Source organism: Vitis riparia, chromosome 13, assembly GCF_004353265.1.
Source record: "Vitis riparia cultivar Riparia Gloire de Montpellier isolate 1030 chromosome 13, EGFV_Vit.rip_1.0, whole genome shotgun sequence".
NCBI lineage: Eukaryota > Viridiplantae > Streptophyta > Magnoliopsida > Vitales > Vitaceae > Vitis > Vitis riparia.
The window spans coordinates 26,125,672-26,241,511 of record NC_048443.1 but is presented as its reverse complement, the minus strand read 5'-3'; the positions used below and the strand labels follow the sequence as shown (position 1 = coordinate 26,241,511).

Sequence of the window (115,840 nt, the reverse complement as noted above, 5' to 3'; positions counted from 1 at the left end):
TATATGACATAAGTATTAAAAATGAATTCGTCTAAGTAAAATGAATTCTTAACTCCGATCTAGGGGCATTATTTTATAGATTTAATTTGTGTTCGATTTTTTTTTATAATTAATTTTAAATTTGCGTCATGTTTTTAGGTTGAATAGCATCAAATATGTTAGAAATGAGGTTGAGTGATGGTTATAGGCTTATAGCTGAGTAATTTGATCAAAGCTTGGGATTAATTTAATCAGAAATCTTATTGAAAAGAATGTGAAATGGGTGATTTATATCTTAAAAAACTTTATGTAAGCAATTGAATCTTGAAGCAGACGTTATATATATACATATAAATATGCTACCTAGTTGCAGTTGCTTGATCAGCAGGTAATGGAATTCTACGGCTGCTGGGAAGATGGTCATGGCAACTTCTGCTAGGTCAATGCGTACCTCAGCTTGCTAAAGATAGATGACAACTCATTTCCAAGAAGATCATTGACCAAATCAAATTAATCTTATGATTGAAGATTCTGTGAATTTGTTTGTTCATGGCACCCATTGATGTCATATTATGACCCTTACTTTCATATTTGTGTCTTAAGTTAATGACCAAGTGCTCTATGTTCTTATCAATTACAGTTTTGATATAAACTTTATTTGCCTAAATATGGAGTTGAAATACTCGTCGGCTCTGAGTTAGAATTAAAGCACTAATGGAAAGTGTACTTTAGGATTCACAATTTGTGTAAATGGATTGTATTCATATCGTACCAAAATTTAGGCATTCTATTACTAGGTCAACCAAAATCCAATACCAAATAATAGTCAAATTAAAATATAAATCTAAATTTAATTATTAAATAAATAATATATCGAATAACTCATTCAATAATTGGACCATTTTATTTAATAATTAGGTTGAATTATGTATTATATAAGTTCATATAATTAATGTCTTAATCAAACATGTTTATCATTTGATAGAACTATCAATTACAAGTAAAAGATGATGGTCTTTTTTTTAACACGCTTTTTGCTTAAAAAGAAGAAAAAAATCATCTGACTCAACAATGGTAACTATCCCGCTTTCATTCTCTAAATATTACATGATGGGTTAGATTGATTGAGGAATGAAGTTGCAATATAAAATATAGCACACTCATTCAACTATTAGTTTTTTGGGTGGGGATAGAAACATATGCAATAAATGTATTATGATAAAAATATTAAAGCATATTGATTCCAAAGATCATGCACCTATTAAATATTGACTACAATTAAGCTTCTTTTCCAAAACCTTCTATATGAAATTAATTAATCTTTATGGTATAAAGTGTGATGCTCAAATGAGCTCTACCATCGAATGTATCCACCTCTTTCAACCCATTAGTTGACAACTCTATCTCTCTCAATAATGCTTCTCTCATCTCTTTAAACATAGTTGCTTAAGACCTATTAAAACTTACTCCTTTAAATTACATTTTATGTGGGGTATAATCTAACTCGCTCTTGAATGGTTAGGATCTCATGGACTATCTTGATTGTTCTACCCCTTGTCTTTTCATTATTCTTAAAACAGATGGAAAAGAAAAACTAAATCCTGACCATGTTTTATGGGCAAGTTAGAATCAACTCTTACTCAATGCAATAGTTACTTTTCTTTTTAAGAAAATTACTTCCCTATGTTAGTAGCATCAATCAAGAATTTGTGAGATGTTTGGACCATGCTTACTAACATATATGCCAAACCATTTCATCAAGCAATGTCTCCAATTATATGCAGCGAGTGAAAATCTTTGTTGATTAACTTGAGCTTATTGTTGAATTCAATATCTCCAATTTTGCTGGCTTTATTAAGTTAGACCTTTAATTGTAATTCTTGTAATTGCAATAAAGCTTACAGGCCAAAATACCATAACATCACCAAGTGTCTGACCAATCTTTTATATTGTTCAAAATACTAAGTCTTTTTACATGGCAACTCTAGTTAAAAAAAAAGTCACTACGGCTTTTGTCTCAACAATGTTTGCTTCATTTTTGTTCCTTATGGGGGCATCATAGGCGAAATGTTAATTTCAAAGATCTTGAGCAAATTAAAGCAAATGTTGATTCCAAATATCATGGTCAACCATTGCATTAGTACTTACTTTTCTTTTGCAAATTATGCAATATATAGATCCTCTATTATTTTTGTATTTGTTATATAGTTTCTCTTCTTAGGTTGTATTCAATTTCTACTTCTAGATTAGATCAAAATTTTGTATAAAAGAAACACAATCAAGGAATACAATCGAGCTTCTTTCCCAAAACTTTCTGTCCAAAATTCTTTTTTTTAAAAAAAAAAAAAAAAAACATCACAAAAGTTGTGATTACATGGTATTAATTGACCCTAAATCCTCATTTGAGATCCACAATCTTTTTCTATAACAGTTAAATTTTCTTAGGCAGTGCTAAGGATGAGAAAACTGATGATACTGCAGTGAACAAGAAGGCAAGGAGAAGGAGGCTGGCAGCTGCACTTCCCTTATTGAAAAATTTGTTGGCACCCGAGGAGGCTTCCTTCAGATCTATGGTAGCACCAAATGCTGCACCAACCCCTGTGGCTAGTACATAGGATACCACCTGCACAAACCATACGTATGTTAAACTTCATGTGCTTAGCCCAATGTGAATATTGCAGGCCTAGGTTTCTGGTAGTCCTTATTGGGCCAGGCCTGGGGAACGTTTGGGAAGCTGAGAAATGGTGGAATGTTTTAAGAGTGGATGGAGAATGGACCCATCTTTTGATAGTCAAGTGGGACTGTGGATGAGGTCGATTGAATGATATAGATGTTTAAAGCCCAAGGCCAATGTATTGAATGGGTGATTGAAGCACCAGTACAAGCCCATGGATCAAGCGTGGCCTCCATCAAAGTCAGCCGACAGATTAGGGTTAGTTCTAAGAGAAAATAGAGTTGTTTCCTATTCTTTAAAATTTTTTTAAAATGTATTGAAAATAATACTTTTTATGACATGTTTCTAAATTATTTATTTTCATACTCGAAAGAAAAGGTGAAGTAAGGAAATATATGAAGGTTGCACCTTATCGCCGTAGAAGTCGAATTGATAGAGTCCATCACCACTGCTTAAGCGTTTTCCCATGCACACCTGATAGATTGTGAAAGCAATTTGCAAAAGGGTATATGCAAATCCCACCACAAGCGTAAAAACCATGTACCTGCAATCCACAAAAAGCTCCAAATCAAACAATATGGTGAAGAAAAGAAAAAGAACAAGTTCTCAACCTCAACTCTATAAATATGTCTAATTCACTAATATTTATAATATTTTTAGGAAATATTTCTAATTTTTTAATATTTGAAAATAATTTTTTTAATAAAAAAATTTAAGAGTGTTTCTTAAAATTACTCTCAAATAAATTATTAATTACCTGTAGGAGTAGACATCTTTAAAGTGGAGCTTCACTTTACCGTAATCGGAAGATAAGGTGGTGGTGTTGGTGATGAGGACGATGAACGATATCGAAATGGAAATTAGGGTCAGGATCCTTAATACAAGTGCAGCAACAGGGGAAGGAGGCTTCATCTTTGTGTCTTTAGGGTTCAAAAATGGCTGTGTTTATAGTGCAATTGGTCTTCATTTATACAAGGTTTGGTGGTGTGCCACATTTACTTTTTGGCCTTATAGTGCACCGACCACGTAAACATTCCTCCCAGTCATAATCCATTAGGGATTAGTTATAAGTTCACTTTGAAGTTTGGCCATTGCGAGAAGCCGGGTTCATTGACTAAGAAAATAGTGGGAGTGCGGTCATCAAATATCTAATTGAACAGCCCCCTTGTTGCCTATCTCCTTTGGACTTTTTTAAGCTTCAGATGGAGAAGAGCACAGTAAAATCTCATGGCACAACCAGAACCCCTCATCATGAGCTCATTCAACGTCACCCCTAACTTTGGGTTTGAGCTCTAAAATGGACATGAACACTCCATCTGAATCTAAGCAATGGTACTCACTCTATCAACTATTAAAGATGACTCACGGTTTTAAAACACGTTTACAAGATTAAGAGGAGTTCATACTCTTATAAAGCTAGAAACTTTCCCCCCTATGGCCAAACAAACCCCGATCAGGGATCTCTAATATCATTTGTAATGACTCACATCCAATCGTATGAATATTGTTTGTTTTAGACTTAAAGGAGCCCTCACAGCTTTAAAATAAGTTTACAAGATTAATAAAAGCCTCTATATATATAATGTTAGAAACTTTCCCTCTTATCCAATGTGGGACATCATAAGTTACAAATTAAAATGATACATCATCTCATTTTAATTAATTTATAAGTATTAATAATTCATAGGAAATTGAATATTTTACATAATTTGATGTCCTCAAATCTTTCTAGTTTTGTCACTTTAGTGACTAACCAGCTAACCAATATGGATCTTAAAAGAATAGTGATAGTGCAACAAATTAGTACACAATTTTAATTCATATACAAGAAGTAAATTTGAGATTTGAAATATTATAAGCAAATATATTAATATAATCTAAAATTTTCAATTATAAATAAGGCCCCTAAGCTTTCATAGGCCTTGCACTAAAATTTCTAGCTATCGTCAAATCCACCCTACTATTTATCTCCTCTGATGAGGAAATCTAGAGACCAAAAACCTCCATGGTAGAGTCATCACCTTCTTGTGTTGCCACCGTCTATCGCACTACAAATAGTTATACAAAGGAAGCATCCCCTCATTGTCTTTGAATTGCTCTCATGAGTAGAGACAACATTGGTTTTCTGATGATTTGAAGAGAAGAGAGGTCTCAAAAAGGAAATAGCAATGGCTTGTATTCTTGGAGGTGCATTCGTCTTGGCATTTTCTTTATGGGTTTGTTAATTGTGGCCTGGTGATGGGTTGTAGCCCAATATAGGAAAGCTTAACTTGAGGTTGAAGGTGTAACACTTTTAAGAGTCTTGAAAAGTTTTTTCATAAAATTCTAAGACATGGGTATTATTAGAGCATAAAAAATAAGAGACAATCTTGCAAGCTGAATATCTTCTAGCTTCGATTGAACAATGAACACCTTCTATTTGGTCGAAGAATGTCTTGCTGGAAAAAATAAAAAGAACAGGACTGTTATAGAAAACATAGTGCAAACCGAAATAACAGAGTGTTAGAAAATTCTAGATTGAAAGAGTGGAAACTTGTTCTTTCATTCATCATCTGATTGTTTTACATGTGTTTTTATATCAAAAGTTCTAGAATCTAACTCTGGTTACCTGAAGAGACAACAAGGTTGAGCTTGGTTAGCAGATACTGAAACCTGGAATAGACAAAGGCTTAGTGAACAAGTCAACCACTTGTTCTACAAAAGGAACATAAGATACCACTAGTTTTTTTATCTAGCACCTGTTCACGAACGTAATGAACATCCACTTCAATATGTTTCGTTCGGGAATGAAATATTGGATTAGCAGCCAATGCACCAACGCCTTGATTGTCACACCATATGACAAGTGTGCTGACAAGAGAAATTCCAAGTTCTGAAAAAAAAAAACATAGTCATGCTACTTCAGTTAATGCATGAGCGAGGACACAATACTCTACTTCGGTTGAGGATTTTGCAACTATAGATTGTTTACAGGAGCTCCATGTGAGAAGATTAGTGCCAAGAAACACACAATAGCTGGTTGTAGAGTGGCGATCATCAATTGAACTTGCCCAATCTACGTCTATGTATACTTGAAGATGCAAAGATGAAACCGGAGTGAAATACAGTCCATGATAAACTATACCCTTGAGATAACATAATACTCTCTTACACGTTGTTCAATGAAGCTCAGTAAGTTGCTGCAAGTATTGACTAAGTTTGTTTATAGCAAATGTTATGTCTGGTCTTGTGTAAATCAAGTATTGGAGAGCACCAATGGTGCTTTTATAAAGTGTGGGATCAAAAAATGCAGGGTCAAAAGCTGCATGAAGTTTGAGGGTTGCACTCATGGGAGTAGGAACTAGTTTAGCTGAATGCATATTAGTCCTAGTGAGGAGATCAACTGTGTACTTTGATTGTGTAAGATGAAGACCAGTTGTTGTGCAAAGTGCTTCAAATCCAAGAAAATCTTTCACAAGGACTAATATGCATTCAACTAAACCAGTTCCTATTCCCATAAATGCAGCCCTCAAAATTGATGAAGCGTAGAAGAAATTTGTCTCGTAAGAATTGAGGAAATTTCCAATGAGTTGTTGACGGGAAAGGAAATAATTTGTATATATGGAATATGTATACACAATTTTTGTATTAAAATGGTTACAAATGAGCTCAATATAACCCATATACGATCTAAATTTGTCTAGAAAAATGTCTAAGGAAAGTTGACCCTATAGAGTAGTAATCTGATCCTTTCAGTTATGCCTAATCTGATCCCTTCAGTTATGTCTGTAACGTATGGATTATACAACTCATGTCCACACTCCCCCTCAAGTTGGTGCATAAATGTCGTTGATGCTCAACTTGTCAAGTGAGTTGTGAAAGACTTGACTGCATACCCCCTTAGTGAGGATGTCTGCTAGTTGGTCTTCTGATTTGACAAATGGGAATCAGATTATCTTAGCTTCTAAGTTTTGCTTGATAAAATGTCGGTCTACTCTTCCACATGCTTAGTTCGATCATGTTGGACTGGGTTATGAGCAATATCAAGAATTTCTTCCTTAACTCTGATGATCAGCAAACCTCATTCCAAGAACTCTCCTCAAAAGATCTTTCTCTCTGTCCAAACTTTTCTCTTCTTTTTTTCTCTCACCCTCTCACGTTTTTCTCACATTCTCTCTACTCGCCCACCTGCTCCCTTCCAAATATCTCCAGGCCGCACTCCAAAAAGCACCATCCACCTCCAGCTGCCAGGGACACTCCTCCATAACGGCTTGAAGATTCCATAACAGGTGTCCATTTTTCATTGCTCCTCAATTCCACTATCTGATTCTATAGCAGCCATCCACGAGCCGACAAGTGGCTCACTGAGACTGTGACACTTGGCAAAACAGGCTGCCTGAGAGATGAGGCCCCAAATGGGGGTCTACAATCTCCTAAAATATTAGTATTATTTGTTTACTCTAACTTGTAAATTAGATATCATCAAATATTATATTTTTTCAAATTTATAGAACATATAATAAATACTTTTTAAATACCTCATAAAATATTTTTTTTTTTTTCTAACTTGCAAATTAGGCACATGGTGTTTATTATTTTTTTGAATATAATGTAAATACTTATATATATATATATATATATATATATATATATATATATATATATATATATATATATATATATATATATATATATATAATATTAATCAAGAAGACAATATTTATAAGACTAATTTACCAACCTTCCAATAATTTTAAAAATGTAAATAGGGTAATTGGCTGAATTAAAGTCTTAAAAAATATTCAACCACACTAATCCTAAATATTTTTGAATAAATATTTAAATATTTAAAACCATTAAAATAAATACTTTCTTATTAAAGCAATTTTTTCAAAGTAATAAGATAAAAATCATGAAATCTTCAAAACTATAATTACAACAAATATTTTTAACTTTAAAACTAATTTCATAATTTAAATTAATGATTTTAAAAAATAAAAATGTTATAAAAATATTTTTTGTTTATTTTTAATGCCATTTAAAAATGATTTTTTTAATCTCTATTGATAACAATGAAATTATATTTACAAAGGCAAAATAGTAAAAATATATATTTCATTTAGTTTACTTATAATGAACAATTCAAACATGATTGATTTTAATTTTATTTCCTATGTGTTAATTTTTGTAGAGAATATCTTAATGACATAGTTTGGTAAAAAAAGAAAAACAAAACTATCAATAATCGTCTTAATGTCAAATTCAAGTTATTTAAAAATCGTATAAAACCTATTAGAAACCTTGTACACCCTTGTACACTTAGCATATTTCCCTTGTACAATTAGTGTAATATCCTTGTCCAGTTAGTGTAATACCCTTTTACAATGACACAAATTTCATATATTTCCTAATTTATATATCCATGCAGGTGTATTAATCATATTTTCAATAGTTTGGTTGAGAAAATGATGGATGACTTAGGGTTAATTTTTTTCCCCAAATATCATTATTGGGAAAAATATTAGAATTTTCATGTAAGAGTTAAATAAAGTGCATGACATAGGTGTACAATCATTGGGTGACAAGGAAAATAAAAAAGTAGTTTAGAATCAATTAAAATCATTCACAAAGGGTAATCTTGTACACCTTTGTACAATTAATACATTTCCCTTGTACACTTAGTATAATACCCTTATACAATGACACAAATTTTATATCCCTCCTAAGTTATATGTCCACGTAGGAGTGTTTAACCATATTTTCAATGATTTAGTTGAGAAGATGGTAGATGATTTAAGGTCAAAAAAATTTTTCTCCAAATATTATTATTAGGAAAAATATTGGAATTTCCATGCGGAAATTAAATAAAGTACATGACATATATGTACAATTCATGAGTGATAAAAAAAATAAAGGAATAACTCATAATTGATTATAATATTTCATAAAAGGGTAGCATTGTACACCTTTATAAACTTAGTACATTTCCCTAATACAGTTAATGTAATACAATTGTACAGTGACACAATAAATAAATAAATAAATAAAATTTATTATTTTTTTATTTTCATATAAAAAAAAAGTACTAAACAAGGTTTTCAATTTCATTTTAAAAAATAGCTTTCATTTTTTAATTAAAAATATTTTCAAAAAGAGACAATATAGAAAATAAAAATTATTTTTAAAAATAAAAAATAAAAACTAGAAAAATATTTTAAAACCAAACTCAAATATAATCTATATAATTTTTAACTACTTGTTTTCATCTAAAATAAGTAAATATACCTTTCAGCCCTTTTATATAAGAAAAATTCAATCTCTACTATGTATTGATATAATCCACTTCTAAAGTTCGGTCATATGAAAACATTTTAATTGAGTACTTAAAATAAAAACTTTTCATCCATCCTCTTTCTTTCTTTTTCTTTTTCTTATTTTAATAAATTTTCAATTAATTCAAATCATTAAAATAAATTCTTAATAAACAAATTTGTAACATTTCATATAACTTATTACTAAAAGTCATGTTCAAAAAGTTATTAAAATAAGGAAGAAAGAAGATTAAAAAAAATAAACATTTTATTTTATAATAGTAAAAAAAAAAAATTTAAATACTTTTTAATATAAAAAAATTAAAATAGTGAATATATTTATTTTAAATAGTATTTTTAATATAAAAATTATTTACTTCTAAAATATAAAAGATAAAAATAAATGTAAAATGTAATTTTTATTTATTTAAATTAATATTTTTTTAGAAAGTATTTTCCAAAATAGTCTTTGAATCATTAATATAATTTTTGTTTATTTATAATTTAAAAATAAAAAAATAATTTTGATTTTTCAATTATTCATAAAAGAGTTTAAAAAATAATGAAAAATCAAAAAATGGTTAAATAAGAAAGAATAGTGTCATGTGAATGATGGTAGAATAAAGATAAAAATGAGTCAAGTGGGTATTTTTATCTAATTCTCATCTCATATCCTTGAAATCAATTATGGGTGTTTGAATGACTCTTTATTAATTATCAAATCCAAATGGGTCTAAATCCCAATTCTCCCATAAACAAATGAAATGTTTTTATTTTTACTTATTATTAATACCTTTTGAGAAATTTTTTAAATATTATTTTTGCATGCATGTTTTAGATGCTTTATAAATATCAAAGACCCTTGATTATTTAAATATAACTTTAAATATTGTATATAAGTGTTATATACAGGAGGATAATATTTGAAGTAAAATAATCTAAATTTGTCCGTTATTAAAAATTAAAGTTGGGATCTTTAATTTAAAATTACTAGCGTGGTCTATTACATTTTGAATGAAACAATCTTATCCGAATTGTTAATAATGGAATTATTGGACTGAAAGCGCTTTATATAATTTGATTATATAGGATTGGTACATGATTAATTATGAATCTCTGATAAATTCCGTTATTATATAGAGCATTCAATATTAGTCAATGATGGTCATATATGGATCGATCTCAATTTTGAGTAATTAACAAACTCCTATTTATTGTATTGTATTTTTTTTATATATCAGGTAATGACACAAACACAATGTCAATTTCTTGATATATTGGAAATATAATAAAATAAATAGCTGAGAATATTAATATATAAGATAAAATCCATTCCTTCATTAAGAAGTCAAATGGACGGTTCCATAAGCATTGATTCAAGACTTGAATAATAAAAGTGTTCAATTTATGATTAGATTATAAATATATTATTAATTAGAAAAATCAATGGTACTTAAGGAAAAATATATAATTAAAGAAGTTAATGGAAAAACCTAGCTTTAATTATGAACTGTTTATGGATGATTGATTAGTATGTAGTGAATATATCAATGGACAATTCAAATCCTTTGAATATAATTATTTTTATAATTTTAAGAGTGTAATTCCATATTTTTAGTGGAGTAATTTTGGAATTAATAATTTTGATTTTTTTTAATTAAGGTGTTAATTAATTGTCAAATTATTGGAGCTTAAAATTATAATGTCCATAGTTCCTCTCAATGACTCCATTAAATTATGTGAACAATATTTCATGTGGGGATAAATTTATTAATTTGGAATTAAAAATTCTAAATTAATTAATTTCACACAATCTTTTCTTTTTTATTTATTGATAATAAGAGAGTGTGGTATATATATATATGGAGAGATTTTCTCAACCCTTTTTCAAATTCAAATTTAAAAAATAAAAAATTGTGTGTCAATTAAAAGAGTTTTAGAGAGAGAAAATAAGAAATTCAATTTCAAAAAGAAAAAAAAAATGCACATTGTTTATTTATTTATTTATTTCAAAGAGTTTTCTATCTTCTTCACCGTCTCATGTGTTGGAAAAAAATTGAAATTAAGTTGTATGATTCAAAATCCCAAATCAAAACGCCCATTATAATTTGGAAAACATTGAAAAAGAACCATGATGTTTTAAAGGATTTGTAGTTTTAAGATGTTTTTAGTAGAATTCAAAATTATTATCTTATTCACACAATGGTACAATTCTAAGGTGATGTTTGTTTTTTAACTAAATAGAAAAAGTCAAAATATTTAACTTTTTCTATTCAGCTAAAAGTAACCCATTGACATCAACCAAAAAACAAACGCCACCTAAATCTCTTACTTTTATTATTTCATTAAATTAATATAAGTATTGACCTAGAAAATTTTTTGTGAGAAATTTTTCAAAGTATACGATTTGATCCATATCTAGCTTCCGATGTTTTTTTTTTTTTTTTTTTTTCTAAATATAGTTGCAGAACTAACAAAAATATCTGCTAATTTTGTGGCAGTTCCTTTTGATTGAGAATATTGTATAAGAGATTGTCTATATTCTCTTTGTGATAGCTGTATCTTGAAATGATGTTTCAATTTTCTGAGGGTCGAGGTTCAAAGTATCAAGATTTGAGTTTAGCCATTTGCTCACTAAGCCACCTTAATCATCCTTCATTCAATCAGTTTAAGCTACCACTTCCGGCGGCCATGAAATCCTTGGTTGCGTGGAAAAATGAAGAGGAGGCATACATGGATCACATGTAAAGCTTGGGGTAGTATTTGGCATTGAAAGCCATTAAAATATTATGATTGGAGAGTTGACTTGGTCCCTCAACGACATTGATCTTTGCGTTTAATTTTCCATGAGGGTAGGAATTGGTTTCTTTGTCGTATGTGGAGTCGGTCACAGGGCAGGAACCTTCTTTCCATCTCAATTAATCATGAAGTCCCCTTCATTTTTGTTAGTATATAAAGGTTAGACGGGCCTCATCAACCGACCATAAGGTGTGAAGCCCTACAAACCATCATCCATGGCAAGACGACCAAGAAAATTTTCCATAAGAAACAGTGGGAAAGCTCCGACTTCCTCTTCTGATTCTTATTGCTATCAGGATACAAGCCATTTGAATTATGCATACACACATAACAACTTCCTTGCTACCCACTCCAACACGCCTCGTTGACCCAGTCAATGGTAAACGAAGGACACATTGACTTCAATTAATATTTTTAAATGCCAAAAATTTAAAATTCAATCCATCAATAAACAAAAAGATGAGTAAATATAGGGATACTTCTCAAGTCTTTTCAAGTCTTCTATTTAATGTCCTTTGTACATAATGTGAACAAAAATAATAATATTAATTGAATAATATTTATATCATTTACCTCTTCCTTTATGATCATGGTCCATGAATAAGAATCATTGGTTGTAAAATCTAAGACTTTCTTAAATTATTTAAATCAGGGATTGATTTGCTAGTTTCATGTTCAAGAATAACGCGGATGAGCAGATATCTCAGGTTTCCGGAAGCAATAAGACAACTAAAATTTTTCTTAGAAAGAAATAGTGGAAAATCTCCTACTTAATTGTCTCACAAATAGGCTTTATTATTATTATTATTATTATTATTATTATTATGATCATCATCATTATTATTATAGAAATGGTCTAAGGTAGTACCTCTAAGTTTAAGTTCCATCAGATGATTAGTAATTTTTATTTTTGACAAAAAGAGAAAGGGAAATGAAAGGGAAAGGTCTAAGGTGGTTCCTTGAAGTTTCAGTTCAGTTGATAGGCAATTTTTCTTTTCTTTTTTTGAGAAAAAGAAAAAGGGAAATAAGGCTTATTAGTGTCCTATAAGTTAAGTGACAACTTTCTGCAATAGCCCACATATTATTTATGGTCAAGTGCAGGAGTGGTGTGTCATTGTATTTCCTCTTCTTCTCCTTTCTTTCATAATTCCTCTGCTTCTCTTCTTGTCCTTTTTTCTGACAGAATTCTTCTTCTTCTTCTTCTTCTTGGAAGGTTTCAGGCTTTCAGCAACCAGGTAATATCATCATCATCATCATCATCACTTCATCTTCTTGGAAGGCTTCATCAACCAGGTAACATATCATTGTCCCCATATGTGTATGTGGACTATCACTCTTTATTTTATCCCCTCAATTTTCATTTTCCTTTTGGATGAAATTTTTCTATATATTTTCATGTGAATTATTTTTCTCATCTGGCTGAACTGCTGCATGCCTCTTTGATCTAAAATCTTATAAACAGGTTCTAATCAAGGACTTTTTGAGAAGCTCCCCATAATGACAATCACTGAAAACACTCATTTCAGCCACCCACAGCACCCACTTGACCTGAAAAATTATCAGAAGCCTTACACCTGCGATGGATGCAGAGAACAAGGCTTTGGATCAAGATACCGATGCGAGCTATGCCACTACGATCTTCACCCAGATTGTGCCTTCACCGACTCCACCACTTCCCACAAGTTCTTCAAAGCACGCACCTTCAAATTCTTGGACCAACGTCCGGGAAAATGCTGTAATTCCCACTGCAAAGACTGCATGAGATACTGTGATGCCTGCGGGAAGCCAATACATGGCTTTGTGTACCACTGCAAGGAGAAGGGCTGGGATTTGCACCCATGCTGCCGCAATCTTACGAATGAATTAGACATAGACGGCATTAAATTTCACCTCCGTGGGACGGTTTCTTCAAAGTGCATATGGTGCAATCAGAGAAACCCTCCAGGCAGTGTTTCGGGCATTCGGGGTTGGTCCTATGTCTCCAAGTGCAAAAACTACCGTTTCCATGTGTACTGCGCAACAGAAATGGTGAATCAAGTCTGGAAGAATGGGGGTAGTAAGGATAGTAATGAATGTCTGTCAATAGAGAATGTGAAGCTTCCTCTTCCGGTTTCTTTGAATAGAAGTGGTGGGAGTGGTAGCAATTCTTTTATGAGGATAGTGAAGGTATTTCTCAAGACAATTGCTGGTATTCTTTTGGGAGATCCAACCATAACTCTTACTTCTCTCTTCGTGGAATTGGTCTTTAAGGAATGATTATTTGGCTCGTTGTGGTCCGTCTCTCTTTCTTGGTACATTCCTCAATTAATCCTACCTCTTTTATCATAATTTTATCACTTCATTAAGTTCATAGATAGTGATTAATTAAAGAAAGAAATCACTATATAGAGAAGTGATAAAAATAGTATAAGATAAAAGAGATGAATAAAAGAATACTTTCCACTTCAATTTTTGTTATTTCCTATGCAACCCATGAATGTCTCATAAAAGAGCTTCGTGTTATCTTCTCTTGTAATCCTATTTCGCAGTGTTTGGCCTGTATTGTATCTCTTGAAGAACTTCCATGAATTCATGAACTTTTCTGATCTATCAAAATGGAAATTAAAGTGAGGAGCCTTAGTACAAGAGAAATAACTGGGGAGGGCGTAGAGGAAGAAGGCTCTGTCATCCTTTTGAATTAAAGCTTCAAAAACGGCTATGCCTATGCTGCAGATCTGGTGCAATTGCTCTTTCATTAATTTCCACAAGCTCTTTGTATTATCTTATTATTGTTATTAAAGTCAATAAATATATTTTATTATATTGTTGTAAAGCAATGTACGTGTTACAATTTGCTATTTTATTATATTTTTCTTTTTCACATGATTTTTTTTTCTTATAATATATGACATAAGTATTAAAAATGAATTCGTCTAAGTAAAATGAATTCTTAACTCCGATCTAGGGGCATTATTTTATAGATTTAATTTGTGTTCGATTTTTTTTTATAATTAATTTTAAACTTGCGTCATGTTTTTAGGTTGAATAGCATCAAATATGTTAGAAATGAGGTTGAGTGATGGTTATAGGCTTATAGCTGAGTAATTTGATCAAAGCTTGGGATTAATTTAATCAGAAATCTTATTGAAAAGAATGTGAAATGGGTGATTTATATCTTAAAAAACTTTATGTAAGCAATTGAATCTTGAAGCAGACGTTATATATATACATATAAATATGCTACCTAGTTGCAGTTGCTTGATAAGCACGTAATGGAATTCTATGGCTGCTGGGAAGATGTTCATGGCAACTTCTGCTAGGTCAATGCGTACCTTAGCTTGCTAAAGATAGATGACAACTCATTTCCAAGAAGATCATTTCAACAAATCAAATTAATCTTATGGTTGAAGATTCTGTGAATTTGTTTGTTCATGGCACCCATTAATGTCATATTATGAAGCTTACTTTCATATTTGTGTCTTAAGTTAATGACCAAGTGCTCTATGTTCTTATCAATCACAGTTTTGATATAAACTTTATTTGCCTAAATATGGAGTTGAAATACTCGTCGGCTCCAAGTTAGGAATTAAAGCACTAATGGAAAGTGTACTTTAGGGTTCACAATTCATGTAAATGGATTGTATTCATATCGTACCAAAATTTAGGCATTCTATTACTAGGTCAACCAAAATCTAATACGAATAATAGTCAAGTTAAAACATAAATCCAAATATTGTCTAATTATTAAATAAATAATGTATGAATAACTCATTCAATAATTGGATCATTTTATTTAATAATCAGGTTGAATTATGTTTTATATAAGTTCATATAATTAATGTCTTAATCAAATATGTTTATCATTTAATCAAACTATCAATCATTAGTAAAAGATTATGGTCTTTGTTTTTTTAACACGCTTTTTGCTTAAAAAGAAAAAAAAAATCATCTGACTCATCAATGGTAATTATCCCGCTTTCCATTTGGGATTCTCTAGATATTCCATGATGGGTTAGATTGATTGAGGAATGAAGTTGCAATATAAAATATAGCACACTCATTCAACTCTTATTTTTTGGGTGGGGATAGAAACATATGCAACAAATGTATCATGATAAAAATATTAAAGCATATTGATTCCAAAGATCATGCACCTATTAAATATTGACTACAATTAAGCTTCTTTTCCAAAACCTTCTATATGAAATTAATTAATCTTTATGGTATAAAGTGTGATGCTCAAATGAGCTCTACCATCGAATGTATCCACCTCTTTCAACCCCTTAGTTGGCAACTCTATCTCTATCAATAATGCTTCTCTCATCTCTTTAAACATAGTTGCTTAAGACCTATTAAAACTTACTCCTTTAAATTACATTTTATGTGGGGTATAATCTAACTCGCTCTTGAATGGTTAGGATCTCATGGACTATCTTGATTGTTCTACCCCTTGTCTTTTCATTATGATCTTAAAACAGATGGAAAAGAAAAACTAAATCCTGACCATGTTTTATGGGCAAGTTAGAATCAACTCTTACTCAATGCAATAGTTACTTTTCTTTTTAAGAAAATTACTTCCCTATGTTAGTAGCATCAATCAAGAATTTGTGAGATGTTTGGACCATGCTTACTAACATATATGCCAAACCATTTCATGACAAAATGATGAGAATCAAACAAATAATCAATTGTTCATACACATCAAGCAATGTATCCAATTATATGCAGCGAGTGAAAATCTTTGTTGATTAACTTGAGCTTATTGTTGAATTCAATATCTCCAATTTTGCTGGCTTCATTAAGTTAGACCTTTAATTGTAATTCTTGTAATTGCAATAAAGCTTACAGGCCAAAATACCATAACATCACCAAGTGTTTGACCAATCTTTTTACATAGTAACTCTAGTGTAAAAAAAAGTCACTACGGGTTTTGTCTCAACAATGTTTGCTTCATTCTTGTTCCTTATGGGGGCATCATAGGCGAAATGTTAATTTCAAAGATCTTGAGCAAATTAAAGCAAATGTTGATTCCAAATATCATGGTCAACCATTGCATTAGTACTTACTTTTCTTTTGCAAATTATGCAATATATAGATCCTCTATTATTTTTGTATTTGTTATATAGTTTCTCTTCTTAGGTTGTATTTAATTTCTACTTCTAGATTAGATCAAAATTTTGTATAAAAGAAACACAATCAAGGAATACAATCGAGCTTCTTTCCCAAAACTTTCTGTCCAAAATTCTTTTTAAAAAAAAAAAAAAAAAAAAACATCACAAAAGTTGTGATTACATGGTATTAATTGACCCTAAATCCTCATTTGAGATCCACAATCTTTTTCTATAACAGTTAAATTTTCTTAGGCAGTGCTAAGGATGAGAAAACTGATGATACTGCAGTGAACAAGAAGGCAAGGAGAAGGAGGCTGGCAGCTGCACTTCCCTTATTGAAAAATTTGTTGGCACCCGAGGAGGCTTCCTTCAGATCTATGGTAGCACCAAATGCTGCACCAACCCCTGTGGCTAGTACATAGGATACCACCTGCACAAACCATACGTATGTTAAACTTCATGTGCTTAGCCCAATGTGAATATTGCAGGCCTAGGTTTCTGGTAGTCCTTATTGGGCCAGGCCTGGGGAACGTTTGGGAAGCTGAGAAATGGTGGAATGTTTTAAGAGTGGATGGAGAATGGACCCATCTTTTGATAGTCAAGTGGGACTGTGGGATAAGGTCGATTGAATGATATAGATGTTTAAAGCCCAAGGCCAATGTATTGAATGGGTGATTGAAGCACCAGTACAAGCCCATGGATCAAGCGTGGCCTCCATCAAAGTCAGCCGACAGATTAGGGTTAGTTCTAAGAGAAAATAGAGTTGTTTCCTATTCTTTAAAATTTTTTTAAAATGTATTGAAAATAATACTTTTTATGACATGTTTCTAAATTATTTATTTTCATACTCGAAAGAAAAGGTGAAGTAAGGAAATATATGAAGGTTGCACCTTATCGCCGTAGAAGTCGAATTGATAGAGTCCATCACCACTGCTTAAGCGTTTTCCCATGCACACCTGATAGATTGTGAAAGCAATTTGCAAAAGGGTATATGCAAATCCCACCACAAGCGTAAAAACCATGTACCTGCAATCCACAAAAAGCTCCAAATCAAACAATATGGTGAAGAAAAGAAAAAGAACAAGTTCTCAACCTCAACTCTATAAATATGTCTAATTCACTAATATTTATAATATTTTTAGGAAATATTTCTAATTTTTTAATATTTGAAAATAATTTTTTTAATAAAAAATTTAAGAGTGTTTCTTAAAATTACTCTCAAATAAATTATTAATTACCTGTAGGAGTAGACATCTTTAAAGTGGAGCTTCACTTTACCGTAATCGGAAGATAAGGTGGTGGTGTTGGTGATGAGGACGATGAACGATATCGAAATGGAAATTAGGGTCAGGATCCTTAATACAAGTGCAGCAACAGGGGAAGGAGGCTTCATCTTTGTGTCTTTAGGGTTCAAAAATGGCTGTGTTTATAGTGCAATTGGTCTTCATTTATACAAGGTTTGGTGGTGTGCCACATTTACTTTTTGGCCTTATAGTGCACCGACCACGTAAACATTTCTCCCAGTCATAATCCATTAGGGATTAGTTATGAGTTCACTTTGAAGTTTGGCCATTGGGAGAAGCCGGGTTCATTGACTAAGAAAATAGTGGGGGTGCGGTCATCAAATATCTAATTGAACAGCCCCCTTGTTGCCTTTCTCCTTTGGACTTTTTTTAGCTTCAGATGAAGAAGAGCACAGTAAAATCTCATGGCACAACCAGAACCCCTCATCATGAACTCATTCAACGTCACTCCTAACTTTGGGTTTGAGCTCTAAAATGGACATGAACACTCCATCTGAATCTAAGCAATGGTACTCACTCTATCAACTATTAAAGATGACTCACTCTTTCTGACCAAATTTGTGCTGAAAGCTTACATTAAAACAAGAAATTAAAAACTAATACCATCCTTCCTCCAATCTCGCTAAAACTAAAAAAAGGAGCAAATGAAGGCTCTTTCTACCTCCTCAATCTCTTCTTTGCTTTGATCACAAGCTATCTCTAACCAACTTCTCCAGCTCCTGACATGTGTCAAGTCTCTCCAATTTTATTCATGCATTTTTATTTGAGTGATCCTTAGTATCTTATAAACAATAAACTCCAATATACCTATGGTTATGTAACAACTCACAACTCGCATCCAACTAGGTAGATATTATTTGCTCTAAATCTAAAAAGACTCTCACGGTTTTAAAACACGTTTACAAGATTAAGAGGAGTTCATACTTATATAAAGCTAGAAACTTTCCCTCCTATGGCTAAATAAACCCTGGTCGGGGATCTCTAATACCATTTGTAATGATTCACACCCAACCGTATGGATATTATTTGTTTTAGACTTAAAGGAGCCCTTACGGCTTTAAAACAAGTTTACAAGATTAAGAAAAGCCTCTACATATATAATGTCAAAAACTTCCCCCTTATCCAATGTGGGACATCATAGGTTACAAATTAAAATAATACATTATTTTAATTAATTTATAAGTATTAATAATTCATAGGAAATTGAATATTTTACATAATTTGATGTCCTCAAATCTTTCTAGTTTTGTCACTTTAGTGACTAACCAACTAACCAATATGGATCTTAAAAGAATAGTGATAGTGCAACAAATTAGTACATACTTCTAATTCATATACAAGAAGTAAATTTGAGATTTGAAATATTATAAGCAAATATTTTAATACAATCTAAAATTTTCAATTATAAATAAGGCCCCTAAGCTTTCCTAGGCCTTGCACTAAAATTTCCAGCTATCATCAAATCCACCCTACTATTTATCTCCTTTGATGGGAAATCTGGAGACCAAAGACCTCCATGGTGGTGTCGTCACCTTCTCGTGTTGCCACCGCCTATCGCACTACAAATAGTTATACAAAGGAAGCATCCCCCCATTGTCTTTGAATCGCTCTCATGAGTAGAGACAACATTGGTTTTACGATGATTTGAAGAGAAGAGAGGTCTCAAAAAGGAAACGACAATGGCTTTTATTCTTGGAGGTGCATTCGTCTTAGCATTTTCTTTATGGGTTTGTTAATTGTGGCCTGGTGATGGGTTGTTGCCCAATATAGGAAAGTTTATCTTGAGGTTGAAGGTGTAACACTTTTAAGAGTCTTGAAAAGTTTTTTCATAAAATTCTAAGACATGGGTATTGTTGGAGCATAAAAAATAAGAGACAATCTTGCAAGCTGAATATCTTCTAGCTTCGATTGAACAACGAACACCTTCTATTTGGTCGAGGAATGTCTTGTCGAAGAAAATAAAAGGAACAAGACTGTTGCAGAAAACATAGTGCAAACCGGAATAACAGAGTGTTAGAAAATTCTGGATTGAAAGAGTGGAAACGTGTTCTTTCATTCATCATCTGATTGTTTTACATGTGTTTTTATATCAAAATTTCTAGAATCTAACTCTGGTTACCAACTAACTATAGTTACTAACTAACCATAGTTACAGTTACATAGGTTAGCTAACTTCCTAACTGAATTTGGTTAGCTTAACACCCTCCCTCAAGCACAACCTGGAGAGACAACAAGGTTGAGCTTGGTTAGCAGATACTGAAACCTGGGAATAGACAAAGGCTTAGTGAATAAGTTAGCCACTTGTTCTACAAAAGGAACATAAGATACCACTAGTTTTTTATCTAGCACTTGCTCACGAACGTAATGAACATCCACTTCAATATGTTTTGTTCAAGAATGAAATACCGGATTAGCAGCCAATACACCAGCACCTTGACTGTCACACCATATGACAAGTGTGCTGACAAGAGAAATTCCAAGTTCTGAAAAAAAAAAATTAAAAAAAAAATTAGAGCATAGCCATGCTACTTCAGTTGATGCATGAGTGAGGACACAATATTCTACTTCGGTTGAGGATCTCGCAACTACGGATTGTTTACAAGAGCTCCATGTGAGAAGATTAGTGCCAAGAAACACACAGTAGCTAGTTGTAGAGTGGCGATCATCAATTGAACTATCCCCGATCTACGTTTGTGTATACTTGAAGATGCAAAGATGAAACCAGAGTGAAATGCAGTCCATGATAAACTATACCCTTCAGATAACATAATACTCTCTTACACGCTGTCCAATGAAGCTCGGTAGGTTGTTGCAAGTATTGATTGAGTTTGTTTATAGCAAATGTTATATCCAGTCTTATGTTAGTCAAGTATTGGAGAGCACCAATGGTGCTTCTATAAAGTGTGGGATCAGAAAATGTAGGGTTGGAAGTTGCATGAAGTTTGAGGGTTGCACTCATGGGGGTAAGAACTGGTTTAGCTGAATGCATATTAGTCCTAGTGAGGAGATCAATTGTGTACTTTGACTGTGTAAGATGAAGACCAGTTGTTGTGCGAAGAGCTTCAAATCCAAGAAATTTTTTCATAAGGACTAATATGCATTCAACTAAACCAGTTCCTATTCCCATGAATGCAGTCCTCAAACTTGATGAAGCGTAGAAGAAATTTGTCCCATAAGAATTAAGGAAATTGTCAAAGAGTTGTTGACAAGAAAGGGAATAATTTGTTTATATGGAATTTGTATACACAATTTCTATATTAAAATGGTTACAAATGAGCTCAATATAACCCATATACGATCTAAATTTGTCTAGAAAAATGTTTAAGGAAAGTTGACCCTATAGAGTAGTAATCTGATCCTTTCAGTTATGCCTAATCCGATCCCTTCAGTTATGTCTGTAATGTATGGATTATACAACTCATGTCCACATTCCCCCTCAAGTTGGTGCATAGATGTCGTTAATGCCCAACTTGTCAAGTGAGTTGTGAAAAACTTAACTGCATACCGTCTTAGTGAGGATGTCTGCTAGTTGGTCTTCTGATTTGACAAATGGGAATCAAATTATCTTAGCTTCTAAGTTTTGCTTGATAAAATGTCGGTCTACTTTTCCACATGCTTAGTTCGATCATGTTGGACTGGGTTATGAGCAATATCAATGGTTTCCTTGTTATCACAAAACAAATTCATCTCACAACTAAGAGGAAAGCCAATTTCTATCAACAATTTTCTCAACCAGAGTAACTCACACAACCCCTTAGCCATTCCTTGTAACTCTACCTCTACACTAGATAGTGCTACTACTTTATGTTTTTTACTTTTCCATGTTACTAGGTTTCCTCCAACAAATGTGAAGTAGCCTGATGTGGATTTCCTATCAAAGACATTTCCTAACCAATCAGTGTCAGTAAACCCCGTAATTTCCAAGTGCCCATTCTTTGAAAACATAATTCCTTTCTCTAGGGTTCCCTTAAGGTATCTCAAAATTTGAGTCACTGCATTCATATGATCTTCACTAGGGCAATGCATGAACTGACTCACTACATTGACTACATAGGCAATATCAGGTTGGGTATGTGAAAGATAAATTAGTTTTCCAATCAATCTCTGATATTTGCCTTTATTAGTGGGGATCTGGTTCGAGTATTCTCCAAGCCTATGATTCTATTGTATTGGAACATCTACCGGTTTACAGTCTAGTAATCTAACTTCTGATAATAGATCGAGAATATACTTTCGTTGGGAAGAAAATATACCTTGTTTAGATTGAGCTACCTCAATTCCTAGAAAATATTTCAACCTACCCAAACTCTTCATTTCAAACTCTGTTGCCAATTGTTTTTTAAGTTTCGCAACTTCCTCAGTATCATTTCCTGTGATGATCATATCATCTACATACATTATTAGTGTTGTTATTTTGCCTTGTCGATGCTTTAGAAATAGAGTGTGATCAGAATTGCTCTGTTGAAACCCATACTTTCTCATTGCTAGGCTAAGGCGTCCAAACCAAGCTCATGGAGACTGTTTCAAGCCCTACAGGGTGCGTTACAGTTTACACACCATCTTGCCATACGTTTCAATGTACCTAGGGGGAATATCCATATAAATTTCTTCCTTGAGGTCACCGTGGAGGAACGCATTTTTTACATCAAATTGGAGTAGCAGCCAATCAAGGTTCATTGCAAAAGATAGAAGGACCCTTATAGTGTTCAACTTAGCTACAGGTGAGAGGGTCTCCATATAATCAACTCCATAAGTCTGTGTATATCATTTCATTACAAGTCTTGATTTGTAGTGTTCAATTGACCCATTTGCCTTGTATTTGATGGAGAATACCCATTTGCACCCCACTCTCTTGTGGTCTTTTGGTAAAGAGACAAGATTCCACGTCTTGTTTTTCAACAATGCTTCCATTTCTTCCTTCATCACCTGGACCCACTTAGGGTCTTATAGAGCCTCCTCTACGCTTGTAAGGAATGTGATACGTCGATAATGCATTAGAAAAACTCTTTAATGATTCTGAGAGCTTCTCTATTAAGATGTAATTGGCAATCGGGTACTTTGATTTGTGTGTCTCAATATCTAAAGAGTAGCGTTCTGGTGGTTTGCCACAATTGTGCTAGGAGGTAACTGATAACCATCGTCAATTAAATATTTTGTGCCAAGAGGAGAACTTACCTTAGAAATCTCTTCAAGAATATTCTCATAAGTTGGGTCATAAGGTACTGTAGAATGAGAGGGTGTCTTAGCGATCAGATTCAGTGTCTTAGTAGTCAGCATTGGTGGCTCTGTAGTCTGTTCCATACCCATAGGCATTGGTGGCTTTGTAGTATGTTCCATACCCATGGTAGTTGGTGGCTCTGTAGTCAATGGGATGTATGGGATGTCCTTGAACCAATTCAACTCTTCATCATATGTCTTTCACTAAAGAGAAGAATTGGATGGATGATAGAACATCTCAGACTCAAGGAAGGTGACATCCATAGTAACATAGAGCCGCCTGTTTGTTGCATCATAGCACCAGTAACCTTTCTAATTGGTGGCATAGCCTAGAAAGAGACAACGTCGAGCACAAGGGTCGAGTTTGGTGCATTGGTTGCAGTGAAGATGAATGTAGACAACGCATCCAAAGGTTCGAGGAGGAAGCGTTGTAGTCGGAAGTATTGATATACTCGCGACTAAGGCCTGTAGAGGTGTTTTGCAACCCATAATCAGATATGACATTCGATTGATGAGATGCTCGGTAGTTGTAGCCGCATCAGGCCAGTGAGAACTAGATACATGTGCACCTAATAGGAAGGCACATGTGGTCTCAAGAATATGGCAATTATTATGTTATGCTATACAATTTTGCTCTGGAGTATGAGAACACAAGGTTTGATGTATCAACCCATGCAAGTGGAAGTACTCATAGAATTGTCGATTCATGTATTCACTGTCACTATTAGAGCGAAAGACTCTGAGTTTAGCAAAAAATTAGGTTTGAATCATTGTGTGAAAAGAGTAGAAGATAGTAAAAACCTTATCTTTGTTTTTCAATAGGTAGAGCCACGTCATTCGAGTGCAATCATCAACAAAGAGAATAAACCAGCGATAACCCGATAGAGTAGATTTTAGGGATGGTCTCCAAACATCAGAATAAATTAAGCTACAAAGTACATCACTCATATTGTTATGTAAATGATAAATTGCTCGATGACTTTTGGCCAAAATACAGGTTTCACATTGAAAATCTCATATAGAGAAATTAGAGAATAAACTAGGTAGTAAATGTTTCAAATATCCAAATGACGAATGGTTGAGTCGTCGATGCCGAAGCCAGATCTGTTTTATTCTGGAATCACTCGACTATCCCACATGATGTCTCTGTCCCATTTTGAAGTCATCCATATAGTAGAGTCTCCCCTTCTTAGTACCACGCCCAATAATTTCCTTCGTGAGAAAATCCTAGATAAGACAAAAATCAGGGTACATCAATGTTGTACAATTTAAGTCCTTAGTAAGTTGACTGACAAAAAGCAGTTTATGAGATATGAATGGCACAAATAATGTATTGGAGAGTGACAGGGTTGGTGATAGCATCACAGTTCCAGCCTTTTGTACCGATGAAATAGTGACATTAACATTCGCAATGCTAGTTCGCCTAGGAACGATATCCTGACAAAAGTCTTGTGCATCAAATGTTGTATGATTTGTGGCTCTAGAATCCAGGATCCACGAGTTGCACTCATTGCTTCTAGTAGATCCAAGAGATGCTATACATGGCATGTTGCTGGTAGAGTCGGTAGGAATTAGAGACAGTTGGGGTTTTGTTGCTGCCATTGTCGTTTTACCAGTACTGGGCTCAATATTGGTGCCATTACGTTTCTTTTTAAGCTGGAGCTCGAGCCACTAATCTGGGTATCCATGGAGCTTAAAGCAAGTGTCCCATGTGTGTTTGGAATTTCCACAATGGGAGCACTTTAAGCCTTCTGTCCATTGCTTTGAATTTGGACCAGTGGGATTAGATTTATTGAGTACTAGAACTCCATCTTTGTCAAATGGGTGGGGTCTCATTTTCAACCCCTTGGAAACCAACCTAGTTCTTATCCCTTCATTAGAACCATTCCCCATCACTGTCTGTCACACCATTTCCTTTCGAACGCACGTGTAGGCTTGCTCAATCGTCAGAAATGGTTGCATCTGTAGCACAGTGCTCCTGACTTGGTCGAGTCAATCATCAAGGCCGTCAAAGAACACATAGACCCTCTCCTCTTGGAGAATTCTAGTGTACTGTTGCACATCCTTAGGGCACTCCATGGGGTTTGGTCGCCGAAAATCTATATCTCTCCACAAGCCTTGCAACTCGTTATAAAATTTCTCCAAAGATCCGCCATTTTGTCGTAGCCTACTCACCCGTCACTGGAGCTCATACACTTGAGTAGTGTCACTCCCATCAAATAAAATGACAGTGATGGCGTCCCAAACCTCTTTCACAATGGGATACCAGATGAACGTGCTAACAAGGGATGAATCCATGATGTTGTTGAGCCAGCCTTTGATGATGGCGTTTTTGGTTCTCCATCGTCGAAATAATGGATCAGTCGAAGCAGGTTGGGGTAAATCACCGTTAATGTACCCTAATTTGTCTCTCCTAGAGATAAACATCTCCACAACTTGGGACCATAGTGCATAATTCGCTTCATCGAGTTTTATGTCGATCGGGGCAATATCCGTCGTTGCAATTGGGGTCAAGGCCTTGTTCAGCACCTCGGCCATCTTCATCGTGAGTTATGATAAAATAGAGGTTGTCGTTGGTGGAGACCCTCCTGTCTGAGAGTCTGATTCAAACATTTTTCTAGGTCATTATTAGGTTGTCGGGGTTGGGTAGAATCAAAGAGTTGATACCAAAGAGCATAAACAAACCTGCTCTGATACCATGTTGACGAGAAAGAGAATAATTTGTATATATGGAATCTGTATACACAATTGATGTATTAAAATGGTTACAAAGGAGCTCAATATATAGCCCATATACGATCTAAATTTGTCTAGAAAAATGTCTAAAGAAAGTTGTCCCTGTAGAGTAGTAATTTGATCCCTTCAACTATGCCTATAACGTATGGATTATACAACTCATGTCCACATGAGTTTCTTGCCAGAGATTGGGGTCCTTGTTAGGACACCTCTGGTGCAGAGATATCAATGTGATCAATCACCATTTTGGATGTGTGTCAATGGAGCTCTAATACCATGTCTTATTGAAGAAAATAAAAGGAATAGGAATGTTACATAAAACATAGTGCAAACCATAAAAATAGTGTTAGAAAATTCTGGATTGAAAGAGTGGAAATGTGTTCTTTCATTCATCATCTGATTGCTTTACATGTGTTTTTATATCAAAATTTCTTGAATCTAACTCTGGTTACCAACTAACTATAGTTACTAACTGACCATAATTACAGTTAGCTAACTTCCTAACTGAATTTGGTTAACTTAACAAGAAATGCCTACAAAACAAAGAATATCTAAGGACGGTCTCGAGGATCCCTCTCCTATGCTTAAGTTAGTATCCTTCTAGTAGAAAAGAAAGATAAGAGAGAAAGAATAGATCGAGAGCCCCTTGTTTAAGGTTTTTTTTTTTCATAGTCGAAATGTCCCTGAATCCATGGGCCTTTTTCCTAGTCTAATGTGAGTCTATAAGATGAAGTGGGCTTACCCCAAATGCTAGATTGGGGGCCTACTTTATAGTTGATGTATGGACCATGGGCTACGATGAATCCCCAACAGATGTTACTCTTTCCAATATACGGGTGTTTAGTTAAAAGTAAATTATTCTGTAATTAAAATCTTTAAAAATGTCAAAATTATTTTTATCTTATGATAAAAACATTTTTGAAATTTATTTTTCAAACAAACACAACAATAGTAATTAGTAATTACTCTATTTCTACTCCTTATATTGCCAAATGCAAAAATAAGCCCACTTTCCCAAACACATCCTAGCCTCGTGCTGCTTTATTTATTTTAATGTTTGGCTGTATATTTTATGTGGAATTAATTTGTGACTACTACTACTACGTTTGAGAAATGTTTAATTTTGTTAAGTCATGACTTGGTAAATTTTCACTATCTGTATGATATTTTATGAGCTAGCTACTTGAACCATGATTTTTTTCCCCATACAATTTGGTATTGAAATTCACAAATATGTATTTTCTACGATTTAGTATTAGAGCCAAATTGGTCAAGGACCATTTGTCCAAAGTGCATGGTCAAAGGCCACTTGTTCAAGGTGTTACATGGTCAAGCACCAATGAGTCGAAGTGCTGTAAGGGATCATGAAAAAATGTGTTCCGAGATTGAAGAGTTGATTGGTCTACGAACAAAAGCTTGTTGGTGGGGAGAGAACAACATGCTATGATGACAGATTTTAGGATGAGCATGCTCACAAAGTTGAGCAACTACAGCTATAAAAAATTGGGAGACTAAAGTCAAATCCTACTCAAGGGACATGATCAACTCAATCATCATACATGGAATTGGAAAATTTATTACTTTACCAAAAGAACTTAGCTAAGAAAATGGCTAAAAACTCTCAGTTAAAGAATGAAGAAATGGATAATCTTATGAAGACTATAAGAGCTGAGCCTGGATGAAGAAAGAAACATTGCCTTGTGGTTAAGGAAAGCATTTGTTAAAAGAGGAGTTTATGAGTTGGCAACACCCTTCCAAACCACCACTAAAATCATCACCTTCGCTATTAATTTATTGCCTTTATTGGAAAATTCATGAGACCTACTTGCATGGTGACCCTATCCCACCTCTTGTTCTCAGGTATGGTCATCGTCATCGATAGAGAGGCCCAACAAGATTGTAGCACTACAATCATGAACTGTTATGGCTCCCATTGTCTTCAATCTCTTCCATGAGTGGAGATGAGAGGGGTGTGTGAGGATTTGTAGAGAACAATTAGTGTTATATTATCAATTGACTTAAAACTTTAAGTTAATAGATGAGGGGTCAATAACTAATGTATACGGGCTGCAACCTCACTTCTCAATCTTTGAGTTTGTATGTTAACTTAATCAGCAGGGGAAATAAACTGTTACGAAAATAATAAGAATAGGTAATAAAAAATAAAATATAATAAGAACATATAGATTTACATGGAAAACCCTCAATGGGACAAACCAAGGATAGAGAAGAAGAAAATTCACTATATTAAAAATTGGTATAAAAGGAGAGCAGCTATAGTAAAAAATGTAATCATCATATATATGTGTGTGTGTGAAAGTAATTAACAAAACAAGTTCATACCGTAGGGACAAACCCCCGGCCCCTGATGAGGTCAGTGATGGGCTAGGGATTGGGCTTGTTGGCCCAATCCCTTCGTTACCACCATTAACCCCCCAAAAAATTTCATAATCGGTTTGAACCCTCCACTACAACCATAGCCCCGTAAAAAAAATCTCATAATTTTAGTTTCACCACATATATCCCACCACAATTTTTTTGAATTGGACCAAAAATAATTTAGGTCATCAAACTCTAATAGTTTTATTTAAGATTAGTTTTCTTCATGATCATATATGAGCATGGATTTTTAATTTTTTTAATTTTAGTAAGTCTATTTGTAAGTACCATTGGATTTATAATACATTGTTAGCTATTAGAAAAAAAAATCTATAATTTGATAAAGAGACCAATGATGCTGATTATGAGTACTCTCTCCCTCACAATCAAAAGGCTTCATGGGTCGATTTAATTACATGATCTTTAATTGGTATAACACAGAATATGTGCACCTAGGACTTGAATATTCTGTGTATATGGCTTACATTGTTACTTTTTGACTCCATTTACATTTAAATAGAACGCTTAGAGGGAAGGAATTAAAGAAGGATAATATATAGAAACAGATTGAGAATTGGATTCCCTCGATCAAATTTTCATCCCAAAAATAAAAACAATCAACATAAAAAATGGTCCCCTTTTTCTTACAAATTTAGTAGTGATAAATCCAAGATTCTCGGCATGCCGTTACCGTTAACAGATGTTGCGGCACAAAAATGAATTGATTAGCAACGGAGTAATCATGGAAGCCATGTGGCCCATTATTTGGGTCAAAAGTAGAAGAAGCAGAGCTGAAGCTGGCATGAAGTGGTCAGGTTTTCAAAGTAGCTAGCCTTCAATGTTTCCCATTTGCCAAGCCCATCTCTGGTGGACCTTTATCTTCTACAACAGTTTCATTATGTAAAGCTAGCCTTTGAATTGAGTACACAGGCTTTCTTTCTTTTTTGCCTGGCACCATTGTCTTTTAAGCTGCCATAGATGATGCTCAATTGGACCACACTATCAGTATCTCCCCCATGGCTCCGCTCCCTTTAGCCTCAATATCTGCCACTGTGCTTGGGGGTGCTTCATACTCTCTTTGATGCATGGGGCCTGGGTTAGTGCACCATTTACTCAGCATGACCCAATTACTTTTCGAACCTACCATGTGCACATCCTCTGTGTAAATTACTTTTCCTCATTGAAGCTTCATACTTACAAGAACACTCATTTGATAAAATTAGTTATACAGTGGAAAACATCCCATTCATCACCCTGTTAGGAATATAGTAGAACATGCAAATGAAAGAATGAGAGCGCTCGAGGTAAAGAAAGTAATGGGAATTGTCATCTATCTTTGCACCAAGATTGCCATTTTGCTGGTCTCATAAATGGGTCCCATGAAGGAAAACCCACCACAATTTTTGGCAATAAAGTGTACCATCTGAGAGCGTTATGTGTCCTTGGGACAAAAATGGTATAAAGTGGTAGCTTTATCAGCTTTACAATATCCTAATTAACCAAAAACTTATACGAGTATATAGCATATTTGTACTAAACCAAACAGCCCCTAAAAGAGACACCATAGTACTTTTTCAGGACAATTTTGAAGGGAAAATGCTTTGGAACATGAATAACTTATTGGATTTGTTTGTCCTAAAATGCAGTTCAAATTGAGCAATATTACTCACAGTGGAGGCAAATTTCATGTAGGATCGAAATTGGTCTCATATAGGTCCAAAAGACAGCGAATTAGCAAAAAGTGTACGACCCCAAATTAAAAATGGAAGAAGCCTATAAAGAGAGACACTTTACCTTTTGTGTTTAACCCTCCATCAACCACTAACATGAGCTCAGACTCATTCACACGGTCGAGCTCTTTGGATTATCATTTCTTTTCCAAGGATTATGAAACAAAATGAGTTGTCAAATCTTAATAGAAAAACTAAAGGGTTATCAACATCAAGATTAAAGTGAGACATGAATGATAGAAAGCAAATAATGTAGGCCCCTAATGTCTCGCAGCAGAATCATTGTTGTTTAATGAAAACTAAGTCTGCATCAACGCGGTGGATATCACCACACGTTCACGGCAAGAAGGCCTATCATTTCGCACCACGTCACAGAACGACTCCACGCGACTCCTGATTGTTTTTAAGTGATCTTACCCTTGTTTTTTATTGAATGATTGGTTAGCAAATTGTGGTTTCACTAATTAGTTGAGATGACAGGGAACATGAATCACATACATGGCATTCCATTGGTCCACATCCCTTGGTCAAAGCTCAGTGCTTTACAGATGAGTTCAGTAAAATTACCTGTTGCTTAGAAGAATCTAATCCACATAGTAGTTAGCACTAACGTCCACATCATTTACCCACTAGCCATGAACAAGTTTCATGGTAGTTGAGGGTTTCTGTTCAAGATTATGAATGATTCAAGATGGTAATCAAGGAAAAAATTAGAAAATATACCCTTTTCTTGGAGATAAAAGGAAGAATGCAGAAATATAATTTTTTTTAATTACACTCAAATTAAACACTAGGGGTCCAACAAAAGACTAGGGATATGTACTGAAAAAGTTGACTGAGTAATTAAACATGAAAAAATGATGCCCTAGAAACGCCAAAATCATCAAAATGGGAGGACCATGTCACCTTTAAACTTTTATGTGACATCAATTGCCCCATTAGAAGGCCACATCGAATCTTTAGTTTAGAAAGCTAATCAAAATCATGACTGCAAATATGATACGTGCAATGCTTATAGCCTAATGATGTTGCCATCAAACAATGCATTCAGCCTGCAATTATATGCATAAAGGTTAGATGAACAAAATTATGAGGTTTTTGATGTCCTAGCTAGGTAAGTGCGACAGTATATGAAATTGAATTTTGATGCAAATAGGGAAAATTGATTTCGGGTTTTGAAATTTTCTTTAATATTTGTTTTTCTTCCATTCAAATGGAAGTGGGTCTTTCTCCATGTGATGAGACAAGGGAAAGTTCAAACAGTGTTGTATTGGAAAATCATTGATGGGTCTCCTGATATATGCTACTATCTTCTGAATGGAATGGAATGGAATGGAATGTAATGTAATGTGTACAAAATTTGTGGAAAAATCATCACATACTTTTGGAAAAGTGCAGTGTCATTTTTCTCAAGATTGGTCAAACATCCCTCCCTCTTTCACTCTATTGCAAAATTTAATATTGATGAAAAACAAGCCTTATATATACGTCCAAATGAAAGTGCTCCATCACGCAACCTTCCACTTATGATTATATTTGGTAGGTGATGTAAGGCAAGAGTTCGAATAAAATCAATCAACCCCACTGTAATCTTGGTCCTCCATGAGGAATTAAAAAAGAACACACACATGCAAAATCCACCATAACAAAGGCTACTAAGGTTTTTGATGATATGCAACTTAGAGGATAATTATGAGAAGACTTTGGGAGCTCATCACTGTACAATTCACAATATGAAGAGGCCTTCCGTGCCGCTGCTTTTTGGGAGTATGACATGATGGACCTTAGAAATTGATTCTTGAAGAAAAGTACTCAAAAGTTTTCTATTATTTGTGGAACCTTGGACCTATATCGTAATGGCTCAGCTGAGTGATGTGGAGACACATTATTGGTATATTAACATCAACTTTGAATTTTAAGGAAGGCTATCAGATCTCTCCTCAAAGAATTACGGTATTGAATCACAGAATATGACCTCATTTTTGCTAAATTTTCTGAACCTTTTAGTCGTAATTGAATTATTTTGTAGAGTAAATTACCGAGCTATTCTTTTGATTTTGTGAATCTTTGGCTAGTTTTCTTAAGAAAATGGGCAAATTAACTTTGCTGGAGGACTACAGTTCAGATTATTATTTGTTATTGTTTCTCTTTTAATTTCTTTCTTTTTTGTGGTACAACTGCAACAAACGGTGAGTTGAACAAGCATCGAGTAATTTAACATTCAACTCAAGGTATCCGATTTTAATTCAACTGCAAGAACTTGGTTAATTTAAGCCTGCAAATTCTCAAATTAACCTTAAGTTAACTAATACGTATGCGACAATGTTGCTCCTCGGAAAAAATGACTGTTGAAACACTATTTGGAATGAGAACGACGGCTGAGAAAAGATTTTGGGATGAGTGTGTATGGTAAGGCACGGTATAAGTCTTGGGATGAGTCAATAATTATTTATAGTATATAATACATGTAAATGTATTCAATTACATTGCGTTTGAATTTATTTCTGATTGAATTAGATTGTCAGACAGATCTATTTAGGCAGCCTGCCAACTCAAACGACATTGGGACTAACATTTCTCAACCTGAATGCAACCCAGCTTTTCGAATCCCGGCCAATAATCACATTGGCAAGGATGAGGTAGGGTCAGGTTCAATTCCACCTAGTTACACCACTAGATATTAGCTTGAGGACTACAAAGAGAACCATTCAAAAGTAATGAAATATCAATCTAGGGAACTGCTGCGGGATGCCTCTTTGAGAAGCCGTTGAAATTTTAATTGACCTACTGATGATCATAAGACCAGACATCATATCATATTCATCAAAGCACTTTGTCTTATACTATAATGCTTTGCATTCCAGACCAGTTTTACACTACAATATTCCTTAGCTTGTGCTTTTCATATGCTGATTGTAATTGGCTACATTGCTTTTAATTTTCATCATCCCACTGCTAATTTTTGCATTTTTTGTGGACACAAAAAGTTGGAAACAAACAGTAATTGTTGCTAGTTTTTGGCCACCATGACTGCATGCTTAAAGTTGAGGAATAACTTTTTCAGGGCATAAATTCATTTTGAAAATAGGATTGTTGTGCAAACAGGATGCAATGATCATGAAGGAGTGAAAAAAAATATGTTAAGAGCACTGCAACTTCTTCATCATCATCTGCTTGAGCAAAATACCACTGCATTGTTTCCGTTTTTTCAAGCAATGGAGTCAAAAGCTGGCACCGAAACACTAACATACCATGATTAGGATTATCAAAAACAGAAGCTTGAAGGTGACTTTTTGAGCAGTCCACAATTAGTGGTGTTATGCCAACTTTTGACTCCATTTTTTCTTGGTATTGGATGCTCAAAGCCCTTGATTATTGATTGATTAATGGTGGTTTTAGGGGAGTATATAAGGTGTCTTAATTACCAATGTCAATATATATTCTGTAATCATGATAGCTAAACCTTTATTGTATGATATATAATGCTTTACAAAATTAGGAGTGTTGTGAGAATTTGAGTATAAAGTTTTATCAAAAATCATTCATTACTCTTATATATATTATTGTTAATAGGACCAACAATGTATATCTTTTTCAAAGCATGTCCAAAACAGAAAAGAGAGAATTGCCTTGGGTTGACAGTGAGTGTAAGACTTTACAGTGGTCAGTATTTTATTATCATATTGTACAATTTCATTATCTCCCAATCAGGTTTCTAGAAATGGAGGAGAATCTGGCACATATATATGATTGAGCACATGTGGGAGAACGTGAGGACTGAGAGGTGAGAGCTTGGATTGGAATCTGTGTGAGAGAGAGAGAGAGAGAAAGAGAGAGGCATGACAACTAACAAGGACATCTCAAAAGCCAAAGCTGCCATGGAAACAGAGAGAACATCTCACGCCGATTCATGTGGGCATCAACATGAGCATACACAGCTTGGATTTCCGAGCTCTTCTTCCACTTATGTTCTTTTTCCTTTTCTTCAAATACCCATTTGGCCATTTATATAGACATACAATTTTCGAACTCACTATCTTCTTAAGTTGTTACAATTGAAGAGAGAGAGGGTGTTTGCTTTTTGACGGGAAGTTTCCTGGTTTGCTAGCTTTATTCCTTGTTACTAAACGGCCTTGGTTACTGAAAAAGCAAATCCAAAAACCAGATTCTATTCTCTCAAGACTACCAACCATATGGACCGTAATCTGTGACATCATAATAATAATAATATATGTCTGATTATTTAAAAACGATTTGTTTGAGATGGGATTAGAGATTTTTTTTGTACTTTAATTTTTAATATTTTGGTCGGATGAAAATATAGAGGGAACCCAAATCAAACAAAAGGTGAACAAGGTCTGGGGTTATAGATAGGAAAAGAAAGATTCTTTTGACCTATGTAGGGTGTGGTCTTACGTTATTTTTCTCCAACAAAATTCGAGAATCCTACTTGGGTCTTTGCTTGGGCATTTGCATGGTTTTGAGTGGAATTTTGGCCGCTTCTTAGCTTCTTTTCTTGTCCATCTCTACCACTTTCACTCAAGTCACTGCAAAGCAACAAATAAGTACGTCTCATATGTTTGATTTTCCTTGTCTTATAATTACAAAATCATTGTAAAATTCTCTCTCTTCCTCTCGCGAATCTAAGTCTATATAGCATGGGCGCACACAAACTGAGAGGTGCTTGCTTGAACAGTTTTCTTGGACAGGTGAAAATTAACTTCCTCAGGTAAAACTCCTAAAAACATGAGACCAAGAGGTGTCTGGGAATTTGGAATTTCCACACAGATGATTAAAGAAACCGAGGGTACAGCCAGCCAGCCAGCAATGTCTCATATCAAGCTTGGCGCTGACGAAGCCAGGCATGGATAACCCAGTTTTCATGAACTTGAAATTTCTAGCAGAAGCTACTGAACCATTGAAACCAGAAAAGGAACTGTTCAGTGTATTGGCCTAAAGTGCAATATGGAACTAGGTCTTGTGGTTTCATACTTTCACACTTTGTGATAGGTGGTAGTCTGCAAAATGTGAGAGATTGTGAGTCTTACAATATTTCATGAAGTCAGGCTAGGCATTTTCTGCAATCACTCTACTTGCCAAGAACTGATTCTTTACGGCCATAGTTTTCATCCTTAAAGATGGGTCTCTCACAAGTCACACCTCATTGCCTATTTACAACTGATCAGTTGACAACTAACGTCCCACTCAAATAATGCGCTTAAGAAGTGGATGATTGAAACCAGTTTGATGGCCATATAATATATAAATATGAACCATGATTTTAGCCAACTTTTTTTCCTTTCATGGACATCTGAGATAGATCAAGAGTTCCAATTGGCATTATTTTGTTTGAATATTCATCAACAAGTTCATTGATTCACCATACCAGCTTCTGATTTTGCCCGGGACTTCTTCATCTGAAGCTAATAGTAATGCGTAAGGAAGCATGATGACTAAACACATTCACATAGACCCACTTGAATCAAACTCAACAAGTACAGTGCATTTGATCAATTACAACAATTTAGCACTTCATGTTAGATACTGAACTTCACGAACACATACACCTACTTCTGTAAACATACCATAGAATACAAGAAAAGAGATAAACAAAAAGAAATAAATGATAATGAACTAAAGCCTACCATTTCTAAGTTTTCTGCCACATCTTGAAGAGACAACTTCATTGATCCATCCTCTCCATTTCACCCTCTTGGACTCTTAATTGGGTTGGAAGTAACTCGCAAGTTAGGATAGTCGACTGAAAGTCTTTTATCTTTGAGCTGATTTCGCTTTAACAGAACCTGTAGTAATTAAACGAAGAAAAAAAAAAAAAAAAAAGGAAGATTGGGTAGGGTTTATGGAGATGAAGAGAGATTAAAATCATAAGAGATGACTGGTGGTAGAAGAATTGAAACCAGAGAGATCATTCCATGTATTGCCGCTCCAGTACTGATCATTTCCTGGAAGACCCAAAAAATTCCTTGATAAATTCAACCCTTGATTTTCTTCTATCTTCACCGCGGTCATCTGAGTAACTCCAGAATCCAAGGCCTTAGCTCGAAGATGGCCCGATCCCCCTAGGTAACTCGGTGGCTCAGTACCTTCACTCTCAAATGGATATAACCCAGAAGGTGGCTCCAATCCAGCCAAGAAAGGGAACTGCTGCACTTGCTGCAGTCTCCACTGCTCGGCAAGCCCACCTGATAAAATTGGCCCACCACCACCTGAACAGCTACCAATCGGGAATTCTATATCAGTTCCGCTGTTACCGCCACCCGATACTGCCACAGGTGGATGAATTCCACCGAAATTTAAGCCAATGTCCCCGGCCCCGTAGTCAGCAAGGTGATGCAAAGGGGGCAAAAAGGATAATTGGGGTGGTGGTGGTGGCGGGGGCAAATGGCCTATCATATCAGACGTGCAGCTATTGGAAGGAACTGCACTGGCGGAGCTGGAACCACCCTGACGCTCGCCAGTGACTGGAGACTTTGATCTATTGCCTTTGCTTCTCTTATTCCTCCGACAACCTCCCCCTACAGGCACGTTCCTCAGTGCACCTCCTCTAGTCCAGTAGCGCCGACACGCCTTGCAAAAGTGACGAGGCTGAGAGAGGCTATAATTATTGAAGTAGCAAAACTTAGTATTGGTAGATTCGCATCGAGGACATTTCAGTGCCGTCTCCGGCTGTGGCAACTTAGCTAGCCGAGCCCGATCGGCCATTGAACCAGGCCTGATCGTGCCAGTACCGCCACTGCCTCCTCCGCCAACTGGAGGCAGCGGCGGGGGCGCCTGCTGCGGTGGAAGATGGGGATTGTCATTGCTCCCTCCTGGTTGATGATTTGCTTGCTGTGAAATTAAAAGGCCAAAGAAGAAAAATCAAATATCTGGTATATTCAACAAGAGATTAAAAAAGGGCAGGAATATTTATCTTTTAATTTGCTTTTTTGGTGAAGAAGCTAGGCAAAGAAAACTGAAGAAAAACCTCACCTGTTGCCAGTTGGGTGGATCTAGATAAACCGGAACGGATGAGAAAACCATGGTTCTCGATCTTTCTCTTTTGTAAAGGTTGATGGGTTTTTAGAGATATGGTGGAGAATCACATCAATAAGGGGAGTTGCAGAGAAAGAGAAAGAGAAAGAGAAAGAGAGAAAGAGGAGAGATGGAAAGATAAAGGAGGGGCTGTTTATTTATTTTGTTCTTGTTCTCCCACTCCTCTCTTTTTGTTTTATTAATTTTTAGGGTTTGAAGGAGACTAAATTTCTTAACCTGTAAGCTTCTTTTTGATGCCCTTTTAACGATGCCCAGAGATAAAATCAAAAAACAATTTAAGCCACCATGCACAGAGAGAGAGAGAGAGAGAGAGAGAGAGAGAGAGAGGACTGAAGAACCCTAAGTGAAAATCAATTAGAAAAATCATATAAAATCAAAATAGAAGTAAAAATCAAAAAGCAAGTCTCTCTAGTGGACGTGTCACTATCGAATGTACCTTTCTTTCCCTGGTCTGTTTCCGGCATTTTTCCCTTTTTTTCTTTTTTGCATGGAAAATCCTGAAATCATTTTTATTTATTTATATATATATATTAGTTGTTGCTTTACGTGCATCATATATCAATATATTATTGTAAGGTGGGGTATACATATTGCCCTCTGTGCTTTCCAAAATTACAATTTTACTGCTTTTGAATTGTTTGAATCTTCACCTACCTTGGAGGACAAAATTGGCTGCCGGTGCCTACAAGCTTACACCCAACTCGACAATGGTGTTTTGCCAGAAGTGTGAAAGGCGATCGAATATCATTGGTACTGTTATTAAGCAAATGCTATTACCTTTCCTTATTCAACATAAGTTTTTTAATTTCTTAATTTTAATTAATACCTTTATTTTGAATTAATTAAAGCTTTTTATCAGGTGAAATTCATGCAGTACTCTTCATGTAGAACAATAATAAAGTGATGATTAGCATTTTCCAAAAAATAAATAAATAAATAAAATAAAATACGATAAACCTTTCTGGATCATTATGCTAATAATGCCAAGAGGGCACTTTAGCATCTCCTGCAGATTAAATAGCAAGCTCCCTTTGACAATGAAGGTTTGTCTCAATGATTTTTCCTTTTTTTTCCCTTTTGAAGGTCTGCATATTGCCAATATTGAATCCGTACAAAATCCATGCAAGGAAACTCAGGGTAAATCCCAATTTTAATTTCTTTAACTTAATGCAAGCAGATGGTTTCCATATATACATCTAGAGATGTTGAATAGTACCCTTCTTTGTTAAAGGCATTCTTAACTCGGAAATCACAAAAATTGTCTATGTTTTAAGTATTAAAACCGATCAATCTTCTTATACATGGGTTCATAGATAGAAAAATGACAAATAGAAAAGTTCAAACTCGACCTTTTATGATAAAGAAATCAATTTCTAATATCATGTCTTTGAAAAAAAAAATTTAATAATATAATCAAGCAAGTGCATATTTGTAATTATTGAAATAACAAAGCCCATTTAAGTGGATAATCATATAAATAATTTACAGAACAAACTTTCCTTTTCATTTCGGATAATGATCATACATCCTCCTCTATAGAATTGTACGTTAACAGTCACATAGGTAACTATCAAAACATGGCTAAGGAGAAGAAGAAAAGAGGAAAGAGGTGGGCTGAGCCGCCGGTTGTGGAGTGAAGGGAGTGGTCGTCATCAGATGCTCACGGTCGGGGGATTCCTACTTTTCCCACGTGCCACGTCAGATCCCACAGGGTCCCACACCAGCCCAACAAGAATATGTATACTTGGGTCGGTGAAAAAAAGCATGGAATGGTCTCATCCCACATATTTCCAGGGTCCCCACTTGAAACATGAGGCCTACATATTTTGTGTTAGGGTTTTCAAGAGGACTTTGGGGGTCTTGGATTATGCAATTGGCATCAAATCTTGGTTGAAGATGATGAGATTTTAATCCATGATTCCATGAATGTACCCCCACTGAGGCAGCGGTCCATGGCGGTTCAAGAGAAAAGCGCGGATATCTGTGATTCGATCTACATTGGCTCTATGCCATTGATAATTTATTTGCAGTGATGATTCTTGATTTTGCTAAGTGGGCTTAATTCATGTTCATGTTCATGTTCATGTTCATAGTCAATATTGAACACCAACATGGTGTGCACGAGGAACACGGCACGAATTTGAATGGTGTTGAGTTCAAACATGATTGTTTTTGGCGTGAGATTCCATTCTTGAAGAGTCATAACTTCAATTTTTTTAGTTAAAAGGCAGGATGAGGAAAAGGATTGGTTAGCTGCATTATGAATTTATGGTGCATGGACTGGGGTCCTGGCTATGGCTTCTTTTTATTATTATTATTATTGTATGATTTTGCCATTACGCATCATCCTTTTCGTAGGACCCATCGAAATTGTCGGGTTTGGTGGTTTCAGTGAAATCATCCCCCCAATAAAAAGTGAAAAATACATCAAAACCTCATGTTTCACCTGCGAACTACTTTGATGCAAAACTCAATTGTTTTGTAGGGATTTTTCTTTCCTTTTGTTTGATTTCTTAATTGTGGCCATGCATTGCATTAATCTTGAAGGAAATTGGCTGTGTTAAACCACTTTTCCATAGATTATTAAAGCTTGTTTAGGGATGGTAATGGCTCCTCACAGATGTCACCCTAGTGGGACCGATCGATGACCAGAGTCACAAGCCGTAAAAGACGTCTTCCCGTGTTATAAGTTATAACTAGGTCACAAGTTGGTCTTAGAAAGTGTTTGTTTAAGTGGAACATTCAATCAAACGACAAGAGTAGGGCACCCGTATCACCGAGTTCAACCCAAACAAGCCAATTTGGTCCCAAATTTCTTCCTAATTGGTGCCGTCAACCTCTACTACAGCCACTTGTAGAAAGAATGGCCTAGTGTGAATTGTGAGTTAAGCTTAACAACCCCCCAAGTCCAAAAAGTAAATTGAACATGACTTAAGATTTACGACCTAGGAACTGAGTTCCCACCTCCAACAGTACAATATAAAAACTGTTTCAACATTCTGGTCATTATAGCATGGGAAAGAGTCCAACCTCGAATTCTTCTAGTTATATTTATGGATATTTGTTAAAATTTTCACTGATAAGGCTGAAAAGAAAGCAAAGTTCAGGCTGCTGTCTCAACCTTCCGTTGGCAAAGAAGACTGTGGTCCAAACACCAAGTACAACAATCTAGCTAGCCCCTTTGTTATGGGTCTCCTATTTTAGCCTCAGTTGCTAGCTAGCTTCTTCCTCAAAGAAGACCAAGTTGCTTTCACTTGTAGATTGTACACAGCTCAAACTTTACATCACTGTTGCTGCTATCCCACCTCACTTCTATCTTTCTATATAACCTTCTCTTTTTTTCCCACTCCATATAGCATATATATTATGATTCCAAATCTTACAAGCTTAAACTTAACCCAATTTCAGGTCATGGGAACCCAAATCGAGCTTAAACTTATTAGGAAAATTGATTGTATAGAAGCACATGACTCGGCTTTCAACATGCTGTAAATTAACTCAAAGCGCTGAATTGTGGTAGGCTTAGGAAGTGTGTTACAGAAGATTAATGGCATAGGCAAAGTGAAATAGGGTGCAGGATCTCATGCCTTTCAGGCTGCCCACCTGACCATCAGCCATGTGCTCTGAAAAGCTACGGCATTGGATAATGCACTGGCTTTGCTTTATATATCCACTGTTCACAGTGTCAAGCCATTTTTTCATTCTAAGTTCAATTATTGATTAGGGGTTTGATCTCAACTCCATTAATCACGGAAGCCCAATATTCAGCACCACAGTTCTTCTTAATAGTAGTCCTCCAACAATGCCTTTGGCATCGCAGCATAGTCAAATTGTCGTGAAATGTGGAAGTTAATTCTTGATTTTACACTACTATTGGCATGTAACTCACTAGAGAGGATCCCAATAAGAGAACTATTAAATATTCCTTTTCAAATACTTCTCTCCCTTTGAAATTCCTTTTCTCCCCTTGCAGCAGATTGCACTATTTCCCACACGCCTTTGGATAGAGTACGAAGTATTTCTTAGCCCATGGAAAAATTAACTGAGTGCCACTTTTTTGCTTGGTCCCGCGTTTTCCCTTTGCTTAAAAGTGGAACTTATGTCCATATCATTTAGTGTCCATAACATGCCTTAATACGAGTGAACACCAACACATTCAGATCTCCTTTTTTCGTGTCACTGAGTAGAATTCCGTCCCCATGGTTATCTGTTGAGTCAGTCTGTCCTGACCCATGGAGGCCCTCTCGTTCCCCACTCAGCTGATTACCGACTAGACATGCCGCGTTTCCATTTTTTCAGTGCGAATCCTAAAGGTAATAAGTTTGATAAGTGCTTATATTGTTCATTGTCATACACAGTGATTTAGCATCCAATAATTGGCTCTTCGAAAAAGAGAATTTCACCAACTGATGTCACTAACTAGCCAAGATTCTAGCAACCTAGTACATATCCTATACATATATATTAGGGTTTTAAATTGACCCTTTAGGGAGAAATTAAATTAATGTTTTTGAATTTTGTCCACTTTCTACTTTTAGGGTACATGCATCTTCATGCATTGATTGAACCATGGCTGTCTTGATCCAAACCATGAGCTGGGATTGAACCATCTATGTCCTCTTCTAGCCCTAACTTGGCCGCAAATCGTGGGGGTTCCATGCAATGAATATATACAAACATAAGAGTTGTGATCCATGGCAGGCAAATGAAAAAGTGTAAGTTAATTTTTGAAGGAGATGGGTTCGTGCATGCAACTAGGGTAAGATGGATGAAAAGATCAGAAGAAGAATTAGAAATTCAGAAAACTAAGGTTGGTGGTGTCGGAATCTAATTCCCTATCTAATCAGAATATATATCTTTAACTCATTTTCATGTAAAAAGCAACTCTTCTTCTTCACATACATAGTTGGAAAGGGAAGCTTACCCACTGCCAGCTTTTTTCCTCTCATTATTTCTTCTTCAATTGCTCTCTCTCTCTCTCTCTCTCTCATCTTCCCATCCTCACGTGCCACCATGAAAAAACTAGGTAATCAACTTACATGCTGACAAACCCCATCCTTCATAGTGCTCACGTGAACATCATCATCTTTGCGAAGATGCTTCTATGCCAGATTCCAACATGGTTTTCTTTTCGTTTTTTTAATTAAAATTTGTCCATTATCCCATTGATTTGGTGAATGGATTAGGGTTTTTTTTATTATTATTATTCTTTTAAGACAAAGATGGTTGATGAAGTTCGTGGTACTTTCACTTAATCATGGATCTATGTATGCTTTGTCTTGATCTATAATTTTCCTTTTCATTTTTTTTTTTTTTTTTTTTGGTTCTATCATCAATCAACTATACATGGTGCCACATATAATCTTACAAATTCAATAAAATACATATGGAAAAAAAATGATAAATGTGTATGTGGTATAAAGAAAAGAAAATTTTCAGTGCCTTCGTCCAATTTTATTGAGACATTTGAGAAAATTTTCATAATCATGGACCATTTTATATTATCATTGTCATCAAATTATGGGAGCAAAATTTTAAATATATATATTTTTTATTTATACTAGATAATTTTCGTGTAAAAAAATTCTACATTTTATATAGAACTTTCAATTTTTTAAAAACAAAAAATAAAAAATAATACTGATATGTCTATCATTCAATAATTTATTGAAAAATAGGGAATAATAATGATTGCCTAACATTCAATTATTTATTTGAAAATCAAATTTAACAATTTTCTTTTGTGCTTGATCCATGGAATTCATAGGTTCAGACCAGTCGTGCGATCCACATCCATGGTCGATCCAGAGCTATTGCCAGCCCAAATAGGGTGGTTCAAGCCCATCGTGAAATAGGCTTGTTTTGCAAGCGGACCGTTATACGCCTAACCCAAACTTGTATTGATTCATTAATGGGCCCAAGCTATATGAGACCCAGTGGGCTCACCTTTCACTGTTAAATTTTAAACTTTGCCGGACATGCTCAGTCCATATTCTAGGCTTTGATTCAAGTCGTAAATACGGGCCGGGCATTTGCTTTCGGTTGCTAAATTTTGATCGGGCTTGGCCCAAGACCTTGTTTAATTCAATGCCATGTAGCCCATGGCCCAGCCTATTCGGCTGCTCCCTCGCCTTCAGAATGCTGAGAGCCTGAGACGTCAAATTTTGACTGGGCTCAGCCCGAGAACTAATCAAATTCAATTGAAAAAATCGGGCCCACTCTCAAGCACAAGCCCCAGCCCGTGCCCGTTCGGAGGACCACAACCCCAAGTCAATATGACTAGTGGTTGGAGCATGGATGAGTTTTACAAAATAAAATATCTGAAAATCTATTATAAGATTGCAAAAAAAAATAAAAAAATAAAAAAAATCTTACGATAAAATATGAAATTAATATAAACATATTTATATAAAATGAAAATATGAATATAATTATGAATTAAGGTTTTTACTTATATTTATAATAAAGATTTGATCTATTTTTTCTCTACATATTTAACTTTATCTATCTTATTTTACTAATTCATATTGTTAAAGAGTGATTAACCAGTTTGTTGAAGTTAGTGTAGTTTCCTATCAGGTATGTTGAGTTGTATAGAATCCCGGTGTCATAATATGATTGGCTTACTTTAAATTTTGTAAGAAAGGTTGTTAAGCCACTTATTAAAAATATGTTGTTTGTTCAAATAAATTAACTAATTTATTCGATACTCAATTCAAATTAAATCTTCTTTTTCGTCTCAATTTCTTTATTTTTCTAAGTTGATAGTAGAGTTTGGTTTGCTTTTAGTGGAAGATTCTTTTATCCCCACCTCACACAGAGGTTCATCCTTTTCTTAATGATTTACTTTAGTTTATATCGCACAATGTTCTGTTGGGAACTCTGGATTAGTTCCTTCTTTGGCCCTAGATAATATAGGGTGCATATTTTCTATCATAGGCATCTTGAAATATATCAAAGCAAAATAACATGGCTATAAAAACCAAAATAATAGATTTATAAAATGTAGATGTCATACCTTTTGAAAAACCGAAAGTCCAATAAGGAACACCTAGAAATAGGGTAAATTGGTGATTTTTAAAAATTCAATTAAGATTTATATGTTATACTCAATCCTTTGACCCTGTGAGATGTTAGAGATAATCAATTCTTTGAATTATGAACAATTCAAATAAAATATCAAATATAAAAAACATAGACAATGAGGCACATGATTTTTTACATAAAAAACCTTCATACTAACTAAGGAGATAAAAAAAAACCATGAGGTCTAAAACATACTAATCTATATCCATTATACAAATCAAGTTACATAGATTTATTTAGTCACTTTACCCTAAATACTTACTCTCTAGTATCTATAATTTGATTCACATCCACAACGTAGCAACCTTCAATTGCTCTAGTGGATCACTTCAATCTCGCCAAAGGGATAAAGGTCTTCAACCTAAGTTTTAAAGATCTAATATTTGAATGAAATATTAGGAATGGTGTGCACTTTAAGCTTTCTCACTAGGAGACCCTTTCTAAAGAAAATAAGGTCTCTCAACAATCTCTATACGATCTCTCTAATCCTCAAGGGGTTAATAGGAAGGTATTTATAGGTAAAAGTCTAAGGAGTCTCGGTTTTGGAAGGTTTTTCAATTGAAATTGCGTGAAAAACTTGGCAGAATCAACATGACCACTTGAACCAACTTACCCACGCTTGAGTGCCTCAAACGCTTGAGTGATATAGCTCGCTTGAGTGGTCCTAAGCACTCAAAAGTCAACACTCCACTAAAGAAAATCAACTACATTCATGTATCCTATGAAATTACAATGAGTTAAAACTCGAGTTCATGACCTACTATTCATTGCGTGCAAACTCTCCATGAATTGATATTCATAATCAAACAGAGTAGTGTTATCAACCCATCAAGATTACCTCTTCAATCTTTATGTTAAAAATCCTCTTATCAAGGTTCATTGTGGGTCTTGTCTAATGTGTTACCATACACACTAGTACACTCACCATAAGAAACTCATCTCAATGGCCAAAATAAGTCATTCTCTAATTACGAAATAGTGTACTACAATCTCCACTGAATTGCTTAAATCTATAAACCAACTACTAACAACTTATCATTTCGCAAAGAACTTATGACATATCTTTTGTGCAACACCTAATGCACCTAAGTGATGTATAATACAAGTGATATGAATTTGAATGCTCAAATCAAAATCAATGCAAATGATGGATAGATAAGCGGAAGCTCAAGTCTAACTTTGTTATATTATGTCTTGCTTTTTAAGGACTTTATCACAACACAATCAAACTTAGTCTTTGGTGTCTTTACATCTAGGAAGGCAAACTATTGATTATAAATGAGTTTTTAAATTGAAAGATAATTCAAACAAAATAATACAAAAGTATAAGGCTAGATCGATAACAAAAGGTTTTATTGAGTAGCATGTTTTGATTTTAATGACACTTTTAGTCCTATGATTAAATCAATAACAATCAGAGTTGTTCTTATAATAGCTTTGTCTAGAGGGTAACAAGAGTATCAATTAGATATTAATAATGCATTCTTGGATGACGTGTTTCAAGATGAGGCATTTATGTAGAAACCATTTGGCTTAGTCGATGTTAAACAGATTCATTTGGTTTGAAAACTTCATGATAAAGCATTGTATATACTAAAGAAAGTTCATTGGGTTTAGTTTGGGAAGTTTGCAGTAGCATTGTATGCCTTTGGTTTTGCTTATGTTAAGTTAGATCAATCATTGTTTATACATACTACATCAATCATTGTTTCAATATATATAGATGATATAGCAATAACTAGAAGTGATGCCCAATCATTTCAATTCTAAGAATAAGCTTTGCATAAGGAATTTACTCAAAAATATTTAGGATCTGGATGTCAATTACTTTTTGGCAATACAAGTGAAGAAAATTACAAGCAACATTTATTTATCTCAAATGAAGTGTATCATAAATGTTGGGATAGAGTTCTTAAAAGTATGACATGATGTAATAATAAATGAATTTTATTAATATTTATATCATGATTTTGGTTTTACTTTCATTTCTCATTTATACATTATGTATGATGAGCATTCAAGTTTGCATCACTTACATCATATATAACTTAGATGCATTAAGAGTTGCATAGATAATCAAAGTCATGAGTTCCTTGCAAGTAAATAAATTGTTTATAACCAGCTCATAAACTCAAGCAATCCATTTAAGGTTATAGTACGCAACCTCCTAATTGAATGGATGACTTGTCTTGGTTATTGAGTTGGGGTTTTTGTGGTAAGTATAATAATGCGTATGGTTACACATTGAATAAGACTTGTAATGAGTCATGAAATTGACTCTTACTAAGCTACTATACTATATGAGCTCTCAATCTTAAGAAAATATTGAGTTAATCTTAAGGTATTTAATCCTTTTAACCTACAGGTGAGACCCTAAAGTGGTCATATATTCCCTATGAATTAGGTCATTGTTAATCAAGGTAGGTGACAATAGGTATTCTGAAAATGGGGACCATGATATCTCATAAGTTTGAGACAATGTATATCCATGGGTGATCCTAAGGACATGTGATCATGAAATTTGTAGTAGTAGTAATTCTTTTAATGAAATTTGATATATACTCTTAGAAATACATAATAGAAGGATCTAAGACTTAAGAATGACAAAGGTAATCTTGAAAGGATAATAACATTTACCTTATTAAATTATGAACACTAGTTTATGGGGAGCTTGCACTCAAGCATTAACAAGTCACCAACCCAAGCTTTGTATCTCGATTTAATATCATATGTCAAGCCTTCTACACCAATGAGAAGTTATCTTCAATTTTATGAGTTTAGTAGTGATCTCATTACAAGTCTCAAGTCAATTGTTGATGCATTGCGGTATGTAGTAGTAACTTGGTATGAAATCTCTTACAATGTAAATAAGGTTCGTCAAATTTATGTATAATCCTTTATGAGCTCACTAAAAGGATGTCAAACATATATTGATGTACCTAAGGGGTACAGTAAATATATGATTGGCACTTCATAATATCAACTAATCTTGAATTGGTAAGTTTTGTGATGTTAACTGAGGCTCAAACTCTAATGACAAACACTCAACATATGGTTTTTATATCTATTTGAAATCCAACTATATAACTTGGGATTCAAAGAAACAACATATTATTTCAAGATCAAGCACAAAGAGTATAGGAGCTTGGCTAATTTAGTGGCAAAGGTTACTTGGATTTAATCACTACTTGATGAGCATGGAGTTTTCATACCAAGACCATCGATAATTTGGTAAGATAATCTTCATACAATCATACTTGCTACTAATCATGTTTTACATGTCATAATTAAAGACATCAAACTAGATTTGTATTACAAAAACAAGTTGGTGTTAGACATGTACCACCTTTAGACCAAATGCCAAATATTTTAATTAAAGTTATCTCAAGTATTAAGGCTATGTTTGGTTCCAAGAAATTACTAAGAAATGAAAAAAAAAAAATACTAAGAAAAATGATTTTCTCATGTTTAGTTTCAATATGGAAAATAAGAAAGAAAATAAAATATAATTAAAATTAGTTAGAGATGTATACATTTTTGAATTATTTAATCTTTATAAATGAAAAATAAGTTAAATGAGTTTGAATTAGCATATAATTTTTTTTTCCAATTTTTTCTTTTTTTCTATTTTTTCTTTTTATTTTCTTTTCTTGACATTTTCCCTCATGTTTTCTAAGACCAAACATAATATAAGTTTTTGAATTTGAGAAACAAACTCAAAATATAAATCTTTCTCCTAAGTTTAAAGGGAAATGTTAGAAAATATTAGAGAATGGTTGATGAGTTAATTGAAGTTAGTCAGTATTCAATTAGGTGTGTGGAGTTGTTTTTTTTTTTTTCTATATTTGGTTATAGGAAGGCGCGCACACACGATTTTATCAAATTAGAAAATTAATTGATTTAAAATTAATTAAAAAAATTTTGCATTTTAAAATTGTTTAATCTTTATACAAAAAAAGAAAACAAAGTGAAATGAGTTCAAAAAAACATGTAAAAATTATTTATTCACTTAAAATCTAGTTTTTTTTTCTTTTCTTCCATTTCCAACTTTTAATATTTCCCCACTAATTTTTCAAAACCAAACATAAGGTTTGAGTAACCCATGATGAAAACAGGGTCTAATCCCCAAAATATTTCCCATATCATGAAAACAGGGTTTTTATTTGATGCTCCACCTTATTTGGCTCAAATTGGAATGTGATAAAGAGTAAAAAGCACTCAAACCCATGGCCAAGTTGCATTCCGAATAATACGGTACCCCATGTGGGTAGCTGCAAAGTGGGGTTTTAGTGGCAAATGCAAGCATGACTTTGAGCTATGACTTGCTCCGGCAAACCCTTTTGTCATTTTTACTCATTTGAGGCCCAAGAAAGAAAATTGTATCAATATAATGCAAGTTCTTATTTCTTAACCTTGAAATAAGTGGGCATTGTGTGGAACAAAGAATGGGGAGGAATGCCCTCTTGAGAAGGGCAGGGAGGTGGAGGGAATGGTAGTGAGGATTTTTCTCAATAGTACGGTAATTTAAAAAAGTTATGCTTAAATTATTGTAATAGAAGAAGTTATTACAAATATACGGTAGTTTTTGCCACCTAGGAAAGAGGATTTGCCACTTAGGAGAGAGGTTCAGCAGATAATTTTTTTTTAAAACCAAAATCATCTTTTCAAATTTCAAAAGTCAAAGGGAAATCGTCTTTTCAAAAGACGAGTTCCATGAAAAAAAAAATTAGTATTTAAAAAAATTCCCCATTTACAAGAGAACTCGTCTCTTGAAGAGACGAGTTCCTTGAAAAAAAAAAATATTTTTTTAAAAAAAAAATCCCAAATTATTATTTAAAAAAAAAAACAACAATTCCTCGAGGGAACTCGTCTCTTCAAGAGACGAGTTCCCATGGGAAAAAAAATATATATTTTTAAAAAAAATATTTAAAAAAAAAAATTCCCAAATTAAAAAAAAAAAAAAAAAAAACACACACAATTCCAAGGGAACTCGTCTCTTGAAGAGACGAGTTCCCATGGGAAAAAAAAAATTAAATAATTTTTTTAAAAAAATAATTTTTTTTTATAAAAAAGTTCCCAAATTAAAAAAAAAAAAAAACAATTCTTCAAGGCCAGGGGAAATATTTTTTTTTTTTAATATTTTTTTATAAAAAAATTCCCAAATTAAAAAATAAAATAAAAAAATAAAAAATAATTCCACAAGGGAACTCGTCTCTTGAAGAGACGAGTTCCCATGGGAAAAAAAATACCCAAATTTAAAAAAAAAAAAAAAAACAATTCCTCAAGGGAACTCGTCTCTTAAAAAAAAAAAAAAAACAATTCCACAAGGGAACTCGTCTCTTCAAGAGAAGAGACGAGTTCCCATGGGAAAAAAAAAATTTTAATTTTTTTTTTAAAAAATACCCTAATAAAAAAATAAAAAAAAAACAATTCCACAAGGGAACTCGTTTTTTTAAAAAAAAAAAAAATTTTAAAAATACCCAAATTAAAAAAAAAAAAAAAAATTCTTCAAGGGAACGGGCTAGCTATGATAGCAAACGGCTTACCTATGATAGCAAACAGTGTTGTTCAAAATAGCAAATGGTATTTTCAAAATAGCAAACGGTATTGTTCATAGCAAACGGCTTATCTATAAAGAGACGATTTCCCTTTTGGATTTTTTTTTAATGAAGAGATGATTTCCCTTTTGCAATATTTTATTTTTATTTTTTTTTATATTTTGGGATTTTTTAAAAAAAATATATTAAAAATATTACTTTTTTTTAAAGAGATTATTTCCCCTTTGGAATTTTTTATTTTTATTTTATAATTTGAGATTTTAAAAAAAAAATAAATATATTTTTTTTATGGGAACTCATCTCTTCAAGAGACGAGTTCCCTTGAGGAATTGTTTTTTTTTTTTTTAAATAATAATTTGGGAATTTTTTAAAATATATATATATATTGGGAAGTTTTTTTTTTTTTAAAAAAAAGACGAGTTCCCTTGAGGAATTGTTTTTTTTTTTTAATAATAATTTGGGAATTTTTTTTAAAAAATATATTTTTTTTATTTTTCATGGAACTAGTCTCTTCTCCCTTGAGGAATTTTTTTTTTTTTTTAATTTGGGAACTTTTTTAAAAAAATATATTTTTTTTTTTCATGGGAACTCGTCTATTGAAGAGACGAGTTCCCTTGCGGAATTGTTTTTTTTTTTTTTTTTTAATTTGAGAATTTTTTTTTTAAAAATATTTTTTAAAAAAAAAAATTCCCATGGGAAACTCGTCTCTTGAAGAGACGAGTTCCCCTTGTGGAATTGTTTTTTTTTTTTTTTTTTTTAATTTAGGAATTTAAAACAAAAAATATTTAAAAAAAAAAATAGATGAATTCCCCTTGTGGAATTGTTTTTTTTTTTTTTTTTTAATTTGGGAAGTTTTTTTTTTAAAAAAATATTTTTGAAAAAAAAAAAATTTCCCATGGGAAACTTGTCTCTTGAAGAGACGAGTTCCCCTTGTGGAATTGTTTTTTTTTTTTTTTTTTTTTTTTTAATTTAGGAAGTTTTAAAAAAAAAAAAATTTTTTTTAATTTTTTTCCCATGGGAAACTCGTCTCTTGAATTTCCCTCATGGAATTTTTTTTTTTTTTTAAGGAATTTTTTTTTAAATATATACCTTGAGGAATTTTTTTTTTTATATATATATTTTTTTTTCATGGAACTCGTCTCTTCAAGAGACGAGTTCCCTTGTAAATGGGGAATTTTTTTAAATACTATTTATTTTTTCATGGAACTCGTCTTTTGAAAAGACGATTTCCCTTTGTTTAAAAAAAAAATTATCCACTGAACCTCTCTCCTCTCTCCTCTCTCCTAAGTGGCAAATCTTCTTTCCTAGGTGGCAAAAACTACCGTATATTTGTAATAACTTCTTCTACTACAGTAATTTAAGTATAACTTTTTAAAATTACCGTACTATTGAGAAAAATCCATGGTAGTGATGAGCAACTCATAAAGGTGGGATATGTGCAGGATCATGCAGGCTAGAATAGTCTCTGGGCACAAAAATCCCATATCATCAAATACGGTACCCCATGATGAAAACAGGGTCTAATCCCCAAAACAAGGACACCAACCATAAAGAATTTTTGTGAAGCATAATACATCATGCTCAAATTATGTGATATATTAGGGATTAAGAAACATCATACATGATGATAGGTGTGCCAACTTTCAAATTGAATGTCTTATCCATCTAACCAATTCTACAGCCCATTTTCTTTCTATCATCCCCTTCAAATCTCAAACCCCACCATGTCAATTGATTAGTATCTTCTAATATTGCAAAAATTGGTATGCCATTTTGTCATTTTGATCTCAATAAAGCAAAAGTTGATATAAAATTTCTCATAAATAGATCATTTGAAAATGATTTGAATAGTGGCAAAGAGAAGAGGGGTTTTTTTAAAAATAAAATAAAAATAAAAATTAGGAGTTTAATAAATATTTTAAAATTATTTTTAAAAACCTAAAAAATTATTTGAAGTGATTCTAGATAATTATAAAAATCATTTTTCTGTTGTATAATACATTATCAAAAGTATAATTAAAATATAATAAAATTATATTTGAGAATATATATTTGAAAAGTGAGAATTATTTTTTAAAAGAATTAAAAAAAATACAATCCCATAAAAAATAAAATCCTTGAGAGGCCTGTTATAAAAAAAAATGAATATTACAAATATGAAAAAATATATTAATATAAATAAAATATTATTTCATATATATTTGAAATCAAATTTTATCTAATATAAATATTTTGTTTATTTATTAAATTATAAATTATTATAAGTGGATAATTTTTATATTAGAATAAATTATTTAAATCATTATAAGTACATAAAAATATTTTATTAAATCATTTTAAAAAAATACAATACAATAATAAAGTCGTATAATTATATATATATAAAAATTAATATTTTTATATTAGAATAAATATTTTATTAAAATTTTTAATTAATTAATTTATATATATGATTTTTTATTTAAATCATTTTAATCATGAATTTTTTTTAAAGAAAATAAAAAATTATATATATAAATTAATTGATTAAAAAAAAAAAAAAACCAATCATTCTTGTGGCCAGATCCAAAGTTCGGTGCGTAAATTCTTAGTTTTTACCTATGATCATAATGATTGTGATTGAATTCGAAAGCAATTTAAAGAGCATTTTCACAACTAATAATTTTTCCAAAAAAGAAAAATGAAAAAAAAGGCCATAGCAATAATGTGCCACGCATGTTACGCACAGAGTTTTTCTTCTGACGCAAGCAATCATTGTTCCACTTTGACTGCGGTGCCACCACACAGGGCGGTCTTCTCTGCCGACTCCAGATGGACACTTGGAACTCTACCATTGGCTAACCTCAAACCTAAGCGTAACAGACTTTTCTACAAGTAAAATAATAATTTTCCTGCATAGATTATGGATGAATCTCAACCGTCCAAATTTCTCTAATCAACGGCTTAAAATCAATACTTCATAGAACATTCTCGAAACTTACAATAAAAATGCTATATATACCAAGCCTGGCTTCACTTGTCCTCACAAAACCTAGCGGCCAGACTTTTTGCTTCTCAATTTTTTTTTAATATCTCGTTCTATTTTCTTCGACTTAGTCGTCGATTTTTTCAGTCGGTGCGAGAATGGCCGGAAAGGGAGAGGGTCCGGCGATTGGAATCGATCTCGGTACGACGTACTCGTGCGTCGGAGTATGGCAACACGACCGTGTGGAGATCATAGCCAACGATCAGGGGAACAGAACGACGCCGTCTTACGTTGCTTTCACTGATACGGAAAGGCTGATCGGAGATGCGGCCAAGAACCAGGTTGCGATGAACCCGATCAACACTGTTTTCGGTATGTTTTTAAGATCTAGTTTTGTTTTGGTTTTTGTGGTTCCGACTGGATCTTGTATTAGAAGCTTTGTTTGCCATTCTTTGATTTATAAGATTTCGTTTTCAGGGTGGATCCTATAAGAATCAAAATGTGAATTTTAGATCTAATAGGAATGGATATGAGATTTGGATTTTAGATCTTGTGTGAATGGAAAATTTGCTGTTGTTGTTATGTAGGGATTTTGGATCTGTGATCTATACTATGTATGGTTGCTTTGGTCCATTGATCTGCTTCTGTAAAATCAAATGTTTTGTCTCTCCAATGATTTTGGTTGACGATCATGAAAGTCAATTTTTTTTCGTTTGACAATTAATATTTGAAGCAGATGATACGAGGTTATCGATGTGGTGATTACAGATTTGTTTTCTTTTTTTTTTTTCTTTTTTTTTTGGTTTTTTTTTTTTTTTTCCGTCTAACACTGCAACTAAACAGCCCTTTCTGTTTATGTTTCATGCTACTTTTAAAATTATTTTTTATTATTTAAAATTAAGGTTTATTTATTTGTTTAATTGTTAGGTTTTTTTAACTCTTATCTTGGGTCCTGTTTTATGTGTTTGAAATTTTGAATTCGTCTAGAATCAGATTAAAAACTCTTTTGATCTTGTTCCTGATTTAATAGTTTGATCTTATGGATTGCAGATGCCAAGCGTTTGATTGGTAGAAGATTCTCTGATGCCTCGGTTCAGAGTGATATCAAGCACTGGTCATTCAAGGTCGTTCCTGGTCCTGGTGACAAGCCCATGATCACAGTCACCTATAAGGGTGAAGATAAGCAGTTTGCCGCCGAGGAAATCTCGTCCATGGTTCTGATCAAGATGCGTGAGATTGCCGAGGCATACCTCGGTTCAACTGTGAAGAACGCTGTTGTTACAGTGCCTGCCTACTTCAATGACTCTCAGCGTCAAGCCACCAAGGATGCGGGAGTTATTGCAGGCCTCAATGTGATGCGTATCATCAATGAGCCAACAGCTGCCGCTATTGCTTATGGTCTTGACAAGAAGGCGACCAGTGTTGGTGAGAAGAACGTGCTGATTTTCGATCTGGGTGGCGGCACTTTTGATGTGTCTCTTCTCACTATTGAAGAGGGTATCTTTGAAGTGAAGGCAACAGCTGGAGATACCCATCTTGGAGGAGAGGACTTTGATAATAGAATGGTCAACCACTTTGTTCAGGAGTTTAAGAGGAAACACAAGAAGGACATTACTGGAAACGCCAGATCTCTTAGAAGATTGAGGACATCTTGTGAGAGGGCAAAGAGAACTCTCTCATCAACGGCTCAGACTACCATTGAAATTGATTCTTTGTACGAGGGTATTGATTTTTATTCAACTATTACCCGTGCCAGATTTGAGGAGCTCAACATGGATTTATTTAGGAAGTGTATGGAGCCTGTGGAGAAGTGTCTGCGGGATGCTAAGATGGACAAGAGCACTATCCATGACGTTGTTCTTGTTGGTGGGTCTACTAGAATCCCCAAGGTGCAGCAATTGTTGCAGGACTTCTTCAATGGGAAGGAGCTTTGCAAGAGCATTAACCCTGATGAAGCTGTGGCCTATGGTGCTGCTGTGCAGGCTGCAATCTTGAGCGGTGAAGGCAATGAGAAGGTCCAAGACCTACTGTTGTTGGATGTCACCCCTCTCTCCCTTGGTTTGGAGACTGCTGGTGGTGTCATGACTGTCTTGATTCCAAGGAATACCACCATTCCTACAAAGAAGGAGCAAGTGTTCTCTACCTATTCAGACAACCAACCTGGTGTCTTGATCCAGGTTTATGAGGGTGAGAGAACAAGAACCAGGGACAATAACTTGTTGGGCAAATTCGAACTCTCTGGCATTCCTCCTGCTCCTAGGGGTGTCCCTCAAATCACTGTTTGCTTTGACATTGATGCCAATGGCATCTTGAATGTCTCTGCAGAGGACAAGACCACCGGCCAAAAGAACAAGATCACTATTACCAATGACAAGGGAAGGTTGTCCAAGGAAGAGATTGAGAATATGGTCCAGGAGGCTGAGAAGTACAAGTCCGAAGACGAGGAGCACAAAAAGAAGGTTGAGGCTAAGAATGCTTTGGAGAACTACGCCTACAACATGAGGAACACTGTCAAAGACGAGAAGATCAGTGCCAAGCTTCCCCCAGCAGACAAGAAGAAAATTGAAGATGCTGTTGAACAGGCCATTCAATGGTTGGACAGTAACCAGCTTGCAGAAGCAGACGAGTTTGAGGACAAGATGAAGGAGCTGGAGAGCATCTGCAATCCCATTATCGCAAAGATGTATCAGGGTGCTGGTGGTCCTGATGCGGGCGCTGGTGCCATGGACGATGATGGCCCTTCTGCTGGTGGCAGTGGTGCAGGACCTAAGATTGAAGAGGTTGACTAAATTTTCTATGCTCCAAAATTGGTGGTGATCACAGTGATTTGATTTTGCCTTGCTCTTTGGGGCTCAGATTCTGTCTTTGTTTTTGTTTTTCCTATTAGGCATGGAATTTGCTTGAGTCAGGGTCTCTCTCTGATTCTCTTTCCTATATCTAGTTTTTATCCTTTTCGTCTTCCCTTTAATGATCGCTGATCAAAGCTGAACTTTTGCAGCAAAATTTCTTCTTAATTACTGTCTTATCCTACTTTTTAGTCTCTCATATTGAAAGTAATCTGCTTAATTTAAGAACAATGTCAATTAAAAAAGTAGTTTACCTACAAAACTATCACTCCAAACCCCATCTCTCTCTCATATGACCACACACATATGACTTGGAAGAAAGCTAGAAAAGAAATTCATACAAACCAGAGAAATGTCACCATAAAAGTCAATAGTAAATTAAACTGCACTTTAGAGAGAAATTGTTGGATTTTTTTGCTTTTGAAACCAAAAATAATACATAGAACAGACAACTATAAAATGCCTAAAGATATTGCAAATTATGATCCCAGACCACTGTAACTTGAAACATTCTTCAGAGCCTCTTCTTCCATCTCAACAAGTTGGCTGCAGAAAGCTTCAACACTGCGAGCCTCTTCCCTGAACGTGAACCGGAACTCCTTCCATTGGTATTCACCAAATCCATCCTTCATCGGTGGACTAGGAACCTTTCCCAGCAAATCAAATCCTTTCCGATCGATAGAGAGCATGTAGGCATCCTTGACACAACAGCAGAGGATTGTCATTTCATTGTATACTCAGAAGACGGTTCACAGTATTATGATGCTTAGTGAACAAAATAACAAGCTTGGAAATATTCAAAGTAGCGCATATTCAATAATAAACAACAAATCAGTAGCTTAGGTTGTAGGAGTAATAACATCCGCACCAAGAATACAAAACAGCAAGATTTGGGTGATAATCAGATCCCTTGTGTTCAAGGTCACAGGAAAGAACCATTAGAAAACCAGAGATTGCAGGAGGCAAGTCTCATCTCCTCAATTTCTCAGTTCAATTGTGGTTCTTGGAGATTACACCGGACCTTATCAATTTGACAAGAGAGATCTGAAGTTTAACCTCCTTGCTGGATTTACACTTCCAAATTATCCTCCGATCTCCAAACATGTTAAGCCTCATCACCTACACAAGTCTGTACGAGATTTGATAGAGCTAGTTTTATGTACCAAGGGTTTTTCTGGGATGAGTGTGCATCTGTATGACCATTAAACCGTATACCTATAATTGTTCCCTTCTTGTAGGCTCACAGGCATTCTTCATCACTAAAAATAAGGTACTTTTAAAACTAATCACAGGAAGAAAACAATTTGTAAACCTGTGGGTACACGTCACAAGGGCAAACACTTACCAAGGCGGATGAACGTTAGATCCCAAAACACCTAAAGACTATGATGCATGGATTCTGGTACATATTCCTGAATTATTCAGATAGGATATGCAGATCAAATAATTTGAGCAAAAACCATGTTCAGTTGAGTTTATGCCACGGCAAAGTTGGCATTAAGTCTCATTATTACAATGTCAGTGAAGGGGCTTTACACTAGTAGATCTACATTACTGAATGGATAGATGCTGAGATGGACTTTTTGTTTCTTTACAAGCCCAGAAAATTGACTTGTCCTGGGTTCAGCATTTAAGCAATGACACATTTACTCCCAACTTCTAAGTATAAAGCCACCATAAAAACTCAAGTTAACTCAAATTTGGTAGACTAAAGTCGAAAAGCTCCTAAGCTATTGTAAAATCCACCATAGGGATAAGCATGTAGCCAACACAAAGAATAGGTTATCATTATCACATAATTTTTTGTTATCAATACTTATTATCACATAAAATGATCCTAATTCTCCTCTATCCACTGGTTTTTTGACATGTAGTACATAAGAAATATACACAATCAAATGGAATAAATGTAATATTATTACCATACCAATTCATATATTTAATTTCTTACCTTGGCGTTTGCATTCTTGTAAACAAAACAAAAAAGCAGTAGGGCTCTGCGCCTTACGTCACTTTGATTAATGCCATTGATTAGATTTGCAGAAAAGGGTGCTACACAATGAGACAAATATAGGGAGTAAATTAAAAAGTGCACACACAAAAAGATATTACTTCTGTGAGGAAAAAATGAATGCCAATACAAAGAGCAGAAAGTTAAATCATCCTTTTAACCATACTTGTGAGAAGGGTCTTACATAAAATATCAGCCTTGGATGCTTCGAAATTCTCCAAATTTACTTCATGAGTACCTCCATTGCCATCTATAAACATGCATGAGCTGGATGCACAGTGAAAATCTAAGCTTACAAACTAATGTCAACAAAATATAAAATAATACAGTACTTGTCTATAAAAAGTACACACATGCACGTCCTCCTTTGAGATATCGGACAGAAATTGTGCTAGATCCAAATAGAGTAAATAGAAAATCGATGACTTGTTGACTGTCTTTCTCTAGAACCCTGTTGAGCTTCCTAACTAACCACATTTAGATATCAAATTGGGAGATTAATAAATGCATTCTCCATAAAAAGGTTTCTTCTTGTTATTATTTACAAGAATGTATTCTACAAATGCATAATGCTGCGTGCATATCAAACTTCATGATATATAACTCAAAACAGAGATAAATGAGATTGCGTTCATTAAGAGTCTTCAATTTTTATTTTAACAGAAAAACACTTGGTTTTGCTTTCTTCGAGTTGATAAATGCAAATCAGATGTGAGTTGATTATTACAGGTTTTTTTACATATTTGATAGCGAAAAACAAAAAAATGAAAAGCTAAATTGGTACTTGGATAAGAGATGAGAAACAACTCTGTGCGAATTAAAATGACAAAAAATTTCCTTCAGCACACTCAAATTACGAAACTTGAACCTCTATCTGGACTAACAGATTTTAATAAAATTTTACGTGATTTGCCAGCGATAGGTCATCCAAGTAACTAGGATGACACCCAATGACAAGGATAATCATGACATTCACTTACTAAAGAAACTCTGTACAAAGAGTACCAGATGAAAACAATCTGCATGAAAGTTGCCTACCTTAGATTGAACTTATAAATCACATGTTGTTCACCTCCATCCAGTAATTCCTGAAGGTTTTCACTTCGAAGTGGACAAGAAGGACCTGAAGAACTTAATATACCAGAAACTGAATAACTGAACTCGCTTATTGCTTTTTGTTCAGACAGTATCATTTCTCTAAGGCTTTCTTCAGCTAACCGAACCTGTAAAAAACAAGAAGATATATAGTCAAGGTTAGGTTTTCAATAAAAGCTTTACAATAAAATCAAGCAAAACCAGTATGCATAAGCAAAACCAAATCTGTGGCCTGGTTTAGCCTCACAATGAAGACAAATATGGACAAGCCTTTCTCTTCTAGGAACAAGACTTAATGCTACAATAATTATGAAGATGGGGATAGATCTCACAAAATATGTTCCAGACCAACTTTTTTGAACAGTTGCCCATTTCTCAGTATGAAAGAGTATTGATGAAGGACAAGGAATTTTAGATTTCTTTTAAGATAGAATTTTAGAGGTTTTTTAATACAAAAAATATTATTAAAATATGCCAAAGAGGGAGGGGCACCCGAAGAATAAAAGACAGCAAGCCAACAACACTTCAATGAAATAAAAGAAGCAAGCTTCCTTTCCATAAGGATTCCCTGGTTCAAGAGAACACAGACATAAGACAGTAGTCTTTCAGCCTCAAAACCAGTGGGTCCACCAAATCAAAGATTTTCCTATTCCACTCCTTCCATAAGCACCAGAGAAAAAACAAAGAGCACATATTTCAAAACTTTCCTGAGCTGCTTAACAAATAAACTGCCCCTCCAACAGCCCAAAGACTCTCACGCCAACAAGGGCATCACCCAAGATATGCCAAAACAAAGAAAAGCAAAGTCCAGAGAGAACCAACTGCCCCACAGTGGAGCAGAACATGATTAGCTAACCTTTCGTCTCCCTTGCATAAGTTACACCAATCCCCCCAGATCCTTTCCCTTGGAATCAATTGATCAAAGGTGAGAACATTGCCCCAGGCCACTTCCCAAGCTGAAAACACATGTACGTCCCTTGGGGGGAGGAACAGGGTCACGAGCAAGAACACCAGACCACAAAGCCATGAAGAAATATGACTTCCTCGAAAACAGAAAATTAGTAAAAAACTCAACCAAAAAAATAAAACCAACTTTTCAAGAACATTTTTTAAAGTAAAGAATTTTCCCCATCTTCCTTTATGCTGTAGCTATAAATGAATGCCAGAAAAGCAACCATCATCTCACACTCCTAGTGGTTGAAGCTTTTTGAAACCTTGCCACCCTCAGAGTTCCAATAACCAGCTATGAAGCGTCTCAACATGAAACCAAAACAAAAAGACCCAAATATTCATCATAAGACGACCTTCCTGCACACCATACATCAACCCAAAACCTAGCATGCTGCCTATGCCCCATATAAAACTAGTAAAGCTTTTGACAACATCTCACCCATTCCTAATAGCCATGCAAAGCCTGCAACCACTTGGACTCCAATACCAGGAATTCATCCAAAATTACCTGCTGCCACAACCTATTGCTTTCGCCTACAAACCTCCAAAGCCATTTACTTAACAAGGCTCTATTAAGGACAAGCAAATTTCTAATCCCCAAGCCTCAAACCTTCTTAAGGGTGCAGACTGTATACCACTTTAGCCAAGGGCTCCCCACAGGAAATTCTTCTTAAGCTTTTTTAGGAAATTTTGAACTGAGACCAGATAGCAAAGAATATGACAAAATATGGATCAGCAAGCTGGAGGGTTATGTTTATGGAGCTTTTTTTAAAGTATCAACAAGGTTGGAGTCATATTATATTTTATATTACATTTTAAGGTTTCAGTCAAACTATTTGAAACAACATCAAGCTTTTGGAAAGAAGAAAACAAAAATTATCTATTAAGAAGTTAACTTCTAATGTACTAATCACCTTTAAGGCTAGAGCCTGTATATTTGTATATCAAAATTAAACAATAAAGCAAAATCTTTCTAATTTCTTAATGCAACCTGACCAGGATTCATTGTCATATTAAAAATTATTGACTAATTTAGAATTAAATTAAGGCACATAACAAAAGAGGGTGTATTTTGGAAAGAAGAAAACAAAAATTATCTATTAAGAAGTTAACTTCTAATGTACTAATCACCTTTAAGGCTAGAGCCTGTATATTTGTATATCAGAATTAAACAATAAAGCAAAATCTTTCTAATTTCTTAATGCAACCTGACCAGGATTCATTGTCATATTAAAAATTATTGACTAATTTAGAATTAAATTAAGGCACATAACAAAAGAGGGTGTATCCTATGTACATAGGGAGTATACAAGAGGCACCAAAAAACAAACTCCAACAAAAATAAAAATTAAAAAATAAATCAAACCTATAAATTTTTATCCACAAGTTATGCCATCCGTAAAGTCCAACAATGTACAATTAGCCAACCCTAGAGGGAAACTAGATGACTCCAAAAGGGACATAATGAGGATCTACTACAGTTTCATCTAACTTCTGTTCCTCATTGAAGGTTCAGTCATTAAGCCCCCCTCTAAAGGCACCAAAATAAGCAAAAGTGGGCCATTCACTCACAATGTCCAACATAGCAGAAGCTCCTTAGTTGACTCTGCAAAAACCCACTGCAGCTCAAAAATATTTAGCAACAAAACCCAAGCTGTCTAGTCCTACTGCAGTGAATCAAGATGTGATTTGTTGATTCCTCATTGGCTTTGCAAAGGTTGCACCTATTCACCATCAACCATTCTCTCCTTATAAAAAGGTCTATGATTAACATTTCCCCCAACATTGCCTATCACACAAAAACAAAAAACCAAGTCCTCGTAGGAGCACTAGTTACCAGTTACCCACAAGTTATAAGCAGGGAAAACAATTGTCTCTTTAGTACGTAAGTTATAAAAAGATTTCACTCTAAATCTCCCAATTTTTGTCCTCCATCCGCCTTAATCTGTCTTCCTCTGCTGCTTGTAATCTCACAAGATGCCTTCAGTACTATAAGACTCAGCAACCATCGCCTCCATCCTCCTAGTGGAAAGGTTCCTTTTAAAGTTTGATCCCTGACCTGTTTATCCCTCCAGAATTAGTCCCCACAAGGGGAAAGAGGGTCATCCAGCTGCAAACCTTTAAAGCTCTGAAAAAAAATCTATAGGAGCCATTGACCAATGGCACAAGTCTCACTGTGTAGAGAAATGTATCCATCACAACCACCTTTACCCAAAACCCATTTTTTCCATATCCCAGAGAAGAAATTTTCAGTTTTTCTGTGTCCAGTTTGCACACTAAACCTACCTTGGAGCTTCTTGTCCTTAGGTCTATGGCATCATTGGCAACCAAGACAGCATCCAAAATTTTACCTCCCCCCCACCCTGATGAGGATGAATATTCAAGATATATATCAAGAAGGGAATTAGTATTAATTGTAATTAAAGTAGGATTATTATTACTTGGAATTAAATTAGGATTGGTATTTGTTGGAGTCTAATTAGGATTTGCTAGTTGAGTTATAATATAATTAGAATTTGAGTCATGATAGGTTATTAGAGTCCTAGTAGAATTGGTTATTAGAGTCCTAGTAGAATAGGTTATTAGAGTCCTAGTAGACTTTGAATTTCTTAGAGAAGCCTATAAATAGGCTAATCAATGTAAATCAAAGGAATGAATTTTGATGAATAATATTATACTTTCTTTCATTGCAAGGTTGATCTTCTGTCTTTAGATTAAGCTTCTCAACAAGCTCCTCTGAAGCTAGATTGGAACAACTACCTCCATCAATAATCAAAGTACATAGTCTCCCTTGACAAGCAACACGAGTTTGGAAGATGCTAGTACGTCGCCAATCCTCCTCTTCATTTAGCCTTGGTATGTTCACCAATGGCTGCATAAAAAAGTTGTAGCCTTCAACCATGTTTGCATACGTTGCTCCACTCCTCAATTACATATGCCTTCATGCCAAGAATTTTCGCTCTGATACCAAAATTGATGTAGGACAACCCTAGGATGGTTGCCTACACTCAAGGGTAGGTGGGATAGGGTTTTATTTTTAGGGTGTAAGGAGAGGAACAAGGAATAAACTTTATGGTAGAGAAAATTATAAGATAAGAAATAGAGAGAAAGAAGAAACAATGAAGAAAAGATGGAAAACCTTAGAGTCTCACTAAGGCCTTCTAGGAGTCTCACCTAGAAGAAAATCAATGGAGTCTCACCATTGAGGGTTGCAACCTTGCAATGAAAGAAAGTATAATATTATTCATCAAAATTCATTCCTTTGATTTACATTGATTAGCCTATTTATAGGCTTCTCTAAGAAATTCAAAGTCTACTAGGACTCTAATAACCTATTCTACTAGGACTCTAATAACCAATTCTACTAGGACTCTAATAACCTATCATGACTCAAATTCTAATTATATTATAACTCAACTAGCAAATCCTAATTAGACTCCAACAAATACCAATCCTAATTTAATTCCAAGTAATAATAATCCTACTTTAATTACAATTAATACTAATTCCCTTCTTGATATATATCTTGAATATTCATCCTCATCAATTGGAGACTATGTACTTTGATTATTGATGGAGGTAGTTGTTCCAATCTAGCTTCAGAGGAGCTTGTTGAGAAGCTTAATCTAAAGACAGAAGATCATACCAATCCCTATTCAATTCTAATTAATATTAATCCTACTTAAAGTTTACTTAGGTCTTCCCTTTCTTCCTTGAATAAACTTTAAAAGGCTTTCCCCCATCAATTCTCCCCGGCTTGAAAGAACTCGGCTCCGACGAGTTAGATGCTTGATACAATTCATAGAGATCGGGGTTAATCTTCTGAAAAGCCGTTGTCGTAATCCATGTATTCTCAGAATGTGGTTTGCCTCGCCATTTCACCAAAAATTTTTGGTATCCACCTTGTCGAGTAGACACAAGTTGATCATCAAGAACATACTCGATCTCAGGATGTGGGCTAAGAGTAGGTGGTAATTGAAGATCCAATTCTTCACTTACATCGTTGTGATGGCCATGGTAGATATACAAATCTTCCACATTAAATATTGGACTAAAATGCAAGTTTGAAGGGAGCTCTAACAAATAAGCATTCTCACCCAACCGCTTTAGTACCCGAAATGGACCCGCTTTCTTAGCTTGAAGCTTTTGATATGTGTTCGGATGAAATCTTTCTGGTCGTAAACGAACCATCACTAGATCACCTTCTTGAAACTGAATATATCTTCGATGTGCATCTGCTGCCTCTTTATAGTTCTCATTGCTGATCTTGATTTTTTCTCGTACCTTTTCATGTATATCTCGTATATGACGTGCAAATGCATCACCATCTTGGCTGGTGCGGACAGAAGTAGGTAATGGTATAAGATCAACAGGTTGCTTAGGTTTCAGCCCATATGCCACTTCAAAAGGTGAGTACCCAGTAGTACGATTAGTGGAACTATTGAAAGCAAATTCGGCTTGTGGTAAGACATTATCCCAATTTCTCAACTGATCTCTCACAATGCATCTCAAAAGATTGCCAAGACTGCGATTGACAACTTCTGTTTGTCCATCAGTTTGAGGATGAAAAGAACTTGAAAATTTTAATTGAGTACCTAGCTTGGCCCACAAGGTTTTCCAAAAATAGCTCATAAACTTGACATCGCGATCAGAAACAATGGATTGTGGTAATCCATGCAATCGAACTACTTCTTTAAAGAATAAGGCAGCAACATAAGAAGCATCCGAAGCCTTCTTACATGGGATAAAATGTGCCATTTTGGAAAATCTATCAACCACAACAAATATAGAATCAAAGCCCCGTTGGGTCCTTGGTAATCCAAGTACAAAATCCATGCTCAAGTCTTCCCAAGGTTTGGAAGGAACTGGTAATGGCGTATATAACCCGTATTTTGCTTTGAACCTTTTCCTACTTGACATGCTCGACATTGTTTGATAACCTTCCAAACATCCTTCTTTAAACTAGGCCAAAAGAAGCGATCTTCCACCAAAGCAATGGTCTTATCTCGTCCAAAATGTCCACCCATTCCGCCTCCATGAAGTTCCCATATGACATGATCACGTAGAGAAGTCCTTGGTAAGCATAAGCGATTTTTATAAAACAAGTACCCTTCTAAAATTTGGAAATCAATACATGTTGCTTTTGAACCACTCAAAAGAGAGGAATAAACATCTCCAAAATCAGCATCATTGTCATAGCAATGCTTCAATTCTTCAAATCCAATTGTAGTGGTTGACATGCTGGACTTCGAATGGAGATTCAACTTGAGATGATAGCTGCACACACTTATACCGTAGATGACGTTTATCAACTAGCCCTCAAAATAGAAGAAGGCCTCAAATTCCGGGTTTCCAGGCGTCCAAGTTCACAAATTGGGAGCACTTTCTCCAACAGGACAGCAAGCAAACCTTTAAGCACATCAAACTTCAGAACTCCTAATCATGTGAATGGTGGGGGCAACACTCAACAAACTTCGAATGTGGCTTATAAGAATGGTAATAAGGGGCAAAATTCAACGAGTAATGGAGATAGAAAAGTAGACGTGACTCCTTTATGCTTTAAGTGTGGTGGGCATGGTCATTATGCTGTTGTATGCCCAACCAAAAGTTTACACTTTTGTGTTGAAGAACCAAAATCTGAATTGGAAAGTTACCCAAAGGAAGAAGAGACCTACAATGAAGATGAAGTTAGTGAAGAATTTGACTACTATGATGGTATGACGGAAGGACATAGTCTTGTAGTACGACCTTTATTAACCATTCCAAAAGTAAAAGGAGAAGAAGATTGGCGGCGTACTAGCATTTTCCAAACACGTATTTCTTGCCAAGGGAGATTATGCACCATGATCATTGATGGAGGTAGCAGTTTGAACATAGCTTCACAAGAACTTGTTGAGAAGCTAAACCTTAAAACAGAGAGACATCCAAATCCATTCAGAGTAGCATGGGTTAATGACACCTCTATCCCGGTAAGTTTTCGTTGTTTAGTGACATTCCTTTTTGGTAAGGACTTTGAAGAGTCTGTATGGTGTGAGGTCTTACCCATTAAAGTAAGTCATATTTTACTTGGAAGACCTTGGCTCTTTGATAGAAAAGTTCAACATGACGGCTATGAAAATACATATGCTCTCATACACAACGGACGTAAGAAGATCCTTCGTCCAATGAAAGAAGTCCCTCCAATTAAGAAGTCAGATGAGAATGCACAACCAAAAAAAGGTACTTACTATGTGTCAATTTGAAAATGAGAGCAAGGAAACTAAAGTTATTTTTGCTTTAATGGCTCGGAAAGTGGAAGAATTTAAAGAGCAAGACAAGGAATATCCAGCAAACGCACGTAAAATCCTTGATGACTTTTCTGACTTGTGGCCTGCAGAGTTACCTAATGAACTCCCTCCTATGCGTGACATACAACATGCCATTGATTTGATTCCTGGTGCATCATTACCAAATTTACCAGCCTACAGAATGAATCCAACAGAGCATGCTGAATTAAAAGGCAAGTTGATGAATTACTTACTAAAGGCTTTATTCGTGAAAGCCTAAGTCCTTGTGGAGTTCCTGCCCTACTAACACCAAAGAAGGATGGATCATGGCGGATGTGTGTGGATAGTCGTGCAATCAACAAAATCACAATCAAGTATCGATTTCCAATTCCAAGACTTGATGACATGCTAGATATGATGGTTGGATCAGTAATCTTCTCAAAGATTGATCTAAGAAGTGGATATCATCAAATACGTATTAGACCAGGGGATGAATGGAAGACATCTTTCAAAACTAAGGATGGATTGTATGAGTGGTTAGTCATGCCGTTTGGACTAACCAATGCTCCAAGTACCTTCATGCGGATTATGACGCAGGTATTAAAACCTTTTATTGGACGGTTTGTTGTTGTCTATTTTGATGATATTCTTATCTATAGTCGATCTTGTGAAGATCATGAGGAACACTTGAAGCAAGTAATGCGCACTCTTAGGGCTGAAAAGTTTTACATTAATTTGAAAAAATGTACTTTCATGAGCCCTAGTGTTGTATTTCTTGGCTTTGTTGTGTCTTCTAAGGGTGTTGAAACAGATCCGGAGAAGATCAAAGCTATTGTTGAATGGCCAGTACCAACAAATATCCATGAGGTACGAAGCTTCCATGGAATGGCTACATTCTATCGACGATTTATTCGAAATTTCAGCTCTATTATGGCCCCAATTACTGAATGCATGAAACCTGGTTTATTTATTTGGACCAAGGCAGCCAACAAGGCATTTGAAGAAATCAAATCCAAGATGGTGAACCCTCCTATCCTATGCCTACCAGACTTTGAGAAAGTATTTGAGGTGGCCTGTGATGCTTCCCATGTGGGAATTGGAGCAGTCCTTAGCCAAGAGGGACATCCTGTGGCTTTCTTTAGTGAGAAGCTCAATGGGGCAAAGAAAAAATACTCCACATATGATCTTGAATTCTATGCAGTGGTGCAAGCAATTAGGCATTGGCAACATTATCTCAGTTACAAGGAGTTTGTTTTGTATTCAGATCATGAAGCCTTGCGATATCTTAATTCTCAAAAGAAGCTTAACTCTCGACATGCAAAATGGAGTAGTTTTCTTCAACTGTTTACCTTTAATTTAAGGCATTGTGCAGGAATTGAAAAAGTTCAAGAGATCTTGAGATCTTGTCTTACCATGGGAAAGAGACGACGAAGAAAGAAAGGGTGGAAGGCATTGCTCGGAATTTCAATTGATCGTGGAAAATCACTAAAACTCGAGGTCGAGTTTTTTTCAAGTCAAGGGGAATTGATGAGGATGAATATTCAAGATATATATCAAGAAGGGAATTAGTATTAATTGTAATTAAAGTAGGATTATTATTACTTGGAATTAAATTAGGATTGGTATTTGTTGGAGTCTAATTAGGATTTGCTAGTTGAGTTATAATATAATTAGAATTTGAGTCATGATAGGTTATTAGAGTCCTAGTAGAATTGGTTATTAGAGTCCTAGTAGAATAGGTTATTAGAGTCCTAGTAGACTTTGAATTTCTTAGAGAAGCCTATAAATAGGCTAATCAATGTAAATCAAAGGAATGAATTTTGATGAATAATATTATACTTTCTTTCATTGCAAGGTTGCAACCCTCAATGGTGAGACTCCATTGATTTTCTTCTAGGTGAGACTCCTAGAAGGCCTTAGTGAGACTCTAAGGTTTTCCATCTTTTCTTCATTGTTTCTTCTTTCTCTCTATTTCTTATCTTATAATTTTCTCTACCATAAAGTTTATTCCTTGTTCCTCTCCTTACACCCTAAAAATAAAACCCTATCCCACCTACCCTTGAGTGTAGGCAACCATCCTAGGGTTGTCCTACATCACACCCCCAACAAATGCATTCTGGGGATCAGGTACCACCTTTCCAATCACCTTTTTCAATCTTTTGCCAAAGTTTATGCAGGCCTTGTACAAGACTGATTGATCTAAAATCCTTTATATCTTCTGCTCCACCCTTTTCAGGAATAAGCACCATCAACAAGGCATTGAGGCTTCATTAAAGAACCCAATTGCATGGAAGTCCAAGAAAAATTCCATTACCTCCCCAAGCCCAGGCCATTGAGAAACCATCAGGCCCAGACCCTTTGTCCCCTCCCATCTTTGAAAGAGTATCCACCACCTCTTCTGACTTTCAAGCTATATTTCTCCATGCTGTTGATACACTTAAGAAACCCTCTATCCACATTAGCTCCCCTAACCTGACAATTCTCAAACACTGACTGGAAAAAAAAAGAGGAGATCCCATGTTTTATTTTTGGTTCCTTATAAAGCCACTCTCCATTCACTTTCAACCAGGGAATAAAGTTGAAAAACACAAACATACTCCCATATCACCATATAAGAGTTATGTAAGTAGACATATTCTAACTAGGTGCAAGCTTGTCCCTAAACTTTCTCTATTGCACATTATTTAATTTAAAATTTCAAATTATGATAGTGCCTTCTTGTCATGTTTACAAAAGATTGATATTTCAAACAATCAATCAAGTTTCCACTCACCTCTAAACTACAGAAAACGAAAAAAAGTGCTACAGAGATATTTAAACTTTTCTAAGTCATTGTTAGCACTATCATTAGGAGCTTGAGCAGGATTGCAGGATTTCCATAGTCATTGAGTGCAGTGTGAGAATAAATTTACCTTTTCTTCTTTAAGAGGCACCACATCCCCAGTCAGAGCAACACGAGCTGGCAACTGTATAATGTAAATAACTCAGCTATGTCAAAGTCTAGGCTTCATATCTAGGATACTTGATAAATAGAGCCAAATCCTTTCATTACTGTGCAACTCCGAACCATAAAATTCTAATATTTATGCCTACCTTTTTCATTGATCTGAGTAAGTTTGCAAGTGGACCTGGGTAGGGACTGGCCACAGAAAATGATCCACGCTCATCAATGATGGTGTTCTACGAGAAAAAAGAAATAATTAAATTATAGCATGCAGAGAGTAGCCAACCAAACAAATTTCTCATCAGAATGACTTTTATCAGCTTAAATGTGACAAGGTAAAAAAAATAAATAAATAAATAAAGAATAATAAAATAATAAAAACCAACTAGGTTTTTTTTGCAAACTGTACTACCACCAAACAAGTGGAGGTTAACAAGTATATTATTAGAATGTGTAAGGAGTATGAGGAGAAAAATAACCAATGTAAGATGGAGAATGAGGAGAAAAAAAGAAGATCGTGTGTGTGTGTGTGTGTGCGTGCACGCACACATGTGTGTGTGTGTGTGCATGTGCGCATGTGTGTGTGTGCATGCACGCATGTGTGCGTGAATTTGTTTGGAAAAAGAGAGCAATATGATCCAAATTTGCAGTGATTTGTCAAGAGTATGGCCCTCCTTCAATTTCACTACAAGAGGCAAGTATTGAAATCATTCCTTGCTAAGTTTCATGTCAGATAGTGATTTAGCATGGATGGGAAAATGAGGTCCAATGGCTTTGTTACTGGTGATAGAGATGGGTGTTGGTGACAGTGGAAATATGGTTCTTTGGCTATAATTTAACATTTCTGCATCAAACAGGAACACAAGATTCTTCAAAAGTGAGTTCAGAACAGGGATATTTTTTTTTATAAGTAAACGTACAGAAAAATATATTAGAATAAAGGGCGCCTTAAGGCTGACCCAAAGCATACAGGGGGTTGGTTATACAAGAGGCACCAAAAAGCAAGAACAAAAGGAAGAGGGGATACAAAAAATCACCAGCCCTCATCTAGAACCCAACCAATCAAAAAAGCTAATTAAAGGAAGAGGTCCTTCATCCACAATCGACTTAGTCCAAAACCAAAAATTTCAAACAAAAGAATTTTTCATCCTATGAATCGAAAGCTCCTCATTTTCAAAAGCAATTCTATTTCTTTCCTTCCAAACAGCCCAAAAAAGACATAAGGGGGCTGCCATCCACACCTTACTATGCTTCTTGCCCATGTTGATACCACGCCAACCAAGAAGGGTATCTCTAACCGAATAAGGAAGGACCCACATTATGCAAAAAAGAGCAAACGATAACTCCCACAAAACTCTTGCCTTGGTGCAATGGATTAGAATATAATCAATAGACTCTTCTCCCGCACAACAAAAAAGGCATATATTATCTAAAGTTCACCCCCTCTTTTTAAGTTGATCCAAAGTTAACACCTTACCCCAAGAGGCTTCCCAAGCAAAAAAACCCACTTTGGTAGGAACACAAGGGCTCCAAATGATGCTCTTTGGGAACTGAACAGCACTTCTTGAATCTAGAGCACTATAAAGAGATTTGACAAAAAAAATCCCGTCCTTAGTCTCTTTCCACAGCACCCTATCTTCCAAATTAGGATTAAGCCTCCTTGTATTGTCACAAGTAACCTCTCCACCTCCTCCACCTCCCAATCATTGAAGGGCCTAGAGAACCTAGGGCTCCAACCCCCTTCCTCTCCCGATGAGTCCCACAACTCCACTAACCAGGCCTCTTTAGAAGCCACTAAGGCATACAAAGAGGGGAAAGAATCACAAAGAGCAAAGTTCCCACACCATTTGTCTTTCCAAAATTTTACTCTTCTACCATCCCCCATAGAAAATACAACTTTGTTTTGCAAAAGAGACCCTTCCTTCCTGATTTCCTTCCAAAATCCTACACCAAACCCCTCCCTCACTTCCCTAGTACACCACCCCCCTTTTTCCTCCCCAAACTTCCTACTAATAACATGCTTTCAGAACAAGGATATCCTCATTGTACCCATAAGCCCATAACATCAACCCTAGGAGGCAGAACCGAAACAAAGGGAAATGTAATGGATAACTCGGAGAGATAGGGGAAGACTTCATTAGTAGTTCTTGGGAACCGAACTAAACTTTTTCTACACTGCAAACTACCAGGTGAAAATGATACACTTCTCAATACCATTGAATGTGAGAGGGCTTAGAGAGTGGTAGGATATGTGTGCATCTTACAGAACACCAATACTGTCCCAATTCCTAGGAAAATAATACTTTGCCTGAATTACTTCTCTGAAGGACATAATTGCAATGCCATGTAATTTGTTACAGAGCAGAATCACCCAATGCACTGTATCTTGCCAAACAAACAATTCTACAAAGTACAAACATAAAATCATTCTGTTTCCATGGTTGGTTTCTCCATGGGAATCATACAAAACTGCAGGGTTTATAAGTCGTAACATTAATTCTAATTAGTTGGGTTTTGGGTTATGGGTTTTGGATTTTCATCAAACAGCCAAACACCCTCGAATCCTTCAAATCATCCAAACGCACAAATAAATAAAATCTTTTACAAAATCAAAAACAGTTAAACCCCATTAAAAAGAGAGCCATACCACATTATGCAAATCATTTTCAGGTACCCAAATGTACGGCTTCCCTCTCTTGACCATGTAATTAACCTTCGAAGAGTAGATGTCCGCCTTGCTAAAACAACAAAAACATATACAATTATGAAAACAATCAGCTGCCCAATACACAATCTTTTACATATAAATTAAAACCGAGGTTTATACAAGTAACTTCAGTATCACGAAAAATCACAAACAACCCAGATATTTGAATAAGGTGCACCTTCCTTTGGCGTCGGCTTTGATGGTGTTGAGTCTACCTTGCCAATTGGACGCCAATATATTCTGCGAGCATTCAACTCAAAAATATCAGAACATCCTGTAAATGAATAAGAGCCAACCATCTATATGCTCTGTTCTCGACTATAGAGACCTTGCATCTCTCAGCTGCTGTTAAGATCGATGCTTTGTTGCCTTTCATATTGCAGTCCAAATGCTCGATGAAATTAGTATGAGAGAACTGCGCTTTGATTGGGTGATGGAGCTATTCTGGAGATCCCTCAGGACTTTTGAGTTGTCACTGTGAGTCTGTGAGCGGCCTTCTCGTTTTTCCCATCTTGAGAAAGCGCAGCTTGCCGTTGTCGTTCCCTCAGGGCGGGCGCAGCTTGCTTCAACGGAAGTGTTTCTATATTTAAGAAAAAACCAACAAAGAAAATATAAAGAAAAGAAAAATAGAAGTAAAAAAAAGAATAAAAATAGAAAATAAATTCAAAAATGTATAAATTATTTTTATATTATTTCACTTATTTTAATTCTTTGGTACAAAATGAAATCATTTGAAAATAAATAAATTTTCAATTAATTTTTATTATATTTGATTTTTTAAAATATTATATATAATACAATTAAATATTTAAAAAAATATTTTATTTTTTTCTTTTATTATTTTTTGAGAACCAAACATCATCTACAACAAATAATAACTTTGAAATAATTTAAAAAATAATAAAATTTTTATGTTGGTAAGAAAACAATGATCATTAATAAGCCTTCATCCTTTTTAGCCTTTTTTTTTCCCTAAAAGTCCTCACTTGTATTTAGAAATAATTTTTTTTAATATTGAAAAACATTTATATCCAAAAAAATATATAATAATAATAAATTACATCAAGATAATAATAATAATAATAATATAAATGCATAAATATATGAAGAATTAATTAAATAAATTAGTTAAAAGACAATCATATAGGTTATATAATTTTTTATAAATAAAAATACAAGAAATACAAAATAAATAAAAAATGATATATAATATTTAATAAGATAAATAAGTATTCAACTCTTATAAAAAAATAATAAATATATAAATAAATGAAGAATTTATTGAATAGATTAGTTATGAAACATTATTTTTTAATTAAATTGTGATAAATTTTTTAAAGAACAAGTTCGTAGTTTTTAGAAATAGAAGAAAAATAAAGACCCCTTCCTCACTTTTCTTGTTTACGGTTGGCATCGACCCTTCGTTTGATTTTGTGGGTTTGCTTGACAATTCGTATTCCATTCTTTGTAGTTGATTCTTACTTCTGTGTTTCTTAATCTCGGGGCCCACAATTTGATTTCATCAGACCTTCATCCTAGCTGTCGATTGTGTCGTTTCTTTGGAAATTTAAAGTACGTTCTATAATGCTTATAAAAAGTATTTTTAGCATAAAAAAAAAATTATTTATAAAAAAAATATTTGAAATATTTAACATTTTAATAAAATAAAGCTGGGAATATCGGCCGTACTTGCAGGCTTTGCAGCGGTCTAAGCAGCCAGGGCACTGAGGAGTAATCGTCTTGCTCGCTCAGATCCAGACGCGTCCGTACAATTCCGCCATGGACTCTCGGCGGAGCTCTTCCTCCTTCTTCGACAGAGAGAAACACGTCGTTTTCTTGCAGATGATGAATCAGCTCTTGCCTTCAGATTACCAGGGCCAAGAGATCAATCGCCTCACTCTCGCCTACTTCGCCATCTCTGGCCTTCACATCTTAGGTGCGCTAGATGAGGTAAGCACCCTACTCTTCCCTGATTTACACTCTTCTCTCCTTTTTTCGGTTGGCTGCCGGGATAATTTTGGAAAATAAAAGAAACTCAAGTTTTGGTCCTTGATTTATGCTGTTTGGGTGCGAGGAATTTTCGTGATTAGAAATGCATACTTTTGGGTTTGGACTAAGGTTCTAGAAACCCCGAGCTTCACCTACAGGAAATAATTTCGAATTCCACAGAATTGAGATTCCGAATAAATTTCAATTCTACGCAGCCAAAGTCCGGATGTCATGTTTGTAACTTCGTATCTTCTGTCAATGTGCATCATTACTTTTTTCTGGAAAACGATATAATGTGTTGGGTAGGCATCCAAAAATTTGAATTCAGACAGAATTAAAAGGAGAGGAAAATGCTAAAAACAATTTAGAGAAAAGAATGATTCTCAACATTTTCCCCAGAATTTATGAAGAACAGGCAAAAGGAAAGGAAAATGGCGAATAAGGATCTGGGGGAAATAAAATTAAAATGCTAAGCTAGGCTAATTAACATGTCATATTGAATTTACTCTAAACTTCAAAGCTTCACTATTTCAGCAATGGCAGTTGACGATCATCTCCATTACCATCAATTTAATTTCATCCTCTCTTTTTTTGAATTTTTTATTTTCCTAGCCCGGTCTGACACAGTTTGAGCAATAGGTTGACAAGGAGGAAGTTTCCAGTTGGGTTTTGTCCCTGCAAGCTCATCCAAGAAATGAAGCTGAACTGAACAATGGCAAGCAATTTTTCATTGAGAAATCAACAGTTTTAATTTTTTTGGTTGGCAAACACTATATCTGTCTATTGTAGAATCATCACATGAACATTTGGGTTGCTGCAGGACAATTCTTTGGGTTCCACGGTTCCAGATCTTCTCAATTTCCTCGGGATGATAATGGGGTATGACTGGAGAACATGTTCTGTTCCAATTATGTCCTTTCTAACTCGCTTTTTCTTGAGGAAGCGTTTTGATTTAGGCAACAGAACTTACAAATTTTGTGTATCATTCCTTCCTTGATAAAACTTTCTTGCTTAATCTGCATGTAGGTATTGATTCACAATGGCAGTCACTTGGCAAGCACATACTGTGCCCTAGCCATACTAAAGATTGTTGGCTACAACTTCTCATGTATTAACTCTAAATCAATATTGACATCAATGAGAAACCTTCAACAGCCTGATGGGAGGTATGCTTTTGCAGTTCTTGTTCTTGGACCTCACTCTTTCTGAAAATCAAATCACTGTAAATTTCTGGAATGAGTGTATAATTGATTTTTCCCTTCTAAATAATAGCCATTTGAATCACGGAATTAAATATGTATTTTACTTGTTGACTTGGGCATATAGTCTAGGCAGTATACATGGTTTAATTTTAGATGTAGACCCTAATGAAATCCTGTGTTGGCATGGCTGTTAATGAACTCCTATATTATAGTTACTCATTGAATAGAAAACTTTTAAGGAATGTGAAATTCTAGTTATCTTTTCATCCTAGTGCCCCTCCTACATCCACCCCACCTACACACCCCTTTGTATCTTCTTTTTGATTGATCAGTTACATTCTATAGGCAACATCTGCTTCAGTCTTTGATGATAAACCAAAGGTGAAAATTTTTATTGTTAGTCATGTTTTCGTTGTTAATATTTACTAAGATTTTGTTTTTGTTACTAGGTTTTCTAAAATCGCATTCCATATGTTTTGTCCAGTCTTCTTTGTCCTTAAGAATTTTGATGCTTAGTAACTCTCCACAATTGGGGGAAAAAAAAATCAAATTTAGTATTTACTGTTCCTATAATCTTGTCTATAAAGACTATGCCCAAAAGTAAATAACACATGTAATAGGATCCTGTGCTTTACTTAGCTAGTCAATTCACTGTTCCTAGGTTTGCTGAAATTATATTCTGTATCTTGTATCGGAATCAGATCAACTTATCCCTCTTTTAACCATACTCCTTCTAGTCATCTAGATGTCCTTGATCATGACAATATATCTGAAGTCCATTCTGTTTTCTGTAACTTGCCACACTATATCATAATATATTATTGAGGTCATTAAAAGTCATATGGAGCTCTCTAAACCTTTCCATCAGTCAGCAATATATTTCATGGTTGATCCCCCTGGCCTTGTTATTGGACTGATTCTCCAACTTATTTTTCCTTCTGTTGGTGGCAGTTTTATGCCCACCCATGTTGGCGCAGAGACAGATCTCAGATTTGTATTTTGTGCTGGTAAGGAAAAAAAATGCCATTAGTGTGCCATTACACTCTTTAAATTTTTAGATGCTCTTCAATGAATCAGTTTAGCTACTCATTGTATCAGCTGCCATATGTTCTATGCTGGAGAACTGGAGTGGCATGGACAAGGAGAAAGCAAAGGAATATATATTGAATTGCCAGGTCTGCAAAACAAGTGCACTGCTATTGTGTGACGTTCTGGCATGCTGCCATCCTTTGCAATTAAAGCTAGCAATCAGACTATATGCCTTTCGTTTATTGATATCAGTTTATATTTGATTAAAAATGTTGTTGTTTTCTTTCAGTCATATGATGGTGGCTTTGGGTTGATTCCTGGTTCAGAATCCCACGGTGAGTGGATAGGAATTCTGTATTGTTGTGTGATCTGTCTTCTCTGTTCTGTGCATGTACAGGTGGCTAATTGATATTTGCAACTTCTACCTTTATTAATTCTGTAATTTGCGATATGATGTTTTAGTTTTTAGTTTACATCCATGACTAGTCAGTTCTCTACAATGTGTTGCATGTTGGAAAATAAAAGGCTTTTGGAGTCAGGAGGTTAAAAAAGGTTTGAGATCCACTGTTCTTTTTTGTGTTCTACGATCTAACTGATAGAGATACTTTCTTGTTGCTCATCTGCATGCTAACATTCAATCTTATTTTAACAACAGATTTGTAGGGCAAGATTTAATGGACTGGTGTAAGTTGCATTAGTTAGAAATGATACAAATGATTATTTATCTGGGTTATTTTGCTGTGATATGAAGATATAAGTAGTTGGGTTATAAGGTCCATTGTGAATGGTTTCTGAGCTGTGGCTTTGGTTCTCTCTTGAAGGAGTGTATTGGGTCCTCCCCAGTTCAGTTAGAGAGGTATTGCTTAGCTGACATGGAACTTTTGTAGGGTGTGTGCCCAATGTAAGATGGTTTGGATGCTAATTCTGTTATGGCTGTTCTGAACTGTCTGGCAAGAGCACAATCCAAAAAAAAAGCACAATAACAAGATTTTTTATGGGGTGGAATGTAGCAGTCTAACTGTGAAAAATGGTCTCTTAAGGAACTTGTTTGTGTGGTCCAATGAGAGGTTTCTCCCTTCCTCTCCTTCTTTATTGGATTTTGTTGACAGATTGGGCATCGATTAGATGTTGTTGGGGTTGGGTTTCTTTTTTATTTTGTGTGTGATTGACATACATCATGTTTACATGAAAGCATCCGATTTTTCTTTGGCACCTCTATGAATACATTTTCTATTTTCATCTATAAAAGAAAACCTAAAAAGGGATGGTTGGGATTGATGTAGGACAACCCTAGGATGGTTGCCTACACTCAAAATAGGTGGATTAGGGTTTTTATTTTTAGGGTGTAAGGAGAGAAATAAGGAATAAAGTTTATGGTAAAGAAAAAATAAAATAAAAAAATAGAGAGAAAGAAGAAACAACGAAAAAAATATGGAAACCTTAGAGCCTCACTTCGGCCTTCTAAGAGTCTCACCTAGAAGAAAATTAATGGAGTCTCACCATTGAGGATTGCAACACTTGCAATGAAAAAAACATAATATTATTAATATCAAACAATTCATTCCTTTGATTTACATCGATTGGCTTTATTCATAGGCTTCTCTAAGAAATCCAAAGTCTATAAAAAAACATAATATTATTAATATCAATCAATCCATTCCCTTGATTTACATCGATTAGCTTTATCTATAGGTTTCTCTAAGAAATCCAAAGTCTATTAGGATTTTAATAACCTATTATAACTCTAATTCTTATTATAACATCCAAACTCTATAAGGACTCTGATAACCTATTATGACTCAAATTCTAATTATGTTATAACCTAACTAACTAGTTCTAATTTGACCCAACAAATACTAATCCTAATTTAATTTCCATTAATATTAATTCTCCTTAAAGTTTATTTGTCTTCCCTTTCTCCTTGAATAGACTTTAAAAGACTTTCCCCCATAGGGATATTGGCCATTTTGTTCATGATAATAAATATATGTGACAAAAAAATTCCTTTTTCGTGATAATAAAATTAGGTGACAACAAAATATAGTCCTTTACTATAATTTCTAGTCCAGTTGATACATTTTTGCTCCATATTTTCCTTAACCCATTTTATTCCCTTTGTATTTACTACCCTCACAGTTCCATATTGTAGTAGGGCAAATATAGCAAAAGTGTAATAAATATAGGCCTAGCCTTTCCGAAAATGTCAAATGCCATATGTAACTTTTCATGAATTCAAAATTTCGTTCAATAACAAAAAAGATTGGCATCTTAAATGTATGAATATATTCACATGGCACCAAAACACTTGCAAAATAATAACATATTTATTTATTTGTACTTGGGTTTGATCGCTCAAGGCTTCCCCAAGGCCTACTCGAACCTTTAATTGGGTTAGAATTTCTCTGCCCAAGCTTGCTTTCTTTAGGTTGCACAAGTTGGATTCAACCTGTTTCGCATACTCATATAGGATTGGCAATTTAATAAGGAGTGAAGTTGCGAGTTTCTACTCTTAAAGCATAGTTGCCATTGACATGAATTAGCATTTTCTTTCTTTCTTGTCCCACCCTTCTCCCCTCTCTCCTCTTTTCTCCCTCTTCACACTCATCTTGAAGCAATCGCCAATTCCAGTGTCAGTTCTTGGTGGATCTTTGTCAGAGCATTCTTATATTGTTTTTTACTTACCAAAAGGTACAAAAAGGCATCTGCATAAACTGGCTTAGAAAGGTAGCTGCATAAATTTGCTCCATATATAGTTTCCTTAATTTTGAGCTGAATTGTCTCTCCTGATATTTACCAACAGTATTTGTTTTAGTGGCACAGGTGGTGCAACTTACTGTGCTGTTGCATCTCTCCAACTGATGGGATTCATTGAAAATGATATTTTGTCTAAAAGCTCATCATCTTCCATAATAAACGTGCCACTGTTGCTAGATTGGAGCTTGCAGGTGTATTTTTCTCATCTAATCTCCTATTTGAATGACCCTGAAGCCACATGCCTTCAATTTTTAGACAACAGATATAGACATAATTGCTGTCCAAAACCAAACAGAAACTGCAAAATGAGCAAATACTTTTGAAACAATTTGCTTTCCAAGCATCCAGTTCATGTTGGATATAGTTTTAGGTGATTTAGGTACTTCATATTGCTCCTGAGAATAACGTCACTTCCTTATTTTCTCTCCTGCAGAGGCAAGCAGCTGATGGTGGATTTCAAGGAAGAGCCAACAAGGCCAGTGACACATGTTATGCATTTTGGTAAGTGTAAAAGCACTCATTCAGAAGTTCCTTGAGCTTTTGTATTCTTGTGCCTTGATAAGGGTAATGTTCTTGTATAGGGTTGGAGGGGTCCTAAGAATCTTAGGGGGCTACAAATTCATTGACAAGAAAGCTTTGCATAGATTTCTGCTGACTTGTCAGTCACAGGTATTGCTCCTTACTTAAGTAGATCTAAGTTCAGCTAGCACAAGATCTATAACCTCAATACACCCTGCAGTTGCCACTGCCTTGGGTTTATTTCTATTCAATTGGTTTAGCTCTCAACAATCGGTGACAAAAATCCTCCCTATTCAAGTCATTGTATCATTTGTTGTGCCCAATAATTTTGAAGAATGAAGCAGTAGGGTGGTTATCACCATCAATTGTTAGGCATACCTTTATGCTCTCTTGGACTTTAAAAGAAAAAGTAAGAAATGAGAATTGGAGTCTTGCAAAATCATTATAAGATTCGTCTTCAATAGAAAGCAATGATATGATGCTTGCAATATTGAAGCCCTCACCCTTTTTTAAAATGTCCCATATTTATGTCATATTCCTTTGTCCTTGGGATCACTTGAATATCTGAGATTTTCTCTTAGTTAATAATAAAACTTTCAAGCTTCTGATTTTGTTCCTCCTTCGTTCCTATGCCAGTATGGTGGTTTCAGTAAATTCCCAGGACAACTGCCAGATCTTTACCATTCCTACTACGGATTTTCTGCATTTAGCATGTTGGAAGAACCTGGCCTGATCCCAATCTGTGTTGAACTGGGAATAGCAGATATCGCGGCCATTGGACACTGAGGTGGTAGACTAAACTTTCATCTGAATCAGATTACACATTGGTGTTCTTTGACAGCAGATAGGTTGATTGTTTAAGTTCTTGGGTTTTCTTCACTGTGTCACACCAAGAAAGAAACAGGTGAATTTGTTGAGAAACTTGGGCCTACTCAAGACATTTGAAGTGGGGTTGCCTGAACAACTATCCCAAGCTCATGAATCTCTATTTTGAAATGTTACACGAATTTTATACCTGATATCAAGTTCAAATTACTTGCCCCACCTGCCTGCTATTACTGTGGTGTAATTTTTTGGGTTATATTTGATTCTGGAAAAGTATTAAAAAAGAAAAAAAAATATTAAGAAAAATTATTTCCTCATATTTATTTTTATTATAAAAATGCTAAAGAAAATAAAATATAATTAAAATTAAAAAGAAACTTATGTATTTTTTAATTATTTCATTTTTATATAGAAGAGTTAATTAAGTAGGATGAATTTGAAGTATATATAAAAATAATTTATTAACTTTAAATTTTTAGTTTTCTTTTATTTTCTTTTCCTTATATTTTTCCTGGGCTTTCGAGGACCAAACATAACCTTTTGAGTACCAGGATTGCCCTTTTGCATTTTCATTCTACTATCTTAACCAAGCACTCCATTTAACCGGACAAACCTTTCTTTTCTTCAAATTCAATACAATAAGCCATAGCAAACATGACCAACTCCATCTCCTCAGTCCTCAATTTTTACAACTGTTTTTACTAATCTGTCTACGGTAGATGATTTTTTTTTTGGGTCAGAGGTTGATTTTTCTCCCATTGAGGAGGTTCATCTTCTTCGTACCTTGAATTGTAACTTTTGTCAAATGGGAAACTCATCTTCCTCTACATTTTACGTTGGAGACTCATCTTCTTCACATCTTCCATTATATTTTTTTCCTCTTCATAAATAGCTTTGTTGATGGATTTAATGTATTGAATTTTTGAAGTCATTATTATGGCGGGTGTAAAGCTTTATAGTTGCAAACTGCTGATCTTCTTTTGGTAGGTCCGAAGCTTCATGGTTGGAATTCCTTCATATCTATTGTGTTTGATTGATTAAATATTTTGTATGCATTACATATATTTCATGTTGCATGAATGAGACCTAAGAACTGGTCGTCAGTTCAAATTTAGCCAAGGATCATCAACTTATCTTTTGGATGAATTTTATATGGTCGATTAAATTCATTGAGTCATTGTTTGGTTTGTCAGATATAATTTGATATTGTGTTTAAAAAGTATTTTTAGCACAAAAATGTTTTTTCTTTTTAAGAAATCAAAGGTTTGAATGTTATAATGCTTTCTATGGAAATATCTTACTACTTATTCTCCTAAAGAGATAACACTTCAAAGAAAAAACATTTTTATTAAAAATATTTCAAATAAAAATACTGTCAAATGCATTTTTTTACATAAACAAGAATTAAACTCCACATTTAGAATGTGTTTAATAGGAATTTTAGAAAATATTTTTAATGTTTGAATGATAAAATTTTTCAAATATTAAAAATATTGAAAACGTTTCTTAAAATTACTATCAAACAAGCTCTTATATTAAGAATACGTTTGACAGTAATTATATGAAGTGTTTATAATATTTTTAATATTTGAAGGATAAATTTTTTTAAATATTATAAATATTAAAAATATTTTTTAAAATCACTATTAAACATATTTTAATATACATTTAAATACACATCAATTTAATTTATTTACTAATATAAAAAAATTATAAAAATTAATATTATAATCCACGTATTGTAAAAAAGTTAATATATTTAAAATATATGTATTCATGTGTATATAAATAATTCTTTATTCAATTTATTTCCGATTTTTGGAACCAGGATGATATACTGTATCGGCTTGATTAGGTTTTCAACTTCTAAAATCGAAATTAAGAAAAAAAAAATAAAATCCAATCTATTTAATAGGCTGGGATAATTCTTGGTATATCCCTAGACCGAATGTATGGGGAAACGTGATTTTGACTCCCTACGTTTTCTTTGGAAAAATCATTATTTTGATGGAAGGACGAAGAAAATAGAATAAAGGAGAGAACTCGATTGCCTGCATGACCAAACGTAGCGGGGAGTCGGGGTCAGGAAAGCAAACAAAAAGTACAATTATTTTTAAGTACTTTTTGAGACTATGGAATCAGGAGGTAACGCTAATATCATTTACAATAATATAAAATTTTCTGATTTATTAATTTCATAAAAATAAAATAAAGCAAAGAAATTGTGTAATGAAATTTCAAAACAGGTGGTCTCACGTGCACCCCACCAAACTCGTTTTCGGGTCCAACTTCTCTCTATAAAAAACCTCTGAGGCGACTTTCTCCATGCGACTCACAATAACAAGAACAAGAACAAGAACAAGAAAAGAGAGGGAAACACAGAGAAATGACGATCGGCATGCTGGAGGTTTTGCTCTTGGATGCCCGAGGCCTTCAGGATACCGATTTCCTCGGTATATCATCTCCATTCCTTTCTCTTCTACCTTCTCAGAAATTCATTATTCATTCCCTTATTCCTTGACAACAATCCATTCATCAAATTGCGATCTTTTTCTTCCTCCTTGTCTCTTTCATTAGTTAATTTGAATGCGCGTCTCCGTTTTCTCCGTTTTCCTTCTTGCTGGAAGTTTGATTGAAGTTTTCTAATGGTGAATGGTTTGATAATTTGCAGGTGGAATGGACCCCTACGTTCTGATTCAATACAAAAATCAAGAGCGCAAGAGCAGCGTCGCCCGAGGTTTGTAATTTCTCCCAATATTCCTCATTTTCGCATCATCCTATTCAATCCACGGTGTATATTTAAAGCAGTACACCATGTTTGCCTGTGTGTGATGCATAATATTAGATTCTAGAAGTATGATAGCAAAGTCCTTGACCAAATCAAGTTGCGTAGCATTGTAAGCATCGAATGGTGATTGGCCAGTATAGGCATCTCCAACTCCATATAATGGAGATGATACAGAGGAGGATCATCCAGACATTTAATTTAAGGATGTATGAACTCTCATGGTAATTTTTTTTTTTGATAAATTTGAGTTGTGTTTTGTTTGCTAGGTCTTCACAAAAATCAAATCAGGTGTTTGAAAGCTTTTTCAAAATCTAGAAAATCACTTAAAATGATTCTCAGAAATCCATTTGGTAAATCATTCCTCAAAAAATCACTTTTTTATTATACAATGGAATACTAAAAACACAGCCAAAACACATTTTTAGTTTGTTTTCAAACATGAAGCAATACTAACAAAAGTCATGAATGTCTGAAGAAAATTTGACTAAAAAACTTTTTGATAAATTTAATACCCAACAAGGCATAAATTGAACAAAGACAGAGAGTTCCATGGATTGGGGAGGCCAATAGGACTGCTGTTTCTAGTTTCATATATGCTACTTTGCTGGTTTCAACCTCCCTAGTTGTAGAAATAATATATGAATGGCGCAGGCGAAGGCGGGAGTCCAGTGTGGAACGAGAAGTTCACATTCAGAGTGGAATATCCAGGGGGGGAAGGCCAGTACAAACTAGTTCTGAAAATCATGGACAAGGACACCTTCTCTGCTGATGACTTCCTTGGCCAAGCCTCGTAAGACACTCCTAAAATTTTTTAGCTTACTACACTGGTTAACTCATTGTCAATGTGCTCAATTTCTTAGTAGTTTTATCTCAAATTGCAGAAAGGCCTGAAACAAAGTAAAACATCAGAGATAGCCACAGTATATAGAGAAAGGTTATTGTAATTCTCATAAATGTTTCCACGAGGGGCATGATATTAAAGCTAGCCAAAATATCAGATGCCTAGTCTGTTCAAACAAAAAAGTGGGCCCAAATATTCCTGTATGTATTGCAACTTAATCATCTGATTAGTTGCAGGGTATGATTACCAATATGAGCTTAGCTGGATTCCATCAATTCTGGGTCTTGATGATAGAAAATAGTATCAATGCAATGTATACTGTAGGGATGAAAATTCCATTTAAGATGTAGCGTGAGTCCTTAGTAGCCTCTAGCTGGTGTTTGCCAATTTAATTTAATGCGGCATCTAAGTATAAAATGAGACCTATATACAAATTTTGCAATTGTCCCAATCATAAAAAATTAGTTTGTTCCCTTAATGCGGCATCTACTAACCCTGATAAGGTTTGGTCTCAAAGCGATGAGAGAAGATTCAATCTCAAAGCTCACAACACTAAAAACTTGAAGTTTAGTGAAGAGCAGAATCGTTCCATTTGAAACATACACATCACAAAAGCAAAATATAAATGAAAATTTCTGTTTGCTTCATCTCACTTTCATTAGGATCTACTTGGAGGATCTGTTGGCCTTGGGAGTGGAAAATGGAAAAGCTGAGCTACATCCTTGCAAGTACAGAGTTGTTCGGACTGATCAGACTTACTGTGGAGAGATTCGAGTTGGCATCAATTTCACTCCAAAGGTATTTTTACTCTTTTAGCAGTTACAATTAGCAAATCACTTCGTTTATATGAAAAGGAAAGGAGTGAAAAGGAAAGGGGAATGCAACTCTAGCTGTCGTCTTCATTTGTAACATGAGGCCATACAGTAGAGATGGTAAGGCCCATCCTGAATATTTAAACCCATGCCACTTCCATCTCCATCCAAAAACAAAATTTAAACAAAGTGCGGGATGGGATAGGTACCCGAAAAAATCCATCCTATTATCATCCTTAATGTACTATGTGCTTACAAAAGATATCAAGAGAACACATTCCTATTTATTGTTTGGTTGATGTAGATGTTTGTTGGATTTCTCAGGTAAAAGAGGAAAAAGATGAAATAGAGGTCGGAGGATGGAAGGAAAGTGATTACTAGTTTGCCGTATGAGCTGGTGGATATACGGATTCTCATGCTCCATTGTCTTTTATTAGTCTAAAGGTGTTCAATTGTTCATTCTATTAAAAAAAAGGTCAACAAACTCTTATATTATGGGAATGGAATGGTTGTTTAAAGATCCAAATTGTATTTGGATTTACTTTTCATGGCCGCCATGGCGGCATATAAACCAGAAGTTAGTGGTCAACTTGTGCTTTGTCTACCAGCTATTTTATTACCCAGAGAAGTTGACTTTGTTAAGGAACGTTTCTATTCATCGTTCTTAAAATTGAAAACTATTTCGAAAAGCAATTTTTAATTGTTTTCAAAAATAAAATATTTTTAGAAAGTCAAAGTATGAAAAATATTTTTCTCAACTTGTTCTTTTAGAAGATATCACGGTCTAATGCATAATACAAAAACTTTTAAAATATCATTAATATCAAACAATAAAGTATTTTTATATATTATTTATATTTCTCATATATTTAAATCTTTTATATAAAGATTAAATTATTTAAAAATATATAAATTTTTTAATAATTTTAATTATATTTAACTTTTTTTTTATCAATATAATTAAATATGATAAAATCATTTTTTTTCTTTTTCGAAATCAAACATAACCTAGATAAACTTTATAACCTTTTTATCAAATGCTTTTAAAAGAAAATTTTCCCACTTTCTTATTATTTTCAGATTTTTTATAGGTATAAATGCAAAGTAAAGATTTAATATTCATATTTTTTCTTAAAAGAAAAAACTAATTTTTATTTTGTAATATTAAATCATTTTATGAATATTAAATTATTTAATTAAGTAAATCAACGTGATTTGTGAGGTAAATGTTTTTAGTATTATAAAAAATAAAGATATTTTATTTCTTTTTTCTCTTATAAGTAGTATTTTTGTAAAATTGATTATTGTCTTTGATTACAATTTAATTAATTAATAAATAAAATGATTAAAATTACCATAATGTGTTAAATGGTAAAATCTCTTCCTAAAATCATCTGCCGTAATTAAATTTATTTTATTAAATTTATAGACCGTAAAACCTAATTCAATAGCCGTCTTAGCTCAGCCGGTAGAGCGCGTGGCTTTTAACCACGTGGTCGTGGGTTCGATTCCCACAGACGGCGTTGTATCTGTGAAATTGAAATAATATTTAAGTTAACGCCTTAACGGGTTTTTTTTTATAAGACCAGATTATGATTTTTTTTTTTTTTTTTTTTTGTTAAAAAAGCCAACGGCCGTCTTAGCTCAGCCGGTAGAGCGCGTGGCTTTTAACCACGTGGTCGTGGGTTCGATTCCCACAGACGGCGTTGTATCTGAGAAATTCAAACAATATTTAGGTTAACGGGTTTTTTTTATAAGACCAGATTATGATTTTTTTTTTTTTTTTTTTTGGTTAAAGAAGCCAACGGCCGTCTTAGCTCAGCCGGTAGAGCGCGTGGCTTTTAACCACGTGGTCGTGGGTTCGATTCCCACAGACGGCGTTTTCTTTCCGAAATTTAAACCATAGAGAATAAATAACGTTTTATTTATTTTTAGATTTGAAAAAACTTATTGGCCGTTTTAGCTCAGCCGCGCGTGGCTTTTAAACACGTGGTTCGAACTTGGATTCCCATGAACAGAACTTATCTAAATTTTTTCTTTTCCTGTTTGAAGAAAAATAGCCGTCTTAGCTCAGCCGGTAGAGCGCGTGGCTTTTAACCACGTGGTCGTGGGTTCGATTCCCACAGACGGCGTGTTATTTTTTTACCCATGACCGAGTGTTATTTTTACCTTTTTCGCAACAATTACCTTTTAAATTTTGTTTTTGTGTTTTTCTCCTTTTTCGTTACTTTTATTTCCCTTTTAAAAAATAATTACTTTTTATTTCAATTTTAAAATATTTAATTCTTTATTTTTATTTCGTTAAGCTTTTAAGACACAGTCTAGGATTTATTTGACAACATTTTTAAAAATAGTTTTCAAAATATAATTTTTTGAGAACTATTTTTCAATAGTTATTAAAAATAATTTTCAATTGTTTTTAAAAACAAAATTTTATTCTTTATGTTTTGTTTCGTTTATTCCTTTCTTTTTGACTTATGAGGCTGCTGATATACCAAATTGTGTAAGCTAGCTAACAAACGCTTGGGGGGCCTCTCCAATCATCTCAACACTGTTCATGGGTTTCACGTCATATCCACTCACCTCAGAGTTCATGTGACTTTTCCCCTACATCCCATTTCAATTTGATGATCAACTCCTGCCTATTCACCACCCTTTTAATTCATTTCTCCACCGCACCTCTCTTACCTTTCATGCATTTTTGCCGCCTCTCCCTTTTTCTTCTCTTCGGCACGTCCTCTAAATGCCCACCCACCCACCAAGAGACTCCAAAGTCATCTCCTCATTTACATCTCCTACTCAACTCTTTTATCTCCATTTTGATGAGGCCCTCTCTCCTCCTTAACTTTCATTACTACTACCCCTGCTGCCCGGAGGCTCTTTAAATTCAGATGCTTGTTCTCTTTTGCCTTGTGTAGATAATGAAATTCGAAGACTTTCTGATGCAGCCCAGGGATGATCAGCAGAGAAGACAGGAGCTGGAGGAGGAGGCGAGCAACTGTTTGGTGGTTTTTCGGTTTTGGGTTTCTGAATTCTGATTGAATTCATTCTCATTTTGTGTTTTCTACAGGTTGTGAAACTGCAAGGTGAATTGGATGAGCAGCAAAGGCTCAACAGGGTTTTGCAGTGTGCGCTGCACGGCCCTGTTGTGTGTCGTTCGTGCCTTTGCTCGTTGCTTCCTGTTGAGGTCAGGAGACTGAGGAAGCTGGTTGTCTATGATTCTGTCCTGGGAATTGGATCTTTACTAAGGCTGGGTTGTATTGGTGTAGGTTCAGGTGCTGCTTGCAGAACTGGCAATGGTGGAGGAAGAGATCGTTTGGCTAGAGGGAAAAGTACAGGAGCTGAAACTGTGCCTGTACCAAGAGAAGGAACAGAACAGAGAAAGGGAAGCACAGCAGCAGCAATGGAGGAGGTCGCAACAGAAGCAGTTGATGTGCAAACCTGAGTATGGATCCGAGCTCAGAAGTTTAAGACAGCTTCACGGGTCAAACAGTGAAGAATTCAGAAAATACAAATTGATAAGAGAAAGAAAAGCGTCTCTTGGTCGTGCCTCAGAAACTCAAAGCATGTCTTCCACAAGATCCAATGGTAATAACACCTGATTCCTAGCATGTCTACCATGCACAAACAAGTCCATTTGATGTGCCTGCCATACATGATAAGTCACAGTCTAAGTCCCTTTTCGGTTCTGGGTTGTGGTCAACAGAAGAAACACCTGACAAATGGAGACACACAGGAAGAAGCCGAGACTGGAGCCAGACAGACAAAGAAAGTGTCCCTGAGAGCCCAAATGAAATCTCAGAAGAACTGGTCAAGTGCTTAACAAGCATGTTTCTCAAAATGAACCAGGCATCACTAGACACAGAGGGATCAGCCACTGTTCCAAGGCTTACTCTCCCCTGCATGACCTCCAAAGCTTTTATCTCAAAAGCATCATTCAACAGCAAAGTACCAACATTTTCCTATGAGGTCACGGCGTCAAATCTTGACCCTTATGGCATACTGCAGGATTTAGATGGCAGTCTCAGGGAAGTTGGTCCCTACAAGAACTTCGTCCAGATCACAAGAAGCTCATTAGACACTAGTCGAATCTCTGAATGTTTTCAAGAAATCGGAAAATTGAGGTAGCCTCCAAATCTATAAAGACATGAGATAATAATTTAGACTGCTATTTACAAAATAATTTCTTCAAATGTTTTCCAGGGTGTTGATGCATGAACTTTGTACTTTGGACTTAACTTTCTTGACCTACAAACAGAAGCTAGCATTCTGGATCAACATTTACAATGCCAGCATAATGCATGTACTGTAAGACATCTCTAGCCACGCCAAAAAAAAACAGGACAATATAACATATGGCAATCTAAGTGCACAGTTTTTATTAACTTTCAGGCGTTTCTACAACATGGGTTGCCTTCCACGCAGGAGAAGTTGCTGGGATTATTAAACAAGGTAAGTCAGAAGTACATTATCCTAAAGAAGAAAAGGGAACCAGACATTAGACATTGAGCAACTGATCATTTAGATCTGTACACTTAGAATAAACCAGTACTGAAACACTCACAACTGATGACTTCTTCTGTCCAAACTGATTTTGCTAACCTAAGATGTCACTGTCTTGGTCCAGGCTGTGCTGAATGTGGGTGGCATTGTACTGAATGCTCTGGCTATAGAGCATTTTATTCTCCGGCACCCATGTGAATCAAAACATGTGGGTATTCATCTTTGTATCTAAGGATTAAGGTTTTGAATTTCATCCTAGTACCAAACGTCTCAATAGTTCGTGATGTTCAAGCCATTTCAAAATATTTTTACTTTGAAGATCTATCCAACTTTCAATTTACATACAATAGAAAGTTTGTGACCAGAATCCTACGACGTTTTTTTAAGATAGATAAATTTTGGGATGGAATCTTTATTTCAGCCTGCACAGGTTTTGATTTCAAAATCAAAATCTAAAACCTATTAGATTCTTGTGTTTCTTTTTTTATTCACCTGATGCATATTAATACCTGATCGCTAGGGGCCTATGGATGAGAAAGAAATACTACTACGGCATGCCTATGGTCTGGGATATCCAGAACCTAATGTAACATTTGCTCTATGCCGAGGCAGTTGGTCTTCACCAGCAGTAAGCGCACCAAATTTGATCCTCTGTCAACTATTTTTACAAAACTCAACAAGTTTATTGAAAGAAATTTGTTTGCAGTTAAGGATCTATACTCCAGATGATGTTGTGAATGAGTTGGGGAGAGCAAAGTTGGAGTATCTGGAAGCATCAGTGGGATTTACAAACAAGAAAAAGGTTATGGTGCCCAAGCTTCTGCAGTGGCACATGAGAGATTTTGCAGATGACATGGAGTCTTTACTAGAATGGATTTATAGCCAATTGCCATGTTCAGGGTCACTGAAAAGATTGATGATGGAGTGCCTGAATGGAGAAACAAAATCGCCTACAACAAAAATGGTAGAAATTCAGCCTTATGAACCTGAGTTCCGATACTTGCTGCCCTTGTAAGCCAACTGACGAAACAAAGACCACACTTTCAGAGCAGCTAATAGCGGATGCAAGTGATGATAAAGCTTTACAAATCCAAAAATCCAAGATTTGAGCAAGGACAGAAACAGTCACACCATGTTTCCACAAAGCACGTTAATACTTTTCCAGGAACCCGAGTGTCAATAAGCTCAATATGTATTCTAATTGTTTGATCTGTTACGTATCAAGATCCTTTAGCGTATTCTAAATTTGATGATTTTAGCACATTCTAAATATAAAGACTAATACTGTGTGTTACAATGATGGGTCTAACACTACCCTTTTGAAGAGATTTTTGGCATATTCATTGGTTGATACTTGATACAAAAGCTTAATACAAACATAATATTACAAAGCAATTGATGCATAAATGACTATTGATGGATGAGAGACCGATTGATGAGCGGACACCATCACGATATGGAAAATCACACAGCTAACCCACATTGAAAAGCAAGCCAGTATTTAACTAAGCAGAACAGAGTTTGAGTTTAGAAAACTTGCTAAAAGATCTCCAAGTTTGGCCTACCAATGCAACATGTCCCTCTTCAAACGGTAGACAGTAGCAGCATTCAAACAAATAGACCTCCAAACCAACACCAACAAGAGCTAACTTCCAACAAGAAAATGCAAATGCTCCAGACAGTTCCACAGAAGAGAAAGCAAGATTACAAAGTTTTTTTGCTTTTGGAATCAAAAGCATAAAAGTACACCTACAATATTCCAATAGATGGAATAGAGTAACAATGCAATGACTCATTTGGCACACCGACATCAATCATGTTCTTCCCATTTTTTTCTTCACAAAATAATTGACAATTCCACAGTTTTCACCTCTCTGCTCAATCATAAGTGGGTGATAGAGGGCTCAACTAGAAAATTCACAATCCTGTTCAATAGATTTAAACCAAATACAGTTTCTTCACAGTTGACTTTGATGGTTACATTCAACGGTTCAGAGCAATTACCTTCAATCATAATGGTAATTAAGCAGGGAATGGAGTTGCTTAAGATCTCGCTGCTGAAGCGTAAGCGTAAACCTGATGCATCATCAAGGTTGGAAGCCACTGGCATATCCACAGATACAAGAAAAAGATTTGCATTACTGAGCATCTTTACTGCTAAGCTCTTGCAGATCACAAGAAATTTGTCTTTTGTTAGTGAGCTATCACCCTTATCACTGTTCATCTCTCTAATGTGGTCGGTGAAGGTGCACCTATGATACATAATACAAGAAAAATCAACGTTAAGATTCCAAATTAAAAAATTATCCTTAATCCCATAATTTTCAATGAAGTTGAATCAACAGCACACAGTACAAGAAAAAATCCAAGTTATGATTCCAATAAAACAAAGAACAAAGACAAGGAAAGCTCAGATGATAAACCATTATTTTGATTAAAAAATTGCCAAGAGAAGACATTATCATATTTTGCCACTCGTCTTTCAGGCCGGACCAACGCAATCACCTATCTGAAATGATGTATCACTGGCATTACAGAATATCATGGAAAGAGCAAGGGAAATTACCATCTTTCCAAGAATACTCCAAATTTCTGTCCGACAAAACATATATACCCCAACAACAAAGAAAGAACAACTGATTATCCCCAAATTAATAAGAAAAAGATCCCCGAGATACAAACTAGAGATCCTAGAAAATTCATAAAACATAAACTGAACTTCCATCTTATATTTCACAAAAGAACACTGCCCAACTTCAAAAAGTTTAAACTTTAAGGTTTTGCAAAACAGTTTCTGTCGGAAATTTACATGTAGATATCAACAGTTCCTGATGCAAACATAGAGGAGATAACCATGTTATATTTTACAATAGAACAGCGCCTAAATTAAAAAGTCTAAACTTTAAAGTTTTGCAAGACAGTTTAAATTTAAATTTTGTTATCAGCAGTTCTTGATTGATTGATAGATAGAGGATTTCTTATCTATGGATTGAAAAACAAAGTGACTAACCTTCTTTCGTATTCAAACATTCCAGGGAGATGAGATTCCTTATTCACAAAGACTTCAACATCCATTGGAAGTGGTTTTATAAAATATCCAATATCAGGCCGCAGCTTAACAGGATACTTCTTCCCATTACACCACAAAGCAAGCTTCACAGGCAAAAGATGGTGATGGAAGCAAACCTGGAGAATGCACTTTGTTGACTGACCAGGCTCTATAGATGCAATCTCTTCCATATAAACTAAATTTGGCACATCATTTTGAGATGGCATGGAGCTGCAGTAGCAAGACAAAAAAACACATACCATAAATTAGGCCCTAAAAGACCTTGATGTAAAAAATAAGCCTGCTCATACAATCAGCCAGGTGCCATACAACGTACAGTCAAGTTATAAAGCGCTTTAGCTCATTCACATTCATTGGAGAATCTCACCCATCGGATTAGTAGCCAGAAAATCAAGCTGATCTGATGACCCAGACCATCAATTATCAACCACAATTTGAGAACTAAGAAAATTAATTCAGCTTAAAACATTGAACAAAAAAAAATGGCAAATCAACAGTCCACAATATATTTGCTCGATAATAACATTTTCAGCGTTCAATAAGGACAGTGATAAAGTTAGACCCAGAGGTTGACTCCAACAAAATAACCAAGTTGACCTAGTAGCTAAAAAACTTGGATACTTAAATTATTGCTTAGCCAATCAAACCCAACCCAGTAAACTCATGGAAATTACATCTAACATCATTTTTCTTTAACACATTCACTTGAAAACAACCAAGTTTGATTGACTAACTAAATTTCATGCAGCTCTAAGTTAAACAATTGTTTCTCAAACTTGATGATATTTATGATTATAGATCATTATCAGAATTCAGACCTTCATGCTCGTCGATCATTAAATATTGAAGGCATGGACCACCTAAATGGTCCCACCCACTAAACAATTTAGATGACAAGACAGAATCATGATGCTTTGAACATGTGCAACATAGATCAGTGCATGAGCCATGTCACCTCTAAGAAGTAGTCTGATTTGAGAGATGAAGGTTCTCAAAGGATGAGAAGAAGATTAAAAGGACCTTGGTTTGAGGTAGTTACAAAAGACATCATGGTCTTTAAATGGGCAGAGGCTTTGTCAGGATGCATGGCTTAGCTGTTGCAATGGTTGTATCCAATGTCTATTCAGCAGATGATGGTATTATCTAAATCTACATGACCAGCATGAACACAATTTTCCTCAAAGTTAAATACTTGTATCAATCCAATTAAGAAATCAAAAATCATAAAAATGGCACCTCCTGAACAAGTGTATTTTAATTTCACCTTTCAGTCGCAACCAAAGACTGGTCTGCAGAATCAAGGCATTTGTTAGATTCTTCATCTACCAGAAGTACCTTTGACATAGACTCTGCCGAACAGTTCTCAAAGATAAGTTCTACACATACAAGCTGGGGTGACGTGCTTGAAATCTCTGATGAAAATGAATAATTCACCCTCAAACCATTTCCATTAGTTGGATCTAAGAGGCCATAGATTTTGGGTTTAACTCTTCCACCAATATCGCCGATAGAGATTCTTGCTGAAGATCTTCGAACTTGACTTTGTTTAGACAGATTTGGGTCTGACAAACCGGGCTGCTCATCCAACCATGATTCAAGAGTTTGCTTAGACATCAATTCCTCCATACTATCAGAGCCTGACTGTGAAACTCCATTTTGCTTTTTATTAGAAATGCCAACATCTGAAAACTGAATTAGTGGGTCAACATTATCATCATCTTCACTTTCAGACCCAGGCTCATCACTGCCACTGGATCTGGAAATAGAATTTTGAGAACTATAACCAGAAGTGCTTTCTTCATTTGCAGATTGAGATAACATGTCAGGATCATCTGTCTCATAGGAATCACTGTTAGTGGCTCCCTCCCCTGATCCTTCAATTCCTTGAACCACATTCAAGCGCTGATGGAGGTCATTGCAAAGCAAACTACAAGGTTTGGGAAGAGGTTCATAACCAGGAGCTGCATGAAGAACTATCTGAGAAAGAGATCCGGGAAGATAAAACCTGAAATTAATGGGCTCAGGTGACATTGGTTTTCTCTGTCCCCTAAATATACATTCTGCAAGTATTTGTGGAATGTCCTTCTGAGGTAAACAATCTGTTTCTTCCTCCAAATCTTGACCTAAATAGCATGACATGAGTTCCTTAAGAATATGAGCTCGATCACGAACATCATAGCTCAAGTCACATTTGGCCAGTTCAAGCACATAGCTTAAAACGCTTTTGAATGTCCACAGATCTTTCCCTTTTGCACACAACAAGACCTGAAGAAATAGCAGTTTAAGAATAACGTCTCAGGTTCTATAAGCCTCCAGGATCTAAAAGGTGAAACAAAGTTATCTACCATTAAGACAATAACAAGGAACAGAAATTATAATATAAATAAGTGAATAATACTTTTTTTTCCCTTCCAATTATCATCCCTATCCTCGTCAACTTATCCCAACTTTTGGAATGAACAACTTCAATGCTGCAGCCTTATAACAGGAGCACTAAAATAATTCTATGGAGGAAAAGTTCTAACCAAGTCTTGCAAGTTGATTACTGAATCATGTGGGTCTAAACAAATTCTTGATGCATTTTAGATTCAATCATGGAAAACTCTACTTAGAAGAACTACACACTTAACTCAATCCATATAGCTTGAGTCATTAGACAGTAAAATATGCCTCCACACTGCAAAATCTTATGCAATAGAGAAACAAAATACTCTTATCCACTAAATTTCATGAAATACTCTTATCCAACAAGAGTTCAGTTTAAAACAAAACCCTGAAATTGTGAGTGTATCCAATTAAAAATTTTCTAAAAGCACATACTCAAAGATTGATGTTACGACTACCCTCAAACTGATGCTTCTAGAACATAAACTATTGTATGTGTAAGGTATGGCATACTGTGAAGGATGTCATACCTAGAGGCTAAATAAAAGTGGATAGTCTGGGAAAGAGGCCTGAATTTCACTTGACAGATATGTATTTTTTTTTTTTTTTTGGGTTGGTTGGTATAGAAAGGACTTCATGTGGCAGAGTCCAACGGTTTGGACAGGGCAACATAAACAGTAAATAAATGCATGTTTGTGGAGATAAGCATGAAAGCATGTACAATGTGCTTTCTATATATGCAAATTTCAATTGAATACATGTTCTTTTAAGTTCACAGAAAAGTATTAGAATTACCATGTCTTTTTTTTTTTTCTTCGTTTGATAAGCGAAGTATTATCATGTATTTCTTTTTCATCACTCTCCCTTATTAACAATCTAATATTTAATGACTAAAAACATGAGGAAATTTAACCACTGAATCAGGAGGTCATTTGCTTCTGTTAATGTTTCTTGACAGAAATATAGAGTCCAGGCATCAAGTTCACTGCTATACTAAATAATTGGTAGTTTTTCCTTGTTTATAATCTAGACCAATTCCCCCTTCATGAACTGTCACAAACTGAATACACCAAAGACTTAGCCCCTCTATTCATGGTTGGTTATTTGTACAAACTGTCACCAATTGACTAAAATTGCCTTCAATACTTCAGCCAAAAACATTAACTATGAATGATGCAAACTGGCAATGGAAATCAAAACAGATATTTTCTTGAGAAATTGAACAGATGTATACATAAGAGATGGAAAAAAGCAAGGAAGAAAAAAAAGGAGGAAAAGTTAGCATGCTGATAATACCTTGACAGCAGTATTAAGAATTTGAAGCTTTGTTTCCTGCGCTTCTGAAGCAAAGCACCGAGCAAGATATGTAAGTACTGTGGTCAACATCCTTGGGATTATCTCACCTATAGTGTTGTACTCTCCTATTATCCATATAATAATTGCACGGGCTGCAGGCACTTTGATTGAATCCAAACTACGAACCAACTGAACTATAACCTTCAAAATAAATATAAAGAAGCAGGTTAACAAATGCAGAAACAGTGTCATGACCAAAAATGGTTTTAATATTAGATATATTAATAATATATCAAATAAGATATATAGCAAAGCCACATACAAGTAACTAATGCAATCAGAATGAAATCTCAAGATTTTTCTTAAATGTTGGTGAATGATCTAAATCAATATATAATTCACAGTGATTTCCTATATAATGGTAATCACCAATGATTCATTGTTCATGGATTGATGCAACCAATGCCATATTAAGACTCCCATTACACATTAATATTATCAATTCCATTTGTCCAAGCTGATAATTTGATCAAAGGCGCATTAGCAATGAGATTAACAGTCATGTGTTGATTTAATAGAGATATGGAAGCTTGTGATAAAGGTGTAGCTACATAATGCCTGGCTCAGGATGGGATCAATAAACATTTCTTTGAGCCCAGTTGAAGCTTGGAGTCTACCAGATGAATGATTTCCAAGGTCTGGGTCACCTTTCATGTGATGTGCTTGGTATTTTTTTATATTTCAGGACTTCACTAGGTATCCAGACAGGTTGTCAATTATAGTTTCCTATGCTCATGAAAGGATTGTGAATCTTACAAATTATATGTTTTATATATATATATATATATAGAACCAGGCATCTTCAAGTTCCCACTGACCAAGGGAACAACTGCAATTGTATAAACAGCAGTGCAACACCGAGGGCACACACCCCTTGTGTCATTAACCACTGCAATCAATGAAGGGAAAATCCTTCTCAAAGGAAAGTCAACATTCATCACATGTTCCCTCTTTATTCATTTAGTTTGTTCTTTTTGACAGTTACATCTAAAAGATCTTATATTCAGAGTCTCAGACAGAATAAAAGAATCATAACAGTATCAACACATTACCACAACTTAACCGGGGAAAAAAAGGAACAAAATCAGAATACCTTCTCGTGAGCAGGTGGATCTTGCTTTAAGATTGCTTCAATCGACATTATTGCTTGAATCAAAATATTTGTTTCTTCATCCATGCAGACAAAGTCACCAATCAAATATTCTGAAAAAATGGGTGTCACATCAAAAGACATGAAATGAAAATTTTATAAAGATCACAATAAACAAGTAGCTGGTCACAGACCCTCTCTAGTCAGAGCTAAAAGCCCCTCCAAGCATATATTTGCCACTTTTGGAAGTTGTTGCGCACATAAACCAATTGCAGTAACAGTATCAGCAGCAAATCTCCTGTCGGGATCCCTAATATAATCCTAGCAATGCACTAAAAGATAAGCATCAATTCATGCACAAGAAGCCATGACATTTCACATATAACTGTCTGCAATGAGAAAATGAAAAATTGATAACAGATAACCAAGTCAAACAAACAATAAAAATGTTGAATGAAATCTTTAAAATAGTGTCTGTGAATGCAAACTTATTACCTACCATCTTGGAAAATGGCCAATAATTTTCCAGTGGCATAAAAAGGTCTTGTTATTAAGGCTTAAGAATAAGAAAAAAGGTAAGTTTAGTATCAGAAAATTGAACAAATTAAATTAGGGTCTTCATGATGCTCCATCCAATTCACTCTTTTTCTTCAAATGCGGTACAGAATTTTAATGTTTTCTGTATTCCTCCCAAAGAAGAAATCTGAAACATTATCTATTGCCATACACTAAAACACCTTATCCTGATGTTTCTCCAATCATCCACATGATTCAAAGTCATGGTATCAGTCCTTGACTCAAGAGGTCCTAAGGCTCATTGGTCTCAGTAGGCATGTAAGTGATAATCACAAAATCAACCAAATTGACCCAAACAAATCCAAACCAACATAATCGCGTCAGTTTTGAACTATAATAATGTTTGGTTCAATTATTGGGATTGAAAAACCAATTGAATCGGTTCAATTTGAATAAAAAATAATAATAAGAAATGGAACAAAGCTGACCCCATGTAAAATGGTATCTGTGTTGAAGCAAATAGTAAATCCTTTTAAGTGCCAACCTTCTCACATCTCAGTCTCTCATTTTTTATGCTGTTTCTCTCATCTCTCATCCATGGTGCTGTTTCATTTTCAATCTCACCCCTCCACTCGGCAAAAACTAAAAATGCATGAGGCACATATCATCTCCAATGGTCTATGAGAAAGGGGTCATAGTTGCCAATGGTCAGCACTATTTGTGATTAAGGTTCTTTCATCTATGCTAGGGTTTTGAAGTGCATCAAGCATGCTCTTGCTATCCCTTTTTCCATGATCCCTCCGCTCACATCTTTCCATGATAGTTCTTGCCCTCATTGTCTCCCTCTCAAAAGGTGATCAGCATGGTAATCTTAGTGAACAATTTGTTCTCTCTGTTCCTTCCTTACCCATTTTTTAAAAATGTTTTTATTTAGGGTTTTTTTTGCCATTAATGTAATGTGTGTTTTTTCAAACTGTTGCATGAGCTGAAAGTTTTTTATCTTTGCAATGCTTGTATTAGGCATTTAAAGAATTTTTTGCTATTGGTGGTCATCTCAATATTATTATTGCTGCCAGTCAGCCAGAAAAGGCTTTTTCATTACTTAATCCACTTTTTCATGTTTCACCAATTTACAGCAAAACAGCATCTCGAACAAACGTATAAGGAGGCCACTTCAATTTAAAGAAGTGATTCAAATGGACTTTTGGTGAAGAAGATTAAAATGGGCTTTGGGATTAATAACAAGAGATGCAAGAAGCCCTTAATATAAACCCAAATTAAATGGGCTTTGGGCTCAAAATAAATACAAATTTACTTTAAAATTCAATTAGGCCAGAGGCTAAAAATAAGTCTTGAAATTGGCCCTATGTCCCTTTATGACTTTATCGATTGATGGGGTCCTCACTAAGGGAGGGAGTAGTTTTTTGTTTCCCTCTTGTTTTTTTATCATCTTTTGGCAGCCGTTGTATACATCCTATGTACTTTGGTGCACTTCCTTTTTGGTGCTTTTAATGCATCTCTTGTTTACCTATTAAAAAAAACTGATCCACCAAAATCCGAATCAAACCAACCCCAAAGGGCTTGCTTTGGTTTGGTTGTCCAATGCAAATCTGTTGGGTTTGGGTCTTTGCTACATGAACAGATTATGTTGGTTCAATCAGTTTTTCTTCCAAAAACCACGAAATGACCTTATCGACACCCCTATGTCTCAACATTTCAATTTAGTATCAGACGATAAGCAAATTATAGATAAGTAAGCGCAAATTGTATTAAAGGGCAAACCGCCATAAGGCATACAGGGAGTATACAAACGCAGCCACACCCCAAAAAACAATAGAAACGAGCAGCCTCAATGGCCCTTAAGTAGCCGCTAGCCACTCCAAAAAGATTAAAAGCAAAGAGGACTCCTCTCCCATGTACACTCTAGCCCAACTCCACAAGTTACAAACAAAATAATTTTTCAGTTTCTGTATGTCTAAAGAGCCCCCCCTAAAGGCTAATTTATTTCTCCTTCCAAACCATCCAAAAAATACACACCGGTATGGAATTCCAGATTTTTTTCCTCTTTTTCCCCACAAAGGAGCCCCTCCAACTAAGTAACACCTCTATGACTGTCTCTGGGAACACCCAATGAACCCCAAACAAAGCAAGGATGATATCCCAAAGAACCCTAGCCACTGTACAGTGTAAAAGAATGTGATTTACATTTTCCTCTTCACAACCACACAAAAAACAACAATTAGGAAGCTGCCACCCTCGTCTTTGGAGCCTATCCAAAGTAAGGATCTTCCCCCATGTAGCTTCCCAAGCAAAAAAGGCAGCTTTAGTAAGGACCTTGTCCACCCAAATGCATCTAACCGGGAAGGCGAGGGTATTAGGAGCAGCCAGCAGATTGTAAGCATGTCTGACTCTAAAAATACCTTGACCTCCACCTATCCAAACCACCGAGTCCTCTTCTTGGGAGATCTTGACGTCCCTCAGCATGTTAAACAAAGCTCCTATTAAATCCAGCTCCCAATCATTTGAATCCCTAGCAAATCTGAGGTTCCAACCCCCTTGACCAAGGCTAGAGTCCCAAACCTCGTTGATTGTTGCATTTTTATGCACCGCCAAAGCAAATAACTGAGGGAAAATTCTGGAGAGTGCCTCATCACCACACCAGTGATCAGTCCAAAATTTTACCTTAGTCCCCTTGCCCACCTTAAACCTTATGTTATCCCAACACCAATTTGCCTCCTTCAAAATCTCCTTCCAAACCCCCACGAGCTTCATTTGTCCGCCAACCAAGGCCTTCTTGACCATATTTCACCCCAATCACTTTCTTCCAAAGAATGTCCTCTTCAAAGGCAAACCTCCAAATCCACTTACTCAATAAGGCTTTGTTAAGGAGATCAATCTTCCGTATACCAAGCCCTCCATTCTCCTTTTGAGTGCACACCACCTCCCAATTGATTAGGTGTATTTTCCTTTCCATTCTCCCCCCTCCCCAAAGAAAGTCTCTTTGTAATTTTTCAAGCCTTTTCGCTACTAACTTGGGCATTCGGAAAAGGGACAATTAATAAATAGGAATGCTGGCCAAGGTGCTCTTGATGAGGGTGATTCTCCCGCCCTTAGACGATAAGCAAATTATGCTAACTTAAAATCTCAAAAAAATCTAAAAAAAATCATAAAATTGATAAAAAAATAAATAAATATAATTAGATAGACTAAAAAATTAACAAAACAAACATTTATTATGTGTAACTTTGATTAAATAGTTATAAAAATATGTGTTTAAAATGATCTATAATAACATTAAGAATTAAAAACCTTTTTATTTCATCACTTTATGCTAAATTTATTTTACTCTTATTCATAAAATTAATTAAAACTTTTGATTTAAAGTTGATATAAGTAATTATTAATTTCGTAATATCATTTTATGCTAAAAACAATAAAACTAAATTCATATGGTTCATATAATTGTATTCTAATGAATTATAATTAATTTTAAACAAACTATAATCAAATTAAACTCTGGTATAATCTTAATTTCATATCATTAGACAAGTTTCTTTACATTGATCATGACCCAATTAGCCACTACCCATTACCTAGCCTATGATCCAATTGTTGAATACCAATACAAATATGCATTTCCTTGTATACTTCCAATGTACTCTTGTGTGTTTTTTGCACTTTAATACATTCTCTTACTTATAAAAAAAAAAAAATACAAATATGCATTTCCTACTAAAACTAATGTAGGACAACCCTAAGATGGTTGCCTACAATCAAATAGGTGAGTCAGAGTTTTTATCTTTTAGGGTTAAGGAAAGGAATAAGGGATAAAGTTTATAGTAGCAAAAAATAAAATAAAAAATATAGAGAGAAAGAAGATAAAAAAGAAAAAGAGATGGAAACCTTAGAATCTCACTAAAGCCTTCTTAGAGTTTCACCTAAAAGAAAATCAATGGACTCTTACGATTGAGAATTGCAACACTTGCAAAAAAACTAGCATTATTTAATCATCAATCAATACTTCGATTTACATCCATTAGCCTTATCGATAGATTTTGTAAGAAACCCAAATTCTACTTGAATTCTCACTTATTATGACTCTAATTTTAATTCTCCTGTAACCCAATTAGTTATTCCTAATTTGAATCCGATAAATACTAATCCTCATTTAATTCTAATTAATACTAATCTCAATTTAATTCCAACTAATACTATTGTCCACCCTCATCAATTCCCCCAACTTGAAAAAAAAAATTAACCTCAAGTTTTAGTGATTGTCCATAGTTAAATGAAATCCTAAGCAATGTCTTCCACCCTTTTGAAATCCAAAGCAATTTTTTCTTCGTCGACTCTTACCACAATAAGATAGGATCTCAAGATCTCTTAAACTTCATCAATTTCATGCAAGACAAGTACCAAACCTCAAAAGACTTTCCAATATTGTGAAACAAACTAGTGGTTTTCAAAATAATTGTGTCATCAACAAACTTGTGGTAAGTTGTATGACATGCATAAGAAGAAGTTTATTAGGTAATTCTACAAGCCACAAGTCAGAAAATTCATCAAGGATATTCCATAAGGCCTCCTTTGACTTCTTAACTATCAGAACTTCTTTCATTGGACGAAGGATCCCCTTACACCCATTGTGTATGAGAGTCTAAGTATTTTCTTAGCTATCACATTGAGCCCTTATATCAAAAGCCAAGGTCTTTCAAGCAAAATATGACTCATTTTTATTAGTAAGACCTCACACCATACAAACTCTTCAAAGTCCTAGTCAAAAAAGAATGTGACAGGCAACGAAAACTTATTGGAATGGAGGTGTCGTTAATCATGCTTCTCAAAATAGATTTGGATGTTTCTTTGTTTTAAGGTTTAGCTTCTCAACAAGCTCTTGTGAAGTTATGTTTAAACCGCCACCTCCATCAATGATCATAGTATATAACCTCCCCTGGCAATAGATACATGTATGAAAAATGCTAGTACACTGCTAATCTTCTTCTCTTGTCACCTTTGGGACAACTAACAAACATTGCATTACAAGACTATAGCTTTCTATCATACCATCATAGTAATCACTTTCTTTGTTAAATTCATCTTAATTTTGAGTCTCCTCTTCCTTCGAATAATTTTCCAATTTAGATTTTGGCTCTTCAACACAAAAGTGTCAACCTTTGCTTAAGCACACAACAACATAATGACCATGCCCACCACACTTAAAGCCTAAAGAAGTCATGCCTACATTTTTATTTCCAATACTAATTGAAGTTTTACCTTCATTAGCATCTCTATTAGGCACATTCGAAGCATGTTGATTACTACCCCCAACATGCACATGATTAGAAGTTTGGAAATTTGTTAAGCTTAACGGTTTGCTCATTGTTTGGTTAGAGAAAATGCTTCCAATTTGTGAACTTGGATGCTTGGAAGCCCCAAATTTGAGCCCTTCTTCTAGTTTAAGGGCTAGTTGATAAACATCATCTACAGTATAAATGTCTCAGCTATCATCTCAAGCTAAATCTCCATTCGAAGTCCAACTTTCTAACAAGCTAGAAGTTGACCCTCACTCTTTCCCAATTTTGAATGCCCAACTCATGGAATTCTTCTATATATTGTTCAACCAACTCGGTACCTTGTTTAAGAGAAAACAATTTTGTGTACATAAGTTGTTCATAGTCAGCTAAGATAAAGTGCTCCTTCATCTTCAACTTTATCTCATCTCATGTGTCTATAGGTGGTTGTCCAAATCTATAAAGTTGATTCTCAATATTATGTCACCATAGATGTGTTGCTCCTTTCAACTTTGTCTTCACAAAACAAACTTTTCTATTTTCAGGCATAACATACCAATCAAAGTAATTTTCCATTAACATAATCCAATCAAAAAAAGTAGTTGGATTTAATTTTCCATAAAATTCAGCAACTTGAAGGTGTACCCTTGTTGTCACATCATCATCTTGCTCAAAGATTTTGCCCCTTCTTTGATTTCCCATTACAAAATTATCTTGTTCTTCACACGATCAATGAGGTTTGAAATGATGACTTGCAATCTCATCTTGAATTGGTTGTTTTTCTTTATTCTTTTCTAATAACTTCATTATCTCATCAAGTTTTCTATTTAGCTATATCACAACATCTTGATGGAATTGTTGTATGGTAAATATTTCCTCTAAGTGTATTTTAGTGGCATCTTGATTGTTAGAAGTATTTTTTGAATTCATGCTTGCATAAGTTGCTCTACTCCTCAATTACATTACCTTCAAGCCAATAACTTTTGGCTTTGATACCAAAACTGATGTAGGATAACCTTATGATGGTTGCCTACAATCAAATAGGTGGGTTAGAGCTAGAGCTTTTATCTTTTAAAGTTAAGGAGAGGAACGCGGGATGAAGTTTATATCAACAAAAAATTAAATAAGAAACATTGAAAAAGAAGGTAAGAAGAAGAGATAGAAACTTCAAAGTCTCACTAACGCCTTCTAGAAGTCTCATTTAGAAGAAAATCAATAGAGTCTCACTATTAAGAATTGCAAAAGTTGCAAAAAAATAATAATAATATTACTTGATCACCAATCAATACTTTAATTTACACCAATTAGCCTTATTTATAGTCTTCTCTAAGAAATCCAAATTCTACTAGGATTCTAAAAACCTATTATAACTTTAATTGTAATTCTCTTATAACCTAATTAACCACTTCTAATTTGACTCCAATAAATACTAATTCTAATTTAATTCCAATTAATACTAATGTCCATCCTCATAAAAAACATTATCATACCCATTTTTATATCCAATATCAATTTTTAATTATTGGTTGAAAACAAATAGCAATTGTAGCTTGCTAAATAAAAATTATTTTTATTTTAAAAATAAAGATGAAAAAAAACATGAATTTATATTTTACACTAAGTTTGTTTAAAAACAAGTATTTTGAAAAATTTAAAACTTATTTTCTAGTTTTAGAAAATGCAACCATTCTATATGATGAATCAACTTTAAAAAAAAAATTAATTCTATTTTTCTTCTCAATATAAAACAATTATAAAAAATAAAGATTTTTATTATTTTATTTTTATTTGAACCAACATATTTAAAAATAAATATATTGTTACAAATTTCATATTCACTTTTTTTTAACCTATATTCATTTCCATTTTTTATATCAATGTCCATATCCTATTTATTTCAAATAAACCCAAATACCTATCACCCATTTCATAGAACCCCAAATTCCTATCAAATACCTATTACCTATTTAAACCAAAATACCCATCAAATGACTATTGGATCATTATGCATTATCCATGCTCTACCAAATACCCATTTCATTTCCAATTTCATCTCCATGTCATCTCTGTACAGAAGAGTGAAGACCATAAGGATATAGCCAAGGATCTAGTTGAAGCATAGAGATGCAAACAAGGGTCCCAAAGCCATGCATATTGTCATCTCCCTCTCCTTCCAATCTTCTACATTTCCATGCTCTTCCTCTCCTAATCTCCACAGCCCATCCCTCCGATCACTACTTCTTCAATACCAGGATGCTCAATCTTGGTATTGTCTCAGAGTCATCACATGAACCATGCTGAGATCAGCAATTCATCTCTGAGTTGGTCAAGTTGTTTTGTTATTCACCAAAATATTGAGCTTGGTTACCGGTATCAATGTATCATAATGGTGATGGCCGAGGCCAATACGACTTGGTTGAGTCATACCAATATCAGCCGAAATTTTGAACCTTGATCATCCACTCTGACAATATTAAATTTTAGGGAGTTACGGATTTCAAGCAGATATACATCCATTTACCCACAATTACTTGATTTAACTCAACTACACACAACTTTTTTTTTTTTTCAAAGGTTGTATTAAGCGACAATGCAAAATGCCAAAATACGCATTGATATAACATGGCATACAGTTTAGTCATAAGTATGAGAGCTTATACACAACAAAACCAAATAGGATGACCTGATCCTGAAACAGCCATTCTTTCTCAATAGAACAAAACACTCATGGATAGCGTAATCTGACACTAAGAGAATGAAAATTCAAAATTAATAAACACAGAAACATTCTTTAAATGATTGTCATTCTGCCCACAATATGTAGAAAGTGACTATCTCAAGAAAGTCAAAATTTCATTAACAAAAGCAGTAAAACATAATCTGCCAATGGGGAAAAAAAACATAAAACAGAGGAAAAAGATACCTGGAACTCTTGAAAAATAGATGAAATTGATGAATCCATAGCAATGGAAGACAGGATTTCAAGCTTCAGAGCTTTTATTTGATAGGAATCTGAAGAACTTATGAAGAAGTCTTCAAAGTGTGGGGCAAAGAGAAAAGGCATTGCTTTGGCAAACACTTGAATGTTGCAAAGCACCTGCACTAATCAAAGTTACCATCTTACTTAATCAGAAAGTTGAAAAAAGGTAAGTGCATAAAGAGAAGATTTTTGAGCATTGAATTAGTACAATATGAATTGCTCAAACCATGAACCCAAGAAAATTCCAATATTAGCTCCTTAAAGAGCTTAGAGAAAACTGGAAAATGTGCACTGTTATCGTCCAACACGGATCATGGTAAGAACCAGCAATACTCAAGATCATTAACGAAATACCATGAGACAATAAGAAGACTAAAGCATGTGTTTAACTGTGTCATTAGCCTCAGTAATGTATTAATGAGTAACAAGGTGACAAGGCTAACAATTAGCCAATCAGGAAATACCATTTAACCCATCCCTTCAGCATGTCATTTATCTAAAGAGAGTTCTTCTTGCACAGTTGCACTTATTTCCCACTCTCATCCAGAAACATTATTTGAAAACTCACAAGTCCCAGAAACTCCCGAATTACTGAACTTATTCCATATATTTTGATCCAACTTCTAACCAGGTACCCCAAGTTACTAGAATTTTGTGCAGTTCTATAACAGGATCGGTAGTACGTCACATTTGGGATCCTATCATGTGATTCTAATGAGTCATTCAGCATCCATACTAAAAAAAAAAAAAAAAAAAAAACAGAAGTATTTACTTCCCATTGAGGTTATATTTATAATTTTAAAAAAGGTGAGAGGAGATTAATTCATTGTTTTGGCACAAATATTCCTCTCTAAAATTCACTCCATCAGGAGCCCTGTTTCCCTCTTTCTGTTAAATTATTGGCCATCATGCCATTTCCCACTCCTTACACTTGTTTTTTTCATGATTCAAGTATACCTTCCAAAAGTAAAAAGTGAAATAAAATAAATAAATAAAAACATATTGGTTTCTCGATACAATGGTAACATGTATTATAAACATGGAACAGATGAGAAGCTGAAGGAACTTAGAAGCAAAAAAGCACTAATAGATGATGACATACACAAGAGAACAACACTTCAATATCTCCTCAAAGAGAAGGCATATGCAATATATAAATCAGATCATGAGATCATAAGCCAGTTAATAATAAAACTAGAAGCAGAATACTAAATAAATCAAACTGAAAGAAAGCATCAAACCAATAATTTTAAAAAAAAAATGCAAAATACCACATATTTTGAGACATGGGATGATCTCAGGAGAAACAAGAGCGGCTTAACAATTCTCTTCACATCCTCCCTTGGGGCCATAATCCAGTGTACACCAGCAGCTGCAAGTACCACTGCACTATTATGACTCCATAGCAATGGCGATGTGCATTGCAGCAGCATCTTCACATCATCATTACTTCTGCCAGACATAAAACATGATCGATCTAATCCAGAGGAAACCTCATTTATGTAACTTAACCGTGATAAATATTCATCCGGTCCTTCAATATAACACCTGGAGACCATATTCACCAATTCAGACATGAAACCACGACCTGTGTCACCATTGTCTTCTTCAAATGCAGAATTAATATCTGAACCATCCTTTTCAGATTGGGAACTTTCAGTACAACAAGACTGGAACATGATGGATTCTTGAACAAGCCCATGTTTTGCTATTACAAAGCGCAAAAGGATCTCAATTAAAAGAATTTGACCCCACTCTTCCACATCAGGAAGAACCTCACATAACCTTCTATAATTTCTTCCAATCAAAGACAAATTATTTGGACAAACAGAAGTAAAAGCAGCAGCAGCAGCTCCAACTACTCCAGGAGAATGGTCATTTAATAATATTCCAACAATCTGCATAACAACAATATATTACATATTAATGGAAGCAACACTGGCCTTTCAAATATCATAGATTTAGCAGATGACCATATATGAGAGTGGTAATCAGGCTATAAGGCATGGAAGCATTTGATGAAAAAAAACAGGCATAAGAAACAAAATTCAGAAGTTTAAAAGATATTTTTTAATAAAAATGGAAAACTTGCAGAATATACAAATAACTAACAAACATGCTCATAGTATCACAAGTAAGAGTTCATAAACAAATTACAGAACCATTATCTGAAAGAAAAATAACAATACATGCACAAAGGAATAAGTTCACAAAATTCTGCATTTGAATTATGGTTTCCAACACATGCAAGCATTCTATCATTTTCTCCACAGCATCTGCACTCATATGTTCAGAAACTCAGAACATAAAATGTGTCAACTTGGCACTTTAAGATAGGGGCATCTAACTTTGCCCCTTTTATTAAGACATGAGCTATGCCATCCTTCTAAAGAATCAAATATCCTAGAGCAAGCATGCATATCCTTACAGGAAACATAGAGCAAGGGGGTATGGTAATCTGGAAGAACACACAAAACACTTCTCCCTAAATTATTAAATTGGCGCTTGTTTAGGAGATTAGCTAAAATATTTTTTGTACAGGCAAGGAAAGCAATATATTAATAAGCACCAAAAAAAGGACACACAAAATACATGGGACATATACAAAGGCAACACAAGGCAAACAATAAAAAGAGGGAAATGAGACACTCCCTCCCCATACTTGCATCCAAACCAATCAACAAAATCTACCATAGACATGGACACATCCTCTAAACCCCCTTTGACCTACTCTAAAAAATTACTCATAAAGAAGGATTTAAGCTCTTGATCTGATGGCTCTATATTTTCCAAACTACTTCCAAGGCAAAAAAAAAAAAATCATTGGAACCCATGAATTCCAAATAATATCCATTGAAAAAAAGACTCTTAACCTTCCATGTTCCACCAAGAGCAATAGGGTTTAATTGAAAAGTTGTCACTCTTTTGAGGCCATCCACACTACCTTATCTTCAACATCCTTTCTTACTGATTTTCCTTACAATCTCAGAAGAAATGCTTCAACACCATCCAACTCCTAGTCATAAAGTTGCCTTGAGAAACATGGCGTCCAGTGCCTCTCCCTCCCCACAATGGCTTACTCCCATACATATGTTACTCAAGCATCTTTGATGTAGCTATAGCATACAGTGACGAGAAAGAAACCATTAGAGAGGAATACCTGCATCATAAGTCGTTCCAAAATTTTACCCTTCTTCTATTGTCATAATAAAACAAATTTTACCTTTTGAACATTCCCCATACTCTTCTTATTGCCTTCCACACCCTTACACCATAACCCTCTCTTACTTCTAGAGAACACCCCTAATTAGAATCAACTACTCTTTTCCAGATTCATCTCTAACCTAGAAATAACATCTAGCCACATTAAAATCCAACTAAGAAATATCATCTGATCCTTGCATGCCTCACAAAGAAAAATCAAGGTGTCATCAGGAAACACAAGGTGAAACACTTCCACCCCCTTGCCACCTCTACCTCTCATCTTATAACTAAAAATGAACCCCTTATAGGGAATCTTGGATCACTTCATTCCCTATTCCAAGCTCAAGTTAGGTACATAAATACTCTCTAGGACTTCTAAATCCTAGAAACAAAAGCAAAAAATACAATTTTTATCATAAGGATCTAAAATAACAATGCTTTAGAAAACTTTACCTATGATTTGAACGTTCCTAAATCAATTTTTTCGATGAAAAGTAGTTTCGTAATAATCGAAAGCTTCATAAACCCAAGATCTTTCGCCTAATGGCTCTAACTCAATCTTGGCACTCCAAAAAAGTGGGCCTTTGGAAGGGAGGAAGCTATGGCTCTCTCTTTCTCTAGATGTAGAAGATGACTAACTCAAAAGGTGATGGAAGCCCTAACCCTAAGGGGGTATTTATCGGATTCCCTAAATGGGCGTAAGTGACTGAAGCCCACTAAGGGTTTTGGTCACTTAATTTAGTCCAAAATGGGTCCTAGTTGATTAATTAACCTCACAAGGTCATCTAATTAATCAATTAGCCCAATCCAGAGACCTTGTTCACTAACCGTTGTGCACCTTTGTGTAATTACTAAAATGCCCTTACACACAAAAATGAACCTTGAGTCAATCTAACTCTCATAAACCATGTCATCAAGGTATATGAGCTCGAACGAGAACCATAGAAACCCATATACGTACTAGGTCCCTCAAAACCCAATTTTGAAGTTGATTCAACATCCCACTATAAAGACTCAACTGTACTTCAGTATCCTATGTAAATAACAACAAGAACAAGCTCGAGGCCATGACCTACTATCCACTACATGCAAACTCCCCATGAACCGATATCTGTACTCTAACAAGGTAGTGTTATCACTTATCAAGATTACCTCTTCAATCCTTGAGTCACAAACTCATCATATAACCAATTGACATACTCTAACTTCAAGGAGCATATGTCAAATTTCTACTAAAGAAAATGTTATAGTCATAGTCTTTTAGATCACATGTCCTTTAGATCGCTTAAAGGGATACATTGTGTCATACCCATGAGATATCATAGTGTTTCTATTGAGAATATCTATTGCTACCACCTTCTACCAACAGTGACCTAATCCATAGAAATATATGACCACCTTAAGGTCTCACCCATAGGTCAAAACCTCCTATTGACTTCGGCATAGATTCAATATCCTCTTAAAGTTGAGAGTCTACACAATATAGAAGTTTGGTAAATCATGACAATTGACAGTTTTATGTCATGATTCACCGTACGTCCTGTCCAATGTGTAACCATACACACTAGTACACTCACTATGGGAAACTTATCCCAACAGTTAAGACAAGTCATCCCTCCAATTAGGAGGTAGTGCATTACAATCTCTACTGGATTGCCCAAATCCATGAAATGATTGTAGACAACGCATCATCTTGTAAGGAACCCATGACTTGTATCATCTATGCAACTCCTAATGCATCTAAGTTATGTACAATGCAAATGATATGAGTTGAATGTTCAAATCAATGTCAATACATAAAATGGATAACCTAAGGGCAGTGAAGTCTTAACTTTGTTATATCATGTCTTGGTTTGAAGGGCTTAATCCCAACACCCCCACCCAAGCACCTTTTTTTCTTCCTCTCTCCCCCGTTTTCTTTAAAAGACAACTAAGAGTCTCCATCACCATAATGAATAAATAAGGGGAAAAAAGATACCCTTGCCTCAAACCCTACAACTTTGAAAGAAGCCAGGAGGAGTTACATGAACAATCACTAAGTACCTGGCTTAAGAGATACACCATTTAATCTACCTAATCCACTTTTGGCCAAAACCCTATTTTCTTCAAAATTGTAAGAAGGAAACATCAATTTACACACAGGCCTTCTCAATGTCAAGATCATATAAAACAACATTAGAATAGTTCTTCAACCATGAACCAATGGCCTCATTTGTAATAAGAATGACATCCAAAATTTGTCTCTCCTCTACCAAAGAGTTTTGCAAGTTGAAGTCCACTTTAGCTACCACTTTCTTGAGCCTATTTGCTAACACCTTCGCTAGTAATTTATATAGGCTCCCTACCAAATTAGCCTAAAATCCTTCAAATCTTATACTCTACCTTTTTTTAGGGACTAAAACCAAGAAGGTAGCATTTAAACTTTAGTCCCAACATTTCACTCTTCACAAAGTCCCAACACAACTGTCGAAATGCTATAGTAAACTCATCTAATCCCAAGGCTTCATCTCCATTCAAAGCTAAGAGTGTAGAGAAAACTTTCTCCTTTGAAAAAGGTAATTCCAAAATCCTAGCCTCCTCCTATCTTAAAGAAGCAAAGGACACCCCATTAATACAAGGGCTCTGGACTCAACAAGAAAGCTTCAATAGAAAATCACCCCCTCCTTAATCTCCTCATCAAATAACCAAATCCTATTCTCTTTCATTTTAGTCATAAAGTTTTTCTTTTGTGCGTATTTGTCATCTTGTGGAAGAATTTTGTATTTTTGTCTCCCTCCTTCAACCATATCTCTCTCGACTTCTACCTCTAAGAGGTTTCTTATAACTTTGCCCACTTATTATATAGCCACTCTTTTAGCCTCAACCAAAGGAGCTTCCATTTCCTTGGCACCCCAAATAACTATCTTATTGAAAGCTTTTAATTTCTTGGTTGACACATTTCCAAACACCTCCCAATTTCAAGCTTCTAAGCCCATCTTCAAGGCTTTCAATTCGAAAGCCAAAATAAAACAGCTAGAACCCCTGAACTTGTAGCCCAACCACCAATTTCTAATCAAGTGTTTGAAACCCTCCACTTTAACATATTTAAAAGATAAAAATTTCCTCTCCTCGCTTCTCCCCCATCTAACAAAATAGATGAATGATTAGAAACTAGCCTAGACAAAACACTCTACAAGAGCCCACAAAAACAATTCTTCCATTCTTTTGACACTAGAAAATAATCCAACCTTGACATAAATTAGTTGTTCATGCCGCCACACCAAGTAAAAGGCCTTCCATTCAACAAGAGGTCACATAGGTTTAGATCATCGATTATATACGAAAATCTCCTCATGAAAAAAGACATCCCAAACACAACTTCTTTCCCTTGCACACCTGACTATGTTAAAATGCCTCCCCACCCCTTCCTCCTTCCATAAACCAAGGATCATCCTATAACCCTTTAATGTCCCCTAATTTTAATCAAAAATCATCTTGTTCACCCCCAAAGGCATGGTTGTACACATTAGTAAACACCCAGGTAAAACCATCCTCACAATTTTTAAAACAATGGGAAACAAAGAATGCTCCTACCTCTAATTGTCATAACTCCAACAACCTATTATCCTTAAAAAATAATATATACACTGATTGACCCCCTTGATTCCAAAACCCCCTACTCCTAAACTCCTCGCCGGTTGCAACGACATCTCTTACACCTTAGTCTCTTGCAAGCAAACCACATCAACTTTTTGCATTCTTATTAGGGACTTAATTACCTTTTGCTTCTACCTATCATTAACACCTCTAACATTCCACAACAACATTTTAATCTTCATTGAGGGATGGTAGCTAGTTCCTACCCCTCTTTCCACCTTCTTTTTCCTTCCCTACTTTCCTTGCTATGCCAATATACTTCACTTAAAATTCCAATTTCCAAAGCTTTCTCTTAGTTTTGGATGAAGACGTTGTCTTCCTACCTTTTCCTCCTCCATCTTCCTTAAGAGGGGCAAAATTTCTTATTCAAAGCTTGCTCTTTTACCATTCATCAAATTGATCTATCCCAACTTTGAGCTTGTGGTGCTTCCTCCTATTGTCGCTTGGCCCTATCGCAACTCACCAGCCTTTGAGGCCACATGGTGGCGCATCCCATTCACAGGAAACTCCATTGAACCGCCATCTTGAAGGATCCTTCTCAAAGGACCCCCTTCCTTACACCACATAGACATAGCAAGCCCCTTAAACGGTTCCTTTGGCCTCTTTTCATTCCTGAACATCCCCTAGGGATAAGACCCACCCTCATATGAAAGAGGGAAGCCCCACCCCCAAGCCAAACCTAGAGGAAGAGCACTAACCTAGGAACCTAGCAAAACAAGCCATAGAAGACTCCACCACCTCAGTGAATGCTCCCTCTACTACCAAAAAAAGCCTCATCTCCATAGTGGCACTCCACTAATGTGCATGATCCTCCTTCGTTGCACCACAAAGGAACTCACGGCCAGGAGCCCCCTAATATCAAGCCAATCAAATGATCCAGTGGAAAATACACTCTAGCACCAATTTCTATATCTTCCAACTCATTAGAAAGACCATCACTTAGGAAGAATGAGGCACAACAGTGGGAAATGCAAACATTTCCACTTTATTTTGTTCTCCCATATGAGATCTATGCCTTAAAAATAACTATTATAAAAACAATAACAACTACTCCTACTACAATAACAACAATAATAAATCAATTGATCTGACCTCTTCAAGTGCAGGAGTGTTTTCCTCTATACGCAAATCGTGCAGCTTGGGAAGAGCATTGGCAGCACATTTTCTGACATATACAGAGGGATCTCTAGCACATTTTTCCACAGCCACCAGAACAATAGGCGCAATTACAAGTAGACGGATTCCTGCTATGGCACGGAGTGCCCATGCCCGCACCAATGGATTAGGATCCCCCAAGTCCTTTTGGAAACAATTAATTGATAACAATGCTTCATTTGGACGCCTAAAATACAAAACAGAGTACAAATTAGAAATACTAAACACCTTAAATGCTGAGCTTTATGAGTAAAAAGCATTAACATCCAGGATTAGAATCAAATCAAGCACACCTTATATCCTATCCCCAAACTTAATAAACCTGATACAAAGGCATACTGCCATATGATAGATCTACCCAGAAGGTATTTGCCATTTCCTGATGTAAACCCAACTATGGAACCTGTTATATACAGTAAAACTTAACCGATGAACCCGGGAAGTTCACAGAAGTCCCAGCAAAAAAAAAATAAAAGATAAAGGTTTCATAGCTTAGGGAAATTAATAATTCAAAATGGGGCGTTTAATGAAGGAGTTGGTCCAGAGATTACTGTGAGTAGCATACTTTTCAGCATAATGCAACAGGTACAGGTACACCAGCTTCTTTACTTCCAGTGATTGTGAGGCCACGTTTTTGACAACCTGTAATACCATTTGAAAATCGAAGATCAAGATCAAATTAGTTCAGCTAATAATCTATTCGACGGTTAACAATAAAACATAAAGCTTATGAATAACTCTAAAATAGTGTGCCAACACTCGTTTCTGTATGAATATACTCCAACATGGGAGAACCGAAGAGCATTCGTTTTAACCGATAAATTCGTATTTATTCTGAAAAATGATAATATACTAACTCAACATTCAAACGTACACCTGTCAAATTAAAACAACGAAAACAGGAGAAACTAAATTCTTAAAATTTTGTTTCATTTTGTCACGTCCAAGGGGGGTAAATGGAAATTCGCAAGGAACTGAAACAGTATGAGACGGCAGAGACCTGAGGGAAGAAATTGGAGACGTCGACGCCCTGAGCGATGAGAGCTAGCAATCGCTTGAGAGCTTCGCATTTCTCGGAGTCGAATTTGCTATCAAGAAGAGGAACGATATTAGCGTCTTCGGGGTCGTCGTAGAGATGAGCGTCCGTACCGATCCGGAACACCAAGGTCGATGCTTTGCTCAGAGTCTCTGCTGTGGCTCCGAATTGAGGGAACATATTCTAGGGTTTCGCTTTGGAGCTTTAATCTGATACTGAGAATGGAGGATCTGTGAATCGCTCAGACGGATGAAGAAGCGCCTTGGCATATCGAGACAGCTGAGTTGGGGAATTTGGGTTTGTTTGGCTACACGGAAGGACGAACACATTCAGGGGCTAGGATTATCCTGCACGAGTTTTGGGAAATCCCAGCACCCCGTGGCGAAATACGGTTGTTTGTCGCATGCTTTATTTTACTGCGTGTGTGAGTGCAACTTTCATGCTATTAATTTAACAAAGTTTAAAATATTTAATTTTACATTAATTATGATTGATTTATAATCTCCTAATTGCATGATATATTTTAAAATATGGTAATTTATAGTAATTTTGAGTATAATTACATGATATGTATTAAGGAGTACGGCATTCACACAAGGAGATAAAAAAAAATATAATTTTATATTGTAAATCCTAAAAATCGTTTATGAATAATAACAATTTAAATGGTGAAATAATGGATCATGTGATTATGAAGTATCAAAAACCAAACAACCCGTGGGTTAGGGTTCAAAACTTATGTAGACATGTTTTACAATGAATCAAGTCATCTACCACACTCGTATTATCCATGGAAAAGTAATAGATTTTATTCAGCTAACATGCAATATTTTTCAATTATGTAACTTTTACAGTATTGAATTGGTACATATTAAAAAGGAAAGAAGAAACAGTTCACTAGTCATTGCATCTATGGATCCCACCAAATAATTAAACCATACGGTTGCTCATTCTTTAATAAGTGATTCACCAACCACTAGATTGATATGAAATATCATACATGTGAATACTTTCTTTGCACATAGCTAAGTTAAAGGTTGAAATAAGGTTTTGATCACTATTCCAACTAATGACATGATTCTAGGATCTTCGAAAGTTTTGGTATCTTCTTTTCGAGAATGTCCATTCAATACTATATGATAGACTCTCTTAACTCAAATGTACAAGTAGGGCCTCACA

At 34.9% G+C, this 115,840-nt stretch overlaps 10 protein-coding genes and 4 non-coding genes across 16 annotated transcripts; 9 read left to right on the top strand and 5 right to left on the bottom strand.

Annotated features, from left to right (window-relative positions):
- Positions 1-2,337: 2,337 nt before the first annotated feature.
- Positions 2,338-3,565, bottom strand: LOC117928473 (CASP-like protein 4D1). The gene is made up of 3 exons (XM_034848350.1): positions 3,411-3,565; positions 3,062-3,197; positions 2,338-2,602 (listed from the first exon to the last, which is right to left on the bottom strand). The coding sequence occupies exons 1-3, from the start codon at positions 3,563-3,565 to the stop codon at positions 2,411-2,413; spliced, it is 483 nt and encodes a 160-aa protein (XP_034704241.1). The 3' UTR covers positions 2,338-2,410.
- Positions 3,566-12,909: 9,344 nt separating this feature from the next.
- Positions 12,910-14,333, top strand: LOC117929121. Its single transcript, XM_034849337.1, has 2 exons — positions 12,910-13,035; positions 13,205-14,333. Exon 2 carries the CDS (start codon positions 13,240-13,242, stop codon positions 13,996-13,998), a length of 759 nt encoding a protein of 252 aa, XP_034705228.1. The 5' UTR covers positions 12,910-13,035; positions 13,205-13,239; the 3' UTR covers positions 13,999-14,333.
- A 2,677-nt stretch (positions 14,334-17,010) lies between these two features.
- Positions 17,011-18,225, bottom strand: LOC117928472 (CASP-like protein 4D1). Its single transcript, XM_034848348.1, has 3 exons — positions 18,071-18,225; positions 17,723-17,858; positions 17,011-17,262 (listed from the first exon to the last, which is right to left on the bottom strand). The coding sequence occupies exons 1-3, from the start codon at positions 18,223-18,225 to the stop codon at positions 17,071-17,073; spliced, it is 483 nt and encodes a 160-aa protein (XP_034704239.1). The 3' UTR covers positions 17,011-17,070.
- A 17,423-nt stretch (positions 18,226-35,648) lies between these two features.
- LOC117927769 (dof zinc finger protein DOF3.6-like) lies at positions 35,649-37,397 on the bottom strand. Of its 2 annotated transcripts, XM_034847435.1 has the most exons (3): positions 37,189-37,397; positions 36,117-37,047; positions 35,649-36,002 (listed from the first exon to the last, which is right to left on the bottom strand). In XM_034847435.1, exons 1-3 carry the CDS (start codon positions 37,237-37,239, stop codon positions 35,971-35,973), a joined length of 1,014 nt encoding a protein of 337 aa, XP_034703326.1. In that variant the 5' UTR covers positions 37,240-37,397; the 3' UTR covers positions 35,649-35,970. The 2 variants fall into 2 exon arrangements, with proteins under 2 accessions (XP_034703326.1, XP_034703325.1); XM_034847434.1 differs by having other exon boundaries at positions 35,649-37,047; positions 37,189-37,396.
- Positions 37,398-52,912: 15,515 nt separating this feature from the next.
- Positions 52,913-55,886, top strand: LOC117928075 (heat shock cognate 70 kDa protein 2-like). Its single transcript, XM_034847870.1, has 2 exons — positions 52,913-53,232; positions 53,911-55,886. The coding sequence occupies exons 1-2, from the start codon at positions 53,019-53,021 to the stop codon at positions 55,647-55,649; spliced, it is 1,953 nt and encodes a 650-aa protein (XP_034703761.1). The 5' UTR covers positions 52,913-53,018; the 3' UTR covers positions 55,650-55,886.
- Positions 55,887-56,025: 139 nt separating this feature from the next.
- LOC117928077 lies at positions 56,026-72,260 on the bottom strand. The gene is made up of 9 exons (XM_034847873.1): positions 72,009-72,260; positions 71,859-71,920; positions 71,621-71,711; positions 69,123-69,209; positions 68,942-68,995; positions 58,756-58,940; positions 57,902-57,984; positions 57,658-57,758; positions 56,026-56,404 (listed from the first exon to the last, which is right to left on the bottom strand). The coding sequence occupies exons 1-9, from the start codon at positions 72,054-72,056 to the stop codon at positions 56,186-56,188; spliced, it is 930 nt and encodes a 309-aa protein (XP_034703764.1). The 5' UTR covers positions 72,057-72,260; the 3' UTR covers positions 56,026-56,185.
- A 1,101-nt stretch (positions 72,261-73,361) lies between these two features.
- On the top strand, positions 73,362-80,217 carry LOC117928076 (geranylgeranyl transferase type-1 subunit beta). Its single transcript, XM_034847871.1, has 11 exons — positions 73,362-73,630; positions 74,309-74,384; positions 74,490-74,548; positions 74,696-74,835; positions 75,823-75,878; positions 75,970-76,046; positions 76,190-76,235; positions 78,721-78,845; positions 79,088-79,155; positions 79,236-79,323; positions 79,810-80,217. The coding sequence occupies exons 1-11, from the start codon at positions 73,460-73,462 to the stop codon at positions 79,957-79,959; spliced, it is 1,056 nt and encodes a 351-aa protein (XP_034703762.1). The 5' UTR covers positions 73,362-73,459; the 3' UTR covers positions 79,960-80,217.
- Positions 80,218-82,313: 2,096 nt separating this feature from the next.
- On the top strand, positions 82,314-85,028 carry LOC117927623 (16 kDa phloem protein 1). The gene is made up of 5 exons (XM_034847239.1): positions 82,314-82,451; positions 82,670-82,735; positions 83,438-83,576; positions 84,290-84,425; positions 84,764-85,028. Exons 1-5 carry the CDS (start codon positions 82,385-82,387, stop codon positions 84,818-84,820), a joined length of 465 nt encoding a protein of 154 aa, XP_034703130.1. The 5' UTR covers positions 82,314-82,384; the 3' UTR covers positions 84,821-85,028.
- Positions 85,029-85,889: 861 nt separating this feature from the next.
- On the top strand, positions 85,890-85,962 carry TRNAK-UUU. The gene has a single exon. It is a non-coding gene; the product is annotated as a tRNA-Lys (tRNA).
- Positions 85,963-86,072: 110 nt separating this feature from the next.
- TRNAK-UUU lies at positions 86,073-86,145 on the top strand. The gene has a single exon. It is a non-coding gene; the product is annotated as a tRNA-Lys (tRNA).
- Positions 86,146-86,246: 101 nt separating this feature from the next.
- On the top strand, positions 86,247-86,319 carry TRNAK-UUU. The gene has a single exon. It is a non-coding gene; the product is annotated as a tRNA-Lys (tRNA).
- Positions 86,320-86,498: 179 nt separating this feature from the next.
- TRNAK-UUU lies at positions 86,499-86,571 on the top strand. Its single transcript has one exon. It is a non-coding gene; the product is annotated as a tRNA-Lys (tRNA).
- Positions 86,572-87,150: 579 nt separating this feature from the next.
- On the top strand, positions 87,151-90,268 carry LOC117927622. 2 transcript variants are annotated; one of them, XM_034847238.1, is made up of 9 exons: positions 87,151-87,429; positions 87,510-87,626; positions 87,715-88,027; positions 88,146-88,563; positions 88,643-88,742; positions 88,832-88,891; positions 89,067-89,150; positions 89,463-89,570; positions 89,649-90,268. In XM_034847238.1, the coding sequence occupies exons 1-9, from the start codon at positions 87,361-87,363 to the stop codon at positions 89,955-89,957; spliced, it is 1,578 nt and encodes a 525-aa protein (XP_034703129.1). In that variant the 5' UTR covers positions 87,151-87,360; the 3' UTR covers positions 89,958-90,268. The 2 variants fall into 2 exon arrangements, with proteins under 2 accessions (XP_034703129.1, XP_034703128.1); XM_034847237.1 differs by having other exon boundaries at positions 87,152-87,429; positions 87,709-88,027.
- A 155-nt stretch (positions 90,269-90,423) lies between these two features.
- Positions 90,424-114,984, bottom strand: LOC117927621 (AP3-complex subunit beta-A). Its single transcript, XM_034847235.1, has 11 exons — positions 114,626-114,984; positions 114,191-114,267; positions 113,563-113,812; positions 106,902-107,528; positions 105,574-105,747; positions 97,038-97,164; positions 96,847-96,956; positions 95,694-95,894; positions 93,277-94,277; positions 91,953-92,222; positions 90,424-91,194 (listed from the first exon to the last, which is right to left on the bottom strand). The coding sequence occupies exons 1-11, from the start codon at positions 114,839-114,841 to the stop codon at positions 90,825-90,827; spliced, it is 3,423 nt and encodes a 1,140-aa protein (XP_034703126.1). The 5' UTR covers positions 114,842-114,984; the 3' UTR covers positions 90,424-90,824.
- Between the last annotated feature and the right edge of the window lie 856 nt (positions 114,985-115,840).

What these genes read in the sequence shown, in the direction of transcription:
- LOC117927769 (XM_034847434.1), bottom strand. Translation starts at nt 37,239, where the DNA reads ATGGTTTTCTCATCCGTTCCGGTTTATCTAGATCCACCCAACTGGCAA. An exon ending in ATCCACCCAACTGGCAACAG is followed by an intron (nt 37,048 to 37,188) that starts GTGAGGTTTTTC and finishes TTAATTTCACAG; the next exon opens with CAAGCAAATCATCAACCAGG.
- LOC117928075 (XM_034847870.1), top strand. Translation starts at nt 53,019, where the DNA reads ATGGCCGGAAAGGGAGAGGGTCCGGCGATTGGAATCGATCTCGGTACG. An exon ending in CCCGATCAACACTGTTTTCG is followed by an intron (nt 53,233 to 53,910) that starts GTATGTTTTTAA and finishes TATGGATTGCAG; the next exon opens with ATGCCAAGCGTTTGATTGGT.
- LOC117928077 (XM_034847873.1), bottom strand. Translation starts at nt 72,056, where the DNA reads ATGAAAGGCAACAAAGCATCGATCTTAACAGCAGCTGAGAGATGCAAG. An exon ending in AAAATGATTTGCATAATGTG is followed by an intron (nt 69,210 to 71,620) that starts GTATGGCTCTCT and finishes TTTTTCTCGTAG; the next exon opens with AACACCATCATTGATGAGCG. An exon ending in TACTCAGATCAATGAAAAAG is followed by an intron (nt 68,996 to 69,122) that starts GTAGGCATAAAT and finishes TACATTATACAG; the next exon opens with TTGCCAGCTCGTGTTGCTCT.
- LOC117928076 (XM_034847871.1), top strand. Translation starts at nt 73,460, where the DNA reads ATGGACTCTCGGCGGAGCTCTTCCTCCTTCTTCGACAGAGAGAAACAC. An exon ending in TGAAGCTGAACTGAACAATG is followed by an intron (nt 74,385 to 74,489) that starts GCAAGCAATTTT and finishes GGGTTGCTGCAG; the next exon opens with GACAATTCTTTGGGTTCCAC. An exon ending in GACACATGTTATGCATTTTG is followed by an intron (nt 79,156 to 79,235) that starts GTAAGTGTAAAA and finishes GTTCTTGTATAG; the next exon opens with GGTTGGAGGGGTCCTAAGAA.
- LOC117927622 (XM_034847237.1), top strand. Translation starts at nt 87,361, where the DNA reads ATGAAATTCGAAGACTTTCTGATGCAGCCCAGGGATGATCAGCAGAGA. An exon ending in GTCTTCCACAAGATCCAATG is followed by an intron (nt 88,028 to 88,145) that starts GTAATAACACCT and finishes TGTGGTCAACAG; the next exon opens with AAGAAACACCTGACAAATGG. An exon ending in ACAATGCCAGCATAATGCAT is followed by an intron (nt 88,743 to 88,831) that starts GTACTGTAAGAC and finishes ATTAACTTTCAG; the next exon opens with GCGTTTCTACAACATGGGTT.
- LOC117928473 (XM_034848350.1), bottom strand. Translation starts at nt 3,565, where the DNA reads ATGAAGCCTCCTTCCCCTGTTGCTGCACTTGTATTAAGGATCCTGACC. An exon ending in AAAGATGTCTACTCCTACAG is followed by an intron (nt 3,198 to 3,410) that starts GTAATTAATAAT and finishes TGTGGATTGCAG; the next exon opens with GTACATGGTTTTTACGCTTG. An exon ending in TCGACTTCTACGGCGATAAG is followed by an intron (nt 2,603 to 3,061) that starts GTGCAACCTTCA and finishes TGGTTTGTGCAG; the next exon opens with GTGGTATCCTATGTACTAGC.
- LOC117927623 (XM_034847239.1), top strand. Translation starts at nt 82,385, where the DNA reads ATGACGATCGGCATGCTGGAGGTTTTGCTCTTGGATGCCCGAGGCCTT. An exon ending in CAAGAGCAGCGTCGCCCGAG is followed by an intron (nt 82,736 to 83,437) that starts GTTTGTAATTTC and finishes TGAATGGCGCAG; the next exon opens with GCGAAGGCGGGAGTCCAGTG. An exon ending in GACTTCCTTGGCCAAGCCTC is followed by an intron (nt 83,577 to 84,289) that starts GTAAGACACTCC and finishes CACTTTCATTAG; the next exon opens with GATCTACTTGGAGGATCTGT.
- LOC117929121 (XM_034849337.1), top strand. Translation starts at nt 13,240, where the DNA reads ATGACAATCACTGAAAACACTCATTTCAGCCACCCACAGCACCCACTT.
- LOC117928472 (XM_034848348.1), bottom strand. Translation starts at nt 18,225, where the DNA reads ATGAAGCCTCCTTCCCCTGTTGCTGCACTTGTATTAAGGATCCTGACC. An exon ending in AAAGATGTCTACTCCTACAG is followed by an intron (nt 17,859 to 18,070) that starts GTAATTAATAAT and finishes TGTGGATTGCAG; the next exon opens with GTACATGGTTTTTACGCTTG. An exon ending in TCGACTTCTACGGCGATAAG is followed by an intron (nt 17,263 to 17,722) that starts GTGCAACCTTCA and finishes TGGTTTGTGCAG; the next exon opens with GTGGTATCCTATGTACTAGC.
- LOC117927621 (XM_034847235.1), bottom strand. Translation starts at nt 114,841, where the DNA reads ATGTTCCCTCAATTCGGAGCCACAGCAGAGACTCTGAGCAAAGCATCG. An exon ending in TTCTTAATACTGCTGTCAAG is followed by an intron (nt 94,278 to 95,693) that starts GTATTATCAGCA and finishes CTATTTCTTCAG; the next exon opens with GTCTTGTTGTGTGCAAAAGG. An exon ending in ATGTTTGAATACGAAAGAAG is followed by an intron (nt 91,195 to 91,952) that starts GTTAGTCACTTT and finishes TATGTATCATAG; the next exon opens with GTGCACCTTCACCGACCACA.